Source organism: Carassius auratus, unplaced genomic scaffold, assembly GCF_003368295.1.
Source record: "Carassius auratus strain Wakin unplaced genomic scaffold, ASM336829v1 scaf_tig00216880, whole genome shotgun sequence".
Lineage (NCBI taxonomy): Eukaryota > Metazoa > Chordata > Actinopteri > Cypriniformes > Cyprinidae > Carassius > Carassius auratus.
Genome location: NW_020528783.1, coordinates 98,061 through 242,239, shown reverse-complemented (window position 1 = coordinate 242,239; position 144,179 = coordinate 98,061). Strand labels below are relative to the sequence as shown.

Genomic DNA, 144,179 nt, shown 5'->3' with positions numbered 1-144,179 from the left:
CACTTTATGACCTACTTTAAAACATGGTGGCCAACATCTGAAATTTGGCCTCATCTAACCTTCATATAACTCAAGGCCTGATACCGTCACCCAGTCTGACCTCATTCAAAATCGTCATGGATGAGAAAATACTCTTTTAGCCTAGTGATCTGTAACTACCATTCGATCCCATGGCTTAGAATAGTATTATATACTCTCTGCTATCTTATTTTTTGTGCATTTGTACTGTGGGCTGCAATAGAATAAGATATTGCTAAATATTTAAATCGTCAAATTTGTAAGTGAACACGGGTTTTGTGCAGACATCCTCAAATCAGCTTTAATCAACTGACAACACACAAGCAGACACAGAGTATAAGAATGTGCTGAATTTACAGCATGCAGTAATTTTCACAAGGAAAAGTAATAAAACTTTCCTCAGGATTAAAACTATCATATAAGTAACAACCAAAAACAAATACAAGAGCATAAGCCTCCAAAGCAGCATCATACACAAATGACTCCATATTACACAGGCACTTGATATTTTCTCTAACTTTAAACCTAACTAAAGAAACTTGTCCCCTTCTAAGAATACCATATCACACAATAAAAGGGCATGGCACATGGAACGAAGCAGCGTTTATCACACTCCTGTTTCTGTAACACAGCCTTCTTCAGCAGCCTGTGGCCCAGCAAAAGGCCATACCCTTGACCCTTCAGCAACCATATACCTCCTGAACTTCCCCTGAGGTACTCTCATTTCAGCCAACTCTGATTTCAATAATGGCCAGCCTGGTATTTTGATATTGAGATGAAGGACATGTTGTTGATTGTTCTTTTTCATGATGGTATCTGTAATTATAGCAAAGCTGGCTTAACAGAAAGGTCTAGTTTAAAGCAGTACTAGTATGCATCTCAACCAAATGTAAGATATTCACAATAATAGGTGGAATGCATGACATGCCTGGCATAGGTAAAGGCATAAAGAGTTATTGCTATGTAGCAGTACTCAGAGTTATGGTTGACAGTGATCAAGGCTGTACACAATAACATAATTATAGTAAGAGCTGCTGTAATGTCCCCATATGGTTAATGTAACAAGAGGGGAACTTTGACCGGAGCAGACTGTGCACCGCTCAGCACTGAACTCTGATCTGATGCGTTATGTTTTTAATGATGAAAGGTGCAATTATGTTTGCTGTGCCCTAGGGTTGTCAAAAGTACCGACTTCTATATCAGTCGGTACTGAAATGTAAAAAAAAAAAAAAAAAAAAGAAATATTTCCCGCTAGCATTTTTGAGCGGATTCTTAAACAGCTCTGATTGGCCATTGTGTTCAAGTGCTCAACAGAGATTTCTGTGATTGGCTACAATGATCATTACTTCATGCTCTTCACTGAGCGCTTACACAGATACACACAGGAGTATTTGAAAGCCACGTCTATCAGTAGATCGCTAATATTTCGGCTTATATCCAGATCTGATGAATTTGGAAACTTTGACAACCCTGTCATGCACAAACATGGATAAAAAAAAAATTAGTTTAGTTTAAAGTCAACACAAAATGGTATTTCAATTCAATTCAATTCAATTCAAGTTTATTTGTATAGCGCTTTTTACAATACGAATCGTTACAAAGCAACTTTACAGAAAATTATGTTTCTAAAATATTTAGTAGTAGCTTATAAGTGGTGACTGATAATATTTTGTATTTGCTTCTTGAATGTGACCTTTCTAAGTAAAACAGGACATCCAGCGTCCTTTGTAAAACTTTACTACTAAAAAATATATATATATATATATATATATATATATATATATATATATATATATATATATATATATATATAATAAACTTATGTTTTATCAACAAAATGCTAAGTTGCCATGGCAACATTTTTCAATTTGACTAAGTTTAGGTTGAAGTACTAAAATAACTAAAACTAAATCAACTAAAACGTAAAAATTAAAACATCATGAAAACTATAACTTGTTTTAATAATAAATAAGAAAACTAATAACAATTACAAAAATGCATCTAAAAAAATTACTCAAACTTATAAAATGAAAACAGAAAATATAAAAATAAAATGTATATAATAAATATAAATTGCATATAAGGATATAAAATAACACCAATATATTACCTATCAGGTTGAAGGGCAGCAGTTGGTTATGTCACAAAAAATGGAACGTTATTTCAGAGACGGGACAAATTAATTACATTTTGATGAAAGAAAGAGTCCATTTTTATGTCATGCTGACAATATAATTTTACATGTCTGCACTTAATTTACACTGCAGAGTCACACTGGTTGATAAAACGAGACATTTGAAACTCAAGACTGACATTATTATAAACCCGAGACTATTAATAGCATATATCTTGTGACATTTGGATGAAATAGACATAAACCAGCTCTGATTTATACATTTATAAGGAATGCTGACCTTTAAGTGATACAATATTTACTTAAGGGATGAAGAGGAGACCGTTTTAAGAGAGACGAAAAGACATTTTAACCTTTGTCCACGTCAGCAAGAAAATGTTCTCCATGGAGGGAATGTCATTTTAGTTTGTCTTCAAGACAAATACCCAGAAAGCAGTGTTTGTCGTCTGTCAGAGTGAGATTGGAATTGACTTTTTAGCACCATGTCAAATTAAACCGCAATCTCATGACAATATACTTGTTTCAGTTCAACTTTGCATCAGGCTTGCAAATTAGACAGGAGGGGAAAAGCTGCAATGTTAATTTCAGCCTTGCGTCGTTGACGTTTCTTTTCTAATTGACCCCGGGTCAAATGGGCTTGAGATAATATTTTGTTAAAATATTCTCATTTCCTGGGGAGTCGCATTTCCATACAACTTCACCTCATGCTTTATTTATGACTTTCTTTACAATTTGCAAACGACATCTTAACTGTCTCTTTCTCCCCCAACACAGAACAGTTTAGTAAATATCCAACTGTATTCATTATTAATAAATCTACAGTCTAAAAAACCCTCTTATATGTACATGAATTATTTAAGTAGGCATAGGGTGGGTTGCAGCACCCTCAATGTAAGGTTACAGAATAAATAACTGTATGTTTCAGGTACAGGCTTGCTAAGCATGTCTATGAAAGTAGCTGTTAATTCACACGTCTGCCTCACACCCTGTCAAGACTTGGTAAAGTTCACGCAGCAGTTGTTGATGTTTACTCTTCTCTCCCAGCAGGTGTGAGCCCCTGTTGTTTAGAGATCATCTATTGCCCATATACTCCATCCCGTTTCTTTCAACTCACAGGATTCCCCTCATCATCTCCACCTCCAGCAAGCTGTTTCTCTCATCAGCATGTGTTTGTGAGCGGCAGTGTCGCATTTGATCCCCTCACCTACAATAAATCTTAACAGGGTGGAGACCAAAACCATCCGCATGGTTTTACAATTGTTCTCTCTTTGACCCTATTTCTAAAAGATTCCAGTGTGTGTGTTTTTTTTTTTTCTTGAGAGAGAAATTACAAGGTGAAATCTTAAGAGTTACTTTTAAAACTGTGTATCAACAAGTTGGTTAATAATAATAATAATAATAATAATAATAATAATAATAATAATTTATATATATATATATATATATATATATATATATATATATATATATATATATATATACTTAACTAAAAAAGTAAAGTAACTCAGATACTTTCTTGTAAATTAAAAAGTAATGCGCTACTTTACTAGCTACTTGAAAAAAGTAATCTGATTATGTAACTTACGTTACTTGTAATGTGTTACCTCCAACACTGGACATCGGAGATGACAACAATTATAACAACATCTGATGCAGGAATGAATCATTTGTGTCAATGAATCGGTTCAAACAATAGTTCTGAACGATTCGCTGTGTCCGAATCACTCATTCACTATTTAGAGCCAACACAATTTCAAAAGCATGAATATGAACATTTACATTTAATAAAACATATGAACTCAATATATAAAAATGACCGTTAAATTAATGGGTTCACTACAGTGAAGGACACATTAAGAGAACGAATACGAGTGAACGAATCTGACTTCGATAAAAACACAGTGCGCTTTAGAGCGCTCTGGAGCTGTTGCAGTTTATCTACGTGATAAGCCCCTTTTTGCACTTTCACACTGCCAGTGATTACCCGGGATATGTGCGTGTTTTCACACAGAACTCGTAAAGATCCCGTAACAACACGTGACATCAGGGTGTGACATGTAATGTACTAGTCGAAAACGCTAGGCACGTTATACTTTCACTGAAGCAAGTAAAACGATCTCAGCGTCAGCGCAGAAAGTGAGGAACAAACTGATCTCTGCTTCATTACAGTTTGCACATATTTTTTTGTTGCGAACGTTGATCTCCCTTCAAAACAGCCGGTAAAAGAGTCGCACGATAATGAGCGTAATCACTTCGACACGGCATTAGATCTGGCTTTTGTTCACACAGCGCTCATCCCGGGTTGAATCTGGCAATGTTTCTAGGTCCCCGACCCGGGTTCAATGCCGGAATCAATCCCGGGACGTGGTTGCTTTCACACAGAAGGCGACCCGGCAATGTTCCTGCAATTTGCTGGGTCTGATGTGCAGTGTGAAAGGGGCTTAGGTTCCCGACCCGGGTTTAATGCCGTAATCAATCCCGGGACGTGTTTGCTTTCACACAGAAGGCGACCCGCCAATGTTCCGGCAATTTGCCGGGTCCGATGTGCAGTGTGAAAGGGGCTTAGGTTCCCGACCCGGGTTTAATGCCGTAATCAATCCCGGGACGTGTTTGCTTTCACACAGAAGACGACCCGCCAATGTTCCGGCAATTTGCCGGGTCCGATGTGCAGTGTGAAAAGGGCTATATAGACCTACTTTGTGTGTCTGTGTGTGTTGATAGATGTGCTTTATATATTTAATACAGTCCTTATAAATGTTTTATTAGGCTATTAAATGTCCTCAAAAGACTGAAATAGCACAGATACTTTGAGATATTTAAAATTAGACATTTATCGCTGCATTTCTTTTATTTATTTATTTTTTATTTTTATTTATTTTTTTAAGAGATACAAAGCCAAACAAAACGCATATTTGGTCAAGACGCACATAAAAAAAAAGCTCCCGTGGGTTCCCATGGAATCTACTCATGAGGAGCATGTAGATCCTATCCGAACATTAAGTGATAAATAACATTAATTGATATGAGTGTATTTACATCGCATGTACACTGAATCATTATTTAAAGAAACCCCATTAAGATCATCTGTTCGGCAGATTCTGTTTGCTCCGGGACACACCTGTTTACTTTCCCCAGCAGTTTATTCATTCACAGGCGCGCATAACCAAACACCCCCTGTTGTTTAAGGACCAAACACGCCCAACTGCTAGACACCCCTATAGTTTAAACCCTTAACCAATTGCAGGACCCGGGGGGGCGTAGGCCAACGGCTGTCCCTGTAGACTAAGAACTACTTCATTCTCAAACTCTATGTTCCCTAGTGAAAGAAAGAAAAAGCGCTTGTTTTATTCCTCGAGCCAACATCCAGTCAACAGAACGACAGTCAGTGAGGATCGTATCCTCGCCTTGCCGCTGCATTAGAAGAGAGAAAGAGCGAAGAGAGCAGTACGGAGGGAACTGTGCGCAGGAGGAGGCGTTTATGTGCGCTATAGAGCTGTGGTGCTGAAACGCGCTCAGTTGCACCGGCGAGCGGAGCCCCGCTGAACGGGAGAAACGGAGTTTTTCTATCACCCCTGTACGGAGGATCTTCTTGTACTTGGATTGATGCAAAACATGCGCATTAAAGCAACCTGATTTGAACAAAATTGTGTTGGGAAATATTACGTGAACGTTCGAAAGAAAGTTCTAAACTTTAAAGAGACCGCAAGCATTGATGCTTAGACTGTGTTCAGATGGCAGTAGAGACTTCCAGCTCCCAGAGCTGAGCTTAACATAATCTGCCGGTTATTTTATTTTATTTTCCTAATTCAAGAGGTGGGCGAGGACCAGCTTCCACATTCTGTCCATCCGGAGCTTTCGTGCGCACACTTTTAGTCTGGACTGCAGGACAAGTGTTGAAGACTCCGGAAAGATGTTGACGTTTTACATCGCATTGTGCCTTTTAGGAACAGGTAAGATGTTTTGTTTGAGTTCGGTAGTCTAACTATTCTAATGACAAAATCGCATGTTTGTGTACTACTTAGCGCTGCGTCAACCGAATCATAACGCGATTAGCTACTGATCGTTCCGCGCGCCCCGTTTTGAAGTTTACGCAGTGGTTTTAGGTGTGTCATAATTGTATTTTGTGACAAACAAGGTACAGGTCCTGTGAAATCTTTCCGTTATATTGGACGAGTGGCACTGCGCCATATGCAAACAAGGCTAATTTGGAAATTAAGCTTGTCCGATATAGGCATGTACTCCAGCGTAATGCAGCTGATGTTGATTTGCTGCTCATCTTACCCTTTTAGAGAAGTAAGCTACTGAGGTAGTGCCATGGTACAGTGATGATATCATATGGTACATAATATAATACAATGATACTGAAATGTATGTATTTGCATGTTACTGCAAGGTACTTTATAATGGGGCATGCCCGACAATTTGTTGCATATACCTACTAGGCCTATGCTATAAATTTAGTTACAAATAATTTTTTGTGTTGATGTAAAGGAAAACTCTGGCACATGGAAAACTTGAATGTTAAGAGGCTTTATGTTGTGAATATGTGTTAAGGATGGAATATATGTTTTTTGGGAACTTTTGTTGTTGTTGTTGTTTGCTGCAATCGCGAGATCATCATTCAGTACACTGGAATAAGTGGCTGCGTTTCATACTGTAAGCATACTGGACTGGAGGCTATACTGTGCATGAGAGACTTGAGGTTGATATCCAGTGCCCCATTTAATGAGATCATCCAGCCAGCAGAATAATAAGTGAAAAGTTGAAGAAAGAATGATCAAGGTGTGACCATGATAATGGCTATAAGTAACACCCTTCTGAGGTTTTGGAAAGGAAGTGTGCTAAAAGCCACAGAGGTCTACTGCATAAGAGATGTGCTGATCACAGTGTCCAAAACAGAAGAAACACCTCTTAATAATTTCACAGCCAACGCCATCAGGAAGGCGCAATCTCCTCTCTCAAACAGAATAATTCAACAGCATTAAATAAATATAAATGGTGCCAGGCAGAGCTAGGTGCGACATTTCTCGATACAGTCTAAGGGGGACTGGAAATGCGCGCGATCTGAAAGATTATGCTCGTCGCAGTGTTGATTTATTCATTATTTTGTACTTTATGTAGTAGTGGCCGCGGGCATCTCTTCCTATCCTGATAGCCTATCGTGTTAGTATGAATGAGCTGGATATCGCTTGCTGCACTCATGCGCTGCCTCTTTGTTTCTGACAGAGACTAGCAGCGCTGCAGTGTAGGGTTTGGGGACGGGGGAGTTGTTTCTACTCTTTAAAATGACTGAAATCGAATGCTTTTTAAGACTTTAAATTTCATTAACGATTCTCGAACGCGCTTTTTCGCCGGTGCGGACAGAACATTGTACTGTAGGCTACTCTGAGTGCTGTCCGAATCCTAAATGAATGACTCTCATGAACAGGTTCTTTTAGCGACTCATAAACAAATTGAGACCAATGTATCTCGACAGAGCGAATCTTATAAACAGGTCCATTTCAGTGAATCACAAGCATACTGTGTGAACAGTATAATATGATTTCCGAACGAACGACTCTTATGAGTCGGTTTCTTTTTTGTGAATGACAAAATTCAGCGTGATCATTTTTGTTCGATTTCAGAACAGATGACTCTTATGAGCCGGTTCTTTGTTGTGAATCAAAATCAGTGCTAGCGGATACTGAATCAGTCTCACTAACCTGTTATTGTCATTACTTGTCCAACTCGAAATGAAGCAAGAACTGTTATTTGTTCATACTTGTTCTGCAAATCAGTGTAATTGTAAATCTGTAAATATTTAAAGTTAGATGATGTCTGTCAGTTATTTAAAAAAATGAATTTAACTTGACAAGCCATTAAAATAGGCCTACATGTTTTTTATTTATTATTATTATTAGGTCTATTATTATTTTTGAGTTGTTAAATTACTTCTGTTAGAATTTGGAATGATGTCATTATTTGGCAGTGCAATAAGAATCACACTTCCGTCCAAATTTTTAGTTCCTGAAAAGTATTTAAATGGTGTTAAAAGTTCTCATCACTACTGCAGAGTGCAAAGTGAAATGCCCTTAAACTTGTTATTGCACAACCCCATGCAATTTGAATAATTAGCAAACTGGTACAAGAAAACACGTCAGTCTTTGCACTGACATATATCAATCTATTACGTTTGTTTTCTACCACATTGCATTTAAAAGCTCAGTACTCATACACTCCTAAGTATTCATACCCTCCTAAGTAGTTGTCGGGCAGCATATTCTAATTTGCACTGTTTATTTCACACCAAAGGCAGCACTATATTTTGCATATTCTGTGTGCTATGAGAGAGGTTGATACTGCATCCTCGAGCCTGGCCTATTTTTACCGTGTGTCTGTTGTTTCCACGCCTTTTAACAGATATTTTATTCATTGGGTGTATTATTAACACCGGCTTTGATTCAGCTCTAGATAAAGGCTTCAAAATCCCTTGGCGCCCTCAGATCCAAAAGTGTTTCTTCTCCCAATTAACAGCGTAACCGCAAGCGAGGCAAAGCGCTTTCGGTCGGTGCTCCAGTAAACGAATTAAAACAAATGTTTATTGGTGGTTAAGCTGTGCTTTCTGTCTGTCTCTTTGATAAATGAGGCTGCTGTATTGACACGGATGGAGGCGGTAATTAAATTTAAATGTTGAATCCAAATGCCTACCACCGTCACAAACTTAAGAGGGAAAATATAGGCGGGAATGTTAATAAAATGCATGCCTGGTTTGCAAATAGATTTTAAATTTGTAATAATCATAGCATAGAGTATGCGTCAGTTAAGCACAATAACAGAGGCTTTTCTGAAGATACATTATAAATTGTCCCCGTATACCAGCTATTTGTTTACTATTGGCTTTCATTTGGACTTTCGAACTCATTTAGGGGGAAAATATGACCCTGGCTGCACTCTAGATGTTTTTCTCATCATTGAGTGGGTGTGTAAGTAAGACAGAAGGAGGAGGGAGAGGGAAGAATAGGACGTAACAGAGCAATTCTTTGACAGACTGGTGGCAGCTGCTTTGGGAGGAGCAGACTCCCGGACGGCCTGAACCACTCATCTCACCTGACATCTATACAAGCAGCACGCCACACTCTGAAAAACCACCAGCAGCTCACCAGCTCCCTCTCTGAATAATGGCTCATAGATAGATAGACCAAAGAGAGAAATATAATCCTGGTTCACATAAACACACATGCTTTCTTACACATTCACCCAGACAGATACACACCGCAGAACCTGATTTTACCAAGTGAGACATGTTCCTGGGACAACATCGTTGTTGACCCTGGAACAACATTGTGATTAACCAATCAGATTTGAAGAACCAGTTTTTAGATTTTGTGAAGTTTACTCTTAAAATCAGTGTTTGGTGCTTGTACATCAGCGTCATTCATCTATCATTTCCTCTGATTTTAGGTATTACTCATGGTTAAGGTTAGGTTTAGGTGTAGGGATATGGTTAAGAATATATTTTTGGAGTAAAATGTTGTTCCAGGGTCAACAAAATATGTTGACCTAGGAACACTTCGAACTTGGCAAAATCAGGACGTGCGATACACACCCAAATGTAGGTGCAAACACATATCCCCTTTATCTTTTATTCTCCCGCTTGTTTGTCTTCTCTGTCTGTCTGTCTTTCTCTCTCTCTGTCTCACTCACTCACTCACTCTCACACGATTTCAGAATGTCTGACAAGATGAAGTCTCAGAACTAGTAGCAAAGAGCAGTGTTTGAAGCAGGGAACATGACAGAGTCTTGAAGAGACCAGCCCCTAGTGCCAGATATTCATGTGCATGCCCTTACCAAAGCTCCGCTGCTTCTTTCTCGCAACCATAATTTGCTTTCTCGGATTGTCCCTCTGTCTCCCAGTGGAATTCTGTTGCTCTGTGCCATCAGTATTCCAAGTAATCTCCGGCACTGTGCTTTTTTCGAAACCTTTGGCATGGGGTTGGCTAGTCCCATAAGGCAGCGTTCAAAGGAAGCGTGTTGAGATCATAAGACTTTCGCCTACTCCTTCCTTCCTTCCTCTCTAGTCCTTTTGCTTGAAAAGAGAAAAGAAATACATAACTGACTATCACTTTGTGCATTATAAATGTACCATTTTGTACTCGAACACAGACTTCCATTCACATGCTTTCCCACTCTTACACCTAGTATACATCTAGTACGTGTATTTTTTGCTGTCTGTGATATCCCACAACCTTTAAAAAAAAGGCTATTCATAAATATCCATTTACTATCATTAGGTTCACTCAAATTAGTTTTAGATCTTTAGGCATCATAATAGTTGGTTGGAAGCCTGTCTGAAACCAGCTTCTTTATTTGGTGCCTTCAACTGCTGTCTAAGTAATTGACTGACTGGACAGCAAGGCTGCTGGCTTCGGTTTCACACACATGTAAACACTGCAACAAACAGCTTTGCGAATCTACATTCTTGATGTCTTCACTGGCTCCATTAGAGGAACAGATAGTTTGACCGCACACAAGGCCTCCCATTAGTGGTGGAGACTGCTGGGTGCTGAGATTGAGTGGGGTTGTATGCTGGTATTTTTGGCTGGGTGGCTCTCTGGGTTTGTTTTAGGAGCTTTCTGTATTATGCATGATCTAAATATCTTAGGAGACCATATGGATACTGAAAATGACTGTTTTTATTCACGTGTGTATATTGTTAAGAGGTTTAATGCTTGAATTGAATGTAAAGGTGCGTAATATGAGGTTATGTGGCCAGTGCAATGATTGGAAAAGAAGAACATGAAATATTATTTCTCTTTCCCTCCTGCTCACTCGCTTCTGTGGAAACCTGTTTCTGATGCAGTAAAAAAAAAAAAGAAAAACTAAATGTAAGATGAAGTTTAAAATTATTAATAGTCACTTTGTGACATACAAAGTCACAATTATGAGAAAAAAAGTAGCAGTTAGATATATAGTTGTAAATGCAAAATCCCATTGTGAGTCGAAATTCTTTCCACTCTGAGGTAGAAATGGATTTCCATACTTTTCTTATTTTTCCTTATTGAAAAGGAGTAGAAAAGTTGGAAGCGTTTGAGTGTGTGCGTTTGAGTTAGAGAGAGTGTTTGACACACACGATTCACAATAGCGCCGATGCAGCAGAATCTGTTTGGTGCAGGAAGACTGCTGCATTATTTAGGAGATGCTCGTATGGCATAGATATGGATGAGTTTTGGCCTGCTTTGATTCACTTGCACTCTGCATACAAGAGAGAGATGGACTGGCTGCGAGCGGTTGAGTGCTCTGGGCTCTTTTACAGGGAGAGGTTGGCGCTCGGTGACAAATTCAACATAAAGGTCAGTTTTGTTTACAGCAGAGAGCAAATCGCAAGATTTTCTCCCCAATAACATTATTGCGTACAAATTTGTATGTGTGTTGTTGGGCCTGATGCTGAGAGTGACATTCAGGCTTTTAAATAGGACTAAGGGGATCAGAATAATGCTACACCTTCTTTGTACAGTTAAAAAAGGAAACCCTTATATTGTAGGTGAAATAAAATCTGTAAGTTAACTTATATAATACCTCCTGTGGAGAAAAGGCTACAACTCCTTGTTTTCCATTTTTCCCATGCTCTCATTTGCCCATCATAACGCTCAAACTGTGTTCCCGATGACACATACAGCTGTTAGGTTAGGGGGGTCTTGAAACAATGGCTCCCTCTGTTTTCTGCCCGAGACATGCTACACACAGCCGTATTGTCTAATTATCTTTCACAGACATAAGACAGTGACCCTGGGGTCTCACCCACGTTTTTCCGCAGCTTTCCACCCCCCAAACAAATCTGCGCACACAGGCAAATATTGAGGCGAATTAGTGGAATACAGGAAGCAAATGAGAAGGTTTTGGAGGGAAAGGCTGTAATCAGCTTGCATGCAGAAGCACACATGTAAAGAACTTGGCATTGCATTCAGGGGGGCTTTTGTTATCAGCTGTCAGTGTCTCCAGCTTGCATGCCTAATGGCAGAGCCCAAAGGAGAGGTGGCCAGTTGTTCCTCATTCTGGGACAAGGCCATCTCCTCCATCTCCATTGTTTTTTCAGTCCTCTCTTCCTCTCGCCTCGTCTCCGTCCACCCACATCCTCACCTCATTTTCCTTGGGCGGAAAGACGAGAGAGTGGACAAAGAGGAATTGTGCTGACTTCTTCCTCTAGAGGAGGAAAATGAAAAAGAGGGCAATGATGTCATAGGAGGTCTTCAGTTACATTAAAACGGACAGTTTTTTTTTTTTTTCAAGGCCGAGAGTGACTCCTAGAGCAGACTCCAAAGTGACTCCACATCCCTTGGGATTCCTGTCAACAATGTTTTTTTTTTAAGGGAGTTTGTTTATTCTAATGATGAGGTACAGTAGGCAATAGGGTCAGATAATCATGGATATTTGCATACAGTGGGGAAAAAAGAGGGTGTTTACTGCTGACGTTACTCCCAGATCACAAATTGGTGAAGCTCAGCAGCCTGAGTTAATTTGAAGAAAATCATTAAAACAATGCCTAAGGAAAGAGACACAATTTCAAACACTCATTTCCTATTTTTAGAAGCACTTTGCTTGCATTTTTTTCTCCCAAAATGCGAAAAGTCTCACCCGTTACTGGGGGAAATGTATCACAATTTGGTACGAACAGGACCAAGGAAGTGTTTTGACACAGAATGAGCTGGGATTTGGTAGATCGCACAACAGCTTCTATTTTACTATCACCTCCAGTCCTCCAAGACAAAATATCTCTTGCTGTGACACAGAAAGCAACATTAAATTGAAATTCATCTTCCATGTTGCTGCAGTATCTTGGCTCATATTATCCTCTTGGGCCAAGATCCTTAAGCTCGGTCTTAAAGATGGTCCTGATATGAGAGGATGTTTTCTGCGGTGGAAAAAAATCCAGTTCTGCTATGAATACTGTTCATTAATTTTAGCTGATTATTTATTGAATATTAGATTTTATGTTTGGGGGAAAAGTATGAACAGCAAATCATTGAGGCAGATTCAACAATATGTTCCTTTATATCTGTTCTACAGTTTGTTGTAGTTATGGATTCATGCATTCATTCATTGATGAGTCATAGATGTTCAGATGGACTGACAGCTAGAAGTAATTGATTGTTTCTCTCGCACACACACAGTTGAATGGTGTGCCAAAGGGGCAGTTGAGATGAGTGTCTCGTGGTTAAAGCTGCATGGCCTTCGTAGGGTGATTAGTCAAAGCCTGACTGCTTAATTAACGATTACTCCATCACAGAAGACATTGTGTGCCTAAGAGAGAAAGAAAAGCTCTCAGGAAAGACACAGTCTGATAGTAACATTACGTGTGATGCTTTAGGATCAAACTTTGTCCCTCATATTCAGTTTAAAGGATTTCATACAATGTAATACAATGTCAAAGTCAATTAAGATTTTGACACAATGTCACATTGTGCAGGCATTTTTTGAGCTCATAAATGTTCCGTAAAAAAGATTCTGATACTTTCAGATTTGTGCAATATTATGCACCACAACCAATTAAAGAATTGTTGTTTGTTTATCTCTCCTTTTGTAGCGGACAGAACATTATGGAGTATTTATTAGTGATATAGTCTAGTAATCAAAGTGAAATTGTTTTTGACACCCATGCAGAAGTAGGATACTGATTTCAGTGCTGCTAACTGTCTAGATTCTGTATCAGCATAGGATCTTATACCTGCTTCCATTATGAGATAGCATCATGCTAAACAACAGATCTCAGCTAAGCACAGCCCTAGTTGAGCATTTGGCATAAAGACTGTCATGCAGACAGGAAGACCCTCATTATCAGCTATTTGTGAGCTCATTCTCTCACTGTCTGTCTGTCTCTCTCTTTCTCATTCTCTGCCGCACATACACTCACATCCCTAAACCAAATAGTTCTTCTTCTCTGGAAACCCCAGTGGAATGTGCGCACAAATATTGTGATTGTGAGCTCAACCGTTAACCATAATACTCTGAACCGGAGAGAAGACCTCACTCAACCTCCCCCACCACATCAGGGTTAAAGGCATCTCTGTTTAGTGCTCAGACAGCTGGGCAAGAAATTTAGAAAGGCATGCATGTCTTCCCTTCACTCTCCTCACATCTTTCTTTCCTTGATAGCTGGGATATTACTGCATGGCTTTGAACGCCACAGTGGGAGGTTGAGCCAGAAGCAGGCCAATTTGCTATCAAGTAAGGGGTGTCAGTCAAGACGCATCAAACAGGCTTTCCATCGTCACTCATGTGTCCAAACATGGTAATTTTATCGAGCGATCCAAAGTAATCTGAAACAAGCCAATGCCTTTGGAAAATAGAAGGGGCCATCAAATGATTTGGAAGGTAGAAAGGGTGGTGGTAAAGAAAGCAAGAGAAACATTTAGCCAAGATGCGGAAGGCTTAGGAGTCCATTCAGCTTGACAAAGGGGTGTACCAAGGCAGAAGGAAAGAGAGGAAATCAAACAGATTCATTTCCAGCATCTTAGCTTTAAAGGTAATGGATACTCTTGTACCAGTGTGATGGAACCCCTTCATCTGTTCTCCCAGTTTAAAAGTAGGAAACAGAGTAACAAAGACATACCAGATGAAAAGTGACTGTCTGACACAGGAGACTGGATAGGGCATTTGGAGACACCTGGGGGCAATGATGAAGCTGTAACAAAGCAGACAAGCTTTGAATGCACAGGTTGGCCGGAGCTGGGTGGATGAAAAGGGCTAGTGTTGGTGGGTTGAATTTGATACACAGCCTCTTTCAGACGATGAGGTAATGTCAGGCAGTGCCCCTGGACCTTCCTGATTGATGCATTCTAGCCGCTCTACTGGTGTGGGAGGGCTGTAACGGATTACAGCGTCGAACCCTGCACAGAGATTGACAGAGAAACCTCTAATGGGCTGTGACTATTGTCTGGGTGAGGCATCCAAAGCCTGCAGTTCTCTGTGGAGTTTAGGAGGAGTTCACACGCACACACACACAAATACTGGGACAGGTACACAATACACACCGAAAAAAGCTTCCTCAGCGTTGTTGCGCAGGATATTGGCTGTTTACTTTTGAAATTCTCTCCATGGTTGTGGCTTGCTGTAAACAGTGGTGTGGTGTGCTTGTCAGTCACAGATAAGGACAGAGACAAATATAAGAGGGAGGGAGTGAGATCGAAGACAAAGAGAACAAGGAACAAAGAAGGACAAAGGGAAAGAAAAGTTGCTTGCTAAACATAATGTCTCTTGGAGTGAATAATGAGTCTGTATGGACATATGAAGTCTAAAAAAGTGATCCAATGCTTACATTAGCTGAGCTTTTTAGAACTTTACCAAGCTGCCTCACAAAGTGACACTTTCTATGCGGTTGCATGCATAAATATGCCTATTATGCAGATTAGAATGGAATGGGCTTTACAATCCCACAACACTTCACTCTACTCGGCTGAAAAGATCTGCTTAGGCTAGCATGAGATTCTGTGATGGTGATATATATAGCTATGGTGTTCACAAGCTTTTCGAGGTATCCATTATTTAGTGTGATCTAGAACATTATTTGTACCCCGTGTTATCCTTTTTAAAGAGAAGAAAAGAAATAATTTTACATCCTTATTTTGTTTTACTTGTATGAATGAAATAGGACATATACATAAGAAAAGCCATCAAGCAGGATAGGAAGTGTGGGCTGGTTCATGTGTGGAGGATAGAATGAGAAAACATGAATAAAAGTCTGACGCTAATGCAAGCTGCTTGGTACTTTACCTCAAGCCACTTGTTTTTGCTTTCTACTCGAGTGTGTATGTTAACCGGGGTGTGACAAAAACAGCCTCACCAGTTTCCTGAGAAAAAGATGCATTTTTATTGGCAAACACAGTGGGTCTTCCAGTTCTGGCTTTGTACACAGCAGGCTGCTTAGTTTCAAGCATTCCCAAACAGGGCCACCTCAGAGCAGGTTAGAGAATGAGGAGCGTGTTCCTGCTTGGAACTGCACTTCTCTAGGTTCTTCTCACTTACAGCAGCAGGCCAAGCAAGATACTTTCCTGCCTGAAGATACAGGTTCAGCTTTCTCTACGAGCTGCGTCCCACTGTGAGGAGATTTAGTGATGATTTATGAATCCCCCTAGAAAACAGGGCACAAGTGTGAAAGGTTGTCATATGATACTGACATCTCGCTTCCAAAATCAATGTTTTATTGAGTTTTGGTGGAGCTGCAGCTTTGAAAAAGCTTGTTTAGATATGAAGGGATTGTGCAGGCAGAGGACTTTTTTGAGGAGTATATTTTTCTGAGTTTTCATTCTACTATAATGGCCAAATAAATAGTGCTTATTGTTTTTTAAAGTATGAAACCAGCAAAATGATGAAGACATCACGGGTCAATGAGTAGTTCAATTTAGAAGCTACATTAATCAGAATAACCTTTTTTCTCTTTCAAGTAATATGGTTCATTAGCCAGTAACTGTCAGATTTTTATGGCTGTATCAATTTTGTTGACATACACCTTCTCGTCTTAAAAGTGTTTGCTTTTCTCTCATGTAAGTTTATTTTTTTATGAATCTGTAGAAGTACATGCTGTACCGTAGATTAGGTCTATATACCATTTAATCATCCAGATCATCAATAAGAACATCTCTATTTGCTCTGAGGTAAATTAATGCTGCTAATTTATAGTCTTTCTTTTAACACAGTTTTACATATTGATTCAGGTCTCTTTAGTACAATACTTACTTAATAGTTCACAATACAGCAGTAAATGTGTGCTGTTCACTTACACTGATGTTATCAGTTGTAATCATGATCAAATGAGGGGTTTCTTTTAAGCTGACTGAGAAGTATTTATCTAAATTCTGATGGTCCGGGTTTTTTGTAATTTAAGCCTCTTTAAAAAAAATGTCAGAAAGAAAGATATTTTGCAATGTCTTAATTTCTAAATTTTTTCAAATAAGTAATTTTTTTTACCACTTTATGAGCCCATCTTACTGCCAATCCACAAATCCACAGAATTTTCCTGGTTATTCTTATGGTATGCTCTATAAGGTTTATGCAAGTTAGCGGCAGTAACCAAGATGGGCAAAGTTTAATGAAGGGTCAGCGTGATTGTGGAATTTTAACTATTCATTTTTATAAATAAAAAAGGTTAGAACAAGTCTTGACACTATTCTGATGAATGTGGACATGTGTAAGCAAAGAAACTGGTGCAGGGGTGTGTCTGATGTCCTCTTTTCTTTTCTCAGCTTGTTGAGAGGAGGTGATGGATAGGCTTCTAATGGATCCTCTCAATCACAAGCTACTTAAGCAGGCTGATCAGTAACAGAGAGCAGAAAGGCCAACCCAAACCCCCTTTCAACAGAGCCAAAGGGAGATTCAGTGATCATCCGTGCTAGTGATTAGTCTTGTAACACTCCTCATGCTGCAAGCTTTCACTCATTTACCAGGCATCTGAGAAATCTATGGTCCAAACTCACCGTGAAGGAGTCTTGAATTGTCAGGCAGAACCTTAAAAGGCTCTGTTAAAGCGGAGTCTTTTGTCCCAGGACGCGGTAGCTTGGTGCAAAACCTCTTTTGTTTTGCTAATGTTATTAATGGTCTCACTTAGATTTAAAAGTAAAGCAGATTCAACTTGGTAGGGAAAAAAAAAAGTTTTTTTAGTTTTATTTTTCTAAAGATGTTTTTAAAGTTTAAAGGTTAACAAGGTGTTTACAAGGTATTTGTACTTTGGGCGTGTCAGTGTGAAAGTGTGAAGTGTATTTATTTGACGGTGGAAGCTTCCTGTGAGTCCGAATCTGAGGTTATCATTGATTTTTATAAAACACCAGAGATTAAAGTGGTCATTAGCAATGTTCCTTACACTCTTAAGAATAAAAATGCTTCACGATGCCATAGAAGAACCTTTTTGTCTAAATGGTTCCATAAAGAACCTTTAACATCTGAAGAACCTTTCTGTTTCACCAAAGGTTCTTTGTGGCGAAAGAAGGTTCTTCAGATTATAAGAAAAGAAAGAGATGGTTATTTGAAGAACCTTTGACTGATTGGTTCTTTGTGAAACCAAAGATGGATCTTTTATGGCATCGCTTGAAGAACATTTTAAAATACCTTTATTTTTAAGAGTGTAGAGCCAAGAAACTACAAATATTAGTAGAAGGTGGGGCCTCTCCTCTCAGAAAAACCTCTCCAGCTCTTCATTTTCTCTCTCTCTCCTTTTACCAAGTGCCAGCTTCATTGAATAACCATGACACAAGTCATTGTGTGTATTTTCACACCAATTAACAGCTTTTGGTGCTTGCTGAGGTGATGATGGCCTGTCTATGGCCAGGTGCATAGTGTTTGTGTGTATTTGGATTTTTTTTTTTTAGCAGCACTGAGAGAAAGCTCAATGTTCTATGTTCATTAGCTGTATAATTAGTAGTTGTAGAACCTTGTTGGTCTGTTAGAGAGGAAGCCAAAAGGTACAGTGAATGTATAGGAATCTCTCAGCTTTTGTACAGAGTTCTCTCAGTCTTCACAAATCTACCATTGGCTGACTTGCTCTCTGTCAAATTAACAGCCTACTTTGTGCCGTTCACAATCTGCCCCTTAAGAGGTAAAAACTCCTCCATTGGCCGGGAGTTGAGTGGTCATTAATATCAGGCTGGTCCTTATTGGCACAAATGGCAATGCTGGAGAAAAATGATTCTGTCCAGCCCTCTTCCATTCTTCCCTTTCTCCCTCACACTATCTTTCTTTTGGCTCTCGAAGCCAAACTAGCATCCCCTCCTCTCTTGCACTCTCAGTCTAGATAATTCAATCTGTCCAATATCGAATAATCACCTCCATTTTTTCGGCCCATTTTAACCTTATCACTGGCGCTGCCTCCTCAGGGGACCGACTCTTGTTTCACCTAGTTAAGAGAGAGAGAGAGAGAAAGGGAGCCCAAGAGCGATAACCTGGGATCGGGGTGAAACGAGGCGGGTGACGAATAGTTCTCTAAGGAGCGGGGAGTAAAGACTGTTTGTTGTTCTCACAATGAGAACGAGTGGGCAAACTGGCTAAGGAGTTTTTTTTATATTTGTCTGAAAAAGAAAAGGTGAATAGTAAGGGTCACAGGAAAAGAAAAAGGGTAAAATGTGAAGCATGAGAAATGTGCTGTGCAGGATTGTGAACACTGCGTCACCTCTGCATTGGCCATTGTTCCAAACCTTTCTTTACCTTCTCTAGGAGCATCTCTAGCAGCTAAATCTTGCAAGAAAGTGGGGTCGACAGGTCAAGACCGGACTCTAGTCGCCACCCTGAATGAGAGAGGGGGGGGGGGACTTTTCCCCCCTCATCTTTCTGTTCATTGTGTCGTGTCTCTCTCTTTCCTTTTCTTTTCCTCATTTCCCCTGGAACCTAATCTGTAAGCTTGATTGTTCTAAGCTGATTTCAAACTTGCCCCTGGGAGGAGATGGGCTTTTGGAGTTGGTTTTAATTAAGATTTAAAGAAAGCCTTCCTCAAAAAGGAAGATTGAGTGGTTTCTCCTGATGGAGGGATGAGAGTGGACATGAGGAAGTGGAACAGATTGCCCAGCAAAATAAAATAACAGTGAGAAGTTATTCATCAGGAATGAGAGAGAGAGAGAAAGATATTTAATGAAAGTACAATGTTATGTCTGTTGAATTATAATAGGTTATGTGGAGGATTTATTAATTAACAATTGCAGATCAGATTTTTTCTTCCTATTTCCTTGTCTTTGTCTGTTTTACTTCCTTTCCTTTCTCCATTTATTCACTCCTTGAGAACTGCTGGGGTGAAAACAACTAAATGGTACAGTCCATTTTTTCCTCTCCAAAAATCTGAATCTATAGAGATTGATTTGGACTTCCTAAAATCCAAGCCCATATCCTGTACAGACATCATTGGAACACTGCCGAGCTGCAGGCAAGCAATATCCAGATTATCTAGATGCTGTAATGATCGATAGCGGCACCTTATGTACCCTTTTTCAACTGAAATGGTGCTGAGGCTGTAGCCAGGGCTCGGGGAATCTGTGAAACTCTCTTTAAGATTTTCAGAAATTAATTGAGAATGGATTTAACATTTAACATTAATATAGTGAAATTATTATTTTATATTTTATAATTTGGATGTAACAATTAGACATAATTGAACTTAATTAATAAAAATCATATTACTCAATGAATACATGATATTTGTAAATAAAATAATAATAATAATTTATAATGTCGATCCACAAAACAAAGTGATTAGAGTACCTGTATAGCCAAATAGTTTTAAATATGTGGTGTTTGGTTTGAGTTTTTTTCTTTCTTTTTTGATTCTCCTGTGGTGGAGACTAGCAGTATTGTTCCAGGTTGGGCTCCGGTATCAACACTGTGTCGGTTGAACAGGAGTAATGAATTAAGAGCACATACCTCACTTGTTTACCAGCATCTGAAGTAGCCCAGAAACGGAGCCATACCTGCTAATAAAGATTTGTTTATATAATCATTAAAACGGTCATGGCGTCTTGTGCTTAAATCATGATTTAGATCTGTTGGTGCCTGGTCGTGACCGTACAGGGAATTAAGATTCCTACAGAGTGGAAAGTCTGTATGTGTGTGTGTGTGTTTGTGTGTGTGGCTTTGTTAATCTCTTTCTGCCTTTCTCCGCTCATGCCTATCTTTCGTTCTCTCACACACACTCTTTCTTCTCTTTCTCTCCCTCTGTCTCTCTGGATAATGGGCTTGTACTCAGGTGGCCATGTCCCTTCGATGGACACCCCCACACGTCCTTGTTAGACACTTAATTAAAAGCCTTATCACAGGAAAACACGCCGAGACATTCCAATATGGGCCTGGGCATCAGAGATACTGCTACAACCAGACAGCGTCCATCTATTACTGCTGTCTGCTTAAATGTCCAGCCAAACAGAATGTGTGTGTGTGTGTGTTAAAGCATAAAATAATGAGGAGTTTACATGCAAAATAAGAAATTGTGTACGCTGATTTAGGATAGAGAGTGAACGCCTAAGGGAGAGAAACTGTAAGGCCTAGTTTATCTGGTATTAACATCTATGTCTGGAGATTCATTTGAAACAGGTAATTGCTAAATACAGGTGTAAATAGGATCCAGAAACATTTTGAGGTTTGGCTTTGAAAGATCATAACTGACTGATGATCTATCCACATCTATTTTTGTTTATTTCTTTCTTTGAATTTTATATACAAGTTATTACCAGGTGTAAACAGCAATGCGTCGCAGCTGACCACTTGTGATCAGGTTGCCTATAGACCTCAAGGCTAGGAAGAAGTAGGCTTTTTAACCTACCTTCGACCATGCTGATGAAACATAAGTGGGTCTGTTATTATCAGGAGAATATGTAAAAAAATCCACATCTGTCTTCCCGTGCATTCCTCCCCTCCCACCGCTATCAGCACTCCTCCCATGGTCAGTTAACTTTTAGAGCTGATGACAGGCAGGGGAACAATCCTTAACAAAAGGAAGATACACAACGAAGTGTTTGTTAATTAAACCAATAGCTGAGTTAGGCACACTAGGTGTTAAAGAAGAGTCGGGAGGTCAAGTGTCCCTCCCACTACATTCTTCAGTAGCACTAGGCAGGGACCAGCAAACAGGGACCATATGTCCCAAACTCTAGTCATTGATCCTCCCAAAATGGAAAGACAAAGGCCTTTTCACTCAGTTGAGACCGGGGAAATCTCCAATTCCACACTGGGAGCATAGCACCAGTCAACAAGAAGATAGTGAAAAGGAAGAGGACAGGAAAAGTGGGAGAAAGAGAGAGCATGAGAGGGACTTGGCATTTTCCATCACATTAACTAGGAACAATCCTTCCAAACAGCCTTAAAGCTCCTTCTCTTTTCTGCTGACTTCTTCTGTAGGTTGTCCGGTTCCAAAGCCCCCAGGAGACTCTCCTCAAAAGCTCTGTGTCCATTCCTCTTACTCAGATCCTCAGCTAATAATGCCACAGCCAAAGCATAACAATCTATATCTCTGGCTATCACAAAGCAAGTTCTCTTATGTTTAGGTTGGGTCTTGTGCATTGGGGGAGTTGAAGGTTTACAGGGGCACGTCATATTTTTTTAAAGGGCACAACAAACCTATCCAATCATAAAATAACTGTCAGATCCTGGTGTGAAGGTGCGCTCCAATGGGGGTGGGGGTGGGGGGGTAAGTATTAGCGAAAAAAAGAAGGGAGAGAGATAAAGAAAGTTTAGCAAAGACACGGAGAGGCCAGAACGGTACTGTAAAGTGCACAGGGTTCCTGGGGGAGAAATTGATCAGGCATGTATTCTGGCGCTGCAGCGATTAATATCAGCGGAGGAAAAAAGGTCAAACTTGACTGGAAAACGCTACGGTATATCATTGTTACTGGCACAGCCCACATTTCATACATCACACCATGCTGTGCTGTGTCAACTCTCCCACCGCTGGTCTCACAGCCATAGCCCACGCCAAGTATTATCAAAGATTGATAGAGTGTCCTAGTTAAGTGGTGAGGGTGTAGGAATTTTGGATGGAGGGATGAAGTGGGGAAGGAAGAATTGCCACCTCTTTGCTTCAGGGTTACAACTTGTTGTATTACACCATATAGCACAAATCAGTGAAAATGAATGTATGTCAGATTTTTGGCTAAAACTAACACTTGTTTAACTGGATTACACAGTTATGCTCAGATAAAGGTTTTTCAGACATTCTTTGTGTGGCTTCCTTAACAACACTTCATTCACAATCTCTCCCTCATCCTTATCTCCTCATCCCCCCTTTTCTCTTGTTCAGAGTGCTTGCTTAATAATTAATTGATAGTCAATTGATTGATTAGTTATCTCATTAATCATTCATTCATTAATCAGGGACAGATTTTTCCAGAGGAAGTGGTTCAATCTGTAAAAACAAAATAAACAATAATAAAAAAATCCTGACTTCACATTTAAGCCTACGCTTCAGGAGTTTCAGGAAATTACTTTTTGTTTCTCCTCTTCCTCCTTCCCCCTCTTTTTTTGCACCAAGCAAGCCAAGATGCACCGAGTTTGGAAGTTAAGATTTTTTTTTTGTCCTTTTCGTTTCTCTTTCACCACCCGTTTTTTTTTTTGTGTGTGTGTTCTGGAGGGTTTTAGTCATCAGTCATGTTAAAAGAACACTTTGAGTCCAAGCTAATCTGATGAACAAGAAAGTTCGGTTTTTAATTAAACTACCCAACCCCCTACCACCATAACTTGATAGAGGAAGGAAATGCAAACTGTGGTAACTGAGAAAACCACAGACATTGATTAATCACGGTGGTTTTGAAGGCCATCCGTGAGCGGGGTCAGCCTTTTCACCAGCAAAGAGGCGATTCACTGTTTCAGTCGATGCAGCCCTCTCTAGAGAGATGAAGGAGCTGTTTGTTTAATTGTATACTGTTACGTGATGGGGACAGAAGTCCCCACCAAATAGGTGTCGAAAGAAAGAAAGAAAAACAGGCAGAATGAAGCTAAAGGGAAATTGTAATAGAAAATAAATTAAATCTCATGTACATCAAACAAACTGGTGGTCTTCAAAAACAACACTCAGCCATGGCCAGTCTCTCTTTTGATTAGAAAGGAAAAAACATCAAATTAGAGAAAACTTCAATTGGACTGCCAGCACCACATTAACCTCCAAGCTGTAAAAAAGCACACACATTGAACAATCCTAACAATGTATTCACTGAACCCATCTCTCTTTATTTTCCAACACACATACTACCATGTGCACCTAAAGTTCAATATGCCACTAACAACTGAGGTTACAGCTATTTTCCCTTTCTTCTCTGCATTTAGACCAACAAAGTGCATGGCCTTCTTTGCACTGATGAGATGCATACATTTACAGCATCACTTCTTCATTAAAAATAATAATGATGAAGACAGTATGAGGAAAAAAACTATTAATTATGAAACACACTTCCTCCTATCATAGAAAGCCACAGGGGCCTCCACTGGGCTCAATTAGGAAGTGTAGGCCACAAATCCCCAGACTAAATTAATTGACACCCCAGGGCATCGAGCCCAGCATCCCAATAGCTCAGTATAAGTGCTAGATTTTCTTTGTTTTCATTTAATTTGCTTTTTGAAAGTGAGTGCATAAGGGGGCCACGTTCAAATGTGATCTTTTCAATGACTTTGTTTTTTTTTTAATCATCTTGCCATATTTACAGTGTTAATTTTTCTGTGTTGTTTACCCTGACTTCACAGCCAAAGGATTGAAACGAGAGTACATATAAAAGCATTGTTTGTTTATTTATTTATTAATTTGTCCTTGTTTATTTTTCCTCACAGTGAATGAGGTCCATCAGAGGCAGACCGATTGTAGATGTTTCCATAATTGTGGGGGCTAGGGGCATATAGCAACCCACACATTTATGCAAAGAGTTCACAATGCTAATGATTTAAAAGCATACTAGATCTTAGATCATACTGTACAATAGAAAGCAAGCAACAGAAAGATAAAGTGTGATTGGTGCATGCTGTAGGAAAGAGAGAATTAGAGAACGGCAGCACGGAAAGTGAGAGAAGGGAGAGCAGCAGCAATAACAGTCTCCAGAAAATACCAGGAGACCTGCAGGAATGAAATGACAAGACTGGCTCAATCAACATCTTGTCAAGACAGTTGGCTGATGTGTAGAGACAATCTCTTCCTCCTCCTCTAGTTTTTTTTTTCTTCTACCCAGCCTCTTTGTGTTCCTAGAGGAAAGCTTTACGTCTGTGAGTAGAGGAGTTCTTAGACTCTGAAGTGAGAGAGCGAGAATGGGAATGCTGGAATAATGACACTTGGAAAAGTTCTGACGCACACCAGAAACGCAGGACAGCAGAGAGGAGTGCGTGACAGACACAGACTCTGCTGCAAGTAGAGGACCTAAGCACCACACACACACTCATACATAGATGCATATTTCAGTACCATTTTAATTTCAGGATTTATCGGTCACCCTTCTAATCTGACCTGGCAGGGTCGACACAATCTAATAATGTGGTAATTGTTACCCTCTGTTGTCAGGCCAAGATTATTATTGTTTTCCCTTTACAAATCTTGCTGCCAAAATGCTAGGATGTTACATGGTTGCTAATGTGTTCTTGGTAGTTGCTAGGGTATTTTGGGTGGTTGTTCTGGATGGCTTCTAGGTCATTAATTATTTTGACTCAGGTCTCTAGATGCCTTATCAATTTCCATGTCTGATCACTTAGCAATAGCACAACACCCTTCAACAAGGCACAAGATTTGAGGTTTGCACGCCACTCTAAATAAAACCATCTGCAAAAGAACAAATGTAAATATAAATCATTCATGTCCATCATCGGTTTAATACTTAATGTTAGTGGTTTGTTCAAATCCCTAACCCTAACTATGAGAAACTATAATAGTAATGGTTGTCTAAGCAAACACCACTAACAAGAGAATAAGACAGCGAGAAAAAACTGCAGGGTTAGATGCTTGATTATAGATTTCCTTCATTCCCTCTCAAAAGCATAGGCATTTTTGAGCCCTCTATCTGTTAGAAGCCTGTTCTTCCCTTCACCACCCCTGTTGGAATCTCTTCCTATTCTATGATTTTCTTACCGCTGTAGAACCCCATCACCCCCATTTCACTCTCTCTGTCGACAGGCTGACTTGAACCCCTGCAAGTTTCATGCTGATAAATAGAGAAAGGACAGGGATGGAGAGGGTGTAAGAGAGGGAAAGGGTGTATGGAATGCAGAGAGAGGAGCAGAAACAGGCATGGAGAAGGCAAATCAACAATTTGTCACACCTTATGTAACTGTGAAAAGGGCCCTGCTCAGCATTGATGCTGGGGATCAGGCCTCGTTGACAGGAGAAAAGAGAGAGGGATGGAGGGAAAAGAAAAAGTGGGGGTCTACTAAAGCGATTGGAGGGGCTAGAAGAAGAGAGGGAAGGACAGGGGAAGAAGGTTTGATGGATGGATGAGCTGTATGGTCGTTTTGAAAAGGGTCTCGCACCGTGCCAAGGATGCTTACAATAGACTGCAGACTGAATAAGACGCTAGGAGGATTAAACCCCTGCAAACAGCTCTTAAAAAGCTGTTAGGCTGCAATTTAGACACAAAACAACACTGAAAGTAAGAAAGAAAGGGGGAGAAAGATGCGACTGGAATGCAAGGCAGGAGATAAGGCACAGTAGATGAGACCAGGCAAACGGGAAAAGCAAGAAGGAGGGAGAGAAGAAAGGAATTAAACGTGGCAGGTTTTAAAACTGCAGATGCAAATAGAAGTGGCCCTCAGTTCAGTTTGTTTGGACATTAGGTAGAGGAGATGGACATGTTTACAAGGGAGACTTCTCGGATACAGACTAGAGAATGTTAGAAGGACTTTGGTATAACACATCTTCACATGTGCTTCAACTATTTCACACACACGCACATGCACACAAACACACACTCACCCTCCACAATGAGAATGAAACAATAGAGTCAACCCACACCAAACAAAAGGATAATTCCTAAATGGAGCTCAGCTCTTTCCAGCTAGGGTTTAGTGGCCTTATCTGAAGCAGGCACAATGGATCGCTTTTAGCCAGCCCTGTTAATTTCCAACAAGTTACTTTTCACACTAGTTTTCTCTTTTTCTCCACTGCACTCCACTACCCTTCTTTTTTCTTGTATTCCTAGCTCTCCTCTAGATGAGTCTTGAGCACAATGCTCAAGGTGCTGTTTGAACTTAATAGAAGAGCAGGCTACTAAAAAGGTGAATTGAACAATTCAGTGATTTTGGCTTTTCTATTATTTACAGGACAGGCAATGGTGGAATAAATTTGATCGAGATATAAATTTATCTGCATTCAAATGTGAGTCGCCTGCCTTTGCTGAAACGAGCAAACAATGAAATGATTAACAAAACTGCAAAATGTGAGTTATTGGTCCATGCAAAGCAGTGTATATATATCTCTATATATATATATATATTTAGCATGATCACGAATCCATGTGAGCTGTGTTACCCTCCTGCAACATCTTCACCGTTCATAATCAGAGTTGTCAGAGCAGACAGTGAAGAGTTTGAAGGAGGGCTAAATATGGCTTGACATGGGATAAATATTCTGATTTATCTGCAAATGTGCCAGGGGCGAAACCAAGTACCACACACATTTACTAATACCATCAAGACTCCCTGCTGTCTCCAGTGAGGGTATACCAGAGAGGGATCAATGCTAACATCTGTTCGTCCCAGTGAGGCAGAGTGCATGGCTCTCTCCTCAGATGCATCCTGGGCTCTAAAAACAGTCTGGAGAAAGTAGAAGAGAGTGAGAGAGAAAAAAGCAAAGCTCTTTAATATGTCATGCTCATGTCAGGCCCAGCTGCAGCTGCACTTAACGTGTGACAAAAAAAGAAGACAAAGTCACTGTGTCAAAGTAGCAACTAAATGTGAGCCGCAATCCCCACAGCACGCCTGCCCTATTTACGCCACCACATGAACACACACTCCTCTCTGCTTCCATCCAGTGCCGTGAAATGATATTCCATTTCGAAAAAATCCGGATTAAAGTGTATCAGGCCAAGTGTGTTGTGACCTTGTTACTAGAGGAAGGGGTAACGCATAAACATACAGACACACGCAGATGCCACACACTGTGGAGTAAATCACAATGTAAGTTTTAGAGATGGCTTTCTCAGTCTTATCCCACGCACCTCTTAATTTGTTATGGTACCTTGTAAAGACATTGCATGAGCCATGTTAATGCCAAGCCTTTTGTCTGACCTGCTTATAATGTAAGTACAATATTTATTATCCTTTTTAATATTTTGCATTAGTTTAACTTTTGTTAACGTTAAATCAGTTTTTGATCTTTCCTTGAGGGCACTATAAGGAACGGTGTAAACAAAATCAAAAGGGTCTACCTTAAAAAAAAAATTATCTCCCATCTCCCACTGCTCCTCTTAGTCTCAATACCTCCTCTTTATCCATCTTTTTCCCTTCCTTTCATCCCTCTCTTCTCTGTCAGGAACGAACTCATGTAATTAAGCCGCTAACATGCCGTTAAAGAATTGGCTAATTCAGCAAGGAGGAATTATTCCAATTTGAAATGACTCATTAACCAGACATGTTATTTTGTGGGGCTTCTCTTGGAGCAAGATTTGGAGAGCGTTGAATCACTCCTATGGTGTGAACTCGTTTTGCTGTATATGTGGATTTGTGTATGTAAATGTCTACATGCTTTGCAAAAGTAATAAAGATGCTTTTGCATAACTTGTAAATGGTCCCGAATGCAAGCTCTGAATGTCTTGTGTATGTGAGAGAGGGTTTGAACTCATTGAGGGGTCTAAAGAGGAACTATTGAATGTACAAAAGCCCTTAAACATCGGCTCATCCTGATGAATTATCACAGCTCGTAAACATTTAGATGCTGGGGCAAGATTCTTTAATTGGAATCGATGTTAATCCAGTACCTGATGCAAAAATGGAGAATCCCAGAAGCACAACACCATTACAGTATCTATAAAGAGACTCAATATCTCATAAAAGCGGAGCTCCAGAGATGGCAGGACTGTACAAAAAAAAGAATGATTCTATATCAATGTACAGTTAAAGGTTTGACTTAGAAATACCACCGCTAATAATATTGTTAAAAAGAGTTTTGTTTTTGACAGGAGAGTCCTATTTAGCTCTTTTGATTTCATGTCCTTCATTGTAAAGAAAAAAAAAACATGTCATGGAGGGGTTTTGATAAGTCTGTTTCACCCAAAAAATGGGTAATTGCTACTTTGATTCTGATCATTTTTAATTGGTCTTCTTTTTTTCACAATAACATATGATACATACGATAGCACGAAAATAATGTGTAATAATTAATTATGTAAAAAAATAAAATTAAACTCTTTGGAAGAGAGACAACTATTCCTAAGCATTGGTATCTTTCTTTTAGTAAGAGTGGGACACTTGTGGGATGCAGGGTGATTTGAGTGTGGTAGTAATTAGTAGGTGTCAAAATAAGGCATGGTTTGTGTTTTTATTTTATTTCATTTGCATTTTAAATGGATATTTGTCAGTTGTGTTTTAACATACGAGGTTGCCTGACCAGTACAAAGTTGGTACTTCCATTTCACTGTAGTGTCAATTTCTACGCTGTATTTCTTCTCCTGTCTGGCTGTGTCCATCCTCAGTAGAAGAAAATAGGATTGTCAGGACAAGTGGGAGAAAAGAGCACAAACTGAAATCTGCACTGGCCTTTGCCTTGGAGGGAAAGAAAGCTTATGTTTCTGAGAGAGAACACTGGTGTGGGGTTAGGGGGATGGATGGTCTTTGCTGCACCCCTTGATGGAGTGGATAATTGAGTCTCGACCAAACTCTGTCAGCCAAGCTCGGAAGCCCCTTTTCAGCTCAAAGAAATGCAGTGAGAATGATGAAGTAAGAGAGAGAGAGTGAGAACAACAGAGAGTGAGAGAGGATGGAGGAGAAAGAAAATCCTGGGTTCCCTCAGGGGGGAGAAGCCTCTATTGAAAAGCTATTAAACTTGCATTTAGCAGGATTGATTGGAAATGAAGAGGCCTATTAAAACCAAGGGACAAGAGAACAATAGTGTGTTTCTGGCCACCGTATGTTGCCCTCCTTTCACCGTCTTGCTGCCCCCCCACCCCGTCTGTTTAAACACCCCTGGCCCAAAGAGAAAAGTTTCAGAGGGGTTTAGCACCAGCTGAATAGATCCCTCTTTATCCACCACTGGCACCCTATTCTCCTATTTAACCACACAGAAATAAAAGGGCAAAGAATGAGGAGGAAAGGCAGAAAAAAAATGGGGTGACGGTCCATTTCTTTTTGAAGAACCAGTAACAGGCCCCCCCTTCAACCCCCCCAACACTTTCTCTGAAATCGCATGTGAACGGATTAGTTTCTTTTGGATGGTTGCCATCTTTCTACTTTCAAGAGGGCTCATGATGCACCAGATCCAATCATGAAGCTCTTGCAATGGAGAAACACAGAAATACATAAAAGTGACTGGGATAGTGAGCGAGTTAAGGCTGTTTGTTGCTTAATCTTGGTGAATTTATTTGCGATTTTCCAGTAAAACAGAGATCCTCTATGCAAATTGCATAGAAAAGAAAGAGCAGAAAGTGTTTAAAAAGGAGAAAGAGAGCAAAGCCAAAATAGAGGAAAGACAGTGAGGCGGCAGGTGCCTTTCACAACGGATGGCTTTCATGGGATGCTGAAAGCTCGTTTGATTGTTTAACATACATTTTTATGGAAAAATTCCTCTTCCCCCACCCTGGGAAGTGGTAACAGATTCTCTAGCTCAACGGGCCATCGCTTTCAATGTAATTCTATGCAGGTTGCCATATGGGCATGAGAAGAGTTAAATAAGTCATGACCAGCTGATGCCTAAATCCCTTGCCAAGTGCAGAAAACCAAACTGTTGTAAAATGTGCTGTGGACTGTAGTTTTTTTCCTGCCAACCGAAAGATGATGCAACATAAGCCTTTTCTGCATCAATCAGTCAGCAAAATACCATTTGCTGGTCTTGGTTAGAAACACAACAAACAAACCAACCAACTAGTATAGCATGTGACCAGTCATGAAAATTCACTTAAAAGAGTGTGTTGGGTAGGCAAAGCGATTTTAGATTAGTGTAAAGGGGTAATTTGTTCCTAGAGCCCAGTGCATGGGTATTGCAAGGAAAATTGTGTCTCATTGTGTATCCGGAAGAGTATTACCAGCTGCAGAGAGATGGTGAATGTGAGCTGGAATGGCTCTTGCTGATTCAGCACCAATATACTATCGCACTAATGTGTTCTGTGCTTTCCCATCTCACTCCCTGTACAAAATCACTGACCTGAAAGCTGGACTGGTTAGAGCCAAATGACAGATAGGCTTCAGCATTAGTCTTGCTGCAGTTTACCAACTAGCTACTGGTCCACTTCAGAGCCAGACTAATAAAAAGAAAAGTGGCACTTCTACATTTAAACATTTAAAGAAAAACTCAACAACACTAAAACAGAATAAATGAAATGGTCATGCCTTTTTTCAACCAGTTTGTTGAAAGCAGGGCATGGTATATTGAAGCCTGTCACTGCATTTCAAGTATTAGACCTCAAGGATGCTTCAGTTTTACAGTGTTTGGTGTAAATTTCATCATCAGTGGTGTCCATACAGAAAGTGCACATACAGAACACACATGCACACGCACACACACACATGGGTCTGTATGTCCACAGTATGTGATTCACTAGATCCACTGTGCTTATTACACATATTCATATCACAATGTGAAACAAAAACCAAAGTATTAATGTTTTGTGTGTTTGTGTTTTCCTCCTACAGTGTCTCAAGCAGCCTACTTTTCTAAGCAGCCCCAGGACCAAGTAGTGGTTGCTGGCCAATCAGTAACCTTGCCCTGTGTGATTGTGGGATACCGGGGCATGGTGCAGTGGACCAAAGATGGTTTGGCGCTAGGCGGCGAACGAGACCTACCAGGTAAGAATTATACAAGAGCCAAACACACAAGGAAAATTGTCGGAAAAAATGTCAAGAGTTCAACAGTGCTTGTCATTGAGTCATTTTCAAAAATTATGTTGAAAGGGGAAAAAAAAATGAAGACAACCTAATTAATTTCCAAGGTGCTTCTAAATGCTGCACTGGTTTGTAATTAGCTAGAAACCCGCTTTCCTGTATGTCAAACAAGTTTAGAGCAAGTGGCAAGACAGAAATGATGCTGTTCCCCCAGGAGGAACACAATGCTTATTGAAGTCCATTTACCAAGGCCTAGTCTTCTCTTATCTTCATCATTTCTTTCCAGTTAACAAGAGATTGGCAGGTAAAGGGCAGCATCCCTTCTCTGCAGTGAATATGCGTTTGAGTAATGTCACTGCTTCACTTTTTCGGCTCTGTTCAGTGAAGAAACGGGAAGGCAAACAAACACTGCAGCTAATGCAAACTAGCGTTTAATTTGTCTAATCATCTAAGCCGTCTGCTCGGGCTGAGGTGAAGAATCAATCACCACTCATGTCACGCATGGAAATTATTTCCCCAGCAGCCTTGAACGCAACAACCTGGACAGTTAAGGTAGTTCGTTTCGGCTGGCTGCATGAGCAAGGCACCTCACATGTTGCCGCCGACCAAGTGATAAAAAGATTTTAATGTGCATAGAATAGGCTCTCAAAACTAGTCCTATCTGTAATGGAAATATGTGTGTGTATATCTCTAACAGTGACTTTTGTGTGTGTCAGGTTGGGCACGTTACTCTCTGATGGGAGACCCGCTATCAGGAGAGCACAGCTTGGTGATCGATTCAGCTGAGCTGGGCGATGATGCGATCTACGAGTGTCAAGCCACACAAGCTGGGCTACGATCACACAGAGCCAAACTGACGGTGCTGGGTAAGAACTATGTGTGTGTGTGATATAAGTGAGTGAGTGTGATTGAAAGTGAGAAGAAACCACTGCAATATAACTCTCCTGCAACTGATTAAAAGCGAAGGGAATAGAGCATTCCTCATTGTCCCCAATTTCATTAACAGTATTTAAACTAGTGCCTCAAATGTGTAACACTGCAAATTTCTCTGCTCCACATAAAACACTTCAGAGACCCCACCCCCAAGCAATCCTAATCAAGCCTTCATTATTTATTGACAATTTTAAATCATGCCCAAACAGAACTCTTTTTTTTTTTTTTCAAACCAAGCGAAACAGTCGACAGAAAATATCCAACCCCCACCTCAATGTTTCATTCCCTCTCTCTTTCTCTATAGCCTACTTACACTTAAGACTATGAAGGGCCAAGGAAATGTGATTGCAGCAGTCACAAATGACTTGCGTGAATGGTTAAAAGTCAAAGTCTGCACAGTTAGCACATTCTACAGTGACTCACGGAATTCATCAACCGCAGGGCTGCTTTTACATTAACACAACGTGATTGATCTACATATTCTCCAGCATTTAGCGACAGGGGGCGTGGGTGGGGGGCGCCGAGGAGGGGTGAATGATCAGTGGGGATTTCAGCTCAGTGCTACATTGCTGACATCTGCTGGCACGACAGGAGCTGTGTTTTATATTATCTGAAAAACGTAGATTTCCCCTGCAGAGCAAGGATATTGAGGGCTAAAAATATAAGACGTTAAAGATTTAGCATTATGAAAGCGAGAAAGGCCAAGTTTGTAACTGCACAATAAAAATAATTTTCCTCTAATTGAACAAAATTGGCACAGCCACACAGACTCATCAAGAAAAAGTAGGGCTACAACAATAGCCTTTGTACACACTGCCAATGGCTGGCACTATGTTCAAATTCCCAGACTAGAGCATCGTGAATATGCCAGCTCCTGTGTGGAGGGAATGAAGTGTGTGCGTGCATGTATATGTGAGCGTTCATGTGAGTACGCGCACGTAGGTGCATGTGGGGAAATCAATGCAGCCGGATGAGACCAAAGCAATCCAACAGAGTCAAAGAAGTCAACTGCAGGAGTGCAGTCGAGGGAATCCACGTGGAAATTAGAATCACCTTGCACACGGATTCCATTAACGCCTGGGCAAGACCAGCGAAAAGACCTCTGACAATTCTGATACAAAAACAGAAATTGGTTCGGAGAAAAGGAACAGGACAGTCGGAAGAGAGTGTACCACAGAAAGATTTTTTTTTTTTTTTTTGCACGCGTTTCTATGCGTACTGCGAGATGAACACTTTCATCAAATGTGGCAGACACTATTTGCCCAAGGCTTGCACACAGGCATGCAAACAAATGAACAAATCAGTAATTCAGATGAAACAGGCCTGCGGCGGAGTGCCTGTAAATAGACTCATAATGGCAAATCGCAGCCATGTTAAAAGGGCATGAGCACTGTCTTAACCTCTTTTCAGAGAGAGCCAACCTCTCTCAATCTTTTTGTCCATTTACCAGCTTGTTCTGTATAGGTCAAACTGGCAGAATTAAATTATTCCAAAATGCAGTCGGGAAGGGGTTAAGCTATGGCTTTATGTAGTACATGTAATTTATGCTAGGACTAGGTAAATATACTCTCATTTAAATTGTCTCAATACGCAGTAGTCTACTGGTCATTAGGACACTTGTTCTTATAGTGATTGGACACCTGTAAATTTCAGGCTAACTGGGTGGAAATTACATAGACTTTCAAATTTGGAAGACAAGTATGACAAGTAAAATAATTATGATGTAGCCTTTTTTAGCCTTTTTCCTTGAAGTAGAATAAAAAACTCTTTAATTCAATTTTCAGTGCCACCTTCAGATCCCGTAGTGGAGGGAGGGCCAGTGCTCCGCCTGAAAGCTCATACTGCTCATAATCTGACATGCCGGGCATCTGGGGCCAAACCTGCTGCAGAGATTACCTGGTACAGGGATGGAGAGATAATGCATGATGCCATCTACATAAAGGTAAGAATGTGGACACATCAGGCTTTATGGCAGGCATGAGAGTCACTATGGCTGATTACAACTTAGGATCTTTGTCTTGCCACTTACCTGTCCTTCACAAAAGTTCCATCATACAGTGCACACACAAAGTTGCAAAAACTCCGTTGAATTAAATCTCTGTATGTCTCATCCTCATCACCCTACCACAAGATGCCTCCTTATGTGCCTCTGTTTTCTCTCACTCTTACTATTGCTCTAATACTCGAGCATAACTGGAGCATGTCAAAGCTCAGACAGGCATAAGTGTTTGATACAGTTTCCGCTGAGAGAGAAAGAGCCAAGAAGGGAGAGAGGGAGTGAAAGAAGAGAGAGAGAAAGGGAGAGGGTGAGAGAGAAGAGAGGAAATCAGCCACAACAATGCCGAAACACAATGGGAAGTGCGGTGGAGCGTGAAGCGGCTGCAACTGCGAAAGTGTCACATTTGTCATGCTCTCTGACTACGCTAAACGACACTAAACGACATCTTTAAGGGGGCAAGAGCCAGCAGTGAATCGAGGGAAGTGGAGGAAAGACAGATGGAACCCGGAAAGTAGATGAGGGAAAAAGGAACACAGGATAAGATTGTTTAAATGCAAGGTGGAAAATGCAAAGCCATTTTGATTTAAGCTGGAGAAAAAGAAAAAAAAAAACTAGATGGAAAGCCTCTTGAAGAACAGAGTGAAGGAATGTAAAAAAAGGTAGACTGGCAAGTTGGTGGGAGAGAGCAGATGAGCAATAAGAAAAGGACAATGAGTGGAAGGCTGATGACAGGCGGCATCGTGATTCGATCTAGCGTAAAATGCTTTCACCGCGTCAGAGGTTGTGCGTGTGACCTGCTCTCCAGGGAACTCTCTTCCCATAACGCTTTTGCCCCATAGAGCACTGGGTGCCTTCCACCCCCCACCCCCACAGTCGTCTCAAACCTAAATCTGCACCTGATCCTCCATTAAGGCTGTCTTGTAGATTCAGCGGGCAGCAATTCACCTAAACTTTACACCTCTCCCCACTTAGGCGTATTGATTTCTCACACACAATAAATAGATTTCGAGGATGACGTGTGGCAAGAAGAGCTGAAATACAGATCTTTGGGATAACGTGCTAATGGTAGAACAGTCCCGGCAGTGTCTTAAAACACACACTCACCTGCCTCTCTAAACTGATGGCGGCTTTAATTCTCTGCAATGCTCAGCCTATGGAGCTGGCACAGAGTTGAGCTCAAATGGGATTATGGGCATCATGGGAATCCCTTATTAAATTAGGATGTGCATCAGAAAATATAGGACAATTAGATTAGGATTATCATGTCTGTGTGATTTTAACAGTGATAACAAGATGAGAAAAGTAGGTGTGTGTTTTGTATCTGAAGTACATAGACCATTAGGCCGAAATAACATTCCATTAGCCATTCTGTCTATCAAATGTCTCTTCTTATTTGAATCCAAAAGGTGTCAAAAGTAACAATTATGGATAGTTTTGTTAAGAGCCATCTTTGACATTACTTTCAGAACATTTAATTGAGGCATTCTATTTTCGGAGAGCTACAGCACTTTGTTCCACCAGCACTGATACTGGCTTGGTTTTTTAACTAGTTTTACACCGTATCACCGTCTTTTCAGACTTTGATGGAGGATGGAAAGAGAGAAACAGCGGTTAGCATGCTACCCATGGTGCCGGAGGACAGTGACTCTGGACGTACCTACACCTGCAGGGTCCTAAACCCAGCTGCCCCTGCAGGTCGCCAAACTTCGGTTACCATCAGTGTTCAGCGTGAGTAGATTTTTTACGTATTTATTTTTCTCTGTGTTGCAGATTTTGCGGTGGTTATTTCATTTATGCAGGCAAAAGGCCTTTTTTTTTTTTATGTATTCCGAATATTTGAAAATGACATGTGCTTTGTATTTTAATATATTACAAATTTGATTTCCTAAAATAAAAAGTATGGCTCATTAAGGAAAAAAAGAAAGGAAAAAAAAAAATGGAAAAAGTTATTTTTAAGAGAGAGCAGTATTTCAGTGTAAGATTGGTGATTCAGTAAATGTGAGACTTGATTTAAATATATTTTCATGGCACTGTACAATTGTCTATTTATATGCAAGGTTTTTGTGGTACAAAAAAAGACGTGTAATTGGACTGGGGAACGGATTTTAAAAAAGGATTGTGACTTACATTTACACACCTGGAGCTTGGCAGTGAAGTCATTGGGAAGGATTTGTAAAGCCTCTATTGCTGCAGTGAATCTAATCCTGCGTGTTTCCTTCCAGATCCTCCGTCTGTGACTCTCTCTGTTCAGCCTCAGACGGTGATGGAGGGAGCAAAAGTGTTGTTCATTTGCTCTGCCTCTGCCAACCCTGAGATTACAGGTTACAGGTAAGCACATCTAATATCACAACAGACTCGATGCATAATCCCATCAGATTTAGGTTAGAGAGTAAATCCCAAATTGGATATAAATGACAGATCAAATGCTTTGTACACAGTTGCTTCGGTGTTTGCTGTTAATAATAGTTGTTATTGTAAAGAGTTAAACATCACAAAGAATGTGACAGTGAATCAAATAAATGAAAGCATTTTCATGTTAATGTTGCAAACAGATGGTCCAAGGGTGGGGTTCCTATCTCGGAGGCTAATGGTGACAGCCTGGAGGTGACCGTAGACCACTCTTACTTCACAGACCCAGTGTCCTGCGAGGTATCCAACTCAGTAGGGAGTACTAATGTCAGCACCTTGGTTGATGTACAATGTAAGTACTTTTCTTTCATCCACCTCCGTAATAACATATCAAATTGGTTAAAGCAAAATTAGAGATGTTCAATCTGTAGTTCTCCCATCATGTTTTATTTATAGTATTTTAGTGTCTGTTAAAAAAAGATAAATCTTCATTCAGTACAGTCTAACAGCGGTGTTTAGGTATAATCAGTTTCTTAAATAATGTAAACGTGGGCACTGCTTGAAAATGTTCACATACAGGACGTAAACAATAAACGGTCACATCTTTTCCTTCGAAAATATAGAGCCAATACTTACCTCCCACATTCATTCCTTGGAATTACTTTCATTTCCTAATAGGGCATGTGAACATTGTAATGGGCTTCGTTGTTGTTTTGTACTTATTCCAGTGAAATGGAATTCACATCTTTTATTTTTAGTTGGTCCAAGGTTGCTGACAGAACCGAAACCCCAGACAGTGGACACAGGGATGGATGCTGCCTTCACGTGCTCATGGACGGGCAACCCTCCTCTCACTCTGGCCTGGACAAAACAAGGCTCCAATGTGGTACGGTGACCTCTTCTCTTCTTCTTAAAAATTGCACATCATCTACAACTGTCACAGCAATCCTATTTGAATTCATTCAATGTGTTCAAGACTAGGGTATGGAAGGCACGTCCTGATTTTGCCAAGTTCGATGTGTTCCTAGGTCAACATATTTTGTTGACCCTGGAACAACATTTTACTCCAAAAATATATTCTTAACCATATCCCTACACCTAAACCTAACCTTAACCATGAGTAATCCCTAAAATCAGAGGAAATGATAGATGAATGACGCTGATGTACAAGCACCAAACACTGATTTTAAGCGTAAACTTCACAAAATCTATAAACTGGTTCTTCAAATCTGATTGGTTATTCACAATGTTGTTCCAGGGTCAACAACGATGTTGTCCCAGGAACATGTCTCACTTGGTAAAATCAGGTTCTGCGTATGGAAGGATTGGGTTAGAGTGATAAAAAAAAAAAACTTGTGTTTTGACTGACAATCTTTTCTTACCCCAGTCCAGTTTTTATTTGACCCAATACACACATTCCATTAAGTTTATTCACTTAATAAAAGGTTCATTACATTAAACAAGTTCATGCTATATCTCATCTCTGGCAACAGAATCGCCCACCTCAAAAAAACCAATTTAACCCCTGTCTGTACAGGAAAGGTAAAAATGATTTTCTGCTCAGAGCTGGATGGTTAATAGATGACTTTTCAGTTTATGGCACATTTACAGGAGTTTGGAAAATGGATAAAGTGATTGCTATGCTAAAATGAAAGTTTAGCTCCAGTAGATGTGTGAAATGCATCAGCCTATTCTGCTGTAAGTGTTTCTCTGCTGCTGCTTAATCAGATTCCATAAAGAGCCTGAGAAAGCAAACAAAAAGCGAGAGAGGAAGGTAAGAGAGACAGAGGGAGGGAGGGTGAGAGAGAGAGAGAGAGAGGGAGAGGGAGGCTAAGGCAGAAAAGCCAGAAGGTTCTGATGAGACAATCAGTTAATTTTGCCATGATTACATCCCTCCACCCTGCCCTTCCTGAGTATGGGCCGATCTGATCCACAAGTAGAGCGTTTACTTCATTGCCACAAGATATGGATTAATTGGCTAATTCGATGAGAGTTGGCGAATGAAAAATCAAGGCGAGTGCTAAACGGATTAATCACAGTTTGGTGGCGTCGAGAGCGGGAAGGAGGGGAAGGGGAAGAGGGTGCTCTAATGATCAGTGGCTTCTAGCAACTGACCGTGGCGTGTGTACCAATGCACTAGAGGCGAAGGAGCACAAGTATCTGCTCATACTCTGGAAAATTCTGCACTGCCATTGTCGTAGGTTTAATTAGAGCAGTGGGTTGACTCAGAGGACCCAGGCTAGAGCGCTTTAGACAGTAATTAAGATTGCTGCAGACAAATTTACAGACGGAGTCAATTCTTTCCCCTTGGTATTGGTGGCACTGGTCTTTCTCTTGTGTGAGCCGCGAGCAACGAAATGGATGACTGGTGCTAACGGCTTGATCTGTCTGAAATAAAGACTCACTGTGTCTATACACAATCTTCCCATCTACATCCTGTGAAATATTGACATATTGCAACGATTTTCATACCACAACTGGCTAGAAGGATAAGACTTTAATAGAAACTGAAAAACATCAATATTGCAAACACGTATAGACAGCTCCTGTCATACAAACATTTGATAGAAAGTATATAGTAATATTGTGTGTGTGATAATCTGTTGGAATAAATTATTGGCATGTGGTTTGTGCAAAATCTTACATGATGCCTATTTCGGTAGTCATTCATTGGGGAAGTCGTGGCCTAATGGTTAGAGGGTTGGACTCCCAATCGAAGGGTTGTGGGTTCTAGTCTCGGGCCGGACGGAATTGTGGGTGGGGGGAGTGCATGTACAGTTCTCTCTCCACCTTCAATACCACGACTTAGGTGCCCTTGAGCAAGGCATCGAACTCCCAACTGCTCCCCGGGCGCCGCAGCATAAATGGCTGCCCACTGCTCCGGGTGTGTGCTCACAGTGTGTGTGTGTGTGTTCACTGCTCTGTGTGTGTGCGCATTTCGGATGGGTTAAATGCAGAGCACAAATTCTGAGTGTGGGTCACCATACTTGGCTGAATGTCACTTCACTTCTGTGGATATATGTTTTGGTAGAGATCTGACCAGGCTATTCTTGTTCATTTTATTTAACAGGTGCTCAGCAATAGTAACACCCTTCAGCTGAAGGCAGTTACCCAAAAGGATTCTGGGACATACACCTGCAAAGCCATTGTGCCTCGGATTGGTGTGGCAGAGAGAGATGTTACTCTAACAGTCAATGGTAACTAAATTATGTTTTTTTATCTCATTAGTTTTTTTTTTTTCTCCCCTCATTCTTTCCCAGTTTTGTTCATGATAAATACATTTTCAAAGCCACACGAGTTCACGGTTTTTGGTTAGATTACCAGGGTTTACAAAAGCTGTATTTTTTTTATTTTAGTCTTAGAATTGCTTCTCTAATTGATGAGCTTCTTGATGAACTTATATGTGCATGACCCATGCACTTGGTCTTGAGTGCACAAGGAACATCAGCTCTGTGTCTTCTTTGCTTTCATTAGCACCCTTAGTCATTACGATTTCTCTTAATTTCTCTCTTTCACTTCAGGCCCTCCCATCATCACGGCTGAGGCCACGCAACAGGCCGTCAGGCATTCCAAGGGCAAGCTGGAGTGTCTAGTGGGCAGCAGCCCTCCTCCTGACAAGATTGTAAGTATACATCCTCCTATTTCTCGAGGTGTGTGGTTGCTAGGTATCTGACGCTTAGTGTAGCCTTATTCCTGACAAGCTTGTTTGTGAGCCTTTCCCTTGAGCAGGTGCTTTCGTTGTGTGCACATCACATACTGAAGTTCCCTTCCTCCATCAAGATGCAATTCTCCTCTTTTCTTGCTCCTGTCTCTCTCTTTCCTTATCTGACACCCACACAAATACACACATGCACAACTATACAGCCCCATTCCCCTATTAGAGAGCATTCGATGAGAGGGCTGATCATGTATTTCACCTTTTCCACCCTCAAGCGTGCAGAGGCGAACTGCAATAATGCCAGGGTCTTCAGAGAAGACCTCAGGCCCCATAGGCTCCTTTCCAATGTATAGCAATTAGCGCATAACACCACTGACCTCCGATCGACCCCATCGTACGTGGGAAGGTCTTTCAGTGCGTAATTAGGGTCTAAGTTGGAGAGACATTGAGAAGAATGGTAAAGCATGGAGATGCACAGAGACAGATGGAAGTTAAGCAAGGGTAACTGAAAGCAGTGATGCAAAGAATGAATCAGACAAAGAAAAAACCCTCCTGATCCTGGAAACAGTGACAGGTAGGGGCTTGGGGTGTTAATGGTTGTTATTTCTTCACCTGAGGCCAGTCAAAAGAGGACTTCTCAGACATGCTGTTTCACCTCTTTGCCAGAAAGGTGAAGGAAATAAACAATGGCTTGTTTTCTCTCTTTGAGTAGCTGATCTGCTGCTAGACAGGAGCTGGTTGTCTTCCCTGCACGTTTTTTTTTTTTTTCCACAAAGCCCTTTTTCACAAGCCGAGACACAATACTGTTGGTAAACCAGCTCAAAATGACAGCAAAAAAGAGCACAAGAAAAATTCCAATCTCTTGACACTGAGTTTATGGCACTGAATGTCTACTTCTGGAGTGATACATCTTTACATGAATGTCCTTAATTATGTTATACTAAAAATGCTACTTAGTTGTTCTGTTGTTTTGGCTGGCTTATTGAATATACAATGAGATTTTAAGTCAACCTGGAATCAAAATCGACCCTATTTACTTACTTAACACATGTTCCTGGTCACAATTCAGTGGTGCATGTTGTAATAAATATAGATTTTGTCTTTGCAATTACTAACTTTCCGTTTGACATTAAGAATCCCTCTTGCCTTTTCATTATCAAATCTTCAAAAATTTAATTGTCATTTTATGCTTAAATAAAATGTAAGTATAAAGACTGTTGCTGCATCTTATACCTTGCTGCGTCTTTCCTCCTCAGGTATGGACATTTGGGGACATGATCTTGTCATCTGGCTCTTCTGGTCGTTTTTCCGTGCAGACAGTACACAGTGACCGAGGGGTCCTTTCCTCGCTAATCCTCTCAGAGACTCTGGCCCAAGATTTCCAGCTTCGGTACAACTGCACTGCGTGGAACCGCTTCGGTTCAGGCATGGCACTGGTCACTCTTGAAGAGGAAGGTGTGTGGTCCTCATGCCAGAATATCCTGTGTAAAACATCATTTTATTCGAATGCAATTTACTACTGGTCAAAAGTTTAAAAACATCTAATTCCTTATTTTTACTATGTTCCAACATTTAGACTGGTGGTAGTGATTAAATTATGAAATTACATAAAATGAAGTATGGATATTACATGTAGGTAGTGATCAAACATGTTAAATAAAAAAAATATATTTTACATTTTAGGTTCTTCGGAGTAGAAAGCCCTAGATTTAATCTCTGACCTGAGATGCTTTTAAACAGTATTCAATCTAAATCAATTTTGAGTTTACATGTATGCTTCCCCTCCCACAACAAAATAAAAAATTATACATATATTTGTTATTAAGAAATGCATTTGTATTATATGTCATGCATTTAACCTTAAACCTTAAGATCAAAAACTTGTCAAGATTGTGAGAAAAAAATTCAGTCAGTTACTTTTGACTGGTAGTGTTTGGGTAAATGTTGTTGGAAAAGTTTAGGTCTGGAGAATCCAAAATTGGAGGGGTGAGAAGCAGGCAACTGAGAGTAAAGTAAAAAAAAAAAAAAGGGCAGGGATTTTATATTTGTGGATGGGCCTAGCACTTTTGGCACCATCTCTTTAATTATTGAAGGAAAGTTGATTTTCCAGTTGATTGAACAGTTCATCCACCGCCTTTTATCTAAGATTAGACATGACCAGCCGTAATCCAGTTTGAGTCAGCTCTATCTGCAGGAATCGAGTCTCAAAACACTCTGCAACCCTGTGCTTGTCTTAATTATACACCACCAAATCAATATCATTTAATCAGGAGATGGTTCACTTAATGAATACATTCGTTCCATAACAAAGATATAGATTTTGAGCCTGAATGAATTAAATCAAGACCTAATGTACGACATGGGTATGTAACGCTTCACTGACCGTTTTATTTTGCATGCACAGTGCACTGTATGCACATCTTAAATCTGCTTAAATAAGACTAAGAGTGTGGTGGATGATTTCAGCCTTTGTACTGGGAGACACCAAAAATAAGGTCTTCGCCAGCAATTTGCATCAAGGCAGCAAAGCCAAGTCTCTTGAGAGGCAGACAGTGCTATCTCCTGGAATCTCTAATTAGATTACTGTTGGCTGCCTCACTGCATGTCAGGCCCGGTTACCCCTCTTCCACTAGAGATTAGAGACAATAGCCTGTTCCGGTGATGCCACTGTGGATCACACTAGATTCATTTCTATATGTTACATTTGAGTTTGGATGTGGCTTGGAAAAGAACTTCTTTGTAGAACGCGTTTAACAAACAGAGAGCTTTTCTTCAATTAGAGATTCAAAATACCTTTGAAAATTAAAAAATCTCACAAAGAAAATGTCAAGAACATGTCTGGATCATAATTTAGCCCCAAACTTTAAAGAAAGAAGAAGAAGAAGAAAAAAAAATCTATATATTTTACACAAGGAAAATTAACCTTGGTCATTAAAATATATATATATGAAAATTTCACAATTACCCAGTTCATTTGTAAAAGTTAATAGAAGATATGTGGTAGCATTTGTTGTACAAAATTCAATCTACAAATGTGCTTTGCAACTGTGCAAAAAAAAAAAAAAAAAAAAAGACTACTTTTGTTCATACACATATATATATATAATTTTTTTTTATTATTATATTTAAATAAGATTATGGCAGGTCAAAAAGTGTAAAGGACAAACAAAGCATTATGGACGGTGTAATAGAAACATAAAATCCACTGAATGAAATGAAAGACTAAATTTGGATCATCTGCATGCCCTGCAACTGAAAAGGTAGATGTAATAATAGATGTAATTCAGCTCAGTCACAGTCCCTGTTTTCCTTGCAGAAGCCCTCCCCTTGCTAATCATCATTGGAGCATCGGTGGCCGGAGGCTGTGTCTTCATCGTTTGTGTCATTACCCTGGTTTCCTTCTGCTACCGCCACACTGCTAAAGGTGAGGTCAAAGGTCAGATGTTATCTGAGAGTTCTTAATCTCTCCTCAAAAACATGATACATTAGAAATCAAACGAACTAACTAGACAGAGGTTAATTATGGGGCCACCTCTTTGCCTGGAGCAGTGTTGACCTTTTCACCTCTCTGGAAATCTTCCCACCGTTCACCTCATTAATCTCTATACACTGCGCTATTTCCTCACCCAGGCAAAAAGGGCACACGCCTGTCTAAGAGCGACATCCGCGTACAAATCGTGCACAGTGACCACAACGCAGCAAGAGGAAATGACGATGAAGAGGACGTGAAGGAGCCTATGGTAAGTCACTCTCAAACCAAAAAAGAAATACTTAGAATGGCTTAATAGATAGAAATTTATTTTATACCAGTTTTTTCCCTTATTTAATTTTTTTTTCTGCTATGCTGCAACTCAATTTAATTTTTACATTTATTCCCGGACTTCTGAGGGAAATGTGATACTCAATAAGAAAACAAAATGTTAGGCTATACTTTATCCATCAGGACCAAAAATATCTAGGCCAAAAGGTAAAGTTATTTATTTATTTTAAGACTGTAAAAAACGCATATATTGATTATTTGTTCAAAAGAAGACCAGGAGTTAGGGACAATATTAATTATGATTGCATGACATTTAACATCCCATAGACACCAAGCAGATTGTAAGCCAAATCTCTGTACTCTTCTCAGGCTCCCAACAGCAGTGAGTCTCCAGGAACGTCTCGCACAGAGCACAGCGACCTGCTGGAAGAGGAGGAGGATGAGAGATCAGATATCAAGGTATTTCATTTCACAAAGCAGGACTCGGACGGTTAATCCGATAAAAGCAAAAGGTTGTTTTCGAAGGTTTGAGGAAACTACTATACTTAATAACACAATCTTGCTGAGATCATATCGTATCACACCACAAGCTTGGATCGTGTTCAAGAAAACCTACAATTCTTGGTCAATTTCTAACTTGTATCTAGCACCTTACTAAAATAATTTGCATGTATTTCATTCAGTACGAGATTTTATTATTATTCTGACAAGGTTTTCTTTTGTTCTTCCTAGGACCCCACCAATGGGTACTACAATGTGCGGGCTCACGAGGACCGCCACATTACAAGAACCGGCTTCTCCGAATATGTCCCTAATGCACGTCCAGTCTACACTCCTTCTCAGCTTCCCTCGCCGAGCCCCTTATACGGCCAGCACTCCACTCAGCCTCGGATTTATGACTTCTCCCAGCGTTATGCCACAACCCCTGCCACACGCACAACCTATGAGCAACAGCAATCACAACAGCCGCAGCAACAACAGCAAACTCCCACCATCTACCCTCAGGAGCCAGTCTATGCGGGCTCCGCCTACCTGCCCGCCACCTATGGCCGTGCCTTCACGAGCTACGTCAAACCTGCATCCTACGAGAAGGTTGACGGGTATGAGCATTCAGACCAGGCCAGCAAGGTGTCCAGCTCTTCTCGATTCTCATACGCATCCTCGCAGGTGTCGTCGCCGCAGTCTGATTATGGACGGCCCTCTCAGCAACGCATGCAGACTCATGTGTGATGGCTCCCTCGAAGGTGTCTAGCACGATCATCATCGTGGTCAACAAGGACTTTCTTCTGAATGGGTTCAGGAGGGATTAAGCCAACTTTACACTGAGATTCAAGAGGTGGAAAAGCTTTATTGCTGTATTGAAGTGAATGTTGGATCAATGGGAAACTTTGGGAAGAACTACAATGTGCCACTCAAGCTTGGAAGTCACCATCAAGCTACTAATTCTCTTTGACCAAACATTGAACTTTTAAGGGAAATAAACACCGTCCATTAATCCATCTCTATGGCACTGTATTTCCATTAAAAATGGTTCTGGCACTGACCCTTCTAGATCTTGGAGAAGGAAGGCAGTGCTTTGGAGAAGGGAGGTGTCCTCATGAACTAACCTTTGCAAATGGGGACATGCTTATGACACTATGCTGAAACAATCATAATTACATAATCTTAAAAAAAAAAAAAAAGTAAAAAAAAAAAAGTGTTTGTTGGCATGCTGATGGAATTCTAAGCACATTTGTGTATCAATGACAACAGGTCTTGCTTACACAAAGTGGCTCAAAGTTCAATCCACAAAGCAGGAGAGCAGAAGAAAGCACCTTAAGATATTTCTTCAGAAGCTCTCTCTGCAGTCTGCACTGCTCGTAAGAGAGTATTTATGTAAAGCCTCAATGGACCAATGTGGGAAACTGGAATGCTCTGGTAAAAAAAAATTAGATATGGACAAAATCTATAAAATAATTTTACATTTCTGTCTGTTTGATAGAAAAAGGATTGGCCAACCCCCCAAAGAAGCAAATTTAGAGGTGCAGTCTCTTTAAGCTATAGCCTACCCTCAAGGACTTTTTGCAGAGTTCTGAGTATAGCCCATTACGGGACCACGGTTTCTTAAGTCGAGCCATATACGGCAAACCTAAATTACAGCACAGCCTTGCAGCTTGCAGTAATAATATTGTAACGTTCCTTATGTGACCACTGTATGTTATTAAGTGTGCCAAGGTGACTTTAATGTCATGCTGACATGGCTGACACCATCAGGCAGCACTAAAATGTTTACCGTATTTTCCAGACTATAAGTCGCACTGTTTTTCATAGTTTGGCTGGTCCTGCAACTTATAATCAGGTGCGACTTATTTATCAAAATTAATTTGACATGAACCAAGAGAAGAAAAAAAAAAAACGTCTACAGCCGCGAGAGGTCGCTCTGTGCTGCTCAGTGCTCCTGAAGTCTACCACTGAGCAGTAAAGAGTGCCCTCTCGTGGCTGTAGACGGTAATGTTTTCTCTTGGTTCTTGGTTCTAAATAAATGCGACTTTTAGTCCAGTGCGACTTATATATGTTTTTTTCCTCATCATGATGTATTTTTGGACAGGTGCAACTTATACTCAGGTGTAATTTATAGTCCGAAAAATACGGTACATAGAAAAAAAAAAAAAGAAATAGTAAGTGAAATGCAGTACTGTCCATATCCACTTAGAGCCACTTCAATGACTGTACAAATTGTTGGGAAATTCATTCCTGTCTGTTGCATGCAGATGATGTGTGTATGTGAACGTATTCAGCATTTCTTCTCATCTGTCCGTTCCTTGTGTGAGAAACCACTTACTGCACCCTACATCAATTCGATCTTGGATACCTGCATTTGGAAGTTTCCATACTGCCATTTGAGCCTGAATGGTCGGCTCCATTTGGAAAGATAAAAAAAAAAAAAATTTGAAATGAACATTGCTTGTCTTTATTTTTATATTTTATATAAGCCTTAATGTACAGAGTGTGAGCTGCTCTATTGTAAAGTACCTTTATATTATAAAATGCATATATCTATTTCTTTGAGTTTACTTTATTTGGTTCAGAATGTTTTTCCCCCATGTTACTTATCAGTTTTTAACTAATTGACTTTTTCTTTCTTCTTCTTTTTTTTAATAATGTTCAAATAATTTTATTTGCTAAAAATGAGCTATTGTTGCTTGTAACTTTGTACACATATTTATATTTAAATAAAACCATTTCGAATAATATCTGCTCTGACTGGAGTGAGTTTGGCACACATCGCTGAGTCTCGTCAAATGTCATGAGGAAATGAGGACAAACAATACCAGGGCTGTCGAGTTGATGAATACATAAATTAGCAGTGATGCCTATGTTGATTCTCTTATTCCCACGGTGACAGCAGGGCTTTTAATAAAGACGGATGAGAATCCCAAGCCTCCCGCTGTCTGCGTATCAAACATAGCAGGCACTGGCTCTCTCTCTCTCTACGCCAAATATTGCGCTGACTGAGCGGGTGTCGTGTGAACATTATCTTGTCGTGTCACCCAGACTCTCAGATTTCATCATGTCACGCCGAACTTCACCGCAGGGAGTGCTGAAGACATAAACACGTACTCAGCATTAAACAAATGAACTGACGGTTACTCTGGTAAATTGAGGGTCATGTTTCCATCAGCTGTCATCATCCCTTGCATACTATGAACACTGCCGAAAATACACAAACAAGAATGAATATACATAATGTGCAAACCTAGTAACATAGACTACAATGCAAACTCTGTTTTTCTTCATTAAAGGGATAGTTCACCCAAAAATCTAAATTATGTCATTAATAACTCACCCTCATGTCGTTCCAAACCCGTGAGACCTCCTTTTATCTTCAGAACACAGTTTAAGATACTTTAGATTTGGTCCGAGAGCACAAGTCAATGTTTTGTTTGTTATCTGGCTCGGCTCGGTGTTCATCTTTAGTTCTCTCGTCACAGCAGTTCAGTCAGTGTACTGTTTGAGTACATGAATTACTCCGGGATATTGACACTCAGAGGGAGTGTCAGCCACATTAAAAAAGTTAACAGCTAAAGACATTTGTGGTTTAATGCGTATTGGAGACACAAGTTTAAAACTATTCAGTTTGATTTGGTGAACTGGTTCAAAAAGATCCAGTTACATCGAATGATTAGTTGGTGAACTGGATATCACAAACTGCTTTGTTTTGAACTCTCTCTCACAACAGACAACGAAGAGAAGACAATGATGAATGAAGTCATAGTTTTGGCTATTTTTGGACCAAAATGTATTTTTGATGCCTCAAAAAGTTCTAACTGACCCTCTGATGTCACATGGACCGTACACACAGCTTCAATGGAGGGACAGAGAGCTCTTGTTCTAAATCTAAAATATCTTAAACTGTGTCCCGAATATAAACGGAGGTCTCACGGGTTTGGAACGACATGAGGGTGAGTTATTAAATGACATAATTGTTATTTTTGGGTGAACTATCCCTTTCAGACAGTGAGAAGGCAGTAACACTCAGTGAGTGTCTTGTGAACAAAATGGTTAGTTTTAAAGCTACCGTGGTGAATAACAGAAAGAAGAATTAATCACTTTGTTTACAAGAATTTACATTTTTAACGAGTTAGGTTAGTAGCAATTTTGGAATATAGAATGTATGAAACCTAATAGTGATTAGTTTATTGTCACAAATGCTAGTCCTCTACGTTAGAAACAAATTCATCAACGTTTTTCTATGGTGAATTCTCAGTTGAGTTGCCTAGAGCGCTAAACGTCCGTGGAGCCGACTAAGTGATAAATCAACAAACTTATTAATAATACAATTTATATATTTCCTCGTTACACAATTATAACAATGAAATTAAGCACAAAATCAACAATACACGTTCGCAAATATGGCATGTAATTAACCCAAGTTAAATATTCTGTCAACCATTTAAAACAACTGTTGCAGTGCAGTGCTTAAAGGTACAGGTTGTAGGACCTGCCACGAGAGGGCACACTACCAAAACAATAATAATAAACGCTCGGTTTGATGAATGATGGGATTTGTTGTCTTCTACCCAAGCGGCAAGGAAGTCGACCAGAAGTTGAAGTCAGCCGGGTGCCGCCATCTTGTAGCAGAACTTCACTTGCGTTAGTATCCCATTGACCTCCCATTTATTTTGGCATCACTTTGACAGCGAATAACTTTACATCTGAGGCGTTTAAAGACTCCATTTGTCCATTATTTATTTCTAAAGATACACGACAATGTATAAAGGGCTCCATTACTTTCTATGTTACATTATGGCCCCCTAGAAACAGTTTTTGTAAAAATAGGCTAACGATTGCGTCATAACCACGGACTCTCTGTCGCATTACCGTAAGGACAGGAAGAGAAGCTCGCAGGCAATTAACTTAATATGGCGTACTGGCGTTACATTTTAAAATAATACACAAAATAATTAATCAGAATACTTACTCCTGCTCACTCACACCAAAGAACTCCCCGCTCAAGCTTGCCGTCTCTGGAAGATTAACGATGGCAGTTTGGCAAAATATATAACACTAGCCTAGTGGTTTTTGGATATTTTAATGCAAATATCTTACAAATTGTACCTTTAATTAAACCATACATGCCAACCCTCCCGATTTTTCCGGGAGACTCCCGAATTTCAAAGCCCCTCCCGAAAATCTCCCAGGCCGACCTTTCTCCCGATTTCCACCCAGACAACAAAATTTCTACACCATCCGTCACTTGGCGCCGATTCAGACAGAACTTAGCAACAGCCTCTGGTGGAACGGCAACGCCATTCTGGCGTTATATTGCACATGCGCGAATTTTACTGCTACTTTGTAACGTTCTACTTTATCGGTCTACTACGGGAAAACAGCTGATTTGCCGGAGTCGCTTCAATGTGAGAGATTAGGTAAATAAATGTTATGGCATATCCGCATATGACACTGTAATTTACATCAGTTTATGATTGTTTGATCACAAACGATCTCGTTGGGAATCCCGAGAACATCTATAGGTAATAAAAAATATTTTATTTTACCATGATAGGTAAAAAAAAGAAAAAATATAGCTTGAATGCACTGTAAGACGCTTTGGATAAAAGCGTATGCTTAATGCATAAAAAAAGAGAGAAAATCTACCAGAATTGGTAGGTCACATTTTCTAACACGAAATTCATTTAAGCATTCGTCTTCCTCCATGTAATCAAGGTTAAAAGGCAAGTAGCCTATTGCTTACATGGTAAATCTAGCTTTTTACTTATTTACATCATACAATATTAGAAACTCCTTTTCTGACAAAAGATTGTCATTTAATGCCAAATTTTTTGTATCTCAATAAGTGAATTAATGCCGCGTTGCACTGTCCTGTTTACAGTTGCTTAGTGATTTTTACGTTCTTGGCTACGGCGGTGTGACAGCAAATTTCCGGTCGCTGTAGCCGTTCCATTCCCAATAATAAAGGTTACACCCCGAAGTCAAGCGCGGCAAATTCAGAACAGAAAAAGAAGAAGAAGGGGAAGAGGAATAAAGAAAAGACATGGCGAATAAAAAGAAAAAAATATGCCTGCAAATTCCTAACTAAATGGACTGGGTTGGGTTGGATGTGCATAAATGGGTTTGGGTTGTTGTTACTGTACATAATATGTATAAACTATGTACAGATAAATGAATTATATTCTTCTTTACGTTTGTTTGTGTGTGTGATTTGTGTGTGACACAACCCCCACCCTCCCTACCCCCGCCTTTTGAATATCTCCCTAATTCTGAGGTCTCAAGGTTGGCAGGTATGAATTAAACCTATTGGGGCAATGTCAAAATTAAGTAGCTACGTTCACATCTGTAACAAAGACATGCTGTGGATTTTCTCATATCAACTTAGAAAAAAAAAAAAAAAAGTAGATTTATGATGCTTTCTGGATTCGTTTTCCATTAGGAGTCCACTGATTTATGGGCATATAATTGTTGAAGGCAACGTTGACGTTGTTTAAGGAGGAAATGAAATTACTTGGAAATTACCCTTCTGGAGCGAACGGGAAAAAAAAAGTAATGTAAAACCAGCATGTATTTTATTTTCAAGAAAACATTACAAACTCCAGCATACGTTAAAACATTTGAATAGTGATAAAATATAAAACACAAGGAAACAGAAAGGACCAACAAGTTATCAGTTACATGAACAATACAAAAAGCATTTAGTCACCCAGACACTTAAGGCAATAGATAAGCATTGCAGTTTTAAAAACAATTTAAAGTTGTTTGAAATTTACACAATTTAAAAATGAAATCCTAACAAGGCCTCAATAGGTCAAATGCACACCATGATGCTATATGAAACTTCTGTAGTACATAAATACAGCCTATTGCTTTACATCTCTCAAAATACACCAAACGTCTCTTGTCCCTCCTGGGAAATTAAGTCATTACATCACAAAGCCTGAAAATCTTACCAAGCAAGTGGACTTTCCATGGGAAAGAAACTTGCCAAGACTATAAGGAAGCCACGGTATAGGTTCCTTGATACGTTCGGGCCTCTTTGAAGGAGAGACTATCCTGCTTTGACATTGATTGGCTGGAACTTTAACATGCTGCAGAAGTGTGTGACCTATGTTGGCCTTAGTTGTTTTAGCAAATGGATGATGGAAATATCCTGTTTTTACCTAATCCTCCATTTCAGAGCTTTGGCACTGAGGTTCTGAGATCACACAGATGTGAGGAAAAAAGGTCAACCTAGAAATTTCTAGATTGCAAAGAAGCTTTTGACCTTTGCCAGGCTTTGGGGGGGGGCAGTCTTTGGAATAAAGGCACACTTTGAGCATAAGAAAACCGTTTTAAACCAAATATAATTCATAAAGATTACAACAAAACTTCCACCAGGTCAAAAGTCTCAGAATAGGTCAGTTTGATCTCGAAGTGCCATTTATGAAGTAACTTTTAAAGGAATCAGATACCAACAAATGGAACTCCATCTCCATGACAAAGAGTGTAACAGTACATCACATTGATATATACTGTCATTATAGTGGTATCTGCATGTATTTTATGAACCATTTTATTTGGTTGACTAAAGCTGAAATTAACTTTTGATTGATACATCTATGAAAAACATCATTCATAAGCCATAACAACCAAATAGTCATACTGAATGAAAATGCTATTATGAAACAATTAAATTATTTTTTTTCTCACAACAGATGTCGACCAAATTTGTATTCACTTTTGCTTTTGTGAGTGCGACTCACATACTGTACTAAATATTCATGGCACTCAACATATGTGTTCTTCTGCTTTGGTTGTCGTATGATTGCAGGTCCAGGCTCCACTATATGTTTGTGATTTCACGGATCCATTCCCTCAGTTTGGTGACACGCGTGTAGACGCCAGGCTTGTTCCGCCGAGCGCAGCCTTCTCCCCAGCTCACAATGCCAGCCTGGAACCATTTGCCTACATCGGAACGACACACAAGAGGACCGCCGGAGTCTCCCTGTGGAAGCCAAAAGAAAGAAACTTTTAAACATCATTCCACATTTTCCAAAACTTGATGAAATGCATGGACCCTACACATATTTGATCACCGTATTCAAGAGTTGCCTGTTGATCTATTCTAGAGAATGTTTTTTTAATGCATCACTGAATGTTTATTCGATTTTTATTATATATCATGATTATTTATTTTAGTGTTAATGGGGAAATTTTTTCATTGTGTGTATTGATGCTTTGGCAATATTGCATATAAAACAATTTTGCCAATAAAGTGCTTAAAATTGAAAGAGGAGATGAAGTGATGATTATGTATAAGAGAAACTTGGGGAAAAAAGGGGAGAGTGCAAAGCAATTGTAAACGTTTCAATTTTTATTTTAATCACTTATCATTTATTATTTTGTGCCTCTAATTTAAGCTGCTTATTTACTGTGTCATTTCATTCCATTACTATTATTCCTAAATGATTTGTTTTGTGTGTAATACAATTCGGCTCTTAATTACTTTGCCAATATTGCAATGTAAACAGACGTGGCAATGAAGCATATTTGAATTGGGAGATGAGAGGAGAGAGAGAGGAAGACAAAACTACTAAGTGAATGAAAGAAGATCACAGAGGGTGAGAAAGATGGAGCAAAGAAAAAAAGAGCGAGAGAAAATCTACGCGCTACTAAACCAGGAGAGAGGAAGATGGAAAGGAGTCACAAGACCAGGACCAGAACCTGTGCGAGAGAAAAGCACACTAAGAAGATTACACCCAGAATAAGAGAGACGCACAGAGCGTTCAGAAGAGGAAAGCAAGATGAATAACAAGTGAGATAGAAGTAGAAATTATGGAAATCAGCTCATTTAAATATCAGGGAACCAAGTAGAATAATTAATCTTCTCCACTACGAGGATGCAGGAAGACAACAACATTAGCTGAACATTTTGACGACATTATGCTCATGTCATGTCTGTACTGTAGATGTTTCTGAATGAACAGAACAGGACAAAAAAAAAAAAAAAAGACTTATCCCTGCAGGGCTTGACTATGCATCTAAATGGCTAATAAACTACCTCGAATTCATTAACATTCAATAAATGTGTAAATTTGCACGTGCTGTAGATTTCAGATTTTCAAATTACATCTGGGGTTGAGGCATTATGATTTTGAGTCTGTAAATGGCCATTAAAAAAAACAGCCCAACATGTACAATTGTTCATTGAACTGTTATTGTTGAAACTAGTTGAAAGAGCAATTTTAACAGGAATCTAGATTTCTCTACGCACATTTCACATAAAGTTTAAGTTGGACCATGTTGACCAACAAACAGAAATTGGTTTGAGTTGTCTATGTAAGCACTGCAAAATTTCATGTAAAATTTAATACAATGCTAAGCTTTGGACAACAGAGGAATTTTTATTTAATTTTTTTACATAAAAATGTTGCCAGAAATCCACTAATGTAAACACACAATATTATTCTTATATGCGATTTGGTCTATGCACAGTGTTTTGTTTGTGCAAAAGAGACAACTTTTATTATTATTTTGATGATTATAATAGTTTTTCACAATATTGTTTATAAAATACTAAGAACTGACCTGACAATCCAAAAAAAAAAAAGAAGAAGAAAAAAAGAAACATTTCCTATTTATTCTTAAATATATTGCAAGTGGCCCAGAACAAAATTATAATATCCGATCCCATGTGTTTTTGTTATAAAAAAATAAAAAAAATAAATAGGAATGGTTTTACCTGACAAGCGTCCACACCTCCAGTGAGGTAGCCACTACACATCATTCTAGAGGTCAACTGACCTTCGGTCACCATGTTGCATACTGTATCATTAATCACCTTTACTTCTGCTTTCTGCAAGATTTGTGCAACACTTCCTACAACACATAAATAAAACATTAGTCATATGAGACCACCTCTATTACCAATGAGCAACTCTACTTAGTATGAGTGTTTGAAACATTTATTATGATGATCATGTGCTTCCACAAAATCTTAGAACAAAAGTTGTGTTAAAAGTGACCCTGAGACATGGAATTGATAATTGTCAAACTTGTGCGGCAAAATTCTAAAGGTATCTCATAGAAAACAGAACTCTAAATGCAAAGGGGAGCCCTCAGGCACACAAGCTGTCTCACCCACCTCCCTCTCGGAGTGTGCCCCAGCCCGTAACAAAGCAGCCAATACCAGCCGCGAAGACGTGGGTGGATGCCGGAAGGCAGATGGGATGCACGGTGTTGGTGAAGTTCAAAGGATCGCTCAGTTCCAGCAGTGAGATGTCATAATCGTAGGTCATTGAGTTGTAGTTTGGATGGGTGATAATGCTCTTCAAAGAGCGCTTCTGAACATAGCCGTCCTGGATGTTCTGGTCCCGCAGACCACTGTATGTCAGCCAGTTGGATGTCATTTTGTAGCTGTTGACAATAAACACAGTGTTGTGTAATATTTTTTAATTCAGCTTTCAGTCTGAATTTCAGTCTCAGAAATGTATGATTGTACTGCATATCTTGTGCTCCACCTGCTGGCCACTGAACAGAAATCAAGCCCAGGCTTTGATCCAACACAAAGCACAAATGCAGGAAGAAGTTTGAGCACAAAGCAAATGGAGAAAGATACATTACAAATGTCTAATTTATGTCTGTGATAAATTATCATTACCTACAGCTAAATTAAATACAGCACTAACACTAACAGCCATACAGAGATGCAATAAACGGACTCACGCTGGGTCAGGCTGGATGAAGCAGTGGGCAGCACACAGCAGCCATTTGTTAGAGATGATTGAGGCGCCGCAAACATGTCCCTCAAACTTGAAATGTAGACTGACCTGCCATGGCCATTCACCCACATCTGCGTTCTGCCCACCCACAATACGGTTGTGCTTGAATGGCCGGACTCCACAGTCTGAAACCAAATTGTAAGAAGAGTTCGGACACAAAGACTTTAAGGAAGACATCATTGGTATGCTGAGACGAGAGGTGATGGGGGGTCTTGAACATGACCAGCAGGGATAAGATCAGAGAGATAACTGCAAAACTTTTTGCACTGAAAGATGGCGAGTTTCTTATAACATCTGCTCTGACTCACACAGTACAGTCGGCCTTTACCGGGACTACAGCAGAATCATAACAATGTAGATATATGGAGGAATGAACCATGCTGGCTAAAAAAAACACAATGAGAAAAGGACAATGAAACTAGCAACCCTGAGGACTATAATAGAGAAATAATGTCAAATAAGGTTTCATATATAGATAAAAAAAAAAAAAAATTATATATATATTTTATACACTAATAACCATATTGTTGATGATGCAGAAGCAACTTCTGGAAACTGCAATTGCTTTTAAATGTGAAATGTGAAAGTGGGGAGCTCATTAACCTCAAATTATTATACAATAAAGACACTAGAAATTAGACACTGAAATTCATACCGATAATTGTATGTGCATTTATAATTATAATGTTACATATTATAAATCTATAATAGTTTTTAATTAAAACTAACTACAATTACGAAACAGATTAAAAAAAAAAAATTTTTTCACATAATTTGTCTGTGCATCTCAAAGAATTAATCATAAGGGTTACACTTTTTTCTTTGCTAAAATCAATTGCTGTCCCTTTAAATTTGTAAAAATTATTCTCTTTAAGTGTGTTGTTAAGGGATAGATCTTTGGTGGTTTATAATCAACTGACAATGCCTTTTTATTAAACGGTGAATTAAATACTTTGCAAAGGTACTTAATCTAAAGTACATTCAAAAATGATACATCTGGTATCAGCGCAGCTTCACATTATGTAACACTTGAGTGGAAAATGAAGGACTCCAAACAGCAAATTGAATATAATAAGAAATACTTCTAACTCCTAATTATGATTAGATAAACCACACTGCAGGTCAATGTAAAACAAGTGAAATACCCAACTGAGCACTACAGTTAAATAATATATATAGGCAATATCACATGATCAACAGTGCTGTTGGTCTGAATATCAGCACAGCTGTGTATTAATCAAAAAGTTCTTCATATTGTGCAACACGTGGCCAGTTACTAGACAACACAGATTATGAAAGCAAAAATACAAATCGAAAATGTGACTTACCACATCCCTGTTCATCCGAACCATCTGAGCAGTCCGCTTCACGATCACACTCTGCGTTCACTTTGTTTACACAGTCTTTGTTTTTACATTTGAAGGAGAAATCATTGCAGATACCAGCCGCTAAGAGAGAAAGAGTACAGATAACGTAAAACTCAGTTTCTTCCAAACTTAACTTGACATTAGAGACCCTAAACTATAGACAGATAGGGATAGTCTTACTATAAATGGACATCCAGCCCAACAATAGAAAGCACTATAATATTTTATGATTCTGTGAATGACTCGGACCTGCATATGTTAATATCACAATGGAAATGTTCAATGTTTACCTCAAAGAAAAAAAAGGGACATTTTTATTATTTTATTTTTATTTATTGTAACAATATTTTCATCATAGGTTAGCACATTCTCCACTCCATATATATTTATTTATGTATTTACATATACAAGTTATAATTAGATTGACTATAATTATATATGGCCTACATTGACTAATTCAGTTTTGTATCTTTTGTTTATTGTTTTGTATCTTTATTTTGTTGTTTTGTATCTTTTGTTTTGTATCTATTGTTGGTTGTTTGTATCTTTTGTTTATTGTTTTGTATCTTTTTTCATTTTTTTATTATTTTGTTTTGTAGTGCTTTGTTTCCTTTCAAGTGGCACCTATGATGCCATGTCAAAACATAAGTTGTTTGTTGCTTGTGAATAGGTATATTCGATGCACATACTGTAAGCTTACAAAACTAGTTAGATTGACCTGGTGATAAGCTCTATGGAAAAGCAGATCTGTGGTCAGTAAGTCAAAGTTAAATCCACTCACCTGCTGCACAGGAGACCTCATCACTGCCATCAGCACAATCATTTTTCCCATCGCATATAAATTCTTGTGGGATGCAGGCACCGTCTCCGCACCTTTCCTGAGCCCTGCCACAATCTAGGAGGAACACCAAAACAAAACCAAGTGTCCTTCAATGGCAAGAATCAAAGTGGCTTTTTATAGTGTGCAACAAAGAAGCATGTTTTGAAGTTCTCAAGGAAAAAGTCATAGATCAAAGTAAGTTAATCTTAAATTTGTTTATTGGAATCCAAGGAAACAGCTGGTCATGTGACCTCAATGAGGTTTCGCTTTGTGGAGATAAAACACCTGCCATGGCTTTGTCTGTCAGTACTTAGAGAAACTCACCGCAATCTTCCTCATCACTATTGTCACCACAGTCATTCGCTCTGTCACACACAAAGTACTGAGGTCTACACAGGCCATTTTTGCAGGTGAACTGTTCGTCATCACACTCTGAAACACAAACCACATTGAACTAAATAATGTGTCAACATAAAATTTAAGTCTAACATAACCAATATTTGTCAATTATTAGAACCATGTAAACACTCATCTTAAGGTTATTTTAGTTTTTTTTTTTTTTTTTTTTTTTTTTTAAGTTTACTGGTTACTTGCAAACAGGATGCAAAATTATAATGCAAATCTGAAGTTAAGGAAGTGGAACTTATACATGATTTTGAATTAACCATAAACATAAACTGATGATCTAAAGAACTGATGTTTGAAATACTGTACCACCTATAGTGTAAAATTTGCTAACATTTCATTATTTTCAATACATAATAACATACGTACATGACAAATCATACATCTAATATATAATATTTCATATAATACATACATTTTGAACTAGTATTTTAAATTAAGTTCTGTACATCTAAAAACAATGAGTACAATTGTAAAATCACCAGTAAAACTGACAGTACTGAACATAAATGGGAGGAATCAGTCCAATCAGCTTAAGAAAACAACATATTTTTATATTACACACACACACACACACACATATATATATATATATGTCAGATTATGTAACAATTACATTTTTGATTTTGTTTTTATTCATTTGGACTGAATTTTATACAGCAACTGAATTGCAATTTTGTAAATTCATCTTCGTGTCGTTCTACATCAGTATCCTGTTGCACAGGGCTAATTCAGTTCAAAAGGTTTGAATGACAATTTAGTAAAATCCTGACAGGGATGAGACTTACTGCAGTTTTTCTCATCACTCATGTCTTCGCAGTCATTCCACCCGTCACATTGTAGCTCTTTTTTGATGCAGTAGCCTGAGGTGCATGCAAACTGACCAGGGCAAGCTGGAGATGAAATTCATGAGGGTAAAAACAGGAAGACGGCCAGAACCCAACACAAAGGAGAAGTGAAAGAAAGTTCTAATTATATAATAATGTGATCTGTTGGTTTTAAATGGTCCAGGATCAAAATTTCATAACTGGATTTGGCTGGCCATATTGAAACACTGGGCTTACGTACGGTTTCCAGGGTCAAAGGCGGTGTAAACGATCCTGAATCCCTTATCAGTGTAGGATTCATCTGAATGGAACTTCACTTCTAAGGAATTAGTGATGCTAGAAAGAACAAGTCTACGTTTCTCTCCACAATACCTTCAAAAGTAGAGGAAGTAAAGAAGTGTCAAAACAACAAAAGCTAAAATGAAACTAAAAATTAATTGGCAACAAATGGTTTTCAGCTAAATTAACAAACTTTTATTTATTGGGCCTTTTTTATTTCAGACTGTCAGGAAGCAGACAAGAAATGATGACGGAAATGGTTGGCATGGTAGGACAGATGACAGAACTCACTTTTTACCCAGCACCTCTACGTAGTCTTTGTGACAGGTGCTAGTGTCCACCATCGGCTCTTTCACACGGAACATACTGAACTCAAGCTTTATCCTTCTGCCAGCAGGAACCTGCAGAACCCACATGATGTTGTTCACGGTTATTTTCAAAAATGCATAGCTCAATAATAAAAGAGCACTTTTACAACCCTAATCAAGAGGAGTAGTTCAATCAAATATGAAAATGTTGTCTTCATTTCTTCACTATCATATTGTTCTGAGTCTGACCTCTTATTATTTTCTTTCTTTTGTGAAACACAAAATAAGATTGAGACAAGTGGGGTGAGTGGAGTAAAGCATAATGAGTGACACCTGCACCTCTCACCAGTCTCAAGTTCCCTGGAGGAGCTCCCGAAGGATAAGAGTAACGACAGTGAAAGACGAGAAAGGATTTTATGTTGTATCGTATTTTCCGGACTATAAGTCGTACTTTTTTCATAGTTTGGCTGGTCCTGCGACTTATAGTCAGGTGCGACTTGTTTATCAAAATTAACTTGACATGAACCAAGAAAAAAATGAACTAAGAGAAAACATTACCATCTACAGCATGCTGTACTCTATGCTGCTCAGTGCTCCTGTAGTCTCCCCTGAAAAGCCCTCTCGCGGCTGTAGACGGTAATGTTTTCTCTTAGTTCTTGGTTCTAAATAAATGCGACTTATAGTCCAGTGCGACTTATATATGTTTTTTTTCCTCATCATGACGTATTTTTGGACTGATGCGACTTATACTCAGGTGCGACTTATAGTCCAAAAAAATACGGTAGTTTTGATATGTTTTATGGAGCAGTCGTCCGTGAGGGGCTGTCACTTTGTTTTGTGTTTGTTTATTTGATAATTAAAGTTTTATGTTTAAATGTTCACCGGTTCCCGCCTCCTTCCCGATCTACAAACTTTGTTACAGAGATGTTAAGCAGAATGCCTGAGCTGCTTTATATTAATGTAGTTTTCACCACTTATGAACTTATAAGCTGAAAAAAAAAAAAATCGGACAATTTGCCAGATCTCTCAAAGCTCACATTTTCTCAGTTCAAAAATTGCACCTTCAGACAAGTATTTACTTATACACTTCGGTTCTAAACTTTAAGATTTGTCTATGTTTAAAAAAAAATTATAATAATTTATGCTCGGCAAGACTTTATTTGGTCAAAAATACAGTAAAACAGTAGTACTGTAACTACTGTTAGAATTTAAAATAAATGGTTTCTAATTTAATATTTAAAAATGTAATGTATTCCTGTAATGGCAAAGTTTAATTTTCAGCATCATTACTCCAGTCTTCAGTGTCACATGATTCTTCAGAATTAATTCAAACTAATTCATGATTAGTTTGCTGTGCAAATCTATGTTGAAAGCAGCTGTGCTGTTTACATTTTTTATTTTATTTTATTTTTAGAAACACTGATTGACAGTGATCAGGTTAACGCATCCTTACTGGAAAAAAATGCATTCATTTAAAAAACTAATTACATTATACCTAACATCTCCTTTTGTGTTTCATGACAGAAAGAACATGATAAAAGAAAGAACAGCCATTACAGAGTTCTCTCTATTGGTAAATAAAGAAAAGTGAAACGGTCATGTGGGGCTTACGTTGATGGTCCAGCTGCAGTCCAACAAAGGAGGATAGAAACTGGGAAAATGAGGAGAGGTGAAGTTTCCTGTGAGAGCAGTCAGAGATGCTCCACAGCTCCCAGCTAGAAATTAGTATGGGGGGGTGAATGGAAAACAGATATTTATAACATGGAACACTTCAAGTCCAATTCAACATTATTTTTGAGTTCCAAGGCAGACACTGCAAGACTTATAACTATAGAATATTAAAGCATTGTACAGAATGATCAATGACTTTACCAGCAATAATGGGAACGACAGTGTAAACCGCTCTGAATCCAGGTGTCTGGGCCACATCAGTGATTAGGTTGACAAGCATGACGTTACCAGAAGAAACTACCTCGAGAGGATTTGTAGGGGGGCGAAGTCCACACTGTCTGTGATAAAAGGTGCAAGAGTGTTAGAACTGTAGCAACGGTGTATACACACACACACACACACACACACACACATACATATATATTAAATTGCTTGATGGGACGAAAATCTGTGAGGTTGTATAATTGGTATGTTTGTTTCTAAAGTACATTTTGTCAATGGTATAAACCTGTATATATAAGCCTGCAGATGACCTCCAAAAAGATTTAATAAATCTTTTTAAGATCATTAATTCTATCAAGATTGTGTAAACTTTGACTTTGTAGTGAAATTAAATGTCAAAGCAAAGTCACATTGGTATATCGAGTTCAGAAGCCTCAAGACAGATACAGAGAGAGAGAGAGAGAGAGAGAGAGAGAGAGATTCCTGGGGCGTAACAACATTATTATGAACTGTATGGCTGTGATGCACAGGAACGCTGTGTCACCTTGGAAACGGGGAGTGGTGGTGTGAATTATGCTCAGAGCACACTGACTTTAAGATACAGTTTACGACCTTTACTCTTCAGGTTATTTGTTACATAGCATAAATAAAAAATAACATTAAAAAAAAGTACAGTGTTCCTTTACTAAAGTCTGTCATGACCCAGGTGACTTAAACTTGGCATGTAAATAAGAGGTGCTAGAAAGAGGTCTTAACAAGCCAATCCTGAGCAAGAAGCCGGATGCCAACCATGAAAAATGCAATAGAATTGAAAAGTTGTGTAGCCAGCGCAGATGAGAGGGCTTCTTCCTTGAAGTTTAAAAGGCAGAGATGCATTGCAAAGGATATAACATATATCCTATACTGTACTTTTTTTTTTAAACAAAATAATATTTTATTTTAAAATTTTCACAAAAATATTAAGCAGCATAACCATTTCCAACTTTTATTATGTTTTTATGAGCAGCAAATCAGTATTTTAGAATAATTTCTAAAATTAAGAGTAATGATGCTGAAAATTCAGCTTTACATCACAATAAATTGAAATAGAAAATGGTTATTTTAAACTCCAATGATAGTTCACAATATTACTGTTTTTACTGTATTTATAATCAAATAGATGCAGCCTATATGAGTATATGAGGGGAAAAAAGATTGGTTGTAAATTACAGCACATGCTAATCTGAAGTCCCTAAAAGTGTTTTTTATTTATTTACTTATTTTTTGTATGGTATTCAAGTGATACTGACAGAACATAATTGTTTTTTAACTTGGAACATTCCTTTAAAATGACACTCAAGTCAAATCTGAGGTGTGAAAGTGGCATGTACTCACTTTGTGATAGCATACGTGCTGTCAGGACTGAGAGAGTTGTAGATGGCCACGTAGTCATTGGCACAGTCATCTTCTATGTGAAAGGTCCTGAACTTGACAATGATGGCGTAGCCTTTGGGAGCACGGATCTGCCACTGGCATCGGGACTTAGCTGGGTATTTCCTAGGGTGATCCGGAGATGTAAATTCTTTGTTGGTGGTGTCAGCCATGAGACTGTAAAAGCATTTCTCTGATAACAGAAACAGGAAAAAGATAGATTTAAACTTATTGTGTTCTAGGTAAATAACACATCAGATGATAATTGCTGTGCAGCAAGTATAAGAAGCACAAAGATCCTTAGCCCCCTCAAAGTGGTTGAACAGAGTGGATTATTGGATGGACAAAAGATCAAGAAAAAACCTTAAACATCTGCATGAATCAAAACTGTGGCTAGATTTTCTTCCTTATTGTGATGTATTGTGCAAACTAAACTGAGGCATGTTTAATCAATCACTGTTTATATGTCCCAACTATAACCAAACAGACCACAAAATAACATCACCATAACCACAGAGTTAAAAACTAAATGTTTCGAAATCATTCATTAGCTGTTGAGTGCTGTTGTCAGTAGTCCAGCACATCTTTAACTTCAGATTGAAACAGGTTTTTATGGAAACATTATTATATGAAAATGTATTCCCGTTTTTTTTGTTTTGTTTTTTTTTGCTTCTCCAGCATTAAATAGACTTAGAAGTCAAAATGAAACTAATTTGTACTTTAATTTTTTTTATATTCCATTATTTTCTATTTAATGACATGACCTTAAATATTAATGCTAAAAAAATATCACATTAAACACTAAGCTTAGAGTGATTTGTGAGTTGATGAATACTAAATTAAATCATAAAATACTAAAATACAAATAAAATAAAAACATAAATTTTCAAAATTAATCCACAAGTACATTTATTTAACAGTTTTATTTGTGTCCCTGCATGTCATGTGACCAGTACCCCAGTCAACCGTAAATAATGTCAAGGTGTTGCTAAATTATTTAAATATCAACTCTCAGGGGTTACTTATTTACTATTTTAGGTCAATGTGCTTGGCTGACAAACATTTTGGGAATCCCTGGTCTCAAATAAGGAAAGCCTAGAAATCAAGTTATTATATTTGTATGAAAGATTACAAGCCAAATATTTCATTGAAGAAAAACGGGTCAATTTGGCTTTCATGTTGACTCTAAAGTTAGAAGAAACGTCCATGCACTTGCAGTTTAATGCAGATAATTTAGACTTTCGTATGAAGGTGCTGTTGAAGAGCTGTTGTTCAACATTTACTCTCTGCGGTTGAAAAACAGGTTTTTGAGATCACTGTACTGTTGTGCACAGCAAGGTAAGTGGATGGGAAAGCGAGCGAGAGATAGAGCGAGCATGAGATGGAGGCGGGCAGGCATTTTTCAGTGAGTGACAGGAGAGAGCACGACAACCCAGGTGGAAAATTACAGTGCAGCGGTGACTGAAATGGGACAAACTTTACTCACTGGATCTGGGGTCCCTGGCCATGCGAGGGTCTGTGGCTGCAGAGAGAGAGAGAGGGAGGGAGAGAGAGAAAATGATGCATGCTGTACTTTTTTCATTCCATTTTCCAAAGGCCTGTCAGATATTCTGTTCCTCCTCCTCCGCCCATCACCTTGACTCCAGCGTTCACAAATACCAGTCTCTCACTCCACTACAGGAACATGAGTCTCCATACAGAGATATCATTTTAAGCAGAGCACTGAGGTGTCACTCAGGCCTCCTGCTCTCATGTATACAATGCATAAGGGGACCAGAGAAGGACAGAGTTACAGTTTTTTTTTTTTTTTTTTTTGCAAACACAAAGAATTACTGTGCTGCACTGAGCTGCACAATGAAGCCAAGTCCCTACCGATATCAACAATGTTATTAAAAAGCATCTTTATGTGTTTTTTATTGTTTTTGTCATTTATATACAAGTTAGTCATCAGATTTTGCTCCAAAAAGAATCATAATGTTGTTTTTCAATATAATCTTCCTTATCTCATCCTAATCACTGCACTGTGACTGTGTGGAGCAAACACGCTATCTTTAGAATTACCAATCATCTTACCTGAAGCAGTGATGTCGATGTCAGTAACTGCAATGTTGCCGACTTGTCTGCCCTCCTGGCGGATGCCCCTCATCAGAGCCCTGACAACGCGCTCCTCCGACAGCTCCGGGACAATCTCTTGGTCATTCTCAGGAATGTCAAATTGAGACCAATGATACGCTATGGTTCCTTCACTGCAAATGCAAAGTTGGTGCAAAGTAGACATATTGTTGAACGAATGTACAACTTGATTTTTGTGATGTTTGCCATGCATAATGTACTTTCAAATTTTAGGATTTGCTTTGCACAATGCTAGTTGCCAAGGTGTTTTGTATGGTATTAAGAATTATGCTATGCTAGGTCTAGTTGGTTTCTTATTGACCCAAATCAAAAAAAGAGCCCATTAAAAATGACCCTCTAATTTGGTGTAATGGATTTTCACTCTGTTTTTTATGGTTCCCCGGCTCTAAGCATGAGCAGCAGTAATAGTTGAACTGGAAATTTATCATTTGTATTTTATTAGGGTGATTTTTTTTAACCTAGTTTCTATGAGACTTGTAATTTATCTCTATCAGCGGAACCACTGAGCATTAAAATCAAGACATAAAGCATGATCTGTCCTTTCATTTAAAAAACTATTTGATTTAGAGAGCATGCTGTAAAATCAGCTTTGTCTGAATCAGGGATCAGGGGTTCAGCCGTACCTGAAGGCAGTGATGACAGACTTGGTATAGTATTTAGAAAGGAGAGGATCTCTGGTGAATGTATTGTTCATCTGAAAAAAAAAAAACATAGATTATTTAACACAATTACAATAAGATATAAAAGGTCAATGATAAGCAGCAACAATACAACCTTTAAATATACTTATTGTATATATATATATATATATATATATATATATATATACACATACATACATACATACATATACATATACATATATAAAATGTTAAGACAAATAGAGTCCTAAAATAGTCTGTTTGACATCTTTGGAGTGTAAAAACACTTAAAATTCTTTAAAAGCTTTAGTACGGTCTTTAAAGTTTCAAAAGAAAGTCAAGGTCACCAGAACACTTATAACACCATCAGCAAAGAAAAGTCTGAGGGAAGCAAAAACACTCACAATTCCTTCCAAGCCCCTCGCCACTTGTTGGAATTCTGCACTTTCGGGATTGTTGTACACTGGACTATACTCTGGTCTGAGAAGTTTCATTTGCCCACTGTAAACCAGTGTGGACGAGCTGTGTTTATAAGAGGTGGACTCTTGTTCCAATTCTTTGGTCCTGACTGAAAGAAAGAGGGACCTATTAATTAAGTAATGGCATTTATAATTCACAATATTACAATTTTATTGCATTTTTGATCAGTTCAATTCAGTTTTGGAGAGAATAACAGTATTTAAACAGTGTAGGTGTGCAACCTTCATCATTTAAGAGCAAGTTAGAAATGATTGGTGAATCTTTGTACCAACGAAGAGCCAGACAAGAAATCCGACCACTGCCGCCACTACCAGCAGGGCAATGAAGACCCCCACGGCAATCCTCCCCCTCCTTGCTGGTGCCATCTTCTGTTCATTCGTCATGAAGGAGACATTCTCATGGCGCCCGTTCGCTCCCTGAAACAGAAATGAAAAGTATTCGTCCTTCAAAAGTACTGGAAACATTTAGTTTCTTTGACAGGCAAATGTTACAATATAGCATCTTCAGAATGAATCGTGAATAAACAATGAGTGTCATTTTAACAATAAAACATTGTAAAAAATGTTAACGATTTTTTATGAACAGTAAGGTTAAAATGGTACGTTTTCAGAAGTAAGAGAGAACAAATCAATCATTTACAGTAAAAAAAAAAAAAAAAAAACAGTAAACTGATATTGCCAGAATTTCCTGCATTAAACTCCACATTTGAAATTGGAAAATTTATTAAATAAACTGAAAAATGAATTCACATCATTTCCTCTTTAAAGAAACTTTAGGGCTGTCAAGCAAAAAAAAAAAAAAAAACAGCACTACAAAAGGCAAAAGATTTAAGAAAGTGCATGATTAATATTGTTTAAAATGTCTTTCTTGTGTTCTTGCTGTGTAACTTCCACTCTACAGAACAAAAACAGTGCATTGTGTATAAAAATGCTTATTATTTGTTTCGGTTCGAGATCAAGTAAGCACTAATACATTAAACATTAAATGCTATTAAATGTTAATAAGAACCGAAACACTCATGAGATACACAGTTTACATGAGAACATTTAATGCAAACCACTTATTTTTATTTTATCCCACGCCATTTATGCTTTAATGTGTTCGTGAGCTTTAACTTGTGCTTTTAACTTAAATTGTGCATGAGAAGGCATAGTATGTGGTCTACCCACCACAACCACTTCCTAAACTATACAGGAAGTGCTGGAAAACAAAGATAAGCCAAAAACAGATATACAGTTAAAGCAGCAGTAGGTAACTTTTGTAAAAATGTATTTTTTACATATTTGTTAAACCTGTCATTATGTCCTGACAGTAGAATATGAGACAGATAATCTGTGAAAAAATCAAGCTCCTCTGGCTCCTCCCAGTGCTCCTATTGCCATTTGCAGAAAGTCATTCGCTCCCGGTAAGAAACAACCAATCAGAGCTGTGGTCCATAACTTTGTTTGTGTTCAAAATGTAGAAAAATTTATATAATAAGTGAGTACACCATGAATCCATTTTCCAAACCGTGTTTTTAGCTTGTCCTGAATCACTAGGGTGCACCTATAATAAGTGTTTATATTCAGACTATTTTAGATTGCTTCAGGGGTACCGCGGCGGAGTAACCCAGTACCTTTGTGATTCTTCATAGACATAAACAGAGAGAAGTAGTTCTGGCTACGATGTTCTTCCGCAAGACGCAAGCAATTCTGTTTATTGACCGCTAGAGCGTCAAAAGTTCCCTACCGCAGCTTTAAGCTTCTCATACACGGTACCGTATGTGGCTACAAGTCCCAACAGAACTGAACATATGTGAAATAACGTACATATAAATGCAGTTATGCTCTGTTGCACTCTGCATCAACATATGCGGAGGTTTCAGTGGCCTAAACACTGAAGCATCAAAAGTAGTTAGGCCTGTTTCTGTGACCTTAAACACACATACACTGTCAGTTGTTTGACATACTATGTCATCCAGCAGAGTACTAAATTGTTTGCATGACTATCTTTAAAGTGCAGTTGTGTGAGTTAATTAGGAAATATGACTAAAAGTGATTGGATGAACATCCTGAAGATCCTTCCACAACGGGTAAATTTGGGATGCTAACTAAAATGTTGAAAGCTCAGTTCTAAGTAAAACCGTCACAGATGAACAACAGTGTCCAATGAGTCAACATGAAATGACATTCACAGCCCACTTCCCTGGAACCCTGCTGAGTAAAACAGCATAATGAAGAAGAAAGCAAATGTAGGTTCTGATTTTATCTGATGGTAATTGACTGGATTTACACTTAAGAAAAATAGTTTCTTTCTTTGGAATCTATATGGTTCCATGAAAACCTTTAACATTCATTGAAACTTTTCATTAGAAAAAAAAAAGGTTCCTCAGAGTGGAAAAGTTTTTTGAGATGATATTCATTATGCTAAGAAAAACAACAACTGGTCGCTAAAAGGTTCTTTGAGGAACCCAAAATGGTTCTTCTATGGCATTGCGACAAAAAACCTCCTTTTGTGTAAAGGCCCATTCATATCAAGCAATATAACTATAAAGATAACTAAACCGATAACAATTTTAGCGTTCACATCAGCGAACAATATCTGTTTATTTAATGTCTGTTTATTTAGGTGCACACTAGTCTGCCACTTTAAATTCTCGAGCACGTTACAGCAAGATGGATTCTGATTGGCTGTCAATATTTGTAATGTTTATCAGCTGGAAAAAAAGATCTGAAAGTGATTCCAACAGTATTGTTTCTCTGTGACCGGAACGTTATAGTTGTGGTGTGGACTATGTTTTTCTTTATTATTAAGAACGATTTTTAGAACTATATCATTATCTTTATAGTTATTGTGCTTGGTGTGAACGGACCTTAACATCCATGAAATCTTTCAAATCCATAAACATTTTTTTCTTTTTTTTTTTTAGAAATTTCACAAAAGGTTTTTATAAATCTCCATTCCACACAAGGTTATTTATGCATCTTTCATTTTATATATATATATATATATATATATATATATATATATATATATATATATATATATATATATATATATATATATATATATATATATATATATATTATTCGGACAAAAAAAAAATAATAATAAGGATCTTTAGGGAACCAAAAGGAGTTCTTCTGACATTGCAACAATATCAACTATCTGACACAATGTATCCAACAATATATTGGATACTGGATATATACTGGCCAATATTTAATTGTGCAAACCCATTTTCCTTATTTTTACAATTTGAAAAAGAATTAACATTATGAACATTTAATAATTTTGTTAATGCAAACTTAAAAAGTAAATCTTGTGATGCCTAAATTCACTTGACATTTACTATTTATTTATTTATTGAAGATAGGAGCTACACTGAAGCAATTGCTTGAATATTTGTGAAAAATAACAAAGTCATTTTATTTCAGAAGCCTGTGTTTGAGAAAGGTTCAACTTATGACTTGATTTTGCAAGATGCAGTTAGGGAACTGCTGTGAGATATCTGGATGGTTTCCATTCTCTATGCAGAATCCCCAAAGGATGCAAAGGTACTAAATAACAGCACTGAGACACATCCACAGTCAGGCATTTAAGGAACCAATATGCATCTTCCCTCATTTCCTCCTTTCTTCTCCACACACTGTTGACTCCACAAAAAAAAATAAAAAAAATAAAAAACGGATCTAATTGTCCATAAATCAGCCATTGCCCACCGCAGCGGTATCATACTGAAGCTAAACTGGGACTGTGGAATTAGCCAGAGCCTCAGTGCATGTTTTGAACTAAAAGTGCACGCTCGCACAATAAGGAAAGAGTTTGCAATTAAAAAGTGGTTAGAATAGACATCCGAAGATCATTAGAGAGACAGAGTCACTTGGTATTAAATCAATTTGTCAGATTTGCAAGCCCCTTTTTAGGATTCGCTCCCGTTTACAACAGCAAGTGCGATAACTCATCACAATTAAAGCCATTCTTACTGTAGCCCGCCTGGCACCCACGCTGCCTAAATTTTTTAATAGCCATCATGGCACAAGATTAAGAGAATCATCGGGGAACGCTAGTCACTTGCTCCTGTGGGCTTCTGTTATCAGTCATCCTGATCACAGCCTAATAACAGCATTACACGCCGTGATTCTACCCATTACCCTCTGGAAAACGCTATACTGAAGACATATCACTCTCAGTAAGGGCCACCAGCAAATCAGTAGCGTCTCTTTCACACTTTTATCAGCCAGGGGAGACAAATCTAATTAGATGCCCCATCCACAGGTGTAATGTGCATAAAACCAGTGCGGGTTCTTTCTCTGAACTGAGGAGTGCTCAGAAAATGGAGCGATATCACTGAAATTAAAGATTAGCAACAAGCTTTTCAATGGAACAAACAAAAGAAAATTACTTTTCGTGAAAGCAAAACAAAGCTTGAATGTCCAAGACTTCCCATTGCTTGCAATTATTTGACCTGTACAAAAACCATTGGTCCATTATGCTCTATTTGTTGTCATGTTATTTTATGAGTATTAAAAGTCCCCTTCTTCGTGATTCCATGTTTTAAACTTTAGTTAGTGTGTAATGTTGTTGTTTTAAATAATTTCTGTAAAATTCTAAAGCTCAAAGTTCAATGCCAAGCGAGATATTTGATTTAACAGAATTCGCCTACAAAAAACGACCCGTTTGGACTACATCCCTCTAGTTCCTGCAGTAATAACGTCACTAAAACAGTTTTTTTGACTAGCCACCACCCACATGAATTCACAAACAGGGGGGCGTGGCCTTGTTGAGCTCCGACGGAGAAGAAGGAAGAGCTGTTTGTGTTTGTCGCCATGTTGTTGAAACGCTGTTTTTTTCATCTCTGAGTCCAGTCATCTTTGTTTGGGCTTCCCAGGAACGCTGTACTTTGAGATTAATGGTTACAATTTATGTTTAACTCAGTTCCCGAAAATTATAATGCACATGTAAAACTATGTGCAGCTCATTTTGCTGAGGACAGTTTGCTGAGGACAGTTTGCTGAGGACAACTTCCTCAATCTCATTCAGTTTAATGCCGGATTCGCACAAAGATTATTCTTGAAAGATGGAGCAGTTCTCTTTGTCTGGAGAAAGCGTTGTTTATGGACCACAACCGGCAAGTGTATTTTATTATTTAAGTTGGTGCGTTTAACAGTTTCTGTAACTTATTACACAAAGAGCAACGCTGTTTAGCTTTGTTAACTAGATGTTAGGGCTGTGCAAAAAAACGAATGCGGTTTTCATGCGCATCTCGTCAGTAAAAACGCTCCTCCTGTGATTATAAATACATCTCCAGCACGTGCGTTCTAGCCCAATCACGTTACCAGGAGGGCAGCCTGCTCTCAGCTGCTGTCGAATCACAACACAGGTACCACTGGCCCAATCAGAACTCTTTACATATTTCTGAAGGAGAGGCTTCATAGAACAAGGAAGACATCAGCCCGTTTTTGTGACAGTGAAAACAGCGGTATACAGATAGGTGAATTGTGTGAAAAATACTGTGTTTTTTTACACGCGAAACATGAACACGTTATATTGCTTATTGTAAACACAATCAAACGAGACCTTTAAAATCATAAACACACTGGTTTGTGTAGCGCAAATAGTTTTACTATATTTACCTTATAAAAAAAAAAGGGGGGAAAAATGTGACCAAATTATAGAATTTACTCAAACTAGAGTCGATTTCCCACAGTAGAAGGTGTTCACAGAGTCCTACGGATAGATTTGTTAACCTGTTGCCACATTTCAAAGAGTACTGTTTTTGAACTGAGACATTTGACCCATGCGTTAAAAGTATTTCGGCATACCACATGAAAAATGATTGATGGCATGCATAACCAAACCTGTTCCTCAAGCTTTTGAAAAAATAAAAAAATAAATAAGGAAGGAAGGACCAAAACAGAAGAAACTGATATACTTTTTCTAAAATAAAATGCATTATTGCCTTCTGCAGATAAGACCTGATCATGGATAAGATCTCAAATTCTTCACGTTACACTTATGTTATCTCTCTCATGGCAGACACATCACAGGCTGTTGACTCAACTCATCTTTTTATTTGACTTTAATCTTGCCCTGCAACATATCGCACTGTTTGCATTTGTTCTGTTTTATTTCTGTTCTTCTGTTTCTCCAGGAACTAAAAGTTTAGTCTTTGTACTTCTAGCCTTAGCTACCTGCCAAGAACATAAAATGTTAATGAATCACTATTGTGCAGCCAAACTTTCAGCTGAAACAGAGATCAGAACCTGTTAATCATAAGCAAGATTTGACATTTACACATGGGAACCCAACAAATTCACGCTGGAGCCTTTTTTTTTTTTTTTGGTTGTTGTTGTTTTTTAATGTTATGGATGATAACTAATAAATGCCAGAAAATATAATGGTAAATAATTAATCTGAATAAATAATTTATCTAAATATTTAATATATTTATTATTTGAATAAACAAATTAAAAAGTCAAATCAGTCATTTTTAATGCTACAAATCAATTTAGGCACTGCTACATTTTAAATTTACAATATATATAAAAAAAATGATATTCATAGATTTTTAAAGATTACATTTAACAGTGTTATTAAAATGTTAGTGTTTTAAAGATTAACTTTGAGTCATCTAAGTAGAAACTGATATATATTCAATACTATATATTGATATACATTCAATACTGACTGATTAAAAAAAACTGTATTTGATAAATTTATGCATGTCAATCCATGGCTTGTTGCAAAAAAAAAAAAAAAAATTATCAACACAGTATGACAGTCACATGACATGACAAAAAGCTGTCACATCATGAATGGAGACAATAACTGAAGAGAATGCAAGAAAGCAATTTTACTAATTTCAAGGATTCTTCTGACGCCAGTTTGCAGTCTGCAAAGCCAAGCAGACCACATTTCTGAGAGAGTCCAGCTGTCAAGTACTTCTGACAAAGAGCTGGACTAGAGGCCAGTAATCACTGACTGGTCAGTCAGCTGGAAAAGACAGTTCAGGACACCGAAGAGCCTCCAAACAACACAGGAGCAATTAAATATTAAAGAAAGAATCCCCCTAAGGCAAAACAGAATGTTTAAAGATATACAGGCAATTAAAAGAGAAATGACGGTTGAGTTATTTATTCAGTTGATATGTTTGTACTCCATGCAGCAGATAATTGTACTATATTAGGGTCTTTTTTAAAACATATTATGAAACAAAAGCAGAAAACTACTAGTAAATGTCAAGTTTTGGACAACGTCTTTGAAGCGTTTCAAAAGGAATCTCAGCCTGGACAGAAAAAAAAAAAAAAAGTTTTTTGTAAAACTGTTGGAATTAAAATACTATTCCACTACTTTGAGAAAATGATAACTCAGGCCATGTAATGAAAAACACCCAACAATCTCAGTGTAAATGATTTCTTAAGTTGTATTGATTGTTAATTAATAAAGCAAGCTAACAGGAAATTATAATCATTTATGAAACTGTTGAAAATAAACTTAAACTAACTAAAACTAAACTGGAAGTGTTGGAAAAACAGCAACATGATGTATCAAGATTTTTTAGTTAGCAATATTTGTCCATGCGAATAGCAATAATTTTATTACAAAATGAATTTCAAATGAACAGAAAGTCAGTCAAGGGTGTTAATGAAGCCCCCAATCACACACATCTATAAATGTCTCATCTTAACAGTAATGTAAGTATTTGTATCCTGAACAGAACATGAACCATCCAGATTTTAAGAGAATAAATTGTGTTTATACAAATTCCAATTACACCAGCAATCATCATCATACCCTAAATATGGCTTTCCAGATAAGATGTTTTTAGGCCTGCAAACAATAAATATTTGATAAATACTTGATTCTGCAAATTATTTGTTACGTCACTGACAACAAATGAGAAATATTACTAATATTCCAGAAAGTCTTTCAATTAATATGAAGCCATAAAAACAGCATTTATAGTGATTATAAATATTTTAAATACTTGTCAGTTAGCTCAACTAATCAAAAACAACAACTCTTTCTCCAAGACTCGTAGTATCACATTAATAATGAAACGCCTTTAGGAACACCAAAATAACTTTTTAAGGGATTGTACAAAACAGAATTGCATAAGACCAAGTATAAAAAAGGTGTGCCTATTGTCATGTTCAGACATTTCTTATTAAGAAGTTGTAAAATCACATTTCTTTCCAACTAGGTTACAAACACACCTTTTACCTCAAGTTAACAAACCTGAAACTGCAAGCAGAGAGAAGATGAATCAGTGCTGAACGAGAAGAGGCTACTATGAAACAGTCACACTGGATCGACTGAGATGATACAGAATATAAGAATTGCTCTTATACCGGCAACACGGACCAGAGGTTATTTGGGTCCCAAAACATCTTTATAATATAAGTCTGTCAATAACAGGCCTAACAGAGGTTGTTGTTGTTTGAATAACAAAATGATTTATTTTTTGTTTAATTGTATATGTTAAACTGAGCCAACAATTACAAAAAAGAATCTCCATAAACGCACCATAAATGTCCATATAACACTGAATTTTGATTTATTCCATATCCATATTTCTGAAGACAAGCAATAGTTCTGTGCATGTAAGAAGCAGTGGGAAATAATGTAATTCACTGCTATTTCTCCTCTTTTTTTGTAGGCCATGTTTCCATAAAATGAAAAAATATGCCTTAACGTAGAAGAAAATGAATGGATTTTGAAGATTATGGAGGAGGGAAGATATCCATTGAATAACAACATCCTTTTTAATTTGTGGGTACTGTAATTAAATCTAAAGACTGTAGTTTTTTTATATACAGTAGTTGATATATTTAAATACTACCCACTGTATATAGCATGGGATTTTGTGATCTTTCAGGAATGCAATAGCATATAGATAAGCTAATACATGAAATAGGCTGCAAACTTCAACTTAGATTTGACAGGGTTAGAAAGTATCCAACATTTGCCACACAGTAGAACAATCCTCTTACATTGCAATGCTTGAAACTTTTCAGTAAACTAGTGAAACACATTTTAGCTTAAAGCTGGTTATGCATCTATACCATGCTGATGGCTAGCACAACTGTGAATTCATGTCTATCACTTAAAACCACTGATTTTAGCCTGTGTAGCAAAAATAGAGGAAATATCCATTCTGCAATGCATTAAGGCCTTCATCTGTTTTTCTCAGAAAGGATCAGATAGTCACATGTATAGACAGCGGCTGTGAATAGCTGAGCATGTACCAAACAATGCAGTCTGCCTCAGTATCATCAGTCCACATCAGAGCAAAAAAAACATATTACATTCAACCTAAATGAATGGCATTGATGATTGGTCACCAAAGAAAGAAAAATCTTTCAGAAGAAAAAATCTGCTGTATTAATCTAAGATGCTGAACAAAAGCAGACAAGACTCAAAGTTTGTCCCATAGCTGCATCGCAAACAACTGCATTTTGAAACATTACATACCGATCTTTAACCTATGGTTCATAAATGGGCTCATGCACCAAAATCCAATGATAATGGCAAAATGTCACACAGTTTATTTTAAACAGCATTTTCAAAGAAAGAATTTTGCTCTTGCCTATAAATTACGGTAGTATGACATGGTGTTTTATTCTTAGTTATTTTTGAAAACTTTTTTATAAAGAAGGCATGCAATCATTGAATTTTATTTTACTCCATGAAACCTACCCATACTGAAATAAGCTGTCTGGAGGAGCCTGAGAAAAATTTGTTGTCCTCCATGAGTATGTAAGGATTCTTGCTATCAAGTTGAAACAGGCCTAAGGAACAGAACAGACTGCAAAATACCTGGAAATCTAGGCGTGTTTAGAAGGAAACAGATCTTATATACTGTATCTGTACACATTACCTCCCCTTACTGCAGTAAAGGTCTTACTCATGCCTGATCATATATGGCCCAATCTGTCTAAAGTATATATTGTCAACATATATTGGTTGACATGGTTAATCTATACAAAAAGCCAATGCATCAAGTGCCAAAGAAATGATTACTTCCCAACCTATTTATAGGACACACACATCCATTATGTCTTTACTTAGAAGGCAATATCCTCAAGGGAAATGACTGGCTTTAAGAAACTAGCGTTATTTGGGATTTGAAAACAGGTGACAAATGACATCTCACACCAGTAATCTAGATTTCTCAACACCTTGGCACACAAAGTTATCCAGAACAAAAAACAAATAATGTGGATTATATAATATAATATTTCAAAACTGGGTGTATCTGTCAGTTTTTGCTCCCACAAGCATTGTGTTGCTGTATTTTGTCATCACAGACAAATAACAACTAAGCTGTGGATGTGACTCAACATCAGGCCAAAAAAAAAGCCAAGCCCAAAGCCGATGTGTGCTCATTTCCAACTTTATGACAAGAATTTAGACTTTACCACAACCACATGCAGAGAGAGAGACAGGATTACACTAACACAGTTCCACTAAATGGATCTCAAATACTTCATTTCCCTTCTGGGGACGTATCTGGGCTGTCTTACACTACTGCTGATCAACCACAAGAGTAAAATGCAAGCAACACCACAGTCAAGGGATTGAATTTCAGGTAACACTAAATACTATGAATGTTAAATGCCAGTGTCAGGGGTTCACCCAATGAAGCCTACAGTATCATATTTGATACAGTTGTATAAAAAAAAACTTTGCTATTAAAAAATAAATAAATAAACTGTTATATGTGTTTACTACAGCCTTCTGTCGTCTGATTAATAGTTTATTTTTATTTTTTGTCCTTAGACTGACAATTCACTGACAAGGTCGTCGCAGTTAGGAAATCTTCTTACGTGAATCTTTTCAAAGAACAAATCATTCTCGTTCACCACTTGAACTGAACTAGTTCATGATTCAAGTTTCTCTACGTTTGGGGCTTAACGACTTGACGAATCTTTTTAGTGAATTTCATCAAACGAGTCACTGGAATGAATCAAAAGCTCCACCACTAGTTTATCGCGCGAGACTCGAACAGGTGTCAAAGCGGAAAACATTTTATCATAATAATAATAATACATGAAGAAAAAATAAAGTAAAACTGGGCTACTGGGATGCAACATCACAAATCATCTCTTTGATAAGGGTTAAAATTCACATATTCAAGTTGTGTTGTCAATTTTGAACAGGGCATTTTAGGTATATCTTGGTAAGGTTGAATACATCTAATTTAATATTAGGAACATTAAAGTTGACAACATAGCTGGGGAAATACACCATTTCAATTAAAGATATTTTTACACTTACATTTTCATACACGGCAGAAGTCATGTTATTTCAGGAAACTCGTTTCGCTACGAAATAGAAGAAAATCACACGCCCGAGTATCCGATCAGTCAATCCGGACGCTGATTCTGTAATGCAGTTTGGATGAAATAGTCCAGTTGGAAAAGTTCTCGACGGGCTGTTCAGGGTTTAAATCCCGTGGCGTTCTTTCATCTCTCACCTGAGGGCTCAGAATGACGCTATAGTTTCAGTGGGCATGACAAGGTAAAACTACTTCCGTCACCAAAGGCACAGGCGTTTACAAATAAAGTGTCAAAAGAGTCTAGCCGTAGTTTTGTATATTGGTTTCAGACACCTTGTTCAGAATTGTTCTTACATTAACTCCAGACTAATATGTTGATATTGCAGTTAAACAAGTGAACAAAATGTATCTAGGCAAGAGGTGTAATAAATACCTGTAAGGTTAACTTGTGTTATCATGTCATATACATAGTGGGCCGATGCAAGTTGCCATATTTTATTTTTATTATTTTTTTATATTATTTTTTAATTTTTTTGTACATTTTTTTAAGTTGCCAAATGTATTTATATGTTTTAAATGCATGTTATATTTTTCAGGGTAGTAATAAGACTATTGGAAATGCATTCACCCATCAGACTTTTATCGGATATTTCAACCAAAACTCAGTCTCGTTTGCTTTTCTAGGTTATACAGCCATTAAATATGTTAGTTTAATAATCATACATTAGCGCGTGCGTACAAGGTGTAAACATTATATTGACTTTCCTCTAGCGGCTCATTCTGAAACTACATCATTAAAACACAAGGTGGCTGTGAAAGTATCGTAGTGTGGGACACCAGCGGCTGTCAGATTTATGGAAATAATTAATTGTTGGCACCGAGAGACATTTAGAAAGCTGAAAAGTATGTGCTTTTGTATGTATCTCTTAAAATATTTAATTTAACCCCTTTCCTCTCAAGCACCCACAGTGCCTGTCCACGGATGTCCAGCAGGGGGCGCCGTTCATCAGCAAATGCACGCCCACCTTCTGCGCAACCCGAGCGGAGGAGGGTCTGGTTTTACTGAGCGGAGCCGCAACCGAGTGTCAGTTCACACCGAGATCTGCGGACACAGGAGATATCTCCGATCAGACCAGCTCGTATCCCGCAGCAGACCGGCTCAAACCCGTTGCTTTTTCTTTTGGAAATAATACATTAATTAAAAATAGACAATCAAATAAATCAGCAAAGTTAAATACTAAGAGGAGAAGGAAGAAGAATGGGGCAGAAAACGCCATTAATATTGATGACTTTATTGTCTTATTGCGTCTGGAGAGATGAGGTAGGATCCGAATGCGGATGATATATTTATTGTTCTCATTTCTCTGCACTTGTTTCAGATTAACCTTGGGTAGGCTACCTCATTTTAGCCCTATGCTGTTTTCTATATAGATTATTATTATGGCAGCCAATTTGAAAATGAACAATAAAAAAGATTTATGATTGCTTGTATGTGTATATTTGTGCGTTTGTGTGTATACATGTGTGTGCACCTGTGTGTGTGTTTGCGTGTGTGTGTGTGTGTGTGTGTGTGTGATTGAGAGAAAGAACCAGTCGGGACCTTAGCCTGATAAATGGAAAGATAAATTAGCTGAACATATTTATTTTGTAGGGTGGGGCACAGCTTTTTCATTAAAGAATGGATGTTTCTTCGTATACAATTGACATATCACTGAAATCTATTCGATTTTTAGTATTTAATATGTACTTGCATTGAGGGGGCAATTGCTGTCTATCGTAGATGGTGGACTGCAGATGTCCAACATGCAACTTAATGGGTTACCATGCATCTTAGATTGTAAAAAAAAAAAAATCTTAAAATAGTTCTTTCTGGTCTACAACTGAACTGGCTATTTGTCTGAGAAAATGTATCTATCTATAAATAAAATGTGACATTTCTGAGTAGTATTTCAGATGAAATAGTTTGAAGCAGGAGAACACAGATTGTTACAGCAGCAGACACGTTCTCAGCCCTGATGCTTGAATGATGTCTGGTGGGATGTTGATTCAGTGCTATTAGATATGCTGCAGCCTCTGCGGCCTGCAGTGCTGACGAAGCCTACTGTACCTCCAGGCCCAAGATGGAAAAATGAGGCTACTCAGACATTTTATGCCTGACATCCCACGCTGACATCCTGACATCCCATTCCATATATACTGTAGCCTATATAACACACACAAACACACACACACACACACACACACACACACACACACACACACATATATATATATATATATATATATATTTTAGAAAGGGTTTGTAATCCTTTATGAAAAAAAAAATTATAATAATGTGGTAGAGTTATATATTATATAAACACCTTATATAACTTGATTCTAAATTTGGCCACATGCAGATGTTGGGGAAATAAAGTGTTGCGCAGGAAGAGGATTGTGTCCGTCTGACAGGATATAAACACTGTAAATCCCTTTCAGTTCCTGTGAATGAATCAGGGTGCGATCAAGAGAATGCATATTTGTCAATCCTTCACTGCATCCAGGGATTTTTATTGCCAACATTTTTGGGGTTAAAAAATAGTTCATACTGCGACATCGGTATCAATTTAGAAAAAGCCTAACAAGAATTTTTTTAGCATTTGTTATCAGGCGTAGAGAAACAAACGGCTACATATACAAAGTTAAAGTTAACACAGTTAATGCAAAATGTTGTCTATATATTCTAGTGTATATATATATATATATATATAAACAAGATTAATAGATGCTGTAAAAATATTAATTATTAATTCAGTACATTCACTATGTATGTTAACACAACCCTAAAAAAATCTATATTCAAATGCTGTTTTTCTTTATTCTGTTTATCTGTTCATTCAGTCATTCGCACAGCATAATCAATAACCAATAATCAATCAGCTCTGCAACTGCTCTGCTCTTAATATTACTCCCCTTTATGAAGTCACATCCTGTCTCCCTGAATGCACTCAGTTTGATTGAGTTCAGTGGAATTCAATCTTAACCTAACCTATAATAAATCAAACTAAAACTAAAACTAAAATCTTGGTAAAGACATTGTGTGAGTATACTAGTATACTGTTTCTGTCACATTTGAAACTTGTTTGTCATATCGTCAAGCTGTTTTTCAATGAGAAGCTTGCCTAGAAAATCTGGAAGAGCAGAAAGGAAGGGAGGGAGGGAGACCTGGCTGACTTCCACTGTCCTCTCTCCTGCTGTCTGATTGCGTCAGCACTCACCTCTTGCTGCTGGTCCACAGATGCTGCCGTCAAGCCTCATGGGAAATAGCAGAGTTTTTTGGGTGTGTCTAGGAAACCCACTGTCACCTGCTATGTGCAGTGACCCAGTGTGTATTTACCATCATTGTAAAGCATTGCAATATTTGTGGCACGTATATCAAAGTTTGTTGGGGTCTGTGAGGGGATACCCTTTCTTTGCATTTATAGCAGCAGTGCCTTTAGCAATGTCTGTGCACTTGTTGTAAAACATTGAACAGAGAGGAAATATGATGACATATATGTGAAGACTGCATATTGTGGAAAAGTTTTTCCCTTATGACCTTCATTTGTCTTTTTTATGATTTATTCTTCAGATGTTTTCTAGTAATCAAAGAATCCTGAAAACACAAAAATATTAAAAGCACAACATCAACAATAATAAAAAATGTTTCTTGCCATAACAGGAGTAAAAAAAATATTTAAAAAAATATACAAATACAGTAGACATTTGTTTTTTAAATGTAATAATATTTCGCAATATTACTGTTGTATTTTGTTTTTGATCAAATAAATGCAGCCTTGGCAAGCATGAGTTTCTTTAAAAATAAAAATAAAAATTCTTTCAGACGCCTGACTTTTAATAGTAGAGTATATTTTAATAATTATGTATTTGCTTTGAAATGGCATCATAAGATTATTTTATTTGATCAGAGGAATCATTTGGTTTAAATTCTTTTGACCAAATTTTGTATATGTTGTTAAGAGCATTCAAAATGTTTAAAGCAAGAATAAAATACAGATTATTATTATTATTATTTTATATATAAATTTGTCAAGGCATGTAAAAACTATATACAAAAAAAGAAATAATAATTCTGTAATAATTTCTGTAGATTTGCACCAGCATAACAATATTTATGTAATTATCTGTACATACAGTATATATTTTAATAAAACATTTTGAAGGATGCAGAATGACAGACAAGGGCTTCTGATAACATTATTAAATATTAGGATGCAAATGAATCGCTTAATCGTGAACAGTTCAAAAGGACCAATTTAGAGAAATTAATTTCCAAACTCTATAGGCATCTTGCCTATTAAGTGTATTAATATCACAGATCATATAATATAATAATTCAGTATTACCCAGGACTACTGGTCAGTCAGTAGAAACACTGGTCCTTATTCATGACAAATTTCAGTGTTAATTATTTGAAAATGCGATACAACAAATTCTGAGATTTATTTTGCAACGGTAGCAGTATTTTTCTTTGATGAACCATGTATCCATTCACAAATACAGCTCTATTCAGTCCAACTGTATGAAAGATGAAAGCTGAAGGGATAAGTCACCTTGTGTGAAACAGTGAGCATTATTCCATGTTGAAATAATCTGGATGAGGTGCAAATCCCATCCATTGTTATTCGGAAGTGGGAGAGTGCAAAAAGTTGACAGTCGTATCCTAAGAAGATTACTATACTTCTTTACTTATTAACCACCAGTGCAGATTGCTTAATTTTATGACTCATAAACCCATCTTTCATTGTTCAATTATGCTGGACTGGTAAGAGCATTACTGGGATTACTGTTGCTGCAGTATATCAGTTGTGTTGTACAGTCAGTCTTGGTTTCATTGGTTTTGCAGTCACGATTGAGGATGTTGGATTCCCCCGTTTGGCTCACAATAAAACCACTTCTTAAAACTTCACCCCGAATATGTGGTTTACAAAAAGCAGCATTTTCCTCACCGTACCTTATAATGTACCTCACGTAATGTTCTCTGGGAGTTGTTTCCCTCATGAAAGCGATGTTTAGACTGTAGTGAAGCGGTTGTTTGTTGATGCTAGAGAGCAAGGATTATTCTCAGGGTCTTTTGGAGGGTTTTTGGAGTGCTTTCATACTCTGTTTATGCATGGAGGAAACAGCTGAACTGTGGCCTGTTGTGAAGATGGTTGGGAGTGTGAGATCCATCTGAGAACATTTTGATATTGGATTTCGAGAGGCAGAGGAAAGACTCCACATTATGGAACCTGAGACCTGATGAAGCTGAACAGCGAAGCCCCTCGGGGAACATAGCATGAAATGGTTCAGAAAGATTGGAAGATCATGCACAATTATGGAGCACATCTGGACTGAGTTTTGTAGGAACCATGTACATTGAATTTTGATGACTGTAGGTTAATAATTCAGTTATCAAAATTAGATTCAGTTTTTGTTGGCTTATTTGAATTTGATATATAATGACCTGACAGCTCCACAGCAGTGTTAGACTTCTTGTGCATTTATTGAAAGCCTATTGTCTAATAAATTGTCAAAATAGTGTTATATGTGGTGTTATTATCATAACGTAGTATGTTTTTACAATTTGTGTAAAAACTTTAAATTACATATGAAATAATATTTCATTTAAATAACTGTAATTATAAAAAAATCACTTATAATAGTATATGTCATTTTAGATTAAATTATGTAAGCCTAAATTGTTCATGATTACTTGTAGTAAATAAATATTTGTTTAAATAAATGAAGTTTTATTTAAAAAAATATTATAAAAAAAAAAAAAAAAAAAATATATATATATATATATATATATATATATATATATATATATATATATATATATATATATATATATATATATACATATATAATCATATACTTTATTTTTTACTAGTGGTGAATATTATTTATTTATTTATTATTTTTTAAATAAGTTTTATACTTTTACTAAATGATTTAAGTAAATACAATTTTAAATATAATTAACATAATTAAGTATGATTAATAATATAATTTGTAGAATTATGCTTCTGATAAATTGTTAAATTGTGTACATTATGAAAATTATTCGACCAATTAACATGATTTAGGATAATTAATCATATAAAGTGTATAATTGTTATTAGGATATAACATTGTAATTTAAATAATTAAAAATTATAGTATTGCATATTTATGTATGTGTATATTTATTTATTTTATTGATCTCTTTCCGTGCTTTTCAATGCCAGTTTTAGGAGTGACTTTGCAGACACAAAAATGTAAGCCTGTTTTGCCCTTGATAAGTAGCACCTGTGCTTCTCCGCTTATGCAGCCGCCACTGCTCTACAGGACGTCCTCATGTAGTCATTGTTAGCAGTGGGTGGTGGATGGGGTAAGACAGTGTTAATCGGGTAAAGAGAGCCCCACGGATGGGAGGAAAGAGCCTTGGGTGGTGATGTGCTTACATTTTTTTAATTTCCCAGCATGCTCAGCACTCCCCCAGTAGGCTATAGGCCCTGTCGGTACAGAGGTACAGCAACTCTGGCTGCAGGGCAGGGGATTTGTTGAAACAGATAGGAGCATACAAGCCCTACCAGATCTCCCCTCTCTCGTTTAATTAATTTCCCAGCTAGGAGATAATCAGGTTTCACTAATGTTTTCCAATGTGCTTTGCTCTACCATGTGCATTTGCTACAGGGTATGAAATGCACCATTTCAGTGCATCATTCCTCTTCCTTCCCGCCGTTTTAGTATTCCTTGTCAGTGCAGAGATATGTCATATGCTCTATGACTATGAAAGAAAAATACACTCCTCATTAAAAAGAGATGCCGTTGAAACCCATTAACTCTCACCAATAAGATTATGTCCATTTGAGCAGTGTGGCTTATTTGGCAGCCACTATCACTTTTGTTTGTTGATTATAAAACCCAGGGTCAAGCTGGTGAATTCCTGCACCTTTATTATGCATCTTCTTTGAAAAAATGCAACCGTTTCATGGATTTGAGGATTTACTGTAGATTGAAATGCAGGCAAATCATCTGCATCTGCAAAAGACATCAGATACATTTCCTCAAGTTTCTGAACGAGTGTGCAGGTTGCGCAATCTACCAAATGATGCCATAATTAACTAGTTGTACTAAAAAGTGTTGATTACAGCATTCTATTTAATTCTTCTCATTTTTATTTAAAATGTTTTTTTGTTTTTTTTTGCAGTAGTTGAACTTTATAACCAATCACAGACATGTTGTGCACATGACTGACATTTAAACTGCTGGCGACCGGTGCTAAAGAGCAGAGCACTGTTATTTTTCACTTTTGTTCATGGAGGCCAATGCCAATGCTGAATAAATATCGCCTGACTCTGCCAAAAAAAAAAAAAAAAAAAAAAAACATTCTAGATGTTTTGCTGTTTGCTTTCAGTGTAGACAATGAAGCACATAATATCCAATGCATGTGAGCAATGTAAAAAAAGAAGAAAAAAATGCTTCCATTACAAGGCACAGAAATGTTTTATATAAGAGACTTATTGTGCAGACAGACAATATGTCAAATTTTGGTTCTGCTAAGTAATCAATGTGTGTTTTTATTGATGTACACAACTGGGAAAAAAAATTGAATATTAAAGACTTTTATGTTTGAGAGTCTCTTCATGTGCTCATCAAGGCTGCATGTGTAGTAAAAACACACATTATACCAAATATTTATGCCAAATATTACAATTTAAAATAACTGTTTTCTTTTTAAATGTATGTGCTGATAGTGTTCTTAAGAAACATTTCATATGAATGTTGAAAACTGTTTGTAAACACATTTTACATTTTACCTTTGACTTTTTCATTTAATGCATACCTGCTGAGAATTTTTTTGTAATATATATATTTCCACTTTATTTTTTAAACTTAAAATTTTTTTTGTTTGTTTTCCATAAATCAGCACAAATGTTTTCAAAATTGATCATAATAATAGTTTCTTGTGCAGCAAACAGCATATTAAAATGATTTCTGAAGGCTCATGTGTCGCTGATGTGTGCTCACGATGCTGAAAATTCAGCTTTGCATCAACAATAAATTGCATTTTAAAATGTATTCATATAGAAAACTGTTATCTTTTATTAAATAAATGCAGCACTGATGAGCATAAGAGCCTTCTTTTAACAGCATACAAAGTTGAATAGATCAGAAAAAAAGATCTCAGTTGGAGGATATGTAGCCAAAAATGTGGCATAATTGTGTGGCAAGACTTTTGTCATAAGTGTGCAGCCCTATGAGTGTGAATAATACCCAGTGCAGGTTTCTGTCTGTGTCTTCAGCCTGGCCAGGGAAAAGCCTAATTGGATGTGGTTTCTGTTCAAACTTTCAGAGATTGTGAGGCTAAAATGAAGTCTGAAGGTTTGGCTTCCCAGATGGAGGCTTTAGTTGGACAACCTATGGAGCTGCTGCTATAAATTGATAACACTGTTCTAGACTTTAACTGAAGGGACATGGATAAAAAGATAGAAAGCGTGAAGAAAGAGAGAGAGAGAGAGAGAGTTTACATTGAAAGATACAGTAATGGCAGATGAAACTGCAGCCAAGGGAGGAGAGAGTGTAAGGTAGATAGAGCCATATTAGCTTTTGGGAGAAATCCTCGGATTTATTTGCTTGATCCTCTTCATCTCTCTCAGTGATCTGCACTCACGTATGGCCTGGTGGGAGATGTCAGTCAGTGGAAAGATGTCACAAGCCTGTCTTCAGAGCACATGCAGTAATATATAAAACCATGCCAGTTACCAAGAATTGATTTCGGCAGCGAAGGGCTTTTGCGATAATGAATCAACTTGACAGAAAATGTAGGTGTTGACATATGATTGTATTCATATACAGTATATAAGACTTGACTTTACAGCAGTCAACACAGTGTTTCTAGTTTAAATGTCAGTGGTTTTGCATGAACAAGTTTAGACCAGCGGTTCGAAATGTGGTTAAATGCAGGAGTGCGATGCAAACTGGGCTAAATGGGGAGTGATAATATATTTAAAGCAAATGGGACAGGCAAATAGCTGTAGCAAGATAAGATGGATTTCTGAGATCGAAGACAGATTTAGGGCCACCTTGGAGGAATTCTGTGGAATAAAAATATATAGTCCTTCATGAGAAAAGCTGGTTGGTGCATGCCACTAATCCACGTAAAAATAAATAAATACATATTCAACCATTTCTTGTGGAGATGCCATGTTTTTATGGAGATCACATTTTTGTCCATTATTTCTTGGTGTAGAGTAAAATGCAAAACTTGTTACGCAAATGATGGCGTTCTTTAGAAAATGTAAAAATGTTGTTTGTTCTGAAAAGATGCATCGTCAACAATGAGGTTGCATCAGGGTTTTATATGTTTGACAGAAGTGGTTTTGTCTCTGTGATGACAGTGTCCCCTGTTGAGACATGAAATAGGTTCTGCCTGCACCGCTGAGCAAGATGGGATTGTTCTTTTCTTCAGATATCAGCTTGTATAAATCGCCACATCACCATCAGTAGGGGACTTTTCTAGTCGAGTGGCATCACCATTATGTACCAGGGTTGTGCATAATTCAGGACTGAACTGAGAATGCTTTTTAAATGAAATGTCAATTGCTGAATGTGAAGTGACTTAGCAAACTGTTATATATATATATATATATATAAAGATGGTTGGTAGCTGCAGCTCCATCAATAATGTAGGACCTCGGAAAGGTCCGGACTCTTGCTCTGTCGGATCTGCTTGGGTGCCTCTGTCACGCTCTCCTGTTCTTGAACGTCCCGCCCGCCACCCGTGTTCATCCCCAGCCGGCCTGCTGCTGCTTTTCTTCCCTTTTTTTCATCACCTCAGTTTGTTTTGCAATCAAATATTTATCGTCTGTGCCCACTTCACTCATTCTCCATCTGTCCTTCTCTCAGACTACCTCTGTCAATCTTGTAACTCTCCTGTCTCTAATAGAACTCAGTGTTCTCTGCAACCTTTCTCTCCTCGAACCATTGCACCACAGTATTATGGTCTATCTTGCCTTGTTCATCGTTCATTGTCCATCACTTTTAAAGGGGTCACATGATGCGATTTCAAGTTTTCCTTTCTCTTTGGAGTGTTACAAGCTTGCCGTGAATAGATAAGATCCCTAAAGTTGCAACGACTAAAGTTTCAAACCCAAAGAGATATTCTTTATAAAAGTTAAGACTCATCCACATCCTCCTAAAATGCCTCGTTTAAACACACCCCCATGTGTCTACATCATGATGTGGGAAGATTTGCATAACACCGCCCAAATGTTTTCGCAAAGAAAGAAGGCGTGACTTTGATTCTAGCTGTAGAACTGTTGCAGCTGCCATGTTGTAGAGATATTGTGTTTCGTTGCGTTGTATTTACAAAGCTGTTCCAAATCAGTTCAACCCAAATACTCAGATGTGTGCACTGCAGCACATTTTACGGAGGACGAGGACTTCCTGGGAGAATAGCCTGCAATGTCGGTGTTCTGACAAATAATGCTGACTATCAGCCTGTAAGTACGTTTTTATATTTAAAGGTGCTGTATGTAAGCTTTTGACTCTTTAAGAAACATGCTAAATTAACATCCTTGTTTATCTGAAGAACAATGCTACAGTCATTTATTCCTCTTTGAAAATGTAGGTTCCGGGTCAGAATGTCGTTCTCTGTTTTGGTTTGTGAAACCAGGCCACTGACAGTTTACCTAATTGCATTTCGGCACACCAGTTTGCCAGTTGGCGGAAAACACAACATATTTCATTTAATTCTTCGCCAAGTGCACTCGTTCCTATTGGTGTCGTCAATCTGGAAACCTGTGTGAGTGTGAAGTCTGAGGAGGAGGGGCCAGGTAAAAAAAAAAAGTGGACTGCAGTACCTAGTTCAACCACAATCCTACATACAGCACCTTTAAAGGATTGGCCACTGATGATTCAAACACGAGTTTTGAGAAGTGTAGAGTAGTGCTTGTTGTTTCTCCGATCACAAATACAAACATGGTTTTATGTTTATGCGGTACGATACCCAACGCAACATGTAATTCATAATTATGTCCCCACAGGATGCAACAAATTCCTTGTTTGTAATGGTTTTTTATTGGATTTGTCTTGTCATGCCAGGACATGGCATCACAGTATGATAAGGGACGTAACATTTCCGTCACATGGTTGAGGCATTCGGCCAATCACAACGCCAAAATATCACACCTCAGTTTTCAGACCAATTAGCTTTGTAAAAATCGGTGCATTTCAGAAAGGCGGGGCATAGAGAAAAAAACAATAATGTACATTATGAGGAAAATAATGTTTTTTTTTTTTACCTTTAACCACGTAAACACATTTCGTTACACCGAATACACTAAATAATGTCATTTTTTAGCAACGTCATATGACCACTTTAAAATGTTAGCTTTTCACAGTAGCATTAACATGAATTTTTCCTTTGTGCTATATCTGTGCAGTGTGATCTTTCACACAATATATTTTTCAACAGTCTTTTAACGTCGGCATATTTCACACTGGCAGGAAGTCTCAAGGACACGGCAAGAAAATGGCATTTGTAAACATTTGCCACTGTGAGCTGAGATGAGTTCTGTAGCTATCAATATGTTTCACAAGCACAGATAATTGAATGAATTGTTGAACTGTGCTTCTTTATTCAGCACAGATTACAGAGCATTTTTCTCTTTTCAGAAATGGGGAAAGTATTAAACCTCTAGGCTCTGTCTGAAGAATAGTTCATTGTATATACTGTATATAGTACACGTACAGTTTTTTTTAATTGTCTAATCTGACATGTTCGGCCCTGGAACCATTAGTGCAAAAAGAGAGTAATGCAGATAACGAACAATGACTGAATTCAGCCTGACTTTAACCAGATACAAAACCAGCATAAGACAGAATTATTTACTCAGCCTCATGTATTTCCAAACCCGATTTATTAAAATTAGTTAATGCATTAGCTGACATGACTAAGTAACATATTTTACAGCATTTATTATTCTTTTTGAATGTTAGTTGAACAAATGATGGAATTAACATTTAACTAAGATTAATAAAAGCTGGAGAAGTATTGCTCATTGTATTTATTATTGTACTTTCTAAATGCATCTTATTGATCTAATAATGAACGATTCATGTTTCTTTTTTTCTTTTCATTTTTCATTATTTTTCAAGCTTAGTCCAAATTTCAAAACTCAATTTTTCAGTGAAATGATGGACTTCTTTCTGGTGATGAATGCTGGTTTTCTCCAGTTATTTAGTCTGCTTAAAACCCAGCCCTTTCTTACAATCAACCTCAGTCTCGCATTCAGATTTGCCTGCATCCAATCAACAACCTATGGATAGAATCATTTTTATATAATCTGTTTCTCCCAGATGTACATGACAAGAATAAAAAAAGAAAAAAAGATTATGACGAAACCCAAAAGACTATTTCGCCGTGGGCTTTATTGATTTTTTTTTCTATGGATTTTTATTATGTTCCTATAAATGAGTAAAATAATCGTGTGTTAAACATAACTTGATGATACTTGGATGTGTTGTTGTACAATGTAAACTGCACATATTCCACACCTTCAGTATGGGTGTGTGTAATTTACATTGTACAGAAAAATGTCCAAATATCGTCTGTTTATATTTACCATAGACCTGGTTTTACTCATTTATTCATAAACTGAGAAATCCCATTATAAAATCCCATAAGATAACCTTGAGGGACCTCATAGTGACTTGGTCTTCTGGGTTTTGAAGTCAAAGCTGCAGGACTCTACAGCCATAGCACGTGTTTAGTATTTATTTATTAATATTTTAATGAGCTTTTACTTGTATATTTCCAGTATTATTTTAATTACATTTTAATTGATTATTTTCATTTAAATAATTTAGTAAAGTGTTTTTAGCATTTTTAATAAAAAAAAAAATTTAATTTTAGTTTTAGTCATTTTAGAATTTTAACTTAAACATATTCTATTTTTGTTCCAAATCAACATTTCTCATTTTCATTTTTTTTTCATCTGTTATTTATATTTTATTTTAGCTTTTTTATAACTGATGCAAATGAGTTTAATAATTTTAGATGTAGTTAATAAATACTACAAGATCCTTCCATATCTTGGATATTTAGATGCAAAGTAAAAACCTGAAGTGTTACGTTTTAAATTATAAGGGCTGAGTCTGTGCATTAAAACTAATGCTATACCACAGGTAAATCGCTGCTAATAGCAGCAATTACACATTGCAATTTGAGACATGAGTAATATCACCCACTAATGGTCTGTGATGAATATTAATATGAATATTAAAGGGTCTTGCGGTAGGGAGGATGAAGCAGATCCTGTACATTTCACATATAAAGACACTCTAGTGTCTAGTGAAAGCAGGAGGCCGTTTGAAACAATCTGTGTAACCTATAGGCTAATTTTGTATTTAAAACATACTTTTATAGTCATAACTCCACACCAGTGTTATTTTAGTAGTAAAGTTACTATTATAGTTTTTGTTAATATTTGTATTTTGTTTTTACATTTTCTGCCTGAGTTTTAGTTTTTGTGTTTTTCATCATTTTGCCATTTTTATTACCTTTTGCTGTTTTTTTTTTTTTTAATGTCTGTATAGTTTTAACAAAAATTTCTTTCAGTTTTAGTTATTTTAGTACATCATGTTAAATGTTGCCTTGGAAACTAGCTGAAATAAAATAAGTTTAAATTAATATATATTTATATATATTTATATTCAATTACTAAAAATATTTTATATTTCCAGTTGTCTTTTTAATTTTATAATAGTTACATTTTTAAATATTTATTGATGTGCTTTTTTTAAATTTCATTTCTGTTTAGATGTAATTTATTTTTTTATATTTATATGAATACAGTATGTAAGTGAGTATTAACGGGTCCTTTTTGAGTATTTATGAACATTTGAATTATATTTTATTTTTATGTTTAGTTATGTTCTTAACACACACACACACACACACACACACACACACATATATTATATTATATTATATTATATTATATTATATTATATTATATTATATTATATTATATTATATTATATTATATTATATTATATTATATTATATTATATTATATTATATTAACATGTACTGCAATATGGATGATAAAGCATTTCTTGTATATTCCACATTCTCAGAGAAAGCAGGCAGAAGTCTAATTCCCTATATAAAAGGAAAACAAGATCCTTATTCCAAGCATTGGACAGGATGAAGCATTAAGATGCGGAGATTCGGGCTAAAATGCACCGAACCCATTTAGACCAGTGAGATTGTTGGACATTATCTGATTTGGTTGCTCGCTCTTGTTTAATTATGTCATGAGCCATTGTGTCGAAGCAACATCAGTCACATGTAAATGTGTGTCTAAGCATCTTAAGTGGCTGCGATGTAGCGTTCAAACAAACAATATCAATGGCTCTAATGTTTTGTGCTCATTTATATTTTTGACCTACTGAATATAAAGCAGCCAGGAAAGCATATTTCAGTTCAATTTTGGAAAGCAGAGAGAGAGAGAGAGAGAGAGAGAGAGAGAGAGAGAGAGAGATGGAGTGGCTCATTTGGAATCCTGCAGGGAACCAGTTGCTACGGTAACAAGGAAGGTAGCCAGCTCCGTTGGGAGATGTTGCCACAGCAACCAGCCTCAGTGGGCAAGTGATGCTGCCGAAAGAGAGCGTGAGGTAAAGAATGGGGGAAGGAGTGGCAAAAATACAAGCACAAGTGTTTGATGTGTGTTAAGAGATGGGGGAAGGGTGGCCTGGTGACGAGACAAGATGAAAGAGTGATTAAAAAAAAAAAGCTTTAAATGTGTTGACGCATGTGCCACAATTCAATGGGATGCTTAATTGGAACTCGTGGAAATTTCCACAACAAAGTGAACAAAGGTAAACAAGGAGAATGAGGAAGGGAAGCCCACTGTTTCACTCCTCTGGGGAGAGCGAAATCATGCTAACGCAGACTTTGACAAGTTTTCTATAACCTGACAGCTCAGAGCCCGCAGACATCACAGCTCAAAGTCAGTGAGAGCTCAGATTTCTCCGATTTGGCTTTAAATCCATTGACTCTGGATTTGTGAACGAAAGCAAAGGGGTATGTTGAGGTATTATAATGGGGATCTCACAGCATGTAATGTTCATGCAAGCTGTATTACTGAAAATACTAGAACTGTAAAGACTGATGAAGTCTAAAGGTCAGCTGTCATAATGAAAATGGGGGTTTTGATTTCTACAAAATGAGATCAAATGGCAAACACTTTATACATTCTTGTTTCTTATGAATGGTTGTCAATGTTTGCTCATTCCAACTGGAAATAAAACTTTCCTAAGAAAACACTTCCTTGTAGATAGTAATGATATTAAATTGAGAACCAATCGTGTATTTTGCATATCCCTTGTGGATTCATGGTGATGTTAGTTTTTCAAGCAGACTTGGATGTTCTTGAATCAACAACATCTTGTTGGTCAAGGACAAAAACATTCCAATACGAGTTTACCTTATATTAATTTAGTGATATTTTACAATGAGGTTCAATTTGGTTACATTGCATATTGCATTAGGTATCATGAACTATCAATGAAATTTAACAGCATTTAATAATATACGATCATTTAATTTTACATACTATGTTTTTGTAAGTCTTTTACCAAGGCTTGTTCTGCAAAAACAGAAAAAGAGTGCTTATGTGAAATACTACTATAATTTAAATGTAAAAAAAAAAAATTATATTTGAATATATTTTAAAATTCATTCCTGTGAAGTAAATTAATCATTCCTCCAGTCTTCAGTGTCACACGATCTTTCAGAAATCATTATAATAGGCTGATTTGCTGCTTAAGAAATATTTCCTATTATTATCAATTTTGAAAACAGTTGAGCTGCCTAATATTTTTTTTGCAAATTTGGATTTTCTGGATTTATTTATATGAAATGGAAATATTTAGTAACATTATAAATGTCTGTACTGACATGTTTGAACATTTTAATGTGTCCCTGCTGAATAAAATTATTAATTTCTTTCAAAAGTGTATATAAAACAAAGTTTTAACATTATTTACTGTATTATGAATGGACATGACATGAACTAATAATGAACAATAGTATATTTATAAATTAATATTCATCTAAAATTCATGATACATAATGGATCAACTAATATATTTCACATTACCTCTGGGCTGTTTACACTAAATCATGCAATCTTGTAATGTCAATTTGTCAATTTGTGGTTTAAGCCCTAAACTGAATTGATTCAGCCATGTACATCAGCCATCCACAATCACTACAGTGGCATTTCTTGATGCTAAACTCAGGTTTACACCTACTGAAGTCAGTCATCATCTTATCTGTAACACACACACACACACACACACGCATACCTCATGTAAAAGAGATCCAAAGTGGACTGCAGCATGAAGACAGCAACCTGCCGCAGACAAATCCAACAGATGTATTAAATGTAGAGAAAAGAGAGGAAGAGAGTGAGGAAGAGATGAGAGCAGAGAAGAAACGAAGGCATAATGAGGATAAACGTAATGTGCAAATGTGCTTTTAAAAAAAAGAGCACAAACTCAAGCAAAAAAAGGCCTTGACTCCGCAACGTTCGTTGACTGCACAGAAACATTATTACAGACAGAAGCTTTTGAACGACCAGTGGGGACCTTTTCAAATGATGCAGGACTGTATTCATTTTACACATGGTCAGTTGCTGCAACAAAACAGCCTTGAAGAAACATTGGGCCCTATCTTGCACCCAGCGCAATTGACTTTGTACACCGACGCATGTGTCATTCCTATTTTGCACCTGCGCAAAGCGCGCTTTTCCCTCCACAGAGGCACGTCGCTAAACTAGTGAATGAACTTGCGCTCCCTGGGCGGTTCAGCGCAAAAAAGGAGGCGTGTTCCGGCGCAAACAATCCCTGGTGCTATTTTGCTGTTCCATTAAACAATTGCGCCACTGACCAGAAAAAACCTAGTCTAAAGTCAGTGGCGCGTTGCGCGTTGTTCCTTATGCTATTTTAAGGGCGCATGCTTGACCATAATGTATAGCGTTCACAACGCGCATACACTTTGCTCATGTAATCTACACAGATGCAACAGTTATTTTTGCAAATCATAAATTGTTACACTAAAAAAATATTAACACATGAGATGACGGAAATCATTGTGGTGTGACACGAAGATGTGAAAAAAATAGGCATAAATCTAGCTTACAAATTATTCAGGCTAATTATTCTCCCATCCCCATACAACACAACTTCTCTGTCTTTCACTGCTCTTACAAGAACATCAGTCTCCTCGGCTGTGAACCGCTCCTGGCGTGCGCCTGGTAAATACGCCATAATAATAGCAATCCATAATGGAACTTGCGCACCTGCTTTTAAAGGGAATGTTGGATGACGCTCTGATTGGTTTATTTCACGTTACGCCCAAACCACACCTATGAATAATGAAGCTACTTCAGACCAACCCATTTTAGATTTGCGCCGGGCGCAAGAGCCATTTATCCCGCCGGGAAAATAGCAACAGCACCGAGACCCGCCCACAAACTTACTTGCGCTTTGCGCTTTGACACTTGCGTTTCAGATCGTTTAAATAGGGCCCATGGTGTGAATTACAAAAAGCTCCCATGTGGATTGGATTGGCCTTATGTGACCAAAAGAAACAAGGAACAGACAGACATGTTTTTCGTGTTTGTGTGTGTTGAGGTGTTGAAATTTGTAGCCTCTTTACAGCTGCTTCTCTTTAGGAAAGCCTTAAGAGCAGTTCCATAAACAAATTATATTTGCTTCCACATCTTCTACAACCCATGTGTGTGCTTTATTCTTCTAATTTTTCCTTGGTAAGGTCAACATAATTCATAAATTAAATTAAAAATATACTTTTAAGATTTTTCAAATAATCTCCTTCTCTTTTTGATTGGCCTCCCAATTTTATACAGAGGTCAGCAGTGTCTCAAATATTTCTGATCAAATTAATAAAAGACTTTCTGTAATTAGATTAGATTAGATTCATAGTAGTGGATCCAAGTGCAGGCTTTATTACAAAGAGTGGTCAAATTGGTAGGGTCAAAAACAAGTACAATCCAGGTCGAGACAAAAGAATAATCCAATAACAAGGAAATGATCGTGGCAGGCAGCAAACAATCAGAAACAGTCCAGGGTCAAAAAAGGGTACGGCAAGAAAGCAAGGAACTAGGGAACGCAACAGGCTAACAATACTGAGCAATGAATGAATGGATAACCAGGCTACAAATATGGTGCGATTGATGGAGGTAACAAGACACAGGTGAATGCAATAAGTGAGGATGAGTCCGGCAAAGGATTATGGGAAATGTAGTCTGTGAGCATGGCAAGAGTCAGGGGTGGAGTGCCCTCTAGTGGAGTTCGAGGGCACTTCAGCTGGAGATTGTGACAGTATCTGAGATTTGCTATTCACATTCATTTTATAGCTATATTCTATATTCTATTTATATGGCTCTATTCTCAAAATATTTGTTTATGCATTTATTTACTGATTTCTTTTCCAAACCATCCAATCCTAAGAAAGGAATTCATCAGTAAAATCCGTAACGTTTGGTGAGCTAGCGGTTTATAAACAGAACTGCGTGCGTCTTGCGGTAGAACATTGTATCCGGAGCTACTTCTCTCGGTTTATGTCTATGGTGAATCACGCAGGTACTGGGCTACTCCACAGTGGTACCTACCTGAACCTGTCTAAATAGTCCGAATATAAACTTATTATTGGTGTATATAATATTAATATAATATAAACTTATACCATAGTGATTCAGGACAAGCCATAAACACTGTTTGGAAAATTGATTCATGGTGTACTTGCTTATTATAGACATTTTGAACGTTTTGAACACAAAGTTTCGGACTGCAGCTTTAAATATGTAAAATAATGCATGTAATATATTCATTTCTGAAATGTATTTTTATGCATGAATGTATTTGTGTGTGTGTGGGTATATATATATATATATATATATATATATATATATATATACACACACACACACATTTAACAGTCCCAAAGGTTGTGGTGGTAATAAAAGTGACGCAAACCAAAAAAGGCAGGCGGTAGGTTTATGAAGTAAATGTTTGATTTCAGTGATGAATTCCATGCTGATTGAATGATTATTCAGAGGGATAAGAGATCAGGATATTCCCACAGCGCAGATGAAAGTAATTCACTTGATGACTTTTATTTGACCTTTCATTTAACAAGCTGAATTTGATAAATAGGTCTTTAAACATACACATTAGCATTGATACACGCACCTGCCTCGAAAGAAAGCGGAAAAATATCATCTTTATTCTTTCAAATCCAATTCTCATGCCATTCGCTGATCTGCAATAACCCACAAAGAAAAGCAAGCGATTCCAAAGCAGGATTAGTGATTTCACAGTTGTTAGCACGCTGTGTCTTGCTGGCAAGCTTTCAGATGGCAGAGACGCTGATTTGCTCTGGCATAAGACACTGAACGAATGAAATGCATTAAATGAGTATAAGGAATAAACTGAAACATATGTGCAGTGATAACTAGTACCACGGACATTTCATGTTATATTTCATTATTTATATGCAAGGCCCAAGAAAATAACCTCATGACAGAAAAGTGATCGGTGATGTCAAGAGTAGTGTTATTCTATAATTCCTTTGCAGTCATTGTCTGGAGAGATTATGCTTTAGTTTGGACAGGAAGACACAAGATTTACAAAAACACATGTTCAATTTTCACAGCAGAGCCTGACGTCCTACGGGTTTGCGTCATCTGAGGCCTCTCGAAAAATGGCAGATTTTCTGAGTCAGAAAGCGCAAACTTCTCTAGTGCAGCTGGCATCATTAGAAGAAAGATTTCAGTGCTGTATAATCCGTTCAATTTAAACATTTGTATAATTTTTCAAACTTTTATTTTCTGTCATATATAGTAGCAAGTAACCTGAGTTGGCCTAAATCTGGATTTGCATGTATGGACAAAGAAAATTATTAATGTATAATTTTTTTTTGCAATTAGCTTAGTTTGTGATAAAAATAAATAAATTAAAAAAAAGAATCAGAAATTGTGTTCTATTAAATTTTAAATAACCAGATAATCCTTGAGCAAATAAGCCATTTTTAGAATAACATCCTAGTACTGTGGTGACACATTTGCTAAAGAAAACTTATTATTTTTGGCATTTTGAACACCTTTGACACAATAGGGTGTAGAAAATAAAAGTAATATAAGAGCAGAATAATGCTGGGAGCTTAATTTGAACATGCATCGGGTATAAAGTACATACTTTAAACAACAGTCCACAAGTCTTTCCAGTCTGCTTTTTTTAAGTGTAAGTTAAAGAATATCCTCCGTTCTAAACGCTTGCATTATACAGTCTGAATGGCATGTGGTTGGGGGTAGACTATTGTGGTTTTAATATTGGTAAAATTGGAGTATATTGCTGTTTTCTTTATGAAATATGAATCATTTGTCCTCAGTACAACTGTGATATGCTGTTTGTCACTCCTTTTGCAAACAATTTCCTTTATTTAAGCTATAACAGCAGGGGTTCAGTGATTCATTCCATCAAACTACAAATTGTGGGAGGGATACAACATAAATGGAAGATAATGATTGTGTAATTTTTATGATCTTTGGGTGTTGATGGTGTAAATAATACATATATTGCATATATATTGCGTGTGTGTGTGTGTATCTATATATAAATATATAATTTATTTATTTAATGTTGTGCTTGAAAAATATATGGCATATAATTTTATTATAATTGTATTTTTTCGAGTGCAAAATCAAGACCATATATGAATAATCAATAATGGTTATAATGTTCTAATGACTGAGGTAGTATTTACTGCCATTGATCTGAAGAAGTATTGAACTGTGGTGTATGACTGTTTCTATACAGCTTGCACTGCTAGCATGAATGATGCCTCAATCATGCAGCATGCAGATTATTTATGAGAGGAGTGCTTTTAGATTTGCTTTGTGGACAATAAAACAGGCAAAAAAAAAAAAAAAAAAATTAGCACTAGCACACTCTAAAAACCACTCGGAACGTAATGACAGCTAGTTTTGCACAGGGTTTTCTTAAGGAAATGCCAAAATCTAGTTCTAACTGTCAGACTTTCTGTTCTTGCAATGTCATAAAGTGCTAGTTAAAGATTTCACACAGTTCCCACCGGAATCTTGCCTTTGTTCTATGCTTTTTGAGTCATGCTAGACTTAGTTGTAATTGTACAAATTATGCTTGACTAGTGGGTTTTTTTTTTTTTTTTTGGAGAGAAAGAGAGAGAGAGAGATAGCAGCACATTGTGTGTTCATCAGAAAGACCCCAAAAAACTGAGTGTCTCACCGAGAGCCGTCATCTATGAACTGTTCCTCAATCTGAATAGAAGTTATTGAATTTAGAAAATGAAAAGGCCTCTTTGTCTGTTAAAAAAAAAAGATTGCTTGATGTCGTCCTTGATGTTCTCGCAATTAAGCTATAAAAAGGGAGCAGCCCACTTTCGAGGGGGGAATGGACAAAAAGCTCTAATGATGGAAAGGAACGGAACTGCGGGTGACAGCAACAAAGAAAAAATAGAGTTTGACAGGAGATTGTTGAAAGTGGAATGTTTAGTCATACATCACTCTCTGAGTCAGACGCATTTCTCAGTCGAATGCACTGCGGCAACGGCTCAATGCAGAAAAACAACATTCTCCCTGCTGGTCCTGTAGATTGTTTGTATATTAGGAGCGTGCTCGGTTATTTAAGGTCTGGTGAGTGTTTGTGTGGTTTGACAGTGACTCACCTCTCGCTGCTGGTGCCCATCTGGACTAATGTGGGAGTGTAGAAACCTCTCAGACCAGTAGGACTATTCTTGTGGTTTAACTCACAGGCTACGTGGGAGATCTCCAGCTACGCATCATGGCTTCTTCTTCACAAAACGTGGTATTAAAACAGTGACACAGGACATGGACATCACGAATTTACAGCCCACAAATGCACAGTAATTCATTGAGTAAACTTTTCGGGTTATGACTAATTCTTCTGCTTTACTGGTTTTTATTATCGAACACCAGTACTTTTAAGGACGCAAAAAATTAATTCATTATTTACTCACTATCATGTAGTTCGAAGTATGACATCCTTTCTATCTGCAGAACACATATCATAAAATATCTCCTTTTTGCGTTCTGCAGAAATCAAATAAAGGCTGAAAATTTCATTTTAGGTTGGACTATCACTTAAAGATTTTTTATTGCTTTATGTTACAATTGTTTATTTTTCTTTTTTTTTTTTTTATATCACCATTATACCAGATAATTCGCTGGCTTTGTCGGGTTTGACTCAAACAAGAAAATGGTCATCATTTGTTCAAATGTTTCTTCTACGTAACACAAAAAGTAAAAAATAAATAGTGTTGGGAAAAGATTTGGATGCTGGTGACCTACACAACCCGATCGCACAGGAAAACATTATTATCTTACAAGATGACAATTTTATGTGAATTCGTAGAATGTGAATCGTACAAATTTGAATGATACACACTTGCAAATCACCTACGTAATTAGTTGGCTTAGAAGGGTAAGTGACCCAATCAATCAATCAATCAATCACCTTTATTTATATAGTGCTTTAAACAAAATACATTGCGTCAAAGCACTGAACAACATTCATTTGGAAAACAGTGTCTCAATAATGCAAAATGATAGTTAAAGGCAGTTCATCATTGAATTCAGTTATGTCATCTCTGTTCAGTTGAAATAGTGTCTGTTTTTATTTGCAATCAAGTCAATGATATCGCTGTAGATGAAGTCTCAATCCTGAAGATTCTGTTCAATTGTTAATATGAATAGATCTATTGATCGGTTTACTATGACTTCGTTTCTCCTATGTTGTACGAAAATGTATCAATTGTAATCATAACTAACAAACTAACAATTCAGACTTTCCTACCTGAGAATTATACCTCGGTTAACATCTCGCAATTCTGAGTTCAAATCTTAGTATAGTGTAAGACTTAATATAGAATTGCGAGTTTATGTCACACAATTCGGAACCTTTTATCTCGCAATTCTGCCTTTTTTCCCCTCACAATTTAGCACTCATATCTCACATTTCAGACTTCTTTCTCTTAATTGCAAATCATATCTTAGTTAACATCTTGCAAATATGATAATTTTTCCCTGCAGAATTGCAAGCTTACATCTCACAATTCAAAATTCTGAGAACAGAGAGATATACCATAGTTAACCTCTCACAATTTTATATCTTTGCAATAATTACTTATTTATTTTCATAGAATTGTGAGTTTATGCCACACAGTTTGGACTTTTCTTCTTAGAATTGCGAGTTATATCTTATATCTCTACATCTTCCAATTCTTTTTTTTCTGCTATGGATTAAAAAATTTAAATAAAAAGGTAATTGCGACTTTTTAACGCAATTATAAAAGTTTAGAATTTTTCTCCTAATTGCAAATTCTTAGCTAATGTCTCGCAATTCTGAGTTTATTTCTTTGCAATAGTGACATTTTTGTTGTTGTTATGTCACGATTCTGACTTTTGTTCTCAGAATTGCAAGTTATATCATAGTTAACATCACACAACTCGGATTTTTCTCAGAATTGCAAGAAAAATAAGTCAGATTTGTAAGATTCACATGCTTATTCACATAGTAAGCAGATTGTACAAATTCATATGAATTAGAAGTCAATTCACCAAAATATAAAATAGTTATGAATTGCCATGTGATTGTGTTCATCCACCAACTAAACCAGCATAAACCAGTATGAAAACTGGCCAATCGTTTTAGCAAGTGATGTTGAACTGTTTGCCCCGTGACATCTCATTTCCTGCTGTGTTGTCCATCCTTCACACCTGCCAAGTGTGAGAATGTGTGGCTCCACAGCTCGTTGCCTTTCGCTAACATTAATTACAGCATGCAATTAGCATGGGGCACACAATTAGCGTCAGAATCTAATAGTGGTTGTTGCTCTGACTGAACCGAGACTGTCCGGGCTCTTTCATCAAGCTTCTCCACATCCAAGAGCAGGGTGGACCCAGCTGACTCTACGCTCTCCTAATCAAGGGCTGGCAGGCAAATGAAGCTGAGCACTGAATAATTAATCAGCATGATTACAATGATAAATGCACCCAAATCTTGTAGGGGCTGTATTACTTTGGGGAGGGGTGGACGGGGGAGAGCGACACAGAGAGGAGGGGAGAGGAAGACAGATTGCGGAGGGTTGAGATCAGCAGAAAGCCAGAGAGAGAAAGGGTGGAGGGGGGCCGGAGAGCTGGCCAGCAACCCACTATTAGGGCCATCTGTCCTGCAGAAAGACGTTTCTGTGTAAGCGCACGCTAGAGCTTTGCACATGTTTGTTTCTATTTATTCCCCAAATCTGCGGCAAAAAGCCCACTGTGCCGCTGAGCCAAAGGAAGAAGCGTTTCCAGGTACACTGCCTGACATGCCGGAGCTTGTTGTGTAATTTTCAGTTTTAAGAGTTGGCTGAACTCCTGGGACCTGCAGCAGCTAAGGGCTTGATTGATTTGTGTGAATCAAATTTCATTTTCCAGGGTTTTTTTTTTTTTTTGGGGTGAATGTGTGTTAAATTTGTATGTTTGTGTATGTTTGTATACATCTATATATATATATATATATTAAACAAATTCAGTACAGTTCTTTAGAGTGAGAGAAAATGCTAAAATCACACACACACAAAGTATACAAGTAAAATAAAAGTATTTATGAGTGACAGAGGTAACAATTATATAAAAAAAAACATACAATATACAAAAATATATTTTAAAAATAAATTATAGAAGCAAAAATAGAAACTTAGTTGCTTTCTCACTGTTTTAACTTTTCATTCGTTTTATATGTTATATAGGTATAGTTCATCCATCTCCGTGTATGCTTGCATTTTATCAGAATTAATTTGATTATAAATATATTTAAAATATATTTTGGTGATCAGATTAACCCTCACCATTGTAAAAACAAAGATTTTTTACTTTTTACAAGAAAATACAATTTCAGTACTACTTAATAATTTCATATATAATGTTACTTGCCAGTTCTTTGTATTTATTTGTGAATTATTATTATTTTTTCATTGTGCATTCAACAGACTTTACTTTGATCCCACAGAACTTCATTTTTATCAGCATAAATTCAATAGGACATATATTTTCTTACTGAGGTATCTCCATACATCAGATGAACGCTGATGTGTTGGTCTACATTCAAGGTGTGGAGGAATCATGCAGTAGTGCCACATTATTGCGATAACATCCAAAAAATAAAAAATAATTTTTTTATATATATTTTATTTTTATATATAATATTTTATATATATATATATATATATAATTTGATGCATGGTGTATGGGCTCATCCTACTACACATGGGTACAGATGGAGATGACGGCATCTCTAATGAACAGAGGATCCACACACACACACACACACACAGTCCATACGCTCCGTATTTACTGCAGGGTGGTCTGATGGATTAAAACAAGGTTGACTTGTTAAAAGGTGACACATGATGAACTGGCGTCCTCTCTCTGCTCACTTACCCACCAGCTCTGCACGATTGCATCATCGCCAGGCATGATGTCATCCTGCATCCACGACCAGGAGCAGCACCCGGAGTGGAATATTTAATCAGAAAGCAGGACACTGTTATTGAATGAACTGTTGCTGCAAACAGCTGGAATGCAATCTCAGGGGAAGCTGGATTGAATATGGGGTGGTTTTGTGTTTGTTTAAACATGGTTGTTAATATACTGTAATACACATTCCTAGAGTGATTTATTGGGTGAATGTTATTCCAAAGAACAAAATTCGGTAATCGTGACTGGTAATAGCTTAAGGAAATGTAGGAGCTTCATTTATTCTATTGAATATCCCGTTTTCCCTGTTAACTCTCTTATTATGGAACCAAAAAATGTTTGCTGTTGCTGTTTTATATTGACTTTAAGCACTCAGTAGCTATGTTTCCATCCAAAATTGTGAATCTAACGTATGCCCAAAATAGGAATAAAATCACATAAATCATCACGTACTGATAAACTGGCATTAAATATCACTAAGAAAAGTAGGAAAAGCTACTGAAATTAATAATTTTCATATATAACAATTTACTTTGCTATAAATGTGGTCATTGCTTTTCAGAGCAGCTATTTGGGAAGACAGACGTATAAATTCTGGGAGGCAGTTATGCATAAATACTTTGATGACAGACTTTGCTCAGGCGTCGCAGAATAACCGAAACAACATTTCAGATGATGTGCAATGAGATCGGTCCAGTGGTTAGTCAACTTATCCCGTCTCTTCACCCAAAGTCATATTACTTTTTTGATGAATATGGAGGCAACTCGAACCCGAAGTCAAAAACCACCTAAGGCGAGCATAAAAACATTTTTGCACATTAAGGTGTTTTTATTTTACTTTATTTTATTCAGAAATTTGCGATTTCCATCACTCATTTCTTATGCGATGCTTTAAAATGTACATCAAAACAGTGTGACGGAAACAAAGCTACTGTAGAGATAACTTTGATGTAAGGAAGTTTTTTTTAAAAAAGGAAGTGCTTTAATTAAATTAGACTTAGAGGAATCAAAATTATTACATTTATTGATATTCACATGTTTGTTTGGTTTTAACACCATAACAGTAATAATATACATTATACAGCTGAATTTCCAGCATTATTAGGCCTACTTGAGTCTTCAGAGTCACATGATCCTTCAGGAATCATTCTAAAATGCTGATTTGCTGCTCAACAAACATTTTTATCATTATTTTTATCAATGTTGAAAACAGTTGTGCCAGTTAATATTTTTGTTGAACCCTCATTGCATCTGTGCTAAAAAAAAACACACAAAAACAAAACCACTAACTCCAAAGGTTTTAATGGTAGCGTAAAGGTCTTTCTAGGTCTAAGTTGGTCTGTTCTCACTCTTAAGTGTAGTGTGTGTGTGTGTGTGTGTGTGTGTAGGTTGTTTAGAGTAAATGTCATTGCTTCCAAGTCTGGTCGAGCTCTAGAGCCAAATCAAACACATTTGAGTGTATCTGTGTGGGTGAATGTCTGGCTGTGCTTGCCTTCCCTCCTCTATGTCGAACTCGCTCTGGATACACCCAGCTCTGACTGTCCAATTGAGGGGTTTTATTTGGGTAAGGCGAACCCTCGCTCTCTTCCTCAATGAGCTGTAGGTAACGTACAGCTTGCTGCACTTCACTTTGACTTGAAGGAAAATCAAGCATGACATATTTCTCCAAAAACAAGTACACACGCTCTTTTGGATAGCTCGAGCTGTGAGCGCAGGGCCTTTTGCATGATAAAATCTTAAGTTTCCATTGTACAGATGGAGCATGAGCAGCAGTGAATGAGAGCAAATCCATTTTAAATGGACCTGTGTGGTTTGTGAATGTAGTCACAGCCATTTAACAGGGTTTAATCATTGACTGTTGCATGTTAGAGTTCAAGAGCGTACAGGAATCAAATGGAGCTTTTCAATAGCATTACAATGGAGCTTGTGACTTGCATTATGCGTCAAATATAATTTTCTGTTTTTAAAGGTAATGGATAAAGCTTTTGAACTGAATTGAACTGAACTTAATGGAATGGATCAGAACGTAATCTAATTACATTAGCCGTGGTCGATTAAAACGAAACAATGGCTGAATCTGCATTGATGGGATTTTCTTTTTAACAAGACTTTGTATGAAATGCTGCAGTTTCCATTGCGAGCGACATGTGAATGCTATTTTATCGTACTGCAAAATGTTTTCTTTACTCCTGGAAAACATTTCAATCAATCTTTTGATGTTCTTTTTTTCATTATTATCTCTTGCTAATTTCCCTGTTTGCCTCAGAGCAAAAATTAAACCCGATCCAATATCCCTGCTTCCTTTTTGTATCTAATAATGCAGTGTTGTAGCTTCTATCTGCAGGGGAAGCTGCTATTAGATGGTGTTTACATGCATCATGTGGTTTACTGCAGTTGAATCTCCTCTTGCAGAAAAGTTTTTCACTCAAAAATGACAAATATTTACTCCAGCCTTGTGTTTCTCCAAACCTACACCTGTATCATTTTCTTTCTTTCTTATATGGAGCACATCAGGTTTTAAGAATCTGCCAGCCACTTTTGTCAGTATAATGAAAGAATAGTAGGTTATATGACTTGTGCACTTTATTACAAGTATTCTAAAATCAAACGATGTATCTCCATGAGAAACAGACTGAAATGTAAGTCAGTAGTAAATGAAAATGATTTAGTCTCAGTAGTTTAGTCAATTTTAAATATACACTACAGTTCAAAAGTTTGGGGTTGGTAAAAACGCTAATACTGTGAAATTCTATTCCATTTAAAAAAAAAATTTTTTTTTTCTTTACAAATGTTTTACAGATTACAGTTTTTTTTTTCTCTCTTAAAAAAAAAAAAAAAAAACACTAAGTTATACAGGTTTGGAAAACCATGCATGTGCTGACAGAATTTTTTTTTTTTTTTTAAACTATCCCTTTAAGCATAATCCTTCCACTTTAACCCGTGGAGTGCTTCAAGACTGATGGCATCTGTCATCAACAACCAAGATAAAAGGCAGCGTCTTAAATACCTTGTAGTGAATGTGAGCATGCATTCATCTCTGTCATCCCCAATACAATAACGCTTATGGATTCTTCTTTTATCCGAGGGATAAAGAGTTGTTTTTTTCTCCTTTGGATGGAGGACGTCACACATTGTGCAACCTGGCTCAGGTTTTAGCAGACTGTGTGAATTAATCGCATGATGCACATCACAGAGTCGTGCATATCTGCTCTTCCCAGAATGCGATCTGGCCTAAGCCTGAAAGACTTGGCATATAACAAGCCTCCTGTTTGTATGTGCGTGTGTGTGCATGTTTTAGATCAGACCTCGGGGCTCCTGATGCACTGATATCGATTGAAGGAGTAGGACTGTACAACAGCTCTGGGTATTGATCTTCACCGTGTGTGTTTCTGATTGTGTGTTTGTGCCATGTGTGCATATGGAACTAAGAGCTGGAAAATGTGTGTAGGCAGGTTATCTTCTCAAATGTCCGGAAGTCTCCCATGTGGCTATGACCTTCCTCCTGTTAAAAAAATAAAAACAATAATTATCTCATCCCATTATCTAGTTTTAGGAGATAGAGGTGCCGGTCCCATACCACGCCTGGGTTCATCCTGTTTTAAACCACATCAGAGGTCTTAAAGAAATCTCTAAACACCAGGTTGGCTGATAATAATCAGTCCTAATACCTCCAGGCATTGCTGTAACTCAGTGTGTGAGCTAAAGTGTAGATACATGTCAGGGTATGTAAAAATGCATGTGTTTGTTTCAATTTAGTGTAATGTAATCAAATAGATTCTACACAAATGATTTGTTATTTTGAAAGAATTTTAAATGAGCATCATCTTTTATGTTACCAAAGTCTCACTTTGTGTAATGCATTTTATTTAAATTTGAGATGCATTAATATAAACATTTTGTTAGATGTTAATGTTAAATCACAATTAGTTTAACGTTTTGCCCAAAAACTATGTTTCATGTTTCTCATTTTTAATTAATTCTTTACTGTATTTGATTCATTCATTGATTGATTTTTTTGTCAACATAAATAATTTAGATGTTTGTATTCAGGCATTATGAATACAGTATATGACATATTTTATCAATAAAAATTTAAATAAATCATTACTTGATATAAAATAAATGTTAACTGAAATCAAATAAAATATATAAACAAATTTAGTTCAGATATTTGTTGTTTATTTTCTCATTTAGTTTTCGTTTAACTTAATCAATTAATGAATAATAAAAATAAAAATTGTATATTATATAACTAAAATGGAAATGGAATTATAAAAATAAAAACGGATTCAAAATATACTAATACTAAATACTAAAATAGCACTGCATATATAAACACACACACATACATATACAGTATATATATATATTAGTGCTGTCAATCGATTAAAAAAAATTAACTAATTAATCGCACAATTTTTTAAAATTAATCGCGATTAATCGCGATTAATCGCAATTAAAAGACTGAAACTTTTTGGATATGTAAATGTAAAATGTAAATAATTAATGTAAACTCAAGACAAAGAAACTATTTAAATTCAAAATATGATTGTTTATTGGAATTTTTTTAACTTGTAACACAGATTTTCTCATGTAAACAACATACCTGCAATAAACCATCAATATCCTCCAAATTAACTGTTGGCTTGAAAGCCATATTTATTACAGAAATAAAAACACAGGCATGTAAGTACCATGTGAATTTCAAAACAATCAATGCCAATAAAAAACAAAAATGATTTCCATGTTGAATTCTAAGTGGACTGCAAAAAAATTCCAAAGTATAGTCATTGCCAGTGCTTTAAGTGGGCCGGTATGCACCAGTACTCAGTACCGCCACTTCCAAACATAGCTCTTGAGCGTACCGCCACCTCTCCATGCGCCCAGAACGTGCTTGTAGCGTACCGGTACGCTCATTTGGACATCTGTTTTAATAGAGGTTTTAATCTTTTACCTGCACTGCCGATTTTCAGAGCGCCCTTCACAATGCAAGCTTCCTAATTCATCCCACCCAGAGCAGAAACTACATTACCCATTCACCTTTAAGTTATACAAGTGAATAGCGCATGTGTCGCTTTTCCCACTGTTAAGTGTCAACAACTCAACGTGGCCGGAGAAGGTGTGTGAAACTCGTTGTGAGTTATACTAAAGCAAAATCTTGAGTATTTATTGTCTGATAAACATTAAAAACTGTCTGCGGAGGTTGAGTCGTCCTGCAGCCCCCGCTGGCTGCTCATTGGCTGCAGCATCTTTTTTCTAAGTTCTAAAAAAATACCGTAGACGGCAAGGCACAAATTTAGATATTCATCTAATTAATCTATAGCCTATGCACAAAGACAATTCGATCTTTTTGTCCCCTTTTTGTTTTAAAGCTTGATGAAGAGAGAGAGCGCAAGTTGCTGCAGCTGCGAGGAGGACAGTGATGCACGCGTACAGGAGTGATTGACAGTTCGCGGCACTGTGTACAAAAAATACTCCGCTACACAATTATTTCGTTATTTTCATTTAAGCTTATTAACGTTAGCGTTACAGAAAGGTCTGATTTACGCACTGTTACAGTCATTTTTTTTTTTTTTTTTTAAACAATGACATTTGAGTTCATGATTTTAATGTTGCTGTTTCTTGTGACAGACTAAATGAAGAGTAATGTTTCTTGTGGCAGACTGAAGAGTAATCCGGCAGAGTTTTATACTGAAACTTTCCGTCTAAAAGTCCTTCCTTGGTCTTATCCATATTTCTTTGCACGTTGAACACACATAGGCCACAACTGGAAATAAAAAAAACTGCAACCGCGTTAATTGCGTTATTTTTTTTTAACGCGTTAAATATTTCAAATTAATCGAATGCGTTAACGCCCTAATTTTGACAGCACTAATATATATATATATATATATATATATATATATATATATATATATATATATATATATATATATATATATATGTTTGTATATACACACACATACAGTAGTTAAAATCTTATATTTATAATTAGAAAAAAAAAACAATTACAATAATGATGCATTCAATACACAGATACTGAATGAAAAAAATATATAATATTTTATATAAACAAAAGTTTCAAGGAAATCATTTTTTCCATATAATCTGTACTGAAATTGTGTCAAATGTCAGAAATTTTCGACTGAAGAATCAGTTTTACTCAAAAATAATAGCGACACCAGCAGATCACTTGAGTAATCGACAGCTGAAATTCTGCGATGAATAAGTGCAAGGTCATGACACCAGGGTTAAATCTGAATATTTGTGTGTGTGTGTGTGTGTGTGTGCACTGCAAACACTGCAGTGGCGGCACTAACCGATTCGTCAAGCCTTCAAGCTGATGAGATTTTTTTCATCATTTTTAATCCAACAGTCTCCTAATGGCATTTGCTCTTATTCTCAGCTCTCTGCAGTAATGCTGCTCTCCCTCGCTCTCTCTCTCTCTCTCACTCTATCTATCCTGTGGGCTCTGTATATTTATTGTATATTTATGGCTCCGATTTATATATTTATTTCCTCATAAATTTTAATTAGGACTTCAAACGTTTTTGCATTGGCCAGCAGAGGCAGGGTTTTCCTTTGATCACTTTCACATTTTGCCTTTCTCCTTCTTTTTCCCCCTCTTCTTCCCTGTGGGCATCTCCGCTCTAATTGGTTGCCTGAGTGCTGTGTGTCTGTCATTCGCTCTGTCGTTGAAGATTAAAGTACGCCGGCTTTCCAGTCTTTGCCAGGGTTGCCAGATTGATGCCCTCAGTTGGGATGCCATTGAAATGTGGCGAGCTTTGGAGTGTAAAAAAACTCTAGCAGGCTTTTAAAGCTGTTTTTTTGCTTTGATTGCGTCTTTCCGCCCACAAGTAAGAAGTCATGCAACCTCGCAGCATCACTCCCCCTCAGATTCCACGCATGCAGAAGAACAGCACTGACGCACACAGAATCTGCTGTTATTATCATGTTACAATGTGTTCTCCCTCGTTAGTCATTATTGCAGTTCTCTAGAATATCTTATAGTTCTCTTGGCCACAGAACCGAACTGATCAAAATTACTAGATGTGTGATGAAAAGGAAATTATTCTAGCTTGACTAAATCAAAACTGATTTTAGTTGTCATTGTAACCTGAAACACAATTTTTTTTAATAGTTTTTTTTTTATTTTAATTTAAAATCTTAAAAATATTACATAGATGCAATGTATTTAGAAATAAAAATATAATGTTAAATTAGAAATATATAAAAATATGTATATGATAGTATACACAGTTCAATTCTCATTTCAAATGATTATTTGATATGAACGTTTTATAAGAGAATTGTAATATTATAATTATAATTTATAATTGAATAATACACATTTATTAATATATAATTATATAATTTAGACTTAATATTATATTGTTTTATTTTATAATATTTGAATATTACAAATATATTTGTGTCCATTAAATTAGTTTGATTCAGTTTAATTGAATATCATATTTTACTGTTTAAAGGTGTATTTTAAATTATATTTTAAATGTGTATAGTAAAAATAGAAAAGTATTTTATAAAGTATATATTAATGTTCTATTTTAAAATGATCTCATATATACATATATAATTTTGTAATTGTAATTTATATTTTTGTAAGATTTAAATAAATGGTGAAATAGAATTTAATATATATTCAGCACCATTAATATATATATATATATATATATATATATATATATATATATATATATATATATATATATATATATATATATATATATATATATATATTAATGGTGCTGGTTGTGTGTCAGTGTAAGTGAAGCCAGTGAGAGCTCTGTCTGACACTTTTAAACAATCACTCATGTAAACTCCTGACTCTCTTTAATTCACTGTCTATACCCTGATACAAATTCTGACTCTAATTTATCAGATTAGACATAATCCAGGATAAATCACTCTAGCACAGACAAACCCCAGATTAATGATCCTCTGAAATGCGCAGTCATTCTCTCCGTCTGTGACGATTCCTGCATATGTTCATTTTATATTGTTGCCCCAATTTTTTTTATTATTTATATTCTTTTCATAAATCATATTAATAATTATATTTAATAAATATATTAATAAATATATTTACTGTATATGGGGCTTGTCTAGGCACAGGACAAATTATCTGCATATATTATACTAACACAGAAATATCAAATTCTCCTGGCTGCAGAGAAGTGATTAGTGTGCCCGCTACCGCAACTAAGCCTTAACCGGTGAAATGGGTGGATAACCAGATGAAATGAAGCCTCTCCCCTCATTAGACTCCCTCTTCTCGCCTGATCCCTTGCTTCCTGCTCTGTGTTGATGTACTCAGATGACCCAGTGGTCAGTGAGCTTGTATTAACATCTGACTCTAGCAACAGGGTTACTGTTTGCTCTGCCTGTGTGACTGTCCCCGGGGCCCTTCCTCCAGGAGCACTGAACACATTTCAGATCAATACCTACATCCTTTGCCAAAGAGACAGAGAGGAAATGAATGAACTAGAAACTGAGTGATGTGAGAGAGACGGATCAGGAACTGAGGGTGTGTTCTCAATGGCGTACTCTTACTTTACTCTTAGTTTACTATAGCAGGCCCTCTGTATCCCATAATACTATACAATTTCATTTTCAATATGGAAAATTAAATTAAGAATTTTATTACATAACTTTGTTTTGCATGTATAATCTAGTTGATTTTTTTTTTAAATATTGAATTTAATAATATTTATTTTAGTATATGGATTTATAAAAAAAATATTTATTAAAAATACTAATGTTTAAATACTATTTTGTTTAAAGATGTTGTTTATTTGTAGTATTTGTTAATATTTGTATCAGTGTTGTTTCATTTATGAATATAATTTAGTTTTGAGTATTTCTTTATTTTGAGTATTTTATTTATAAAATGTATGAATACTAATTTATTTATTAACAATATTTATTTTTTGTATTTTGATTAGTAATAATATTTCTATCAATACTATTTTATTTATACTATTAATTATTTAATGTTTTTATCAATACAATTTTATTTAAGAATATTTATTTTAGAATTTTTTTGTATTGTATTATTTAATATTTATTCATGCATCAGTACTATTTTATTTATGAATAGTGGTTTTTTTTTATGTATTCATGTTTATTTTTTATAGTTTTTGGTTATTATAGAATTTATTAATTTAAATGCTATTTACATATACTTTCCAGTATGCACAGCTTTCCATTCCCCAAAAAGAAAATCATAATCAAGAAGGGATCATCGAAAGGGCACTAGACAGAGAGAATAAATACCTTAAAAAAATATTCACTGAGAAGAATGACACTTTGTTTCACGAAAAAATGACAGTTATAATACTGAGCCTCTTCTACCTTTTAAAGATAGTAGTTCACCTTTGCCCTTCTGAATTCATTAACATTTTTATTTTGACCTGATGGGTGAGCATGCATATTTGTGGCTATCCAGTGACAAAAGCTGTTGCTGTGCTCCTCTGCGGCTGAGTGTGCTGTCTTTGCCTGTACTCCAGTTACACATGCAGGTTTGATGGGAGAAGGATAAGATGCATTTAGGGTTATCAGCAAGTCTGGCTTGCTGGCTCAATTTGAAATTCAATACTGAACCTCCATGTTATATTTCCTCCTCACTGTCAGGCCAGTGATAACAACTGTACTCACCCTTCTTCCCTCTTTTTTTGCTGGCCTCAAATATGTCTTATCGCTCTTTGGTTTGCAGTAATAACAGGCAGCCAGGCTTAACATATTTTTATCATGAACGTAGGCCACTTTGAACTTCGAACAATTTCAGTTCTTTAACTTCATCAATGCTAGACGAGATATTAAAGTTGCATATCTTCTCAAAGAGAGTCCTCTGTTTGCAAAACATGCTGTATTCACATCCTCTTGCATTTGTTTACTATATTGTTATGCATTTGAATAAACTTGAACTTGAGGTTAGCACTTATATGCATGCTTTGGTTATAATCTAGTTCCCTAAGAAAACACCTGTCACTGACATGTATGCACAGCCACATAATGCTTTAATGTTGAACTGAGGGTTATTCTGACTTTGAATCAGCATTATAAGTCCATATCTCTTTCTCAGGCCCTGGCTATGACGGAGGTGAATGGACCGGTTAGTCCTCATGTGGCAGAACCTCAGATTGCCATGTTTTGTGGCCGTCAGCTTCTACACATGAACACTGAGAGTGGACATTGGGAACCAGATCCTCAGGGGCGACAGGGATGCTTCACCCAGCCCAGCAAGATCCTGTCATACTGCCAGGAGGTGATCTATTCTATTCTATTCTATTCTATTCTATTCTATTCTATTCTATTCTATTGTGTTCTGTTGTGTTTTATTCTATTCTGTTCTATTCTATTCTGTTCTACTCTGTTGTGTTTTATTCTATTCTGTTCCATTCCATTGTGATCTGTTCTATTCTGTTCTATTCTATTCTGTTGTGTTCTGTTCTATTCTATTCTACTCTGTTATGTTCTATTCTATTATATTCTGTTCCATTCCATTGTGATATGTTCTGTTCTATTCTATTCTGTTCTATTCCGTTGTATTCTGTTGTGTTCTGTTCTATTCTATTCTATTCTACTCTGTTGTGTTCTATTCTATTCTATTCTATTCTATTCTGTTGTGTTCTATTGTATTCTGTTCCATTCCGTTGTGATCTGTTCTATTCTATTCTGTTCTATTCTATTCTATTCTGTTGTATTCTGTTGTGTTCTGTTCTATTCTATTCTATTCTACTCTGTTGTGTTCTATTCTATTCTGTTCCATTCCATTGTGATCTGTTCTATTCTATTCTATTCTGTTGTATTCTCTTGTGTTCTGTTCTATTCTGTTCTATTCTATTCTACTCTTTTGTGTTCTATTATATTCTATTCTACTCTGTTGTTGTTCTATTCTTTTCTATTGTATTCTGTTTGTGCTCTGTTCTCTCCCGTTTAATTTGTCTTAAACTATATGTATTTTTTTTTAGTTTTACTTAGTATTTGTTTTGTGCTGTATTCTATTATATTTTAGTCTATTCTATTCTATTCTATTCTATTGTTACATTGTTCATATTTCATTTGTTTTAGATTTATTTGTTTTCTATTCAGTTCTACTCTATTCTTTTCTGGTTTAGTCTTTTCTATTCCATTCTTATATTCTATTCTATTTTATTTTATTTTATTTTATTTTATTTTATTTTATTTAGTTTCATTCCATTCAATGTTTTTGTTTTGCTCTGTTGTTACATTCCAGTCTTCTTTTCTATTCTATCAGACGTATTGTATTTTGTTCTCTTCTACTTTTACTCTGTTCTGTTTGCCTCGTGTAATTAATTTCAGTCAAGCGCTGAACATCAAACTCAGCGCACCTACATTAGCATGCGCGCTGATTGGTTTAATTACTATGTGCACAAGAATCTGCAGACAATCTCCACTCAAGCATTTTCTCAAGGTGAACGCAGAGGGCAGTCTGTTCTAATATTAGCATTGTAAAACAAGACTAAGATGGCGTTTATGTGCATACACAGGCAACTCGATGCAAATCTCTTTCTAACTCTCGCCGTATTAAGTGTGTGGGATAATGGGGATATTTTTCACCATCAATCAGCGGTGGAGATTTATGATCTCCGTACGCCATGAGCTCAAATGCATTGTACGGCTAATATGACTGTACTCTCTGACTCCTAAGAGGATTGCAAGTTTTTCATTCGCCGTTGTCTCATCTAGAGGAATTAGGAATGAGAAATGAGGCCTGGTTGTTTTCCTCTGTTTTTCATGTGTGTATTTCATTGCTGAAATCAATCTGAGCCTGTATTATTGCATGACAGCAATTCTGAGATGTCAGTCTGAACAAGACATGTTTTTCTCTCTCTGTGCTCTATAAGCGCGGAGCAACGTCTGTTCAACCTTGTCTGAATCATCACGCTGTCCCTACCGCCACAGTATAAAATCACCTCGTTGTAAGCTAATCTGGGCTCAACCAGTCAACCAGTTTAATTTGACTAAAGGCTTTTAAAAGCGTTATTGTGTCTGAATTCTAGCCTGGCACGAAGTGACATCAAAATTGAATGAAGAGGCCAAAGAATATGTCATTCTCCTGGCTGAATGAGGTTTAGACTAGCAGGCGGTCTGCCAGTGGACCGCGTCCTCATTGCCAGAGCTTGTTTAGAACATAATAATCCCTTCCCATATGTCTGTAAGATTACACTCTCACTCACTGCAGCCCAGTGCGAATAGATTTGATGCAAACATGTACCCAGAACAATAATTTTTCTCTTTTTTAAAAAGAGTATTTGTATATTCTTGATGATGTTAATTTGAACCGTATGTCATAATTAAGCTGGAATGGACTCAAGGTTGTCCTGTGTTGTGAATATATTTAAAGGATGTCGAAACGCACTGTGGATGTTGAAAAGCAGTGTGTGCTACTCCTTTAGTCATAAAGTCACTATTTAGTGTTATCCTAAATATACAAATATTTAAGATACATATTTCACTATAGGAGATAATATCCCAATAAAATAAAATAAACATTTTATTTTAAGATTTAATATTGGTAGAAAATATTAAAATGTTATTCAATGGATGTTGAGCATTTTATATATATATATATATATATATATATATATATATATATATATATATATAGACAGCATATTGGAAAAAAAGGGTTGACTATGCATTTTCATGAGTTTTATTAAGAAAATAAATGCTTTTTATATATCATATTGTTCCTTTCATTAGAAGATGTGGTCCTTGATAAGCAAATAAAATAAAATAAAATTGAAATAGGACAAAAAAAGTGTTATTCAATGAGTGTTGAGCATCTGTTTTAATGTATTGTGTCTGTACTGTATATTTTAGGACAGAATATTGGAAGACAAGAGAACAATAGTTTTGAATATTAATTGTAATTAGGTTTATTAATATATGTCACTATTTTTTATATCTGTGTGGCTGATCTTGTCTCGTCAAATCTATATATATAAAAATATATAGTAAAACAACAAACCTAATGTGACAATACTCATGTATATCCCCGAATATACATATACATTTCTATCCATTTTCCTTCTTTTCCTAAGCTCCCTCTCGTCTGTGATTAGTTACACTCAGTTTATTTATGATTATATTTCGAATCATAAATAAATCCTAATAATGTACAGATGACTCAGTATGACTCAGTGCCCCTGCAAACATGTTTTGAAGGTGAGGTGTAATTGCTCTGGAAATTCGGGAATACTACGCAATGAGTTTCAGACGCCCCCTAGTGCCAAGTTCAGAAATGTATTTCACATTCTTTTATTAACTTTAATGCTCTGCAGTCTCAGCAGACAGGATCGACTCCACGACTCCCTCTTGTGGTCAAATGAGAGGTTTCCCATTAAAAAGGAACAGCAGTTAAAAAAAAAAAAAAAAAAAAAAAAGCATCATTTATGTATTTATCTGGCTTGTTTAGCTACAGGGTCATATTAAAAGACTGCTGTGTGCAGCTACATTTTCAGAAACAACAGTTCATTGTGCAATAACGGCACCCATGGACCCTTATCCTGGAGTGCTATTTATTTCGTTTTGTCCCGCTCCTTTTCACCCCCTTGTTCTTTGTCTTTTCTTTTGTTTTCTGCATGATAAACTTACTATTCCCCTGTCCTTTTTCCAGCTGTTGTGATCCTGACTCCTGTCCCCTTCTCTTTCCTCACGTGTGTGTGTGTGTGTGTTTGTGTCTGTCGTTCTCACCGTATGTCAGATGTATCCAGGACTGCAGATCTCCCATGTGGAAGAGGCCTCCTCTCCAGCGACCATCCCGGGCTGGTGTAAGAAGGGCTGGGGTCACTGTCAGACCCGCTCCTTCATCGTGGTGCCCTACCGTTGTCTGGGTGAGTCACAAACACACCCTGAACAGTTTAGAATACAGACATCCCATCAAGAATGCAGTATAGACCAGATTTAAAAAGCAATATCATATGTAATTCAATTAATCGTGTGTTAATATAGTTGTTTTCATATAGCTAAAAAAAAATAATCATCATTTAGGTTGTAGTTCTTTTTTCCTTTGGTGATATATTCCTGTAAATAAGACTTGTTAATGTACATTTTGATTTATGAATTTCCTAAGCATCATTTTATAGTACATTGTACTCTGCGATCATGTTATATCACAATCAAAAATATATAAATAGATCCTAAATCTGTTGGTGCATTACTAATGTTGATGAATATGTAACGCTTGTGCAGCTGTTTGGCTCTGAGGGGCTTTTGTCCTTGTTTTTTGTTCCCACTTCTTATATTCTTTTATTTGCAACATCAGCTCATGTGGACATTTTCAAAAATGCATGATAAACTTTTTTAATGCCAGTACTGTCTACCTCAGTTCTCATTATAGTAGCTTCTTTGAATTTATTTATGTATTCCAATAATTATCATAATCACTCTATTGTTCAAAGGTTTGGGGTCTGTAGAATGTATCAATGTTTATGGAATAATTCTCTCAAGCTGACCTCATCTGTATTTATTTGATCAAAAATACAGTAATAATATTCCACACAATGTCTCTTTTTACTATGTAAAATAACTGATTTATATTTGTATATATTTTACTAATTTTATTTATTCCTGTGATGCAAAGCTGGATTTTTGTGCAGCCATTTTTTTTTCACACAAACACACACAGACACACACACAAAATTCTTACTGACCCCAAACTTTTGAACAGTCGTTATTAAAATATTATTAATAATCCTTTATTAATAAAGTCATTTTATTGTATTTTTTCAAATGACAATATGTAATTGTTTCTGCCTATCTCTCAGTGGGTGAGTATGTCAGTGAGGCACTCTTGGTTCCGGATCGTTGCCGTTTCTTACACCAGGAGCAGATGGATTCTTGTGAGAGCTACGTGTACTGGCACAACATCGCCAAAGAGGTAAATACTAAAAGCACACAAAATTACAACCTGGAAAAGTATTAGAACTGTAATTCAACTTGAATAGCTTCACATCTTTAATGGTGAGTCCGATGCCAGTGAAACTAGAGTCCACGCTGTGATCTCCTATTCTCATTTCACTCATCACCAGTATCCCCTGGTACTTAAAGTTTTCGAATTTGAATGTTGTAGGTCATTTCACCCTGACACGTATGCGCAATTACAAAAAGATTTAAAAAAATAAATTAATGCACTTCAAAGTTTTTGAAGCACTGGCACATGACATTCATCTTCTGCTCCGCTCATCAGGCCTGCACAGCTGACAGTCTGGAGCTGCACAGTTATGGGATGTTGTTGCCATGCGGTGACCGTTTCCGTGGGGTGGAGTACGTCTGCTGTCCTGGAAGGGCAGGATCCAGTGGACGGGGAGAGACCGAGACTACAGACACTGTACAGGGAGAAACAACACCTTTCGTGTCCATGGCTGGAGAAAAAGTGCTCACCAGGTAAAGAGTTTTTGTATTATGGTATATTATATGTTTCTGGTTCCTTTATTGATTTTTGTAAAAAAAAAAAAATAAAAAAAAAATCAGTTACTTTTCAGTTAATTCAGTTACTTTACCAAATGTTGAGATTTCAATATATCCAAAATAATTCTTACAAAAATTATCCTAATTTAGATTTAGATAGTCTAAAGAGTTACTGTAGTTGAAAGCTGTATGTGATTGATTCACTAAAGAGTCAGCTCATATGAGTCATTCATTTGGGACTTATTTTCAGGAATCAAATTATGTTTTTGATTCATTAAAAAAGAGCCGACTCACGAGTCACTTGTTCAAGAATCAAAATACACAGGTTTGCATGTACTGTTTGTTTGATTCACTAAAAAGAACCGCTTCACAAGAGTCATTTGTTTGAGAATCAGACTAAACTGGTTGCACTGTACTTGTTTGATTCACTAAAAATAATCACCTTATAAAAGTCACTTGTTCTGGAATCAGACTACATTGGTGGTCTGGATGTTTTTGATCATTTTTTTGCCTGTATGTTTTTGATTTTTTTTTTTTTCAAAAGAACCTGCACATATGAGAATCAGACTACATTTGGTTGCACTGTATGTTTGATTCACTAAAAGCAATCATCTTAGCCTCATTCCTATGAGAATCTGACTACACTGGTTGCACCTTGATTCAAAACTGACAAAATATGAAAAAAAAAAAACGTTTAACTTTAAAATCCTTCCCACTTGATCAGTGTGAAAACGACGCCACCCACTCCCAGTCCCTCTCCCGAGACAGACATAGAGGAAGATGATATGGAGGAGGAAGAGGAAGAGGTAGTAGAGGAAGAAGCAGAAGAAGAAGAAGAAGAAGAGGAGGAGGAAGGCAATGATGAAGATCCAGCTGAGGTAGAGGTAGCTGAAGAGGAGGAAGCCGCAATGAAGGTGAAGGACCAAGAAGACTATGAGTATCCCATTGACTCTCATTTACAAGGCCAAGACTACATGGACAACTTCTACTACGACAAGAACCTCCAGTCTGCCAAAGCCTCCACCCAGCCTCAAACAAGGACTGACAGCCGTGAGTCTTACTGATGCTTTAAATCGTCTCTCACACACAGACTCTCAGTAGAGGTTAAACAGGAAGCGTGAGGTGAAACCACATTGCATTTTTAATGCTTCCTCTTTAACTCCCTCTCATATAGAGATTTAAGTAAACACACTGCTGGGATTGATGCTACTTCAGTCTCACTGAGCCCTAGAGTTCCTTTTTTCCTCTTTGATAGATTCATGGATTGAATAATCACTGATTGGTGCTTAATTAACTCCCTTTCTCTCCTGTGAGTAGCGCCCACTCCTCGTCCTACAGATGGTGTGGATGTTTACTTCGAGATGCCGGGCGACGACAGTGAACATGCCAGCTTCCTACGTGCCAAGTTGGACTTGGAGGAACGGCGAATGAAACGCATCAATGAGGTGAGAGAGACGGGGCTTTTTATGTGTGTGTGTTTAAGGTCATTTATGTGCCTTAAGAATGATTAAGAGGGAATCATTACTTTATTGTGCATCAGATCATGAAGGAGTGGGCAGAGGCAGACAACCAGTCAAAGAACCTGCCCAAGTCAGACCGCCAGGCACTGAACGAGGTACAGAAATGAATGAATTGATTGTGTTGTGTAATACTTTTATTAAGTAAGGATGCATTAAATAGATTTAACATTACAGTTTAGAGATTTATAATGTCACAAAACATCTGAAGCAGCAGCATTGATAATAATACTAAATGTTTCTTGAATAATTTTTGAATGTGTCACTAAAGACTGGAATAATGGCTGCTAAAAATTCAGCTCTTCATCGCAGAAATAAATTACATTTGAAAATATATTCAAATAACATTTTGGCAAATAAATGCAGCCTTTGTGAGCATAAACTTTACTTAAAAAAAAAGTAATTAAAATAAAATCTTAACAACCTAAACTTACAGTAGTCTGTGCTATTTATTAAAGTGGTCATATTTTACACTTTTGTGACATTTTTTTTTTTTTTTTGTCAAAAACAGTCACAATTTAGATTCTCTTGACTCGTGATCTTAGGACTGACCCTTAGATTTTAACAGACTACTGTACATGTTATCTGCTGAAAAGTCTGATTAGGTCAAATTGTTGCATGAGATATAAATAAAGGTAATGGCAACAATAGTTAATACTGATAGTTCTCTTGAGGGTGAACTTAATCGTTATCCCTCACATCCTGGTAAAAAATATATATATAAAAAAAATTCTTCACAAGTGGGACCTGTGTTTCAGAAGCAAACTTGCATTCAGATCTTACAGAAATGGCCACTTTGATCGCTCCAGTCAATACCTATTGAATAAAAATCCATTCTGCCTTCTTCTTGTCTTGTTATACTGTGTTTCAATAAAAAGCATTTACTACTGTGACTATTCTCAAAAATGTCTCTCTTTTTCTCTCTCTTCCCCAGCATTTCCAGTCTGTTTTACAGACCCTTGAGGAGCAGGTAGCGGGTGAGAGGCAGAGGCTGGTGGAGACGCACCTGGCCCGCGTTGTTGCCACCCTGAATAACAACCGTAGACTGGCTCTGGAGAGCTATCTGAGCGCCGTGCAGAGCGACCCTCCACAGGTCCGCCCTCTTAAAGACAACTGCTACAAGAATATTAGCACAATTCAGTACTTGCAATTTACAAACAGTATTTTTTTTTTCTTAATTATCCTCAACGTTTAAATTGACGTATTTGGCAGACACTTTAATTCAAACTGCATTCAAGGATCCATTTTTATTCAATTCATTCTTTCCCTGGGAGTCGAACCTGTGTCATTGGTGCTGCTAGTGCCATGCCATGAAATATTATGTTTCTAACTCTCTCTCTTTTTTGTGACATGATTTCTCTTTCTCCTACTCCCTCACAGCCGGACCGTGTTCTCCAGGCTCTGAAGCGTTACATGGCCGCAGAGCAGAAGGACAGACGACACACTCTACGTCATTACCAGCACATTGAGTCCGCCGACCCTCAGAAAGCTGAGCAGATGAAATTCCAGGTTTGAGACAAACACCCAGATCATCTCACAACTTTAACCCCTTAGAATAAGATCTGATTTGTTAACATTAGTTTAATGTTTTAACATTAGTAACTAGTTCACAGTGCATAAACTGATATTTACAGATACAAACTTTAATTTATAAAATGTTGAAATTAATGCTGCAAAACTATTACTAATTGAAAAAAAGTGTTTATTTATCACTTTTAGAACATAACGCTTTCCTTTTTTTATAGGGCTTCACAATTTGGCCCAAAATGTTGTGATATTATATAGATTTCATGATCATTTAATAATAATAGCATATCAGATCATATGTGATTTGTAATATATTGTTGTCTGAAGCAGAATTTTGAACCAATAGGATTTCAGTGTGGGCGGAGCTACCTAGCACAGCATGACACATATAGAAGCCAAAATGTCTCACTGCTAATTGTACACGTGTCTGTCTGCTTAACGCAGACATGAAGAGCATGAGATTTGTTGCTTGGTCATGTTAAATGATGCAAAGAGATATGAAAAGGTAATTTGATATCTGTGTTTGAAGGTGTACACACACCTGCATGTGATCGAAGAGAGGATGAATCAGAGCCTGGCTCTGCTATACAAGGTCCCTGGCCTGGCTGAGAAACTTCACGACGAGATCCGTAAGAAGTGTTTTTGTGACTCCCTTGCTGGCTCAGAAGTCTAATAGCTCTCAGAATCATTCATTGAATCTGTCTGTCTCTGCAGAGGAGCTAGTGAGAACAGAGAGGGGGGACATCAGCGAACTCATGACCACTTCCTTTTCTGAGACGCGCACCACTGAGGAGCTGCTTCCTGCCGAGAGTGAAGAGGAGCGAGATGACGAGGAGGAAGAAGACAGAGCTTTCCAGAATCGCCCTTACCCACCACGCATCGGTACAATAACCACATATACAAAACACATGCATTACAAAGAAGGAAATGAAGCTTAACACGACAAATCTTGAGCATGATCACATTGTGAAAATACTAACCATTCTTTATCCTATTCCTTCTATCTCTTTATTTTTGGTAATGTAGATCCCCAGCCTAATGAAAAGAAAGGTAAATCCAAAGCTCTGGTTACACTTCCTGTAATATCATTCTCATATTATAGTTTGTTCTTATACTGCATGTATATAGTTTTTTATTTACAGTTATATATGAATATTTCTGTATGTCCACAGTTTCATCAGTGGATGAGTATGACTACACCACCTCTGAGAGAGGACCAACTTATGAATATGAGGAGAAGGTTAGAGCAAATTCTAACACAGAATAACCATTTACGATTGCATGTGTACTAGTGTTGCTCAGCAAGTGTTTCTTACCAAAGTGACTTTGCTTTAGAATAAAATACATGCTTAGTACTTACTGAATACTGCTAAGTATACACTATTTACTCCCTTTTTATTCCACATATAAACCAGTAGTAATGCTGCATTGTTGTCACACGACCTTACTAAGCTACATGTCAGATAGGGGTGCACAAATTGGTGGGGGGGGGGGTCTAATTATAATATTGCTATTGATTATATATGTCGTTATATAATAATACAATTATTATTATTATTATTATTGTTTAATGAAAATTCTACAATAAAATATTACAATTGTAATAATAAATAACTATCATCATTATCAATATTTTTATTATTACTAATGCTTTTCAAGACAGTATGTTTCTGCAGTCTTGTACGTTTACCACAGGATGGCACCATTTGTAGTTGAATAAGTTGAGATGATATTTCCCCAATTAAGTTTGGGAAACCCTTGCAGTATCTGAGAACATTTGAATAATTTGAACAAAATAAGAGATCATACTAAATGCATGTTATGCATCTCTCTTATTTTTGGAAAATTATTCACATTTTCACAGATTCTGCAAGGGGTTCCTAAACTTCCGCATGCCACTGTATATTTATTTATTATTATAAAAAAAAAAAAATTCAATGCCTGTAAGCTGAAAGCTTGAATAGAATTTAAAATGATTTTCTTATCACATGATGAACTCCGTGTCCTGTGTGCCTCAGATAAACACCTCTGTGGAGCTGAAGCAAGTGGTCTACAAGTCTCCAGGAATCCAGAGAGATGAACTGGTGAGCATCCAAAGCCCTTCATTTGTGAGATCTTGGGAAATTACTGTCCCATATATTTCTCATGGTACATTTACATTTATGCATTTAGCAGACTCTTTTATCCAAAGTAACTTACAGTGCATTCAGACTATATATATATTATATATATATATATAATTTTTTTTTTTTTTTTTTTTTTTTTACTAGTATGTGGTACATTTTATCATTTAACCCCTTACTAGTAACCCCCCTTTTTTGGCATGGAGACCGAAATTACATACGCAAAATAAAAAGGTTTCTGCTCATGATTCTTTCTCACTAGATACATAACCAACCTTTGTTCACAAAGCTGACACTTTAAAGTTTACTGTTCAGGAATCAGAATCACTCAGACTGTTATGATAATAGAGATATATAAGCTCAAACATAAAAACAAAAATAAAAATATTAAAAACATATGTTTTAAATGTATTTAAAAAAATGTTGATGTAGGAAATGAGTTTGAAAACACAGTGTAGCTAAGGCCACAAGTCTTCCAAGACTTCATAAAAAATTTCATAATCGAATCTGTAAAACTGTGAATTTTATGAAATATTTTCTAAGGCCATGTCATGTGTGTTTTTAGAGAAGGCTCATCAGATTGATTTATGGCCCTTGTCATCTCTGTAAGATCTCACATGTAAACTTTCCTGTTCTCTTTGTGTATGTTTCACTGTTGAAAACTGCCCGAATCATGATTGTATTGTTCTCACCAAACGGTTCTTTCACACCTCCGCCAAGTATGACACATTATCCGCATTATTCTTTTATCATTATTCTTTTGTTTTTATTCCACCTTTATTAGCCTTGATTGTGGTTTTTCAGGCTTTACAAAGCAACAAAGCAGCGATCTCACTTCAGTCTCTCTTTGCATTTAGGCCTTATTTATCAAAAGTCTTACTATAAAAATACAACAAAACATTTTCTTACGACCTTACGTGAATTATTGAGACAAAAATGCATTATGAAGAAGAGAAGCACCTGCTATTAGAAGCATTGGTGCTAACGTTAGCATCAAGCTACATCTGACAATTTATGAAATTATTAATACACTTTTACTCAAAACTCACTTTAAACCCCGATCGAGTGTTTATAATAACTTCCTTTAGCGATCAGGGGTGGAATTTGGTCGTTTACTGTTGTAAAAATATGTTATTTGTAGCCTTTTTCATCGCTGCACAAGTTAGCATTTCCGATGTACATTTTCGATTTTTTTTATAAAAACGCCCCAGATCTCAAGAAATTCTCATACCAAGCTTTACTATCGTAATCGCGGGTTTATTATTCGGATATTTTGTGTGTACAGAGGTGTTTCAGTGTTGTTTTGGCCAGATAACTACCAGGAAGTGTGCAGGAAGCATGTGACACGATGGGGCGGTGTCCAGATATGAAACTCTAAGATTGACGTTTGAAAGACCCAATCAGAGTCTGAGTCACACACCGCACGAGCTGTGACTACTGCACGCACACAGAGATCGCTGGGAGAGGCTGTTTATCATCTGATCGCGTAAATCCGTGGAAAATGAATAGAAATGACGATTCTGTCTGAAGAAATATGAAGTAAACATCAGTAAATATATCCATATATCTCCGCAGATATGCATCTTTGGTCTAAAAATCCTTATTGACGCTGTTCAGTGAGTCTTTGTGAACACAAATAAACCGCTCTTGATGTGACTGAATACGAGTGAGTTGTGAATTTCTATTCAAAATGTGGCATAATACGGATTTATTATTTTGTACTCCTGACATAAATCACTAAATATCTGTCACTGCAACAATGTTTTATCAAAATATTGGTCAAATATCGAAGCTTGAGTCTTTAAACTTTCCATTGATGCACAGTTTGTCCAGATGAAGTAAGACAGTGATGTTTAATGTGCTGTGAAAGTGAAACAATAATAAACTGGGGCCGTCAGCGATGTTTGCACGCAAAGGGGTTAAGTTCAATAATGCATTTGTTAACCAAGTAGAATTAATTTACATCGTAAGCAAAAATTGCTGATTTGTTTCTTTTATTGTACTGAATGTGAAACTCAATGCCTCATTGTTTTCTAACACAGCAGCCGGATGTTTTGGAGACATTTAACCGCGGGGCAATGGTGGGGCTTCTGGTGGTCGCCGTGGCTATCGCTATGGTGATGGTCATCAGCTTGTTACTAGTTCGCCGTAAGCCTTATGGGACCATCAGTCATGGCATAGTGGAGGTGAGAGCTTGTCTGAGAGGATCATTACTGACATTTGCATGTTTGTATTTGAAGCAGCATGTCCAAGAAACAGGGTCAACCCCAGACTCAAAAGGGCTTCTGGCTGATGTTTATGGTTTACATGCTGGCATAGTTCAATTACACCATAACCCATTGAAGTACATTTATCTACAGTAAAACATGAGGAAGTAACAACCAAGCCCTGAAGCAGTTTCCTGTTGCTATCTGTTTTGCAATCTAGTCATTTGATACCTAATCTGATGTTTTTGTTTGATAGGGAAAAAAACATAACAGGAAAAAGTCAAGTCATGAAACAGATTTGAATAGTTCATTAAAAAGTCTTATGTACATGGAGTATTCTGCCAAGTATTTCATAAGTTTATTGTGAAAAGTTTCATAAAACTTGTAAAAGATAAACACAGGCATTTATGAATCATGTATAACATTCTCTTTTTTAATAACTCCATGAATATTTACCCAGTGAACAATTAAGTGGACATGAAATAAAGATTTGTGTTGAAATTACTTTGTAGAGACAGTGGACCATTTCTGCTTTAACATAAAAAAAAGTTCATTTTGAAATAGTTTGAAATGAGAAAAGTAGCATTTGTGTAATCTATAGCTGCAATTATAAGATATACAACAGCAGTTTTGAGAAATAGTTGTGAGACATTAAGTTGTAATTTCAAAATCAGTAGATATAAAGAGGAAGGTTTTTATTTTAATCTGTCAGCAATCAAGTATTAATCAGTTTAGATGGTAGGTCAATATACATAAATGGTAGATCATATTAATTTATGTTATATGATGTTATCATCATGAATATTTGACAGAATCAAGCTTGTAATGGAAAATTGCTATCTGTATTTTGAATTCATATACAGAGCCTAGATTTAAACAAAAAAAACATTCTTAAGATTATTTAAATTTTTCATAAACCAGAAATAAACTTAGAATAATAAAAATATATATAATAATCTAAAATAGCCTCTGTTAGGATGGTCTCACACCATCTCCTCTTGACATATTTATTCTTACTATTACAATATTTTACTTCTATAATTTAACTTTCTTACGTGTTCTACGTAGAAATACAGTTAAAAACCATTGGGTTGCAAGCTATTTTTATGATAAAATAAGAAAAAAAGGTAGAGAGAAATATTAATAGATTTATTAAACATTAACCAGTACATTTATTAGACAAGTAATTAAGGATCCTGTCATTTTTTTTTTCTTAAAAAGAAAACTAAGATTTTTATTTGATAACTTTCTTACAAATTTATTTTTTAAATACATTTTTTGTCTACATTTCCCGCATTTTTATACTGGTTGGCCACACATATGCTAACACAAGTCACTAATCTTGTTAAATCATAAATAGCTTTTTCCATACGGGAAGCCCGCTCAAAGTGCCTGCCTTAATGATTTCAGATTTACTCAACTTATTAGAACGTTTCCGTTCATTAATTTTTCCCATTTAATATCACTTATGCTCCATTTCTAAGCGATTCTTTCTCTTCGTTTCTCTCCCAGCAGGTCGACCCCATGCTGACCCCCGAGGAGAGACAGCTGAATAAGATGCAGAATCACGGCTATGAAAACCCCACTTACAAATTCTTCGAGCAAATGAACTGAGGAGGGCTCTGCAGTCTCCAGGCCATGCCCTCCTCTCTAGCCTCCTGTTTTTTGATTGGGGTTTCCACTGCAACCCCCCTCTCCCTCGTACTGTATGTATGACTATATGACCGATGTTCAAAATGTACAACAAACCTGGCACGTAAATAGGGAGTTTGTAGTAAAACGTTTGCATACTAATCTCTCATCAGGGAGAGAGACTAATAAGAGAATCCGCAGAACTCCGAAAGCTCCTTTATCCCCTGGTTTTTCCTTTCATTCATGAAGGTGAGGCCGTGCCGAGCATGGTCGGCCGTTTTAAAATCTTGGAATCGTGTCACACTTTCTTTCAGAATCAATTTCAAAGAAGCTAAACTCGACCTGAGTGCTTTGTTTTTGTCGCTTCTATTTTCAAAGCAGTTTATTTCACGGTGAAACTGTGATACGAATGAAATAATATATTTTTTAGTTCACCGGAAGATGTTTTGACCCTCTAAGACAACGTAGTTCTAGAAATCATTTTAGAATAACCTGCTAGTCTCTTTCTGTTTGACTTCAGACATAAAACGAACGAGGTTTGTATTAGTGCGTAACTCAACCATCCGACATCCTAATAGATTGTTAGTCTCAAATCACACAGAATCAGTGTTTTAAATGTAGGCTACCACGAACGCTCATCGAACAATACTACCCGAAAGCTTCGAATATTTTTCTGGTATTGCTTCTTTAAAAGTCAATTCTAAGTAATCTGAAATCCATACGCGTAAAGAAAAGCATGCAAAATTTGGTGTATGATGCTATAACGTACTTGTGTTGGTCCTGTTTCTTGCTTTTTGATAAAAATTAAAAATATCACACTGCAACAATGACGTGTACATAACTAAAGACGTAATTAAAATAGACGTTTCTATCATTAATTTGTATCGACGCAATGTGTGGACGTAAAGATGACCTTGTGCTGCTCACACGGAGAACGAAACATTTCCTAACATGGCTGAATGAAAACGGACTGTTGTATAAACCAGCACAAGAAAATGACACAGTAACTTCTGACTGAATGTATCTTCGGTAGACATAGGCTCCATTCACGTCCCTCATCACACAACGCGGCGGTTAGAGCATATGTTAGTTAGCTTAGCTAATCGCTCCGTTTTCATACAGTAGTTGATTTAACTGCCGAGGGTTTGTGTTGTGTAACTGAAACTAGCGTCACCTCTGAAAAAAACTGACGAGATGTGATCCCAAAACTGGTTTAGCTTTCTGTAAGTCTTTAAAATCAAGTTTGCTGTTTGTTTTTGTTTTTATATTAAAGGGTTATAGAGTTGTCTGTCTAATGCGTTTCTGTTTTAGTACATGATAGAAATTTGAAATCACATTTTTGAGTGTCTGTCGCTGTGACACAAATAACGTAAACCCAACTATTACTGTTAGCCTGTTGTAGAAAGGACATGTCTTGCTCTAAATCGTTTTATTAGAAGACCGAACAGGTTTTTGAGAAGTAAACAGCATCATCCTGTGCTTATATATTACGTGACATATCAGCAGAAGTGAAACCAAAGTGTGGGCCCAGTACATTTATGTTTGTCATTACTTCAGTCCAAAACTACATTTTTATACCAAACCAAACTCCGTCCCATTAAATCTTAGCTTATATTTATTTAAAATAATAATAAATATACAGATTTATTCTGGACGCAACAAACCTTTTGACATGATCATTTGTGTCTGAATGCATTGCCTTTTTTTGTCTTCCTTTGTTCGTTCCGCAACATTTTGAACACCTCTGAACTGAATCCAAACCACAGAAGCAGCTTGCTTAACTGTACATTATTGGAGCATTTGATTGGATATAAGCTTCTAGATGCATTCTAATAAGTTTAAGGCATCATTAGATTTATTAGACTTCGAATTGTCTTATTCAACAACTGGCATCAGATGCTCATGGCACTTAAAATTGACCTTATGTTGTTTTGATCACTCTGAGGTACATTTATGAATTATGAATTAAAATGTAGGACTCATATAGATTTTGTACCAGCATCAAACAGATTTAGGATGGTGTATTCAATAGGGTTTGAATTTAAGTTCATAAATGTCTTCTCTTGGTTGAAATGACCCTTCCCTCTTTTATCCTGAACCAATAGAAATGTAAACGGATGTTTTAACTGCTGCATTATTGCCTTTTTCAATGCTGTGTTTTGGATGTAATTATATGTATTTTTTATTTAAGTCAATATTAATTGGAGTTTGGGTCATTTGCTATATAGATTTGGACTGTAAACACTGAAAGGGTCTCATGCTTGAAAACTAAACTAATTAACTGAGAGCACAACTGTATCCAGATCATCTGTTTCCATTCATCAGTACTTTAAAATCTTTCCACATCTTGCTGAAGAATCAATAAAGTGAAGGTTATGATGGAAATGCATTTAGCTTACATCTAATGTGTTGAACATCCTACCCCAATTTTATCTAGCAATCAAATTACTAACATATATTGAAGATACAGATTGATAATGTAAAATAATTACGGTGTAATTTGGTGAACTGGTGCTTTAAGGAACTTGGCGTTAAGCTACTGAAACCAATGCAGTGAAATAAGCTGATCTCGAATTGTTCTGAATTTCACCAAAGACGTGTTCTGGATATGATTGGAAGGCCAAATAATGTGTTGTATTTTAAATTGACATGTATAATAAGAGCAAGCAACCTGTGAACTGATCTGGCTTGTTGTATTTGCATTAAAATGACAATAAAATTATAAATGACCCACAAACTGAGTCCAATATTAGTTTTAGAAAATTGTGGCTTACCTTCACTTCGCTGAATGATGATTTTTCCACTTGAGCGGATGGTGAACAATCTCTATTGACCAAAGCAGAGGAACAGGAGAAACAAGCTTTGTTTAGCTATAAAGAACTCATTTACAGTACACATTTACAAAGTAGAGACATCTAAAAACCAAACTGCTTGCAGGGTTTTGCTAGAATGCATGATGTTATCAGAAATCTAAGGTACACTATGAATATCTAAGGTACTCTAAAATTCTTTAGATGCTGTTTGAATTATTTTTTATTTTATCTATTTTTTTGGAAGACTGGTGCTTCTTTTCAGTATAAAACCTCTGCAGTGTTTCACATTGCCCAAGCATGTGTTTTATTTTCCATTGCTATATTTGTTTTTGCTTCTTAATCCACTGTACAAAATAAGTTGGTTAATGTCAAACAGCAAAATAATTCATCTTGAATAGTGTCCACCCTTTCATCCATCTCATAAAAAAAAAAAAGCGAGCAGTTTCTTTATATCAAATAACAACAGCACACTCAAGTTAATATTAGCCTCCTTCTAAGGTTAAAACCTTGTTATCAGAAGTCACCCGAGTTTAAGAGCAGAGGTTAAATTAACAGGTTAGGTATTTTGTATTTTTAAGATTTTGCTTCCTCCCACTGAAACAGTATGAAGCACAATGAGACAACAAAAAATGCTACCCATCAGATTATCCTTTATTAACGCGTTTATTAACCCCAACCCTAAACCTAACCTTTCTGTGCAGTAAGCCTTGGTAGGACAATCTGATGGGTAGGATGAGATGTCAAGCACTTCAGACCTTTTTTCTTTTTTTTCTGTTCTTGGTTTTGAAACTTATATTATTGTGGTCTCTTCACAAATATCTAACTCACCAGCAGCCAAAGAAACCTCCATCTGTGTTTTTGTACTTGTATATATCCTTTACAAACTACCATCGCTTGAAATATTTGACTTGTTTTATTAGGAAATGACAAAGAGTGATATTCCATAAGTCTTTCATTTTTTACTTTTCATTAACTAAAGCCATAGTGCCAATTATTACTGATTATTGAGTGCTGTAATTTCAGACTGCTAACACTGAATCTGAAGGATGTTTCTCAGGACAGACTACACTAGCATTCATTAAACATCTACTACCAATTAAAATAAATAAATACAAAACATCAAGTAAAAAAAGTTCCGTTTACTGTGTTTAGTCATCTTGACAAGAAATCAACTCCATCAGAATCTGGTCAAACCACATGAGCCAGATCACTTGCTTAATACTTTTTCATACCATGTACACATTTAACCAGTAAACAAATAAAGTTTGCTACAATGTAATAAATCATATGTAATCTTATAAAAGTTACGACCAAGCTTTTGTAAAGGGAAACTAGCTTTATCTTCTATTCAGAAATATAACATGGACAGCCAATGGACAGACTGCTGACTTTATCTTTGACTACCAACAAACAAAGAAAATTATGAATATACAAGCAAAACCAACCAACCCACTAAATAAAATGTGTCAGTACTGTGTAAAGAAAATTAGTTTACAATATTACAATGTTTTCTAGAAAGAAAGAAAAAATCACGTAAAAAATGTGAGTGATGTTCAGAAAAACACACTCTCTCGTGCAGTTGAGATAAGATACTTAAATACTTCTTTGACCAGCTTATTGTCTTTAATTTTATCTAAACTGATTGAGGTTTTACAGAAACATATAGTAGTGTTTTATGTTTCACCTTACTTTGACATACAGTATTAACACAAGGTTGAATACAGGATAGGTTACCATTACAGGCTTATTGGGAAAGCAGATAATCTAGTGCAAGTATAGCGGAAACACTTAAGGAAGGCCTTTGCATAATTATTAAAATTTCAAGCCAGGAACAAAAAAAAACAACTACTGCTAATTCAAAACACTTCAAAACATACAATAAGAAAGACAAAACCATGATAGCTCTCAAGGAAATAGAAGTCTTAAACCTCTCCATGAGGTCAAAGAATGGAGAATTCAGTCTCTTTGCTCATAAGATATTAGCTTTGGACAAGAAAACGTTAGATTGTCTCCAGCAATAACAAAAGTATAAAAAGTTCCGGTTACTGTGAATAGTTATCTTGGCCAGAAATCAAACTCTAACAAAATCTGGCCAAACCACGCTTAGATCTAGATGAGCCGGATTATCTTGTTCGTTTTTGTTGATTCTCAGAAGGAGAAATACATGTGGTAAATATAAAAATGTTTTGAAAGCAGTTTCCTCTAAAAGAATGAATCACAGTTAAAAGTTTGATTGTAAGAAATTAGAAAAAGGAGTTTTCACATGTTGATTATGTAAAGTACTTCACTTGATCTGTATTTCTTGAAAAACCCTAAAAAAAAGATTTGTATTGTGTACAAACATTTCCCAGTTGTTTTTATTGTGGATATACATATAAACATTCAGCCACATTAAACCAAAATATAGTCTAAACAGCTAACATGCATTAATTTAAATGCAACTGTAAAAAAGTAATTTTCCCAAACCAATTGTATTAAAAAAGTAGTAAACAACTGTAGTACAAAAATACATAAAATACAATCAAATAAATAAACAATGCATTATTTTAAATGTGCAGCAGTACAAAAATGAATAAGCTTAATAAAAAATTATAAAAAAATATTAAAGGTTAATAGAGTTTAGCTTAATAGAGAGTGCTTTTTAAAAACTAATGCCAGAAATGCATGTGATGTTGCTAAGGAGAGCTGTTAAAGTAAAATAGCTAAATAAATATGTTGACATTTCAGCTAGTCATTGATTGACAATTTTGTGTTTGGTGTCGCCCAGCCCGCAGCTCTACAAATGTCTGTTAGTGAGGCACCATGTGCCAGTGCCCAGGAGGAAGCTGCACTCCTAGCTGAGTAAGCTCTCACCCCTAGGGGGCATGGCAGGTCTTGAGCCTGAGAAGCCAGGACAATAGCATCCACTATCCAGTGGGATAACCTCTGCTTGGAGACAGCCTTTCCCTTCTGCTGGCCTCCATAACAGACAAAGAGCTTGTCTGAGGTCCTAAGGCACTGAGTTCTGTCCACATAGGTGCAGAGCGCACGTATTCGACAGAGCAATGCCAGGGCTGGGTCTGCCTCCTCCAGGGGCAGCTCTTGCAAGTTCACCACCTGATCCTTAAAAGGAGGGGTGGGAACTTTGGGCACGTACCCAGGTCGGGGTCTCAAGATAATGTGAGAGTTAGCCGGTCCGAATTCCAGGCACGCTTCGTCAACTGAAAATGCCTACAGGTCCCCGACCCTCTTCACCGAAACCAAAGCCATCAGGAGCGCAGTTTTCAAAGATAAAAACTTTAGCTCTACTGAGAGCAAGGGTTCGAAGGGAGCCCTCTGCAGTGCCAATAGAACCATTGCAAGGTCCCAAGAGGGGACTTGCTGAGGGCGAGGTGGATTGAGCCTCCTTGCTTCTTTCAGGAACCTGATGATCAGATCATGCCTCCCAAGAGACTTACCTTAAGCAGGGTCATGGTGAGCCGAAATGGCAACCACATAGACCTTGAGGGTGGAAGGAGACAGCCTTCATTCCAACCCCTCCTGAAGAAAGGAAAGCACTGACCTGATCGGACATTTTCACGAGTCCTCACGCCATGAAGAACACCAAGTGACGAAGAGGTTCCACTTCAAAGGCGGGGCTGGGCCAAAAAGGCACAACCATGAGGACCTGCTCCTTTTCCTCCCTGATCTTGCACAATGTCTGTGCAAGAAGGCTCACTGGGGGAAATGCATACTTCCGCAGGCCCAGCAGCCGAGAGTGCCCTCGGTCAGGGAGTAAAACAACTGGCAGTGGGAATTTTCTGGAGAGGCAAACAGGTCTAACTGAGCTTACTCCGAAGCTTTCCCAAATCAGCTGAACCAACTGGGAGTGGAGTCTTCATTCCCCGGGGCGAGACTGCTGCCATGAGAGCCCGCCGGCTGCACTATTGAGCCTGCCCGGAATTTGAATGGCATGAAGTGACCTCAGATGCTTGTGACTCCACAAGAGGAGATGGCAATCGAGTTGCGACATGCGGCGGGAGCGTAGACCACCCTGACGGTTGATGAACGCTATGGTCACTGTGTTGTCCGTACGGACCAGAACGTGCTTGTCCTTCAGCAGGGCCCTGAAGCGGTGCAGAGCAAGGCGTACTGCTAGCAACTCGAGGCAACTGACATGCCACTGAAGTCGGGGGCCCGTCCAGGAGTCCAACGCAGCATGCCCGTTGCACATGGCACTCCAGCCCATGGCAAAGGCATCTGTTGACACAACAACTTTTATATCACACTCACACTTTTATATGGAGTAACCCGACCGGTAAGACCGCCACAGCGGATGCCATATTCCCCCAGGAGGCTCTGAAACAGTTTCAGTGGAACCGCTCTCTTGCTCTCAAATTGTCTCAGGCACTTCAGCAGTGACTGCGCGTGCTCATACGTAAGTCGCGTGAACATGGCGACCGAGTCTATTTCCACACCGAGAAAAGAAATCCTCCGCACAGGGGAGAGCTTGTTCTTTTCCCAGTTGACCTGAAGACCCAGTCGGGCGAGGTGTCTGAGCACCAGATCCCTGTGCTCGCACAACTGCTCTCGAGAGTGAGCTAGGATCAGGCAGTCGTCGAGGTAGTTTAGGATAAGTACACCTTGTTCCCTGAGAGGAGCCAGGGCTCCCTCCACAACCTTCGTGAAGACAGGGGGAGACAGGGCCAACTCGAATGGGAGAACCTTGTACTGAAATGCCTGCCCCTCGAAAGCAAATCGAAGAAACGGTCTGTGTCGAGGAAGAATTGAGACATGAAAGTATGCGTCCTTCAGATCAATCGCTGCAAACCAATCCATCAGACGAATGCATTCGAAAATGTGCTTGGGCATTAGCATCTTGAACGGGTGTCTTTGCAGAGCTCGTTCCAGGCACGCAAGTCCAGGATTGGTCATAACCCACCTGTCTTCTTTGGTACTATGAAGTGAGTGCTGTAAAAGCCCAAGCTCATGTCAGCTGGAGGGACCCAGATAAGCCAAAAATAATTGAAAACAAAGGATTCTCCCCCGGCCCTCCTCTGGAGGAAGGAGTGGTCCTGCTACCATCTCCTGATGAGCTGATGTCTCCAACTCTGGGTCGCCCATCTCAGGAACGCCACTTGGCCTGGCGTTTGGCAGGCTTAAGGGCAGAGATGGGTTGTGCCGCCCTTCTGCGGCCATCTCCTCACTGTGGCCGGGGTGAAGGCTGCTGCTGTGGCTGACTGGGAAGGGAGGAGGCTGCATGGAGGCACCCTCTGCAATGAGCAGGCTGAGGCGGCTGTGCCGGTAGCGGGTTGTAGGCAGCAGTTGGCAGCTGGGGCAGGATGTGTCTGATGGCCTCAGACTGCTTCTGGGTGGCAGAGAACTGCTGGGCAAAGCTCTTTACCATGTCGCCGAAGAGGCCATCCTGGGAGACCGGGAAGTTGTGGAGCTGAGCCCGATCGGACTCCCTCATGTCTGCTAGGTTCAGCCATAGGTAGTGCTCCTGGACCACCAAAGTGGACATCACCTGACCCAAGGAGCGCGCAGTGAACTTCGTCGCCCGGAGAGCGAGGTCGGTAGCACTGCACGTCTCCTGCAAGACCCCTGCCCTGCCCCCAGCACTGCCCTCGTGCAGCTGCCGGAGCAGCTTGACTTATAGACCTGAAGTGAGGCCATGGCATGCCGGGCAAAAGCGGCCTGACCCGCAGCTCTGTAAGCCTTGGCCACAAGCGTGGATGAGAACTTACAGGGTGTGGCAGAGGTGACTCTATACCTTTCAAGGTAATCGAGTCTCGATCTCAACGCCAAGATGGTCATGTCCCCGCAATGAGAACATGAGTCATCCATGCACGCAGTCTAAGTGTGCTGGAAAGCAGCAAGCAATGTGCTCGTTTTGTACCACTCAAAGGTGATTGGGCTCTTGGGCGAGATCACAATCGTAACGTTGAACGTGACCGAATGAAAGGGAACTGAATGCCTTTGCTTGCATTAAAAAAAAATGGAATCAATTATTTCTATAATTTTTCATACAATGTACACATTTAACGTTTCAACAAACTATAATATACTGTATATGTATATATATATAAATATATATATATGTGTGTGTGTGTGTGTGTGTGTGATTTATTAAATTTATTAAAGGACCAAGCTTTTGTAAAGACAAACTAGCTTTAATATCCATTCATAAATATAGCATATATTTTATACATATAACCAATGGACAGAGTGCTGACTTTATTTTTTGACCACCAACAAACAAAGAAAATTATAAATATTGTCACGGGAGGAACACAAGACAGACACAGTGGGCGTGGCGTCAGGCCTCGGAGAGGCTTTTATTAACAGAAATCGTAAAATAACAGGGAATAAAAGTGGCCAAAGGGGGAAAGTGTCCAAAATAACAGGGGATCTGGTGTCCTCGTCGTGCTGCGGGGTTTGTGTAGGTCGGGCAGTGTTCATCGAGGAAGGGTCCAGGCAAGGGGCGGAGTCCGGCGGCCGCACGCGCTCCCCTCCTCGGTCCAGGGCGCGAGGGGCAGCGCCTTCTCCTAGCGTCCGCGTCTCTCTCGTTGGCCGCGGCGTTGGTAGGGGATGGACGGCCCGGCATCCTGGCCCGTCGGCCGTGTAAATGGGTGCGGTTCTCCTCCGGATCGCGGGTCCGGCAGCTCACGTCTTGGTGGCGCGGGAGTCCCTCAACGCACCCTTCCTGGACCCACGAGGACACCAGTGTGCATGCACGGGGAAGAGACCAGCGCGTTGGGCTTTTTAACAGCGGCGGGGATGAGGCTCCATTCACATCAGGATTCCCCATCACACGCCGCCAGCCCTGACTCGTCCAGCGCCCCTCCTCTCACACACCCACTCCAGTCGGGAGCCTGGTGAAGGGTGGTGATTTAGGACGGGATGCCGGTGACAATCAGGGAGGAGGCAGCTGACTCGTCACAATATACAAGCAAAACCAACCAACCCAATAAATAAAATGTGTCAGTCCTGTGTAAAGAAAATTAATTTACGGTATTATAATGTCTCTCAAAACAGACTATCATTAAACATATATTTTGCAAGGGGGCGTGGTTTAGCGAAGTCTGCAGCGGGAGAGCAAAAAAGCTAATAACCCACACCTGTGTCTTGTTTCAGTAATTGGCGTGGAGGGAGTATATAATGCCAGGAGAAACAGGAGTATGCGAGAGAGAGAAGGACTGCAGACAGATGACCCTGTCCTTTCCACTCATGAACACATTACAATATACTACTAAATAAATAAATAATAAAACAAATCAAGTCTTAAAATTTCTGGTTACTGCGTTTAGTTATCTTGGCCAGAAATCACACTCTAACAGAATCTGGCCAAACCACACTTAAATCTAGATGAGCTGAATTATCTTGGTAGTTTTGTTGATTCTCAGAAGGAGACGGATGTGGTAAATATAACAACGTTTTACAAGCAGTTTCCTCTAAAAGAAAGAATCACATTCAGAGGTTTGATTGTAAGAAATTAGGAAGGAGTTTTCACATGTTGATTATGTAAAGTATGTTACTTGATCTGTAGTTCTTGATAATCCCTTAAAAAAATATTTATATTGTGTACAAATGATTCCCAATGCTTTTTATTGTGCACATTCATATAAACATTCAGCCACATTAAATCAAAATACAATCTAAACAGCTAGCTTTGAATTCAGCTGTGCATTCACTCATGCATTACTTTTAAATGCAACTGTAAAAAAGTATTTTTCCAAAATATTTTCTATTAAAAATGTATTAATTACAAGCAAATAAATGAACAATGCATTATTTTAAATGTGCATTATTAAAAAAATTATAAGAAAAATAACAGTTTTTTTTAAATTTTACTGTAATATAGTGCTTAATAAAAACAAATGACAGAAATGCACGTGAAGTTGCTGAGGAGAGAAGTTGAAGTAAAATAGCTAAATAAATATGTTAAAGGGTGGGTGAAATGCTTGTTTTTTACTCAATTTCATTTTAATCTTGAGTACCTATACAGTAGTACTGCATCCTTCATAACTCCAAAAAGTCTTTAGTTTCATTATATTTATAAGAAAAATATAGTCTGTACCGTTTTTTCCCGGAAAAACACGAGTGGCTGGAGGCGTGACGTGTGGGCGGAGCTAAAGAATCACGAGGGCCAGTAGGCTTTTGCGTTGAGAGTGCTAGAAACTGTGACATTACCGTGAGGAAAAAAAACATAATCCAAAACAAACCATGGCTAACAGTCTGATTCAGCGTACAGAATCAGATCCCTAGGCTGAAATTGAACAAGAGCAGCAGCATCAACGATTACAGCAGGACGTCTCTATATGTGGTATGTATTGAAACTGTATATATTTGCTTAGCGGTTTTGGAAAATGACTAAGTTCCACTTTATGTCGTCTTTTTTTTTTTTTTTAAGGTGTACATTCGGAAAGTGCAGTTTTATGCCAACATCGCATGTTTTTTACTTGATGTGCTTACGCCCCGATAGCTAAGTTAACAACACAGAGATATTTGAAGCAGTTTTACTCACCACATGCGGTTCCAACACACGATCGTGACCCTTTTTCGTTGGGACTGCATTATCCTTAAGAAATAAACGATATGCAAATCCGGCGTCAAACTGGGCCTTGTTTGTAAAACAAGCATCTTCGAAATGCAGGGAACAAACAAAAACACTTGCACAGCTCCATTGATGCTCTGTAAAAATAAACTCCATCCACTGGTCCCTTAATGCTGTTTTTTTTTTTTTTTTTTGGTAATCTGTGCAGGGTTGTCTTGCCCTGGCAAACAAAAACACACTTTTGTGACATTTCACTCTCTCTCTGATCAGTGAATGTCTCTGCTCTCAGTGCTCTGCTCTATGGGTGCGCACGCGCTCTTTTCAGTGGCTATGATAATATTTTTAAAGATTTTTATCTAAACTACTGTTAGAAACTGATCTTAGAACTTCTATTTTCACTTCAGCGCAGTTTTCATAAATGCACATTTTCTTTATACAACATTAGGAAGATCAGGCATTTCTTTCAGAAAGAGCAACACAACTTCTTGTTCAAGCTCTTGTTCTGTCCAGGAGGGACTATTGCAATGCTCTCTTGGGAGGTCTTCCAGCCACTTCTATCAAACCTCTACAAGTAATCCAAAATGCAGCTGCAAGATTAATCTTAATAAGTTGAAAAAAGCGCACGTCACACCTCTGTTCAGCAATTTGCTAATCTGGACATACCACACTTACAGTAAATCTGGATGAGCCAGATTATTTTGCTGGTTTTTGCTGATTCTCAGAAGGAGCAAGATGGGGTAAATATAAAAATATTTTGAAAGCAGTTTTCTCTAAAAGAAAGAATCACATTCAGAAGTTTGATTGTAAGAAATTAGAAAAAAAAATAGTTGTCACAACTCATGCATTCATTTGTCACATCCACACAAGGAGAGGAGGAGATGGGTAAGTGTTTACGTGAAGCTTTATTTACATAGGACTTTTAACAGAGCAAGTAAGTGTGGTCACAGACGAAGAATCTTCAAGCACTGATCACATAGGTGAGTTCAAGCACAAGCCTAGGCCAGACAACAAAGAGTCACTTCCCTTAATCGCTGTGTCTGAATCTCCACAGAGTCACAATATGAGCCACAAGAAGCAGGTAGAAGATCCATAAGAGCGTCCATGCAATCTCGATTCCAGCCGGTGAGTGAATGAGTGAGGTGAGTATTTAAAGGTGTGGTAATTGCTGGTGCAGGTGCAGGTAATCAGTATTCAGGTGACGGTTCACGTGAGCGGTGCATGGGAGATTGAGTGGATGGTGACTGGCAATGGTGACTGGGGCTGAGGGAACGAGCTGAGGGTGTGACACTACCCCCCCCCCCCCACGGGTGACTCCAGGCATCCTAGAGCGACGACGGGGACGACCACGACCTCTGGGAGCCGGGCGGTCTGGGTGTTGTCGGTGGAAATCTTCGAGGAGAGCCGGATCCAGGATGTCATTGCGTGGTACCCACGACCTCTCTTCGGGACCGAACCCCTCCCAATCTATGAGGTATTCCAGGTGGCCGTCCCGCCGCCGGGAGTCGAGGATCTCTTGGACCTGGTAGATGTTGTCTCCAAGGATCTCGGGTTGGTCTGGAGGGGGAGGCGGTTCTGGTTCTGTGGAGGAAGGAGAAACTGGATCAGTGTGACGTTTTAGCAGTGAGACGTGAAACGTGGGTGAGATCCGGTAGTGTGGTGGTAGGTCCAGGCGGTAGGTGACGGGATTTATCTGAGAATGGATGGTGAACGGCCCTATGTAGCAGGGACTCAGCTTTTTGCAGGGCAGTCGGAGGCGGATATCCCGAGTGGAGAGCCAAACCTTGTCTCCAGGTAGATAGACGGGATTAGGCGATCTGCGTCGGTTAGCGGTCTCTGTATGCCTCCGAACTGCCCGTTGGAGATGGACGTGAGCTGAGTCCCACACCCTCTCGCTCTCCTGGAACCAGTGATCTACCGCGGGCACTTCAGAGACTTCTCCTGACCAGGGAAACAGCGGTGGTTGATAGCCTAAAACACATTGAAAAGGGGTTAAGCCTGTAGTGGTTTGGCGAAGGGAGTTTTGGGCATACTCAGCCCACGGCAGATACTGGCTCCAGGTATCCTGGTGTTGGGAGCAGTAAGTACGGAGGTACCGTGAGATCTCTTGAATCTTCCGCTCGGTCTGGCCGTTGGTCTGAGGATGATATCCAGAAGATAAACTGACGGATGTTCCGAGGAGTTGGAAGAACGCTCGCCAGACCCTGGAGATAAACTGAGGTCCCCTGTCCGAGACAATGTCCTCTGGAGTGCCATAATTCCGGAACACGTTGGTGAAGAGGGCTTCGGCGGTCTCGAACGCTGTGGGAAGACCCTTTAATGGGATTAGTTTGCAGAATTTAGAAAAACGATCAACAACAACTAGAATGGTAGTGTACCCCCTTGAGGGGGGAAGGTCAGTGGCGAAATCCACCCCTAGATGGGTCCAGGGTCGGCGAGGAATGGGCAGTGGTTGTAATTTACCCACGGGAAGTTGACGAGGTGTGGTGGTAACGGCGCAGACCGAGCATCCGAGGATGTACCGGGTAACGTCACGAACCATGTTAGGCCACCAGTGCTTCTGCTGGATGAGCGAGAGGGTTCGCCTGCTGCCAGGGTGTCCTGAGCCAGGTGACGTGTGCGTACTTTCCAGTAGGGGGAGTCGCTGGTTGGTGGGTACGTACATTAGACCCGTGGGTACCTCCGGAGGTGCAGGCTCCTCGAGGGTGGCGGCTCGAATTTCCTCGTCGATCTGCCAGAGGATAGGCGCGAGGAAAACGGAGGGTGGTAGAATTGAATCAGGCTTGTTGGTGTCTGGATCTGGTGAGTACATACGGGACAGGGCATCTGCTTTAGTGTTCTTGTGACCGGGATGATACGTGATCTGGAAATTAAAGCGAGCAAAGAAGAGTGACCACCGAGCCTGACGAGCATTGAGTCTTTTGGCATTCTGCAGATATTGGAGATTTTTGTGGTCGGTGACAACAGTGAATGGGAACTGAGCTCCCTCTAGCCAGTGCCGCCACTCCTCAAGGGCGAGTTTAATGGCCAACAACTCACGGTCTCCGATTCCATAATTGCATTCGGCAGGAAAGAGTTTCTTAGAGAAGTGCGCACACGGATGGAGTGAGCAAGGTTCACCAGACCTTTGGGATAGCACGGCTCCAATGCCGTGATTGGCCGCATCCACCTCTACTACGAAAGGCTTGGACGGGTCAGGATGTCGTAGAATGGGCGCTGAGGTGAAGAGGTGTTTAAGATGGCTGAAGGCTTCTCGAGCTTGGGGTGTCCAGCGCAGCCGGCGCTGACCTCCTTTTAGGAGGGATGTTAGAGGAGCAGAGTGCAGGCTGTAGTTCTTGATAAAGCGCCGATAGAAATTGGCAAAGCCAAGGAATCGCTGGAGTTCTTTCACCGTTGTGGGTTCCGCCCAGTTGGTCACAGCATCTACTTTGGCTGACTCCATCTGAACTCCCTCCGCAGAGATCACGTATCCGAGGAAGGAGACGGTAGTGCAGTGAAACTCACACTTCTCAGCTTTTAGATAGAGGTGGTGGTCTCGGAGTCGTTGTAAGACGTGGCGGACATGGGTTTGGTGTTCTTCTATGTTCCGGGAGTAGATCAGGATATCGTCTATGTAGACAATGACGAATTGGTGGAGATAATCACGGAATATTTCATTCATGAAACTCTGGAAGATGGATGGACTGTTACCAAGCCCATAGGGCATAACCTGATACTCGTAGTGCCCGGCAGGGGTGATGAAAGCAGTCTTCCACTCGTCTCCCTCTCGGATACGGATCAGATTGTAGGCACTGCGGAGGTCGAGTTTGGTGAACACCTTGGCTTCACGCAGTTCCTCCAGAGCCGCCGGAACGAGTGGTAATGGGTAGGCGAACTTGACAGTGGCGTCATTTAGCACTCGATAGTCGATGCATGGTCGAAGTCCGCCATCCTTTTTGGGGACGAAGAAGAAACTGGATGCAGCTGGAGATGTGGATGGTCTGATGAACCCCTGATCGAGAGCCTCCTGGATGTATTCCTCCATCGCCACCTGCTCAGGACGGGAGAGTGGATATATTTTCCCATGTGGTAGCTTGGCACCTGGCAGCAGGTCGATACAACAGTCCCAGGGCCGGTGTGGTGGTAATCGGGTGGCTTGTTCCTTGCTGAACACATCGGAGTAGGAGGAGTAAAGGGCAGGTCTTCCTATGGAGGTGGAGTGCAATTGAAGGTGCGGTGGCTCGGACTGTGAACTCTGGACTGGTGAACGGTGAATGTGACTCTGGCATCCCGGATCCCACGCCTGGATCTCCCCTGTGCTCCAGTTGATTCGTGGGTTATGTTGGGCCAGCCACGGCCTACCCAGGACGACGTCAACGGTAGCGCGAGGAAGTACAAGGAGGGCCAGTTGTTCCCGGTGTCCGTGGGGCAGAACGAGTTCCAGCTCGTGGGTCCTTCTAGTTATTTTGCCTCCCCCTAACGGTGATCCTTGGATGGTAGTGATACGGTAGGTGGTCTCATTCTGGGTGATGGGTATACGGTGCTTGGTTACGAAGTGAGATGAGATGAAGTTGCTTGCGGCTCCGGAATCCACCAGGACATGGATGGGAAGATTACGTGAGTTAATTGTTATCTGGGCTTTGATATGAGGTATGTGAGATACAGATGGGGTAATGGAAACTGTACTCACCATTGGGCGAGGCGGACGGACCGGGCAGGCGTGGATCAGGTGAGTGGCCTCGCCACAGTATAAACACAGCCGCTGCTGGATGCGGCGTCTCCGTTCAGAGGCATCTAGGCGGTAGGAGTCGGTGATCATGGGTTCCTCCTGGTTTCGTTGAGGCGAGGGCGTTCTGGTTGATGGAGAGATGGTATATGAAGCCGGGGAGGCACAAGCCGAGAGGTGCTGAGCAACATTTATAGTTTTTCTGATGAATGTCTCAAGATCGACATTATCGTCGTAAATGACCATTTGCTTTCTGATCTGGGGCTTTAAACCTTTACGGTATGCAGCTAGCAGGGCAGTTTGGTTCCAACCACTGGTGGCGGCTAATGTCCGGAAACGGAGAGTGTAGTCGTGAATTTCCGTGGCTCCCTGGCGGAGATTTAAGAGTTCATCATGGGTTGAAAGAGGAGTTAGAGCCACCCCGAATACTTCCTGGAGGTGGGTGGCGAAGGCATCGAATGAGGATAGAACCGGACTCTGGGAGTTCCAAAGAGCCTCCGCCCATTGTAGCGCTCGTCCGGTGAGGAGAGAGATCACAAAGGCGACTTTGGTGGCCTCATTGGGGAATTTACTGGTATTCGCGTTGACGAACAGTGAGCACTGCAGAATAAACCCACTGCAGCCACTCGGTTCACCCGCATAGCACGCGGGACGTGCAAGGGGCGTGCTGTTGGTGGTGGAAGCACTAGTTTCGGTGGGTGGT

General features: G+C 37.9%; 3 protein-coding genes across 4 annotated transcripts; 2 read left to right on the top strand and 1 right to left on the bottom strand.

Annotated features, from left to right (window-relative positions):
* Nucleotides 1-5,408: 5,408 nt before the first annotated feature.
* LOC113099212 (kin of IRRE-like protein 1) lies at nucleotides 5,409-45,966 on the top strand. The gene is made up of 15 exons (XM_026264313.1): nucleotides 5,409-6,102; nucleotides 31,397-31,549; nucleotides 32,302-32,451; nucleotides 34,303-34,460; nucleotides 36,095-36,245; nucleotides 36,740-36,845; nucleotides 37,070-37,218; nucleotides 37,625-37,752; nucleotides 39,937-40,063; nucleotides 40,388-40,488; nucleotides 41,781-41,979; nucleotides 43,841-43,948; nucleotides 44,155-44,264; nucleotides 44,654-44,743; nucleotides 45,017-45,966. Exons 1-15 carry the CDS (start codon nucleotides 6,063-6,065, stop codon nucleotides 45,512-45,514), a joined length of 2,268 nt encoding a protein of 755 aa, XP_026120098.1. The 5' UTR covers nucleotides 5,409-6,062; the 3' UTR covers nucleotides 45,515-45,966.
* Nucleotides 45,967-51,331: 5,365 nt separating this feature from the next.
* Nucleotides 51,332-77,618, bottom strand: LOC113099199 (suppressor of tumorigenicity 14 protein homolog). The gene is made up of 19 exons (XM_026264295.1): nucleotides 77,365-77,618; nucleotides 66,371-66,518; nucleotides 66,027-66,190; nucleotides 65,605-65,675; nucleotides 64,922-65,094; nucleotides 64,335-64,370; nucleotides 62,813-63,041; nucleotides 61,418-61,554; nucleotides 61,157-61,260; nucleotides 59,529-59,638; nucleotides 59,200-59,330; nucleotides 58,920-59,024; nucleotides 58,051-58,158; nucleotides 57,688-57,801; nucleotides 56,868-56,987; nucleotides 55,484-55,664; nucleotides 54,903-55,174; nucleotides 54,501-54,637; nucleotides 51,332-52,763 (listed from the first exon to the last, which is right to left on the bottom strand). The coding sequence occupies exons 1-19, from the start codon at nucleotides 77,386-77,388 to the stop codon at nucleotides 52,602-52,604; spliced, it is 2,526 nt and encodes an 841-aa protein (XP_026120080.1). The 5' UTR covers nucleotides 77,389-77,618; the 3' UTR covers nucleotides 51,332-52,601.
* Nucleotides 77,619-78,428: 810 nt separating this feature from the next.
* LOC113099200 (amyloid-like protein 1) lies at nucleotides 78,429-130,183 on the top strand. Of its 2 annotated transcripts, none has more exons than XM_026264297.1 (17): nucleotides 78,429-78,686; nucleotides 113,087-113,269; nucleotides 116,735-116,864; nucleotides 117,798-117,910; nucleotides 118,220-118,416; nucleotides 119,165-119,490; nucleotides 119,758-119,885; nucleotides 119,981-120,055; nucleotides 120,892-121,050; nucleotides 121,338-121,466; nucleotides 122,014-122,113; nucleotides 122,199-122,366; nucleotides 122,511-122,534; nucleotides 122,657-122,724; nucleotides 123,503-123,568; nucleotides 125,650-125,793; nucleotides 127,330-130,183. In XM_026264297.1, the coding sequence occupies exons 1-17, from the start codon at nucleotides 78,624-78,626 to the stop codon at nucleotides 127,426-127,428; spliced, it is 2,172 nt and encodes a 723-aa protein (XP_026120082.1). In that variant the 5' UTR covers nucleotides 78,429-78,623; the 3' UTR covers nucleotides 127,429-130,183. The 2 variants fall into 2 exon arrangements, with proteins under 2 accessions (XP_026120082.1, XP_026120081.1); XM_026264296.1 differs by having other exon boundaries at nucleotides 127,327-130,183.
* The last annotated feature ends 13,996 nt before the right edge of the window (nucleotides 130,184-144,179 follow it).

Bases quoted from the DNA above. Each gene is read 5' to 3' on its own strand.
- LOC113099212 (XM_026264313.1), top strand. From the start codon at position 6,063: ATGTTGACGTTTTACATCGCATTGTGCCTTTTAGGAACAG. The intron at 6,103-31,396 runs GTAAGATGTTTT...TTCCTCCTACAG, and splicing joins ATTGTGCCTTTTAGGAACAG to TGTCTCAAGCAGCCTACTTT. The intron at 41,980-43,840 runs GTGTGTGGTCCT...TTTTCCTTGCAG, and splicing joins GGTCACTCTTGAAGAGGAAG to AAGCCCTCCCCTTGCTAATC.
- LOC113099199 (XM_026264295.1), bottom strand. From the start codon at position 77,388: ATGACTTCTGCCGTGTATGAAAAT. The intron at 55,665-56,867 runs GTAAGTCACATT...ATTTGGTTTCAG, and splicing joins TTCGGATGAACAGGGATGTG to ACTGTGGAGTCCGGCCATTC. The intron at 52,764-54,500 runs GTAAAACCATTC...TGGCTTCCACAG, and splicing joins GAGGTGTGGACGCTTGTCAG to GGAGACTCCGGCGGTCCTCT.
- LOC113099200 (XM_026264296.1), top strand. From the start codon at position 78,624: ATGGGGCAGAAAACGCCATTAATATTGATGACTTTATTGTCTTATTGC. The intron at 119,491-119,757 runs GTGAGTCTTACT...TCCTGTGAGTAG, and splicing joins TCAAACAAGGACTGACAGCC to CGCCCACTCCTCGTCCTACA. The intron at 125,794-127,326 runs GTGAGAGCTTGT...TTTCTCTCCCAG, and splicing joins TCAGTCATGGCATAGTGGAG to CAGGTCGACCCCATGCTGAC.